The following is a 144,179-nucleotide window of genomic DNA, read 5'->3' on the forward strand; positions in this document are numbered from 1 at the left end:
CCACCTGCCGGCCAAATCCTCCCCCCTGACGACCTTTCCATCACAGTCGAGAATGCAGCTGTGACCGCGTCCTCGACGACCAGTTGAACTTCTCTGCTCACATCGCAGCGACAACCAGAACCTGCAGATTCCTCCTGAGCAACGTCAGAAGGATCCGCCCCTTCCTGACAAAAGAAGCCACCCAACTCCTCGTCCAATCAACAGTCATCTCCCGCCTCGACTACTGCAACGCACTGCTCGCTGGCCTCCCGGCCGCGTCTATGCCAAATACAACGGCGTTCGGTTTCCGCGTAGCCGTTTTGCGCTCTGATTGGCCGAGCGCGCGCATGCGCCGCGACAAGCCTCTCTGCCCCCCCGCGGACATAATAAGCATATAAGCAGTGCTTACTAACGTTATTAGTTACGCTATTTCTGACCGAATTAGTCATTCATTTGTAAATATAAAGACATATTCATAATCCAACATATGTGTAAAGAAACGACATATTCCGATTGGAAGGACTCCCATCTCCTCCTTCCTGCTTGTGTCACACAGGGCTGAGCTGTGCCGTGGTGCCGCCCCCTCGCGTGGCTTTGCTCTCACTCTCGAGTGAGGAGGAGCGGCAGACCGCTGGTTCTCCAACATACAGCGGCAGCAGAGGCTTGTCGCGGCTCATGCGCATGCGTGCGCTCGGCCAATCAGAGCGCAAAATGGCTACGCGGAAACCGAACGGCGTTGTATTTGGCATAGACGCCTCCCGGCCACTGCCACTAAGCCTCTTCAACTCATTCAGAACGCAGCGGCCCGCCTGATCGCAAACCTACCGAAGTCGGCCCATGTCACCCCACTTCTTAGGGACCTGCACTGGCTCCTCATTGCTGCACAAATCCATTTCAAGGCTGTTACAAAGGGTCAGATTAAACCGAATATATATATTTATTGCATGATATCCCTTGTATAATATTTGTATATCGTTTGATATCCCTTGTATATTATTTGTATATATACAAATATACACGGAATATCCCTTTACCTGTGCACAAACCTGTTATCCCAAAGGGGAACCTGCCAGTACCCTTTGCAGAGATCAAGAGTGCTAATGAAGCTGGCGCCTCCTAGCCTCTCCACCAGATCATCGATCCTGGGCATGGGGTACAAATCAAATTTACTCACCCCATTGATCTTCCGAAAGTCCAAACAAAACCTCAGGGTGCCATCCTTCTTTGGGACCAAGATGACTGGGCTGCTCCACTCACTGGAGGAGGGCTCAATCACCCCCAGTTCCCTCATCATTTCCAACTCCTTCCTCAGCACCGGTAACAAACGTTCTGGCACCCTATAGACTGGCTGACGAAGGGGCTTAGTCTCCTTCAAAGTGATGTGGTGGTGCACCATGTCCGTGCGCCCCGGAGTCTCCATGAAGAGATGGAGGGGCAAGATCCGAAGGAGCTCTTCTCTCCTTCCTGCTGAAAGGTGGTCCATGTCCAGCTTCTTCCCCTCCTCCCGACCGGGTAGGTACTGCTCCATGGGTTCCTCCTCTTCCTCCACTGCCTGGATGAAGAACGAGTGCGGTACAGGTGTCACAGAGACTGGGCGGGGGTGCCATTTCTTGAGCATGTTTATATGGAAAAGTAATATTCGCTCTCCTATTGGACAGCGACCCCCAGGCGCCAACGACCAAGCCCCCAACGGCAAGTTCAAAGGCAACTCCGGGCATGTCGCAACATGCCCAGAGTCTGCGCAGTAATACGAGACAGAACTGAGGTTGGCACTAGATATTCACCTTACGTATAAATACGGCGCAGGTGTAAACAGCAGCACTTCGTACCAGTCTTACCAAACCCTTAATGCCTTCACCACGCATACAACGTGCAGTGAAGTGAGCAACCTTGCATCTAAATAGAGCATTGAGAACCGCGTGCGAATAGAATGCTAAAGTGTCAGAGTTTAACGCAGTAACGTTGAGTTCGACTTAATCTAATGTGAAGTAATAGTCGATAATTTATAGTGTATCGTGCGGCTACAGTTCTTCAGTGACCAGCATTACCATCGGTTCGTCGTGTATTTAGCTAGTGCACTTATCCAGGCTGTGCGGCCTAAATCCGTGCCCACACCCGAGGAGTCCTAGGCGAGAACCGTTGGATATGTACACCGGAGAACCTACACCGGCGACTGCAGAACCATTTCTGGTTGGATTATATTGCTTTGGGACCGTGACCACTGGAGAAGAGAACCGTCGATCCCACTGTCGTTTGGGATTTACCCCCGTGAGGATCATCACTCGGGCCCGCCTCTAGGAAGAGGCTGGCTAGCTGTCGTCAATGCTATTCGAGCATCTTGGATTACAACTGCTGCTTTGTCTGCTGATCAAGGGAGTATATGCACCGGCTCCTGTATCTGGAGCCTCGTTATTCCTTGTTGACCCAGACTTTGTACCCGAACATTCCTCTACCCCTACCCCCTTTATGTGTCAATGCCGTATTCTTGTGTGGGTGTTCACCATATATATTCATGTACTGTATGGCCAGTAATTAAAGTACATAACTAGTAGTGGTTTAATATATCACAATCTTTAATACAGTCAGGGTATTGTAACCCCTCAGTTACAAAGGCCCTCGACCTAGCATACCATGCGGCAAAGGGAACCGCTCCTGCCTACCTCCGGTCAATGGTCTCTAACTACACACCCTCAAGACCCCTACGCTCTGCATCTTCTGGCCGCCTCAGACCTACTCCTATCCAAGCTCCGGGAGGGTCATCAAAGAGAAGTCGCCTATTCTCAGTCCTTGCCCCACAATGGTGGAATGAACTACCCACCCCAGTTAGGACAGACGAAACCCGTCCAATCTTTCGCCGTCGACTAAAGACGCACTTCTTCAACCATTATCTGAATAAAAAAAAATATATATATATATATATCTAACCCTAACTAACCTTACTGTCATGCACTTGTCCTAATAAACTAACCTACACTGTAGCACTCAACACTTTGATGAACATTGTTACTCAGCTGAAGAGTTGTGCCCTTCCTGATGACTTGTCGTACAGAACTTGTAAGTCGCTTTGGATAAAAGAGTCGGCTAAATGTAGGCACGGAAAGTGTTAATGATAACATGTTGAGCTTCATCAGAAGGCTGACATGGAATGTTACTCCTACCATTATAGTCCATGGGTCAGAACAGATTTCGGTACCACTCAAGCGGACAAAATGTTTTTACTATTCCTAATTAGTATTAACTCAAGTTTTAATAAGGCTCACATTATAACACTTCCCCCCCCCCTTTTTTAATAACTCTTTATTTTGGTTCATTTTTCACATCTTTCACATTTTACAACAACCTTTTCTTTTCTTTACAGTATGATGTTCCGTTTTTGCATAGCCAATCTACTAATTTTTCTAGAATAAGACAACCACCACCACAAGACAAACAAGACTCACAGGACAGGGCATTGGTATATGAGGGATAGCCGTTTTCGTTCTTGTTTGGTCTGGTCCGTTTATGGTCCCGACATTCATTTCCCAGTTATGTTAGCTGCCTCCCATACTCTACATTCTTCCCAACATTTAACATACAGTATAACATTTAACACTTTATTGAATTCGACCTCCAAGCGAGGGGGGAAACACCCGCTCCTCTTGGCATAAACCCCGTTGGTGTGCGAGGGAGAGCCCCTCTTTAAGGGGGGGCTCTGCGCTAAGGGTGTGTGACGAGGTGTCTATCCGAAACCCCTCCATCCCTTGGTCCAACGTGGGATGCTAAAGAAAACCTACGCTAATAGTAATAAGATGACCTTACCCCTCCCGGGCACTTAGTAAACATTGCCATGACCACAGAAACAAGAGGGGTCCTATGGTTTCTTTCTCATTGTTTTTTAAGGATGTGTGTACTCGCTGAGCCTCTCTCTCGCTCTCAGTGCAGCAGCCCCTCTGTCTGCCTGGTGCCGTCGGCTCGTCCCGTGTCTCGCGTTCCGAGGCGCCCGAGGCCCCGGTTCCCTCCTCGCCTCCTCCTTCCAGTACTTCTTTGAATCTTCATGTTTGAGTGTGGGGTCTGGAAGCGGGTTCCTTTTATCTTCAGTGCTTTTTTAATGCATGCTTCTCTCTGCACCAGCTCCTTGGTTGTATATTCGTGTTCCATACTCTTCTCGTGACTTGTCGGTAGGGCTGGGCGATATGGCCTAAATATGACATCACGATATTTTCTGACCTTTCGGCGATACACGATACGCATCACGATGTTTTTCTTTTTTTCCCCAAACAATTCATTATGAGGCTTACCAAGACAGTATTTGAGTTTGCAAGCTAACATTAAAGACAAAATAAAATACCCATGCATTTAGCATTTTTATATTATATATTAGATTTAGATTATTAGATTATATATTGCATATATTTAGCAATGAGATATTATATGATTTAGATATGAAATATGATGAATTGAAAATGGGGGACCCTGATGTAAACAAGACGAAAGTCTTTCTCTGGTCTGCATCCTCCAGTCCACTGTTGTTGTATTGAGCTGTACTGTATTGTACCCATGCTGAAATCTGTTAATAACGTTTTCATTCATTCAGACGGCAAACAGAATAATTTTTATTGACAGTCGAGTCTGCCAATTACGTCACACCGCTTGCACCCGCCCTGCTGTTCTTAGCACCAATCGGCAAGCGCGTATTCATTTTTTACTTCCGCCATTGGAGAGCTCAATGACAACAACAATGGTAGCGGTAGCTCCCCGCGGCCGACGTTTAGCTTTTAGCTCCGCAGGATGACTAAACGACTGGAGGCATAATGATTTTACTGCAACGGATGTTATAATAAAAGCCTTTCCATACATCTGTCTGATTGAAAACTTTATTAACAGACCGCAGAATGGGCACAACTGAGTCAGTACGGGTTGAGATATGAACGACTAATGCTTGCTATATCTAGGTCGACCTCGGACGTTGCTATGTAAATACGCTGATGTTATTGAACATGTAACTATATAACGTTAATGCCACAAAACGAATGCCTTTGTTATCATAAGTAGTAACTTTGATGCAGTAGTGTTGTAAGGTTTGGTTCTTTCCCCACCACGGGCTTCTTGAAGTACTGTGATGATTGGTCCGCTGCTCTCCCACTCGCTCTGTTCCTTTAAGCCTACTGGCTCCGTTTCCTTTAGTTTTCTGTTAATCATTGCATTCCCCTTATACACACGCTTCTTCCCTTAGACGTCGTTGATTGGTTCTCCCCCGTCCACACGCTTTTCAATCACATCCCTCAGCTGTCACTGCTTGTCAATTAAGCATTCCCGTATTATTTATACCCCGTTTCCCCATTCAAGTTTTGTTGGATCGTTTTGATATTTCAGTTGCATTCGCCGTTCCTGCTGCCTGCTGTTGTTTTCCCTGTGCTTTGCCTCCAGGATATTCAAGAAGCATTCCTCTTGGACACCCTTTCCCCGAGGCGACGCGCTCGCTCCATTCTGTTCCAACGCTCTTTACGCACAACGCCTGGGTGAGTTTTTTATGACTGTCTTTGATCCAATTCCGTTTTTCGTGTGTTATATAACACTGAAGATTTCCAGCTTTTTATCAGACAGTCACTCACCCAGCGTTTAGCCTTTTTTGGATTGTTTCATTGGGATAATATTTTGGCCTAACATCCCCCACTGTGTGTTTACACACCGAAGATATTATCACATTGGATTTGTATTTTGGGACTTCGCTCAGTGTTTATTTTGCACCGAAGATATCTATCACTTGGGATTGTGTTTGGAACGTTACTCACAGTGTGTATTTACACCGAAGATTCAGTCACTTGGATAACTCTGTTTTTCGGGTACAAGTCACCTTCTCCTGTTCACCTGCTCTGTTCCACCGGCACTCTGAGTTAACTCGCTCCCTCTCTCTCTCTCGGTCCCGCAACCACCTCGGAGATTCTGCCGAGAGAAGTCTGCAGAGCGGCTCTGACGTCAGCGTCTGCTTCCCCTGACTACCATCCCGGGAGAAGCTGCAGAGCAGCAACATTCATCCTTGCTTGTATTCCAGTCTTTGTTTGTACTCTTCCAAGTCTGTGCTGTTTATTTAGTCTTAATAAACAAGCCCTTGTTTTTGGCAACTCTGAATCCTACTCTCTTGTGTCGTTGCGTTTGGGGTCGGTGTCAAACCATAACAAGTGTGCTGTTCAAAAGTTTCAACGTGTGGACCAGATTGACGCGACACAATCCTCTTGGGCAAAACATCACGATATCCACGATACGTTTAAAAAGTGTATCGTTAATGAACTGTACCAGATATTTATATAATATCGTCATATCGCCCAGCCCTACTTGTCGGCACGTTGTCATCTTGCCACATTTTATTTAAGCTAGTGTGGTATATTCTTAATCAATATCTAAGGTTATTTACAGTACAATGAGGTTGTTATCTGGAAGGAGGAAAGAAGGTCATCAATGATTCAAATGGTCTTTCTCCACTGAGTGGAGAAAATAACTGTTTAGGCCAGGCAAAGAGGAACTATGGTTCAAACTCATTTATTTTGCCTCGGGGCTCAGAGTGAATTAGAAGGTTGCTTTTTCATACAAGGATTATTCAGAGTACATTAACACATGTTTGTACAAAGGATTAATAAGGTTTGCACATCAAACCCCAACATGTACATACAACAGTCATGTCAACATCAATGAAAATAGAGAATCTACTGAGCATTTTACACATGAGTAAACCTGGTTTTTAAGATAGGCATCTTTACATGTTACTCTAACCAACCATGGGTCCATGATTTACTCACATGAAAAGCAGCAAACAGCATTCTCTGGTGGGAGCGGTTGAGAGAGGACGCAGTACCCCCCTGTCGGGTTTCTGGCCTCCTGAATTAACACTGTGTTCGCTCTTAAATACTATAATTTCCACCAATCCTAGCACATTCTAATAATACGTTTGGTCCCATTAGGTTTATCTTCTGGGTGGCGGTCCTCCCCCCCCTGTTTTCCTGTTGGTGTCTTCTTCCAGTATGCCAACAGCGGGGGTCCTCAGGAGGCCCCCCCTCCTTTTGAGCTGTGGGGGCTTGATGAGTTTAAGCTTTTTAACACTAGAACCTTTTCTATATTTATGGTTTTAATGTAATGAGTTACATTTGTATTCAGCATTTAACCCATGTGGAGTTTATCTATATTTTAATACCAGATTTCCTATATTAAGTATCACAAGTCTGCTTTTTCCCAGACTAAATTTATAGTTCTAAGGTTTAGGTTTTAGCAAGCTTTACAACCAGAGTGAACTAGCATTATTACTTAAATATCCAGTTTGACATTTCTAAATGATATTCAAATATTATTTGATCTAATACCTCAGATAGATTACTATGATATAGTTATTATTCCAATATTGTTTTTCATTCTAATCTAGTAAACTGTAATTGCATTTGTCTTTAGCAAATCTGTGACCTCTGGTCTCTGTCAGCCAAGCTGTCTCTGCTACTATCTAAGGCGCTTGTTACACTGACTGTTTTTGTGCTCGTTTTTATACGTTTTTGAATACGTTTGCTGTCCCTTTTACACAGAAATGCGTTTTTTGGCGGATACGTTGTGGCCCTACTGAAAACGCTAAATTGTGTTTTCCGTTTTGGAGTAGCGCCAAAACTCGCCGACAACAGTCGTGTAATTTGCACGGAGCCGTTGTTGCGAAAACGCCCATGCGCAGTAGATACCATCTGCGTGCCCTTCCGGTGACAACAGAGTGTGTGTGTGTTTGGGACAGAGCTGTCCCAAATAGCTGCAGCTACCATGTGTTGTCAAGTTATTGTTATAAGGACCCCAGTCCAAGCTACAACAGTCTGCATTCCCTTAACAATTGTTTGTATTGAGCCGTATTGTATTGTACCCATTATGCAATATGTTAAATAAAGTTTACATCCATTCATTCTGCTAGCATTACCGATTGCATGAGCACTTCCACTGGCTAACATGAGCTAGCGTTAGCTATCGGACCCTGTTAGCTCAAAGCTCCTCTTTCAACTTAACAAGCATTAAACAAAATGGCCCAGTCATCTATTCACCTTTGTTTAATACACACGGCGTTGTCTCTAATGTTATCTAGCTACTGATAGCTCCCGATATCATCAGTTTGGTGCTGGCTAACTAGCGTGAGCTAACATTAGCCTCTAGCCACAATGCTATACTGTTATAATGGCATATTCCATCCACGTTAGCATGCAGCTAACAATGTAGCTAACAACGTCACAATCTTTTTTGAGACTAAACTATCCGCTCTTGGTGGTCACTTGTGTTGATGTTAGTTTTGTTTCTCAACAAATGAGAGGCAGAACACAGTGAATGTATCCGTTTTGTTTATTGCACTTTTATTACACTTTGCTGAAAAAGAAGTGCTGCATTGGGTAAATAGGCAAAGATGGTGGCGCCCGCCTTGTTGACATTTTCTTTGCAGGAAGTGTATTGGCACATTCAAGTTCTGATTGGTTGAAAATTGCCTTCATGTTCGCCACCTACTGCTTTGGCAGTGTACTACATCACTGTGCTCAGGTGACAAAAACGAAAGTGTGACTGGCGTCCCGCTACGTTGCCACGAAACTCATCTGACAATGAAAGGAAAATTAAACGAAAGTCTAACCGCAGCCTGAGGTGTGACAGGGTGAGCAGCTTTAAGTACCTGGGGGTCCACATCTCAGAGGATCTGACATGGTCAACATACATACATAGACACAGTAGTAAAGAAGGCGAAACAGCGCCTCTACCACCTGAGACAGTTAAGGACGTTCAGAGTATCGGGGAAGATACTCCAGTCCTTCTACTCAGGAGCTGTAGAGAGCATCTTGACCGGAAACATCACTGCCTGGTATGGAAACAGCACGGCACAGGACAAGAAGGCCCTACAGAGAGTGGTGCGCTCAGCCGAGCGTACCACGGGTATTGCACTACCTCCCCTGCAGGTTCTATACAACAAGAGGTGCAAATCCAGAGCCTGCAGAATAATGAAAGACCCCCACCACCCCAATAACAGCCTGTTTCAGCTGCTGAGGTCAGGCAGACGCCTGCGAACCCCAGTTACTAGGACAGAGAGGCTTAGGCTCAGCTTCTTCCCCCAGGCCATCAGTCTTGAACAATGAACACCACAGAACACTGAACTATCCACACATAAGCACACATGAGCACACACACGACACGCACGCTGTGCACGCTCACACACTAGCAGTCACTTTAACATGAGCGGGCACACACTCATGCCGCACACACCCACACTTATTTAAGGCCACTTTAAATTAGTATTAGCAACAGTAACAGTGTATTGCACTACCAAAGCTACCTAGCATGTCCTATATGCTCTGTAAATAAATATGTACAGATACCGAGATGTCACACCATGTTACCGGTTATTGCACAGTGTTTTTGTATTGGATTCTATTATATGTTGTACCACTGTATTCTATTATATGTTGTACCACTGATATGCACATCGTTGCGGGCAAGACCACCCGCATTTTATTGTATACTCGTATGCCGTGACAAATAAAACTCTTGACTTGACCTTTAGTATTTGTTCTGGCGCTGAGTACATCTGTTAGAGTGGGGGGTTTTATTGACTATCTCCTGAATACAGTTCCACAACAGTGGGGGGTCAAACAGTTTCTGTCACACTAGTATCAGCTCCTTTTCTTTAGCACTGAAAATCCATTTTGCTGTTAAAAAGGTACACCTCCTTTTGCATTTATGGCTTTCTAATATTCACACATTAGTTATGAAATTCACAGTCAATGTTACCACACTAGCGACCACGTTAGCTTCGATGTCGAACTCCTCTGTGGTCTCGTTTGAGTTTTTAAAAGTTTTCCCTTTTTCGGTCCTTCCCTTTCCTTCTTCCACTCATCTACCTTTTGATTTAGATATTTGTGTTCATTGAATTCTTGAAGTGGAATAATTATATTCCGCCCGGGAGAGCGGTCTTCTATGCCCGCTAACGGCATACCGGAAGTCAACACTTCCCCCCCCTTTTAATTCCAACATGTCATCCTAAATGTCAAATAACCCAGACACAATCACAATGGTGCCTTTAACCTGCGTGCCCTCAAAACATATACCAGTAGTGTATTAGGTGTAGCTGGGTAGCGTAGAGGTCTAAGCACACGCCTACCACTGCAGAGACTTTGGGTTTGAATCCAGCTGTCAGCGTTACCTCCGGCTTGGTCAGTCATCCCTACGAACACAATTGGCAGTGTTCACGGGTGGGAAGCCGGTGGGGTATGAGCCCTGGTCGCTGCAAACAGCAACTACTGTTCGGTCGGGGCGCCTGTTCAGCAGGGAGGGGATCTGGGGGAAATAGCGTGAACCTCCGCACTCGTTAAGTTCTCCCAGTGAAACTCCTCGCTGTCAGGTGAAGCGAAGCGGCTGGCGACTCCACATGTATCGGAGGAGGCATATGGTAGTCTACACCCTCCACAGACTGTCAGTGGGGCTGTAGTATAATCACAATCTCTCTTGACTTACTTGACTTAAGCCTTTGCACTCCCTGCGGAGCATAGGCCACTGACGATTTCTTTCCATGTTGCATGGTTTTTGGCCTCCAGAATCTCTCTTACTGTATGAAAAAGGAAAATATTCATACATTCAAAGATAAATTGAATTTGCAAAAGTCATTGTTGTGTAAAAAGAAAATTCTTTTTTTGCACTTGTTTTTCAGTGAGACGGGCATAGGAAGGAGGGAAACAGCTTAAAGCAGAACGGAAGAGGAGGAAGTGCCTCGCTGAAGTTTTGCAAAACAAACAAGATAGTAGCAAAAACAGTGTGACACAAACATTCAAGGTTATATACACTTAAATGGGAAGTTCATCAGTTTCTTCTGATGTCAAAAGTAACTTAATCAATCCAAAACAGGTACCGAAAACTTGTTTTTCAGTTGTCCCATCGGGCGAGAGGGAGACACCACAAGTCTGAGTCCAGAAGTCAGAAGGGCATAGGAAGGAGGGAAACAGCTTAAAGCAGAATGGAAGAGGAGGAAGTGCCTCTATTAGCAGGCTACCTCGCTGACGTTTTGCAAAACAAACGAGATAGTAGCAAAAACAGTGTAGTGACACAAACATTCAAGGTTATATACACTTAAATGAGAAGTTCATCAGCATCTCAAATATTGGCTGGTCTGCTCTTTTGTAGCAGGCAACTCTGAAGTTGACTCGCTGTACATGTCGGATGACAGACCTTGGGAGGAGGCAGGTGTTCAAGGTCTACTTTGGATCTGGATATGCCCATCAACCTCCAAGAACTCATGCATTACCCTCTCTCGCCTCATGCACTTGGCTCTCCCGATGGCTTTTTTGCCAAGACAAACAATGATGATCCTCCTCTACCAGCATGACCAACCTCTCTATTAACCTCTATATACTGATGATCCTCCTCTACCAGCATGACCAACCTCTATACTGATGATCCTCCTCTACCATGTCAGCATGACCAACCTCTATATACTGATGATCCTCCTCTACCATGTCAGCATGACCAACCTCTCCATATACTGATGATCCTCCTACCAGCATGACCAACCTCTATATACACTGATGATCCTCCTCTACCAGCATGACCAACCTCTCTATATACTGATGATCCTCCTCTACCAGCATGACCAACCTCTATATACTGATGATCCTCCTCTACCATGTCAGCATGACCAACCTCTATATACTGATGATCCTCCTCTACCATGTCAGCATGACCAACCTCTATATACTGATGATCCTCCTCTACCATGTCAGCATGACCAACCTCTATATACTGATGATCCTCCTCTACCATGTCAGCATGACCAACCTCTATATATACTGATGATCCTCCTCTACCATGTCAGCATGACCAACCTCTATATACTGATGATCCTCCTCTACCATGTCAGCATGACCAACCTCTATATATACTGATGATCCTCCTCTACCATGTCAGCATGACCAACCTCTATATACTGATGATCCTCCTCTACCATGTCAGCATGACCAACCTCTATATACTGATGATCCTCCTCTACCATGTCAGCATGACCAACCTCTATATACTGATGATCCTCCTCTACCATGTCAGCATGACCAACCTCTATATACTGATGATCCTCCTCTACCATGTCAGCATGACCAACCTCTATATATACTGATGATCCTCCTCTACCATGTCAGCATGACCAACCTCTATATACTGATGATCCTCCTCTACCATGTCAGCATGACCAACCTCTATATATACTGATGATCCTCCTCTACCATGTCAGCAGGATCAACCTCTATATATACTGATGATCCTCCTCTACCATGACAGCATGACCAACCTCTATATATACTGATGATCCTCCTCTACCATGTCAGCATGACCAACCTCTCCATATACTGATGATCCTTCTCTACCATGTCAGCATGACCAACCTCTATATATACCGATGATCCTCCTCTACCATGTCAGCATGACCAACCTCTCCATATACTGATGATCCTCCTCTACCATGCCAGCAGGATCAACCTCTCCATATATCTCGACCACGGCACTGGCATGCATCGCAAGCTGATAAATGTGTCTGAACTGGCTGAGTCTCTGGGCCCTGAGTACTGCAGCACTCTGCTGGGATACTATGTATTTTCTGGGGAAGACTGTACCAGCGCCTTCAAAGGCAAGGGAAAGGTGAATCCCTTGAAGAAGTTGCAGAAGAACCCTAAGTTCCAGAAGGCTTTCAGTCAGCTTGGTGCATTATGGCTGGTGACAGATGAGCTCCAACAGGAGATGGAGTCCTTCACATGCATTATGGATGGCCATGGTCGGATGAAGTCAGTTGATGCTGTGCGGGCCAAGATGCTGCAGAAAATGGTGGGTCTTGATAAAGTCCTGGATGCAAAATCCAAAGTAGACCTTGAACGCCTGCCTCCTCCCATGGTCTGTCTCATCCCACATGTACAGCGAGTCAACTTCAGAGTTGCCTGCTACAAAAGAGCAGACCAGCCAATATTTGAGATGACCAAACCCTATGATCAGGATATGGGCTGGGAGAAGATAATGGATGAGGGGGTGTTAGAGCCTGTCTGGACGATTGGACCCATCCTCCCTCCTTCTCTTGTTGAGGTACTGGCCCAGAAAGCGGAGTCAGAAGAGCAAGAAGCTCTTAATAAGGAGGCCGATTATGCAAAACATAAAGTGGATGATGAGGATGGAGATTGGAGAGATGGACTTTGACGATCTCTTTGATGATGATGATTAGTAGTTTAGGTTTTAATGTTGTGCCAACAGAGAAGATGTACTGTAATAGTACTTTGTTTGAACCTTAACAAAACATATTTCACTGGATTTCAAATTGTATAGGAAAATGTGTTAATTTGTCTATGTAGGACGAATTAGTCTTTTCACATTAGTCACATTACTTTTGGCCTCGTTTACACAAAATCTACAATATTTAGGGCATAACAGCATGATACAATCTTTATTAACATTGTATTTCCAATATTAACCTCAAATTGATCTCATCTGATGGACTACATTTGAGTAAAGTAGGAAAATAGAGATGTGATCTAAACATTTTCAGCTTTTTTAGCATTTTCTTGTCCTGAAATAGAATCAAGATGTGTTTGAATCTTAAAAACAACAATTTTACTGAGTTCTTTGGGTCAATATTGTTTGGGGAAATGTTTTAATTTGTCTCTATATGTTGTTGACTTCAAAAGTTATGCTGTTTTCTTTTTCAGGTTTTCGTTCAGGATAGGTGTAATAAAGGGTTAAAAAGAAACCACATGGGACATAATCTTAAAATAGACACTTCAAGGATTAAGAAAAAACAGGTGGCGAAAAAAATCCAGACCATGTAGGTGGACCTATGTTTCCATCTGTACTTTCCATTGGATTCCTGGTGTCAAAATGATGTGGGGAAAAAGTGTGTTCATCTGTCTTTGTAGGTTGTCTGCTTCAGGAATTATGAAAATCTGTGTTTTTCGCCATTCGCATGGACATCAATTCAAGACTGCCAACAAACAAACCCCATGAGACATTAGTTGACCATGGCAACATGAAGAAATCTTCAAACTTTTCCATATCAAGGGCCCTAAAATTTTAATGCATTAGGCTGCAGACACCCCAACTGAACAGATGCTGCTCGTATGAATCCAGGTCGTCTTCACTGTAGGTAGGGATATGTTAGGCAGTGGTTCCCAAACTTTTTTGGCTGTGCACCCCCTGTCACCTATTTTATCTCTTCCCACGGTGACTATGGACAGGGAATTTCTTTATTTAATTAAAATGTTCACGACAACATGGATGCATGTACTCTGCCAGCATGTTTAATATCCATAATACTAAAGGTTTTACTAAGATTTTTATGAAATTTTATTGTAAAAAAAAACCTAAAAAACACCATTAGCCTTTTCATGTCACGCACCACCGAGAGGGCGCTCGCTCTAGAGTGCTAGAGTGGTTTGGGAACCACTGTGTTAGAGAATGAAATCCATGATCAGAATAATAATTTTGACAGTACATTCATTCATTTGGCTCATAGTGAATGAAATAAGTGATATTAAACCACTACCAATTTTGCAGGTGACCCCAAAATCAATACACGTATTGTATGTATAAGTAACTTTATTTAAAAACATAATTATATAGAAACATTATTTGCATATAAAAACTATTACGTCTCACAATAGGCAAGAGTAACATGAAGAGATTAAAACATTAAAAGATGGGATAGAACCCGAGTGATTATTTATTAACACATCACACATGGATAAACGCACGGACAGAAAACAAAAAGACGAGACAAACTGAAAATAATAGGAGCTACTTGTTCCTCTTATCTTTGGGACCTTTCTGCGGGAGAATGTAGTCATTCTGGCTGAGGGCCGTGCGGGACACTGTGGACATGCCGTCCACAAACTTGGTCTTGTACAGAACATTAGCATTGGTGAACATGCCATCCTTCAGGGACACCACCACAAACTAGAGAGAGGGAGACAGACAGAGACAGAGAGAGAAGCATGGTAGGTTACAACACAGAAAACCAATGAACCAGCAGTAGACTCCATTATTTATTTATTTTATCCACTTTTTCTCCTTATTTTTCTATTTTTGTCCCATCCCAATTTCGCTTCACCAATTCTCCCTTCAATTCTCCCCTCCCCTGTCTCGAACGCTGCTAGACTATGCCTCCCACTGGTCGGCTGCAGTGAGGAGGACCAAGCCTTGCATCACGTGTCCCCTCCGGTACACGAGGCAGCCGTCGCATCTTTTCACCTGAACAGCGCGATCTTTCAGTGGCGAGGAGTAACACGTGGGAGGCTCACGCTGCCCCCGATACTTCCCGATTCTGCTGTACAGGTGCACCAACCGACCTGTAGGAGTCGCTGTCCACAACGTCCAATCCCCACCCACCGGCTTTCCCACCCCTAACACTGCCAATTGTGTTAGTATGACGGCCGGCCAAGCCGGAAGCAACGCCGAGAGCTGGGCACGAACCAGTAGACTCCATTATTTGAGGTTGTTTTTTTATAGAGTTGACACCAAAAACTCGGTTCAAAACCCTGCCCTCTTGATCCTACAACCGCAACGGTCACTTCCTTCGAGGTGTGGCCTATAGGGAAAGCAACGGCTGTGATGGGAGGATCAAGAAAAGAGGGGCGGGGTTTGAGATGGGTCCATGTTGCTGCACCTGCGAGTGTCTGAAGTGAGTGCGCAGCATCTGTCCGATGTTCTGTGTGTGAGACAGATCCAGAGCGGCGTCCACCTCGTCCAGGATGTAGATGGGAGCCGGTTTAAACAGCAGCATGGCCAGGATCAGCGACAGGGCAACCAGAGACCTGTGGAGCACACGGGTTAGCATGATCCAACAACAGACACACACACAGGTTAGCATGATCCAACAACAGACACACACACAGGTTAGCATGATCCAACAACAGACCAACACACAGGTTAGAATGATCCAACAACAGACCAACACACGGGTTAGCATGATCCAACAACAGACAAACACACAGGTTAGCATGATCCAACAACAGACCAACACACAGGTTAGCATGATCCAACAACAGACCAACACACGGGTTAGCATGATCCAACAACAGACAAACACACAGGTTAGCATGATCCAACAAACACAGGTTAGCATTAGGGATGGGTACCGAATTCTGTACTTTTGAGGTACCTAACCGAAACACGTCGGTATTACCGAGTATCGATTCAAGTGAGATACCGAAACGAAAACTTTTCTTTTTTTACTATTTTTTTTACCTTTTTTCTTTTCATGTCAACATTCACACACACAATATATGCTTACCTAGGATTTGACTTGATTCAACAACGCAGCAGTTGGAGCAATGGCAAGCCGAAAACGGTCGAAATTGTAGTTATTTGAAGTTTGGATTTTTTTTTTTACAACTGAGTTAGGTAAATTAATTTTTTTTAGACTAAAGTACCGAAAAAGGGTACCGTTGGGTACCGGTATCGATTCACAGGTACCGGTACCGTATCGGTTCAAATGTGAAAGGTACCTTTCCCTAGTTAGCATGATCCAACAAACACAGGTTAGCATTATCCAACAACAGACAAACACACAGGTTAGCATTATCCAACAACCACAGGGCCCTATTCCTCGTACCTGGTTCAACTAAGTCGATCAAAAGTCCCATTATCCAGATTCAATTAACCCGATGTTTGAATCCGCGCTTTCCCTGTTCCTCGAACGCTGATTCAGTCTCGTTAATTCGAACCAGACTTGATACTCAGGATAATTGCGCGCGGCCGCTTCAGTTGAAAAGACAGCAGGTGTAGATCGCAGAAATCCTGATCTCTTCTAACGGCATTGATTGATTGTTTTAAAACTTTATTAACAGATTGCAGGCGGCTCAATAGCCTCGCCGACAAGTTAAATGCATAATCTATAGGCTAATTTTAAATCCCTCATTACCCCAATCAATCAGATTATATTTCTTTAAACGTTCCTGCTGGCAGTAGGTTTATGCATTGAATAATCAAATGAGATCTTGCTAGCGAAAATAATTAGTTCAACTGTTTCAGAATAAGGATACGGCTCTCTTATCTATTGATTGATGTATGGTGGATATTTTACTTATCTGCACTGTGGTGTGACGGTTTGTGCTTTTGCCTTTCACGCAGACGGCCCGTGTTCGAATCCCCCTCCTTCTAGTCTTTTTCTTCTTTTTGCAATGTAAATACTTTGGTGCACGTTTAGAGCTATATAAAGAATGACATCCTCAATGCATGTAGATTTATAATATTTTAACTTAAAACTAGGCTACTTTTGCGTATAATCATTAATATTATATTCCAAAAAAAATTAATTCGAAACGCGGGGTTTCGAACTCGGGTCGCCCAGTTGACAGGATTAAGTTGGACCACTGTGCCAGACGGGATATATCCATTGTGTATCCATTAATGGACAAGAGACCCGTGTTTCGAATATTTTTCTTTTGAATGAAGTTTTATCTCTTTATTCTCAAATGCATTAATGTGACGTCAACGGCTCATTCAATTTCTCAAATCCGTCAAACAGCGCATCTCATCAGACATTTTAATCCCAGTTACAATATCACAATAACGTGTGAGTGATGATACAATTCAACAATCCTCAGAGTCCTCGTAATTCATAATCCACAAAAACCACAATCCACGCATAGACACTTCAATTTTATGCTTGAATGAAACACAATCCGGGCGCTCCGTTAAGCAAATCTACAGCGGAGAATATATGAAACTAATCAGAGCCAAACGGCCGATAGGTTTCATTCATTAAAAATATCCCCGCGGGATTCACATTTGCAATGCGCCTGCAGCGTGTATCGCACTCCGAGCGCCGTATATGACGTGCATTATTTTATTTAGGACAAAGTAAATCTATAGGCTGAATATGATTTATTATCAGCATTTAGTTCTATTATTATACATTTCAAAAGCCCCCTCTAGGAAAACGAAACATAATTCAGAATGGTATAATGCAGATCTACACTGTGAGAATCATTTCAGGAAGCAAGCTGGCTTTTCTTTGCGGGGGCGTGGCCATGGTTAATCCAGCTAACTGAACTTAACCCTGCTCTCGACCAGGCTCAAACTTTTTGATCTGTTGTCATGGTGATTTAGACAATCGAGCGTCGGGGAACAGAAAGGTCCGGCTTAAGTCAGGCTATGCTGGAAATTATCCGGCTAACTCAGTTAGCCAGGTACGGGGAACGGGACTCTGGTTAGCATTATCCAACAACAGACAAACACACAGGTTAGCATTATCCAACAACCACAGGTTAGCATTATCCAACAACAGACAAACACACAGGTTAGCATTATCCAACAACAGACAAACACACAGGTTAGCATTATCCAACAACCAACAAACACACAGTTTGCATTATCCAACAAACACAGGTTAGCATGATCCAACAACCACAGGTTAGCATGATCCAACAAGCGACAAACACACAGGTTATCATGATCCAACCAACTGACAAACACACAGGTTATCATGATCCAACAAGCGACAAGACTACAGACTTTGAAGTCAATTAGATTAAAGGAAGTCATGTTAAATCCGGCATTTTCTAACCCAATATTCATTGGAAATTGTTGTGCCTTCAAACTTTCAAAGCATAACATTTATTTAATATGGACATATAATTCATTATGAATATATATTTATACCTATTTTGTACGCAGCCTGTGATTTAGAGCCACCACCCACAAAGAACTACAGTGGTTTGAGTCAAATAATCATGAGTTTGCAATAATTGTTCTGCCTATTTTTTTTACAGAGAAATATATATATATATATTTTTTTTGTATCCACTTTTTCTCCCATTTTCTTTTTCTCCCATCCCAATTTCGTATCATCCAATTCAACCCTCCCCTGTCACGAACGCTGTTTCTTGCCTCCCACAAGCCGGCTGCAATGTGGACTAAGTCATACATAGCACAAGTCCCCTCCGGTAATTGAGGTAACAGCAGTCGCATCTTTTCACCTGCGCAGCTCGATCTCTCAGTGGCGAGGAGTAACGCGTGGGAGGCTCACGCTGCCCCCGACACTTCCTGATTCTACTGCGCAGGCGCACCAACCGACCTGTAGGAGTCACTGTCCACAACGCCCGATCCCCACCCATCAGTTTCCCACCCCCTAATACGGCCAATGTGTATTAGTATGAACGACCAGCTAAACTGAAAGCAATGTGGAGCGCTGGGCTCGAACAGGCAAGCCCAGCGTCTCAGTCATTCGTGGCGAGCGCCTTGCCCACTTACGCCACGTAGCCGCCCAATATATATATATATTTTTATAGTAAGGTCTTAACACTGCACTGAACAGGTGCCTTCCACCCTATTATAATCAACTGATATAGCGAGGAATGGACCCAACAGATCATCAATATTAGGGATGCACAGATATGAAAATTTGCCGCCGATACCGATTGTTCAACTACCGATACCGATATTTGTGGCAAAAAATAATAATAAAAGATTTATATATAAAAAAAATTGTAATACTTTTTTTTTGGTGTGAAACTACTGTATATTTGTATGTCTCTAAATGTTTTGATGAATTGAAAATGGAGGACCCTTATGTAAAAAAGCCGAAAGTCTTTTCTAGTCTTCATCCTCCAGTCCACTGTTGTTGTATTGAGCTGTACTGTATTGTACCCATTCTGCAATCTGTTAATAACGTTTTCAATCAATCAGACAAATGTATAGAAAAGCTTTTATTATAACCATATAACAAAAAATTATATTATTGTTTATGAAAATGTTTTAGCCCTATGCTTGACTATTATTTTAGGCATGGCAACAAATAAAATAATAATAATAAAATGAATAAATAAATAAATAAATAGGCTACACGTCTCTCTTTTTGTGTTACAAATTGTGCTCACCGATATGAACATAGGCCTCTTTACTTACTTAAAAAAAGGAAACATCCAGAAATATGTTTATGGTATTCTACCATGCCATGTGTGTTTATTTTATAATGCTCATGAGTCATGATTATTGCTGAAGTCTGAGTCATATAATACTCACTGGCTTTCATAACCTAACAGACTAACTTGTCTTGCACTCTCTCTCTCAACCAAAGCAATGCAGGTAGACGGCAAACGGAACAATTTTGATTGAGTCGATTCTGCCAATTACGTCACACCGCTTGCACCCGCCTCTGCTGTTCTTACCACCAATCGGCAAGCGCTTGTTTGTTTTTTACTTCCGGGAAGTCCGCCATTGATTTACACGAGAGATCAACAACAAACATACCGTAGTTAGCTAATAACGGTAGCTCCCCGCCGGCCACGAGTAGACTACCAGCGCTCCGCAGGAGTACCAAACGAGGCATAATGATTTTACTGCAATGAATGTTATAATAAAAGCTTTTCTATACATTTGTCTGATTGAAAACTTTATTAACAGATTACAGAATGGGTACAATTCAGTACAGGCTCTCTGAGCAAAGGAAGGAACTGAGATATGAATGACCAACAATGCTATATGGTAGAGTAAATATGCTATGTTATTGAACATGTAACGTTAATTAATGCTACAAAACAAATGCCTTTGTTAATCATAAGTAACTTTGCTGCAGTAGCATGTGTGGGGGTAGGTTGTGCAGGTCGCTTGACTGAAACTTTTTTCAAAGTTTGAACGTGTGGACCAGTTTGACGCAACACAAATTGACGGATATTTATCGGCCACTGCCATCGGCAAATTTAAGCTTATCCGATGGCAGTCAACAAGGCACTTATCGGCCGATACCAATACCCGACCAATATATCGGTGCACCCCTAATCGATATATACACCAGTGTGTGTTTGCTGACCTCTGGCCTCCACTGAGCTCAGAAAGGTTCTCCTTCCAGATGTTCCCCAGGGCCACCTTGAACTCTAGGCCTGCCAGGACCCCGCAGCCTGGGGGAGGCGCCAGCCGTGCGTTGGACCCTGGCAGCAGGGAGGAGAAGATGGAGCCAAAGTCCTTATTCACCTGCAGGGGGGGGGGGGGAGAGAGAAACAAGTACTGTCTTCACTCGAAAACAAGGCTGAGGTGAAGGGATGGAGGTATTACATTAAAACATGGGCTAAAGTAAAGGGATGGAGATGGAATGTGTGAGAGAGAGAGGAAAGGAGGGAGTCAGACAGAGTGGGAGGAGATAGATAAAGGCAGGGTGGGAGGAGATAGAGGCAGGGTGGGAGGAGATAGAGGCAGGGTGGGAGGAGATAGAGGCAGGGTGGGAGGAGATAACGGTAGAGTGCGAGGAGATAAGGGTAGAGTGGGAGGAGATTAAGGGTAGAGTGTGAGGAGATAAAGGCAGGGGGAGAAGATAAAGCTAGAGTGCGAGGAGATAAGGGTAGAGTGGGAGGAGATAAAGGTAGAGTGCGAGGAGATAAAGGTACAATGTGAGGAGATAAAGGTACAATGTGAGGAGATAAGGGTAGAGTGGGAGGAGATAAGGGTAGAGTGGGAGGAGATAAAGGCAGGGGGAGGAGATAAAGGCAGAGTGGGAGGAGATAAAGGTAGAGTGGGAGGAGAGGGCAGACCTTCTTCCAGGCAATGTTGAGAGCCTCATTCTTCTTCTGGTCTAGCTCCTGAATGGTCTGCAAGATCTTGGACTTGTCGTTCTCTACAATCCTCTTCTTCTTCATCAGATCATTGTACTGGGGGAGGGAAGCAGAATGTATTTTAAAGAGTTAATAGATGTGGAATGATCAGCCTAATATTTGCTGTGCTTGAATATTTTTAACATTGGTCAATGACAACCATTTTATTTGAAATGTACACCTTTTGCAGTCTGATGCTGGCCTGGGCCCCGCAGCAGCAAAAGCTTGTCTGGAGAGGACAGACCAGTCCAGACTATGGATGCACCGATCAGACTTTTTCAGTCCCGATACAGATACCTGGGCTTTGGGTATCGCCCGATACCGAGTACCGATCCCCATTGTTCAATTAATAAACTGTATGCCTCACTGTGTGGAAGAGACTGGGATCATTCTTTTGTGCAAGGAAACAGGCTTGACTTAAAACATTTATTATTACAAAATTTTAAAATAAAAAGAATACCCGATCCAGCTATTTTAGTCATATCGGGGCCGATATCCGATATCGGTGCATCCCTAGTCCAGAGCAGCAACAGTGCGTTTGCACAATGCACTAAATAGAAGAGGGACAGTGTGAGCATTCATGTTGTTAAAAATAAGGGAAAGATCCTCATTGTGGATATTAGCCTACACCTCTCCTACATTCTGCATGAATTCATCCAAATGACATGAAAACTAGGATAATAAAACCAGTCTCCACTCGAGGCAATAGAGCGTCGGGAATGATCAACATTTTTATTTCCAAGCAATAGAAGGATGACCAGCTACAAAAGCGGATAGGCCTATCTCATAAATTCACAATGCACTTTCCTTATGTTTTGATTCCATTCCATTTCCCCTTAATTTTATGTACCGGGAATAGACGCACACAATCCTAACTTCAGCTACCAGTCGAAACTCAATGGTCAGTAAGCAGGACTAAAGTAAACACGGAAACAAAAGAAACTTTGGATGCCGATTACAAGCACATCACTTTTAAGACTGACGACATGGATGCTCGCGTTATCTCACGGCACCAGCTGCTGTGCAAGGTTATCTCACGGCACCAGCTGCTGTGCAAGGTTATCTCACGGCACCAGCTGCTGTGCAAGGTTATCTCATGGCACCAGGTGCTGTGCAAGGTTATCTCACGGCACCAGCTGCTGTGCAAGGTTATCTCACGGCACCAGCTGCTGTGCAAGGTTATCTCACGGCACCAGCTGCTGTGCAAGGTTAACCCACCCTGCCCTCACGACACTAGCTGCTGTCGTGAGGCCTTCTCAAGGCCTTCTCATTGGTGTTCCCCTACCACCACCACCAGATTCTCACCCTCTCCTCAGCCTCGTTCAACATGTTCATGGCCCTCTTGTTGACGTTCCTCTCCAGCTTGGAGGTGGTCTCCTCCAGTTTCTTCAGACGCTGGCCTGCCTCACGCGGGTTGTTTGTCTTAAAGTCATAGGCCGAGTTGGGCTGTCCAAACAGGTTTCTCTCCAACTGAATCCAGTCATGCTCCTCCAGCATATGAGACACCTGAGAGATACCGGAGTCAGACAGAGAGATAATTACAGTGAGAAACGGTTAAGTATTTGGGAAACTAATCATATCAAAGCGACAAACACATTAACCTCCCAATCGTATTTATTTCAAGTAAAAAATGGATCAATACAGTCCGTATTAAGTGATGCTGCGTTTCTTTTTCAAATGTAGCCAATAGTAAAGACCCTAACCCTATCAAAACATCAGTCAAAGTGTATATTCTCAGCACTACGTTTGTTTAGCAATGATTTTAAGTGTTTTTGGCGAAATATTTACTAAGGGGTTGAAAGAAGGAAAGTGTGATATTTCATTGTGAGTATGTGTGTGTGTGTGTGTACCCTGGCAGCAGCATCCTGGCTTTCTTTGCGGTGTTTGCTGATGTTGTGCTCCATTTCTTGGATCTTGAGCTGAGCCTCGTTGTTCTTCCCCCTCATCTCGCTAGCTTCCGTGTTCTTAACCTGCAGCGTTCAATTCATATCAAATCACACGTCAACATCTAAACAGTAAGAATCACTTCAGTTACTACAAATGCTCATCATTCATATTATATCAAAAAGGACACTCGGGACAATCCAGACCTGATGTAGCAAACTAATAAGGCATTTTAAAATACTGAAATAGACCATATTTACCTTGATCTCCTTGTCCTGTGTCAGAATCACCCCTTTCTGTCTGGTCATCTCCTCCTGGGCATTAAGCACTGCCTCCTATGATGCAAAATTATGATACGAGTAGAATAGAATGTCTTTATTGCAAAGTACATTATTATTTGTCCTCTGCATTGATTTAACCCATTCTAACCTATTTGGGAGCAGTGAGCTGCCATAGTCCTGTGTATAGGGAGCAGTTGAGGGTTAAGTGCCTTACTCAAGAGCAATTCAACTTGTTCACTCCCCGCCCACCACAGATTTCTCCTGCCAGTCCGGTGGAATCAAACCCGATTTAAATCCAACTTAACTTGAAAGGCTTAATTTTAACAGAGTGCACAATCAACGCGTTTTATTTTCGATATTTTTACGAGGTTTTTAATCTCTTAAGCCCGATCCTGGTATGACATTTATTTCACATCATAAATAGATCAATACAGTCTGTATTAAGTAATGTTGTGCTTCTTTTTCAAATGTAGCCAAGAGTAAAGACCCTAACCCTATCAAAACAGCAGTCAACGTGTATATTTGCAGTACTACGTTCGTTTACCAATTTATTATGTGTTATTAGCGAAATATGAGCTTATAAAACATCTCTGCGCATTGCACCAGAAAACTGATGAAATCGTTGTAGTTCTAAGAAAGAGGAGACCCAGGGATTACGATGGACGTTGAAATTTCATAAAACTACATTACCCAGCTCACACCAGCCGCCAACAACGGAAGTACAACCATTTTTCACGTCATTCTTCTGACGTGATTTTTGTGATTATATCTCATGGGTCGAACAAACCTGAACGTTACTGCCATAAAATACAACGTATATTGTTTCTTTACCTTTCTGTGAACGTCTAGAGAAAAAACACGTCGCAAAATGGCGGAGCTATGGACATTATACAAAAGTAACTGTACTTACAGTAGATTTCATTCACGGTCTTTGAAGCCCTGTAAGCGCCTGGCGCCTAAATCCAGATTTATCTTTGCCATTGAAAAGAAGAGATTTGGTCTGATCCATAGATGTATGATCTGGCCATAATAAGGTCATTTATAGGCCTGATATTCTATATTCATATTTTAAATAGCATGTGACCGGATGGCAAAATTCTGTACTGCATCTACAAAAACCCCTGTAAATCCATCTGCCCTTTATTAAATCTGCTTAGATTTGTAGTACACTTAACACTTTCAGCGCCAATCACGACTATAGTCGGGTTATCTACCTCGGTGTATCATTGGGACACATTCTGAGACCTCGAGATTGCAATGTGGGCCGAATCCTGCTAGGTAGGCAGTATCGCCTACCCTTTGAAACCTTATTTCACACTTTGTGTTACATTTTATATGGTCCGGGCGGAGAAATGGGACCCGGGCAAGTGAACACTTGGAACGCGTCCAGCACACTTGATGCATAGTTTATCCCATTTCATGTCAGGGACCCGATGGACATCAATTAATACTGGAAAATCACAATCAGACCATTGGAATATTCATTTTGGAATACCTCCTAGCAAAGGTAAGGACTATATGACATCAATCCTACTTTGATCCTACAATGATTTCACATAGATCGCAATGATCACATGTCACGTACTCCAAAACGTATGCCGTTGCTGACGATCAGAGCATCACAAAGCGACCCCCTTTGATGCCTTTATGATGAAACATAATACCCATTATATACCTTTGATTTGGAAATAGTATCGTGTCCAGGCGAGCAACGCGAATGACTTTCGCAAAATGCAGATAGCGCTCCATAACTCAGCTTCCAGGAATTAGCCTGGATCACTCTGAAACTATACAATATTCACCACGGGATAACACGCGAACGTATACATGAAAAAATACTCTTTTTTACATGTTGGACGAGATAGTGACTGTCAAATAAGCCATAGTATTGTCTCCATAGCTATAATATAGAATATAGATATAGCTCTGCAAACATCGTGACGCACATGAAAATGCCTATCTTTTAAAGCGTGGCCCATTGACAGCAGAGAGGAGGGTGTTATGCTGAATGAGTTAAGGTGCTGAATGAGCTCAGTGGCAATTTTTCACTTTTGGTCAATGCTAGCATGGTGTTATTCACCATCAAAGATGGAAAATAAATAAATAATCATTTATATTCTCCTTTGGTTCATTACAATTTACTCAAGCATAGTAACAGACACAATATTTCTGACACTGGGAATACATTCCCTGAGGTCCATAGAAACCAAGAACATGCAAATGGAACTTGTAGAAGTGGAGCAATCTTCCATTTACTTGGGTATGTACTTTTACGAGAATTTTCTGAAAATATGGCTAGGGCTTGAGAGCTTAAGTGCCCAACCATAACCTAATCAAACCCCCTAATATCCTAGCAGGTACACATTTTTAAGTTTTACTGTATTTGTATGGACTCACTATTGTACCTTTACCTGACCCCTACCAGGGTTTCCGCCACAGTCTAATTAGTCCTGCCACAGTTTTATAATGAACAAAAAAAAAAAAAGAAAAAAAAAAAAAAAAAAAATAATAAAACATTTGACAATTTTCTTTTTATATAAAGTTTGCCAATAGGGATGTATCAGTAGTATTGGCAGTGGTAGTAGTGGTAATAATAATCCACTATATTTTTTTATTTTCTAAAAAATAAACCAGTTCAACACAGGTAACCACTTTTGCTTAATTTCTTTGATGGCTCAAATGTACGCTCTAGTCCAGTGGTTCCCAAACCTCTCCTCGAGGCACCCCAGCCATTCCATGTATTTGTTAAATTCCACCACCAGCACACCTGATTCAAAGTGCACCAGATTGATGCATTTAACTTTAAAATGTACAAAACAAAAAGAAATCCTGTGGGAAACACTGCCCACACACACACACATTACCTTGTTCTGGGCCACAGTGGAAGCCATCTTGTCCATCTGCTCCTGGATGGCCTTCGAGGCCTCGTCTACAGTCTGAATCTGCTGCTCGTAGCCGGCCTGCTCCCTACGCAGCTCCTCCAGCTCCAGAGCCACCGCGTCAGACTCCTACAAAACACACAATTAGACAATCAAAATGGATGTTTCAAAAACAGATAGAACATACTATATGTAAACTCAGCATTCTATGTTTTTCAAGTACCAGAATAAAAACGGGAAATAATTTATCTGGTCATTAGCAGCAGCTGATATGGTGTGTGTACCTGCTGTTTCTCCTTCAGCTTCTTACTAAAGGCGTCGGCTTTGGCCTTGGCGGCGTTGAGTTTCTGCTGGGCGGCCTTCAGCTCCATCTCCCTCTCTGCCGCAGCGTTCTTCATCTTGTTCTCCAGAACCTTGTACTTCTCCTCCGCCCGTTTCTGCACCTCCTTGGTGCTGCGCAGCGTCTCCCCGCTCACCTCTGGGAACAAACAAAAACAAAAGGGGATGGCCGTGAGTACCGTAATCGATTACTCGTAGCTATGAGAGAAATTTTTTTAAAAGATTTTAAACACATCTTTTCACATGTATGTGTAAGATTATAACTGTTTGTTGGTTTCCTTAAACATATATACGTGAATGAACAAAAAAAAGTTACAAAAAAAATAATCCAATATATATATTTTTTTGTTTAAGTTTTTTTCCCCTTTTCGAGTAAGGCCTCTGCATGCTACATAAACTTCAGAGCAACTGCAACACAACATCGGCGCGATTTCAGCGCGGTTGTTTTAGAGGGTCTTGTAGACTGTGTTGCTTGGACGTTGCGTACATGTCCCTCAAATCTAACCTAAACAACCGTTGCGTTGATATTGCGTAGCAGTGATTGGTTGGTTAGCGAATGGGGGCGGGGCTGTCATAGAATAATATTAGTCCTGCAGAGAATCATCCTCCATTGTTGTTTCCAGCGTTGACGCTAAATAATTAGCGTCACATAGCTCGCCTTTTTCTGAAAACCCAAGCCCATATTGTTCCATAGCATACGCCTTCAGTTGATCATGACAAATCCTCTCTTACCTTGACGATTAAAAAGCCTCCATAATTTAGTAAATAAAGCTGTAGCCAGCCAGCTAGCATTGGGTCTATTCAAAATGCTATCCACATTAGCTACATAGCTAACCAAGTAAATACAATGGTATCCGTCCTGAGGTAACGTTAAATACAACGTTTGCTAGTCGAAATGACTGGACACACACAGGGACAAGTTAAACATCAATCAATTAATTTATTCCAATAGGTAGTTTGAGCTGCATGTGAGCCGAGGTCCTCTCCATTGGAAACTAATGATGTTACGGTAACGTTAGCTCGAAAAGCACAGAAAGTTAAGCTGCTAGCAACAGACACTATAACACTTCCGGTCGGGGGTTTTCAAAATAAAAGAGCGACGTCTAAAATCACCGGAAATACGTTTATTTTGTACATTATCTAATGTTAACACGAACCTAAACTAACTTTAGTTAAACTAACTTTGCGCGTCGATGTTGCAGAAGCATAAAGGCAGAGTGTCTAAAACACTGTTGCTTTGTCGATGTTGTGTTGCAGTTGCTTTGAAGTTTCTGTAGCATGCAGAGGCCTTAATACACGATCAATCGAGTATAGCATGCGATCAATCTATCTGGATTTTTCTTTAAAATGCCCATCCCTACAACGAATGTGTAATATGGTCTTTTCAGGACAGAACAATGTTATGTCGTTGTATGTTCCATTCCAAATGTTGTGTTAGAAGCTGCAACCAGCAGCTCTATAGCTCGTTCTGTTGGTCCACAAAAGTGGCCGCACCATCCATAGAGGTCACCGTTTTCATACTGGGAGGCTAATATTTGGCATGGAGGTCCAAAGTGTTTGTGTTTGTGTTAGGTTTGTCAACGAATATTCTATATTCAAATTAATAAATCGAATTGTATAAAAAATAAATACAATAAAATAAAAAGAAAACAGCCCCAGACTGTCTTCCTCTCCACTTCTTGCGTGGGCCAGAATGCGCTGCATGACGGACAGGAGACACGCAACGTAACTTTCATTGAGCTGAAGAAAGTGCCAGTAGTAACAACAACAAGAACCACATGGCGTGATGGCAGAGTTCAGAACCCAACTTGGTTGTGTTTGGAAATACTAGGCCTACCTTCTTTTTTATGCTAACGCTATGAGTTCTAGCGTCAATAATGTACCGGTAAGTAGCCTACTTTTCTGTAAGAACTTTATTGTAAATCATCCCTCAAGGTAAAACTATAAAATAAAATAGTTACTATTTCCCGTTTCATGCAGAGGAAAATATATCGTTTCATGTTAACACACCTGAGGTCATTTATTTTGTTTACATAATGCACAATAGATTTAATTTCTTATAAGGAATAGTCAAATGTAATTTTAGGCCAGTTTTGAGAGCCCTACTGTGTGCAGGTGTGTGTGTGTGTGTGTGTGTGTGTGTGTGTGTGTGTGTGTGTGTGTGTGTGTGTGTGTGTGTGTGTGTGTGTGTTAATGCATGTGCGTGTGGATGCATGTTGGCAGCTATTGTGAATTTGTGCTTATTAACTAAAAAACCTAGTGTGTGAGAAGGGGCACTGAGGTTAACTGAGAATCTTTCTATTTGTATTGATGCGTGCATGGTTCTGGGGGGGGGGGGGGGGTGCAAAGGAAGCATTGTACATGTATAATGTGACAAATGAAAATACCTTGATTGGTGGCAATGCAGTATGTCCACCCATGTCTCTATGTGAATGTGACTATCTATGCTTTGTGCAGAATTACACAAATTAAAATTAATTATTGTGGGTCCTGCCATGAACATCTGAGAGCCCTGTACTACTAACCAATAGCCTTGTGGGTCCTGCCATGAACGCTGTACTACTAACCAATAATTATAATAATACATTTATTTTATATAGCGCCTTATATAAGGCATCTCAAAGCGCTTTACCTAAATGGCATTATAGCATACGAACAAACACAGTACATGGACTTTCACATTGACAACATGGTGTGGATAATACAGAGGGGGAGAAAGAGAGGGAGACAGCTTAGAGACAAGACAGAGAGAACATTTTTAAATAAAATAATAATACTAAAATATAGGTGTACAGATGTGAAAATGTAAGTGATGCAGGGGTTGGGGGGTCAGGAGTGAGGGTATGCGAGATTGAACAGGTGGGTTTTGAGGTGGGACTTAAATGTTTGAGAGTGCATACATTTAAAAAAATATATATATTTTATATTATATAAATTATAAAAAAAAATGTATACAGCTACAGATACTGTTTTATATATACTGTTTTTTAGTAATAACTAGAAAGTAATGGTATTTATTCAACAACAGGTGATTGTATAGATTAGTATCATTATTGACAACTATGCTCAATGAGTTCACCCACGGAACTGTTGGTGTTGGGACATTGGTTCCGCACAGACGTTATACGTTGTTGCACTTGCTATCCAGTCGGCTCCGGTTCAGTTAGCTAGTAGTAACGTGTATGTTGCGATTTTCGATGCACAATAAATATTCAACATTCTCTTTTGAGACTCCGCCTCAGACTCTTATCCTTTGGCACTAAAAGCTAAACATTGTCACCGGTATGGCTGTCCGCAACATGTCATTAATTGTGTGCATGTGTGCGAGAGGTCGATCAGTGATGACACTTAGGTTAGCCAGTTAACGTGAGCTAGATGGAAAGACAATGTAACGTTACTGGTGAAAAAGTGATTTACCTTGGAATACTCCTGTGCCAACTTGCTGTACTTTGCTTGCAGGTCTGCAGCCATTATTGTTGGATTATGAATAGCCCCAACTTTAGCCAAGTTAACGTTAAAGCTAAAACTAGCTTTTCAGCTAGCTCTTCAGCTAATACTAATAACACCAGCAAGCGAACACATCAGAGCTCCCCGTCACACCACTCTGTCGGGACGATGGCATTTAAGAAAGTATCTGCTGTTAAAATGACAAACAGCATTGACAAATGACAAACAGCATTGACACTTTAATTCACGGTCAATTAAAAACACGTTTGTTTAATAATGCTCACTCTCAGCAGGAGGATACCGCACGTGTTACATGTCATATGGGATCGGAGCATAGATTTGACGCGTACTCGCCGATACCAGCATTTTAGGCTGTATTGGAGGCATTTCCGATACTGGTATCGGTATCGGAACAACTCTAGTTTCTACGGATGGGGCTTCTTTGATGTGTAATGGGAGTTGATTCCAGAGTCGGGGAGCAGCAGAGGAGAATGATTTGTTTTCTGTGGACTTAAGGCGGTAGTGTGGTGTGCTCAGAAGGGCTAAGTTGGATGAGCGGAGTGAGCGGGAGGGAGTGTAGTGTTGAATGAGGTTGTAGATGTAATCAGGTAATAGCCTTGTGGGCCTGCCATGAACGTCTGGGAACTCTGTACTACTAACCAATAGCCTTGCGGAGCCTCTCCAGCTCCTCCTGTTGTTGGTGGAAGGAGCTCTGCTGCACCTTGGCCTGCAGGATCTGCTCCTCCTCCACCTTCAGCTCACACTGCTGCTTCAACTGGCGGTACCTAGACGCATTGAGGGAGGGGCAGATGAGAAGAGTGAAGGCAAGAGAAATAGAGAGAAAAACAGATCACAGAAAAGAGATAGGAAGACATGTCCAGGGCTGGGAGGAGGAATACCAAATATGAAGGTATACCGTCATGGGTCCATGCAAAGGTATGGGTTTTTACTGTACCGTCATCCACGATATATACATATAGTCAGTGATGTACCTGAACGCGTTCAATGAACGATCGTTCATGAACGCGTTCGTATTTTGGGCGAACGTGAACTGAACGTACTGATTATCCGCTAAATGAACGTTATTGAGAACGCGTTCATTATCAGCGCTGTATAACGGCGTTCAAACGTGCGTTCATTCTCAGCACTATTATAACGGCGTTCAAAGGTGTGCCAGATTTCATATGCATTTCAGCCGAAAACCCAGTTAAAACACACCGTAAACAGGCTACAAAAGTATGCGGAAAACCACCCGATCTGGCAACGCGCCTGTCACCCCCTGGCTACGTCATCAGACTCCTCCTCACAACAACAGTGGAACCGCGGAATCTGCGAGCAGAAGCCGAGAGCTACAGCAGCAGGTCGAGAGCAGCACTCGCTCAGAGTCAGACTCTACGACGTCGGCGTATGAGCATTTAAAAGAGTTTAACGTTAAAGTCAGTACTGACTCAGACGGAAAAAATTTAACGTTTGTCTGTAAACTTTGTCCACCCGGTTTGAAGAAGCAAGTCCGTATATCGACAGCAAACCTTAAAGTTTAAACGGCACATTGAGAATAAGCAAACGACCTGTTTTTGTTTTCATAATAAAGACAATTCAAGCAACGTTTTTCCTCATGTTTTTGAAAATATACTGTAGAGATGAAAGCTGCAGCTGCTACTAGTGTGGACTGAATGGGCGACAGCAAAGCGTTATGGAAATGCATTGATTGATTGATGAAAACTTTATTAACAGACAATTGTTAAGAGGATGCAGACCAGAGAAAGACTTTCGTCTTGTTTACATCAGGATCCCCCATTTTCAATTCATCAGGACATATATGACAAATGAAAAATGCAAATGCCAGTATTCCGATTGCTGTCTGTGGTTCAATAATTTTTACAAATAATAGCACGCAGCCAGCAACGTATTGGAAAAATAACTATACATTTTTTTTTAAAGAACTATAAACTATAAATTAGTTCTTTTTTGAAACCATGAACTTTAGTTAACATTTTTGAATTATGAACTATGAACTGAACTAGTTCATTTAAAAAATTGTGAACTGTGAACTGAACTAGTTCATGTAGAAAGTGAACTTTCCCAACACTGCATATAGTAAAACATATATGCTGTACATATTGTATATTTTTAAGTTCATCAAAAAGATAATGTTAAAAAGAAAGACAATTATGAATGAAATAGCACAGTGACGATTGTATTACAAGATAATGATAGACAAACAAAATGTAATTTGTACTGTCAAATACCGCTATACCGTCAAAACTAAGATAAATACCGTGATATGATATTTTGGGCATATCGCCCAGCCCTAGACCCAATTCACATTCAGTTGAAATGCTCCAAACACTCCTGGATTCCATTCATAGGCCATAATGAATAATGGTTCCATTGCCGCTTCCAATGCACAATCATCTACACACCAGTCACTCTCCGTTTTGCACGTTTCCCCTTTAAAACGTCAGCCTTTTTTTATGAATCTAGCTTTTCATTCTTCTGCGGCACACAAATCAGAGTTTTGCTCAAATTTAAAATGCTTCAAGTTGAGTGAGTGGTTTGCCTGGCATGATGGGAGCCAATGTGGGCGATATCTTCACACTGAATATGAAACAGGAAACACTCTGTAGCCTATAGGTTACAAGTATGCACATCTTCACACCAACGGTCAAGCCCACACAAGTAGTGAGTAGGATCATATTTCTCCTCTGTGTATCTGAACAAACTGAGGCAGACAGAACTGAAATCACTCAAAAGCATTGACTGATCATTGAAAAAGGTCTGGACAGTGCATTTTCTGCTTCTAAAACACCCGACACATCACACCTACCGCCCTCTAGTGGCAAAATGTGTGACACTCCAAAGACACCAGGGCCCTCATTTATCAACGTTGCATACGCACAGATATGTGCTTAACCCGTGCGTACGATCATTTCTAAGCAAAGTGTGGGATTTATCAATTTGAACGTGAACTTGACTTTGTGCTTATGTCTACGCACAGCTCGGAGCATGCGTAGCTGACGCCCAGTGGTAGAATATCGTTACTACGGCATATGCGCTCCTCAGTTCATGCATTAGTTTCAACACGGAAATAAGCTTTCGTGCATTACTCCCGACACTGGTGCGTGTTCTGTATGAACCGTAATTCATTATCGTTCATTGTGAAATAGCGACAGTAGTGTAATTATAACGGGCTCATGCGCGAACAAGAGGTTGGCTTGCTTGTTTGGCACGGGGGCAGACGCAGAACACCTAGTGTAACTGCCGCCGTGTCATAGTGTAATTCAAGTTAAGCTTCAGTATGATGTCATAGTAGAACCGGTTAGAACAGGCTAGAACGTTCTGGAACGGTCTTGAGGTTTGAGGATGCCGCAGTGATGTCATAGCAGAACCTTCCAGAACTGCGCTCCACAGTGTATAAATAGAGAGAACTTACAAGGGTTCTCTCTCTCACTTCTCAACCACCATCAACCACCTAGCCCCTTTCGTGACTGTGATGCACCGAGTGAATCCAGTCACTTGCTCCTCAATAGGAAACCAACCTAGATTTACCCTGAATGACTGGTTCTGACCGAACCGTTCGTTATACAAGTATCACAGAGACGTTTCAAAGGTACGCACAGTTGCACGAGGGTTTCTGACAGAGATACGGGATGGTTTGAAAGCTCTGCGTTGCCAATAAACATTTTAAATAATTTTCATAAACTGGTCAACACTGCATTATTTCCGGCGTTGTGTGCATGATGCACATGCGCTGTGATCACACCAGGCAGCCAACGCCGGAAATAATGCCGTGTTGACCAGGTTATAAAAAATATTTAAAATGTTTATTAGCAACGCCGAGCTTTCAAACCATACCGTATCTCTGTCCGAAACCCTTGTGCAACTGTGAGTACCTTTGACATTTCTCTGTGATTCTTGTATAACGAACGGTTCGGTTAGAACCAGTCCTTCAGGGTAAATCTAGGTTGGTTTCCTATTGAGGAGCAAGTGACTGTGGATTCACTCGGTGCATCACAGTCACGAAAGGGGTTACAGAACACCCACCTCCAAACGCGATTAAATATTGTTTCAAATAAAAAGCGACATACCGTAATTCCTCTAATAGTAACCGGGTCTCAAATACAAGCCGGGTCTCTATTAATGGCCGGGTGCGCTCTTGAGCTAAGCAATTATAAGCCGGCCTCCTAATACAAGCCGGGTTACTAATATACTGAGCTGCATACTGAGCTAGTTACTTGATTTCACTTTGAAAACGTTGAAATGACCAGTGACCACCTGTAATTGCACTGTTTACTATTTCATACAGTACTTGGTTTCAATAAATGAACCCAGTACATTTTACTGGGTTCAAACTGACACAAAATGTTGATTTATTCATTATGATCCGTTTGAAAATTTGAAATATAGGCCTCCCTCTTATACAGGCCTCCTCCTAATACAAGCCTGGTACCCGCTACAGTTGAAACAAATACAAGCCGGGGTTACTATTAGAGGAATTACGGTACTATTATTTTGTGTCATGTTTCCAAATAAGATTGGCCACAACTAAATACTTTCTACTTCAATTTGTTGGTTAGAATAGATTACCTCGCTCCGTTGAAACTTCACTGAGACTAACAGTAAAAGTATTTTTTTTTGTGAGCTCCGCGCACAGACGTAATAATAATAATAATAATAATAATAATAATAGAGCTTCATTTTATATAGCGCCTTTCAAGAGACCCATGCAAGGTCGCTTTACATAGATAGGGGGGGGGAAATAACAAAGTAATAAACATAGTGGACAGACTATGTAAATATGATGATGGGATTCAAGTTCATGTTTGTATTGATCACATAGGCAGGCTACACATGGCGTATAGGCTACATCATACATGGCAGTGAGATTCATTGTTCTTGTATATGCTCTCGTATTATTGTTTATATAGGCTACCCAATACTGACATCAAAATAGATTGTATGCCTCTAGAAATCATATGCAGCAGGTAGAAAATTGACGGAAAATCCGTCGCGATTTGGAATACAATTGAGGAGAACTTTAATCCCTGGGTATTAATCGAACAAAACGGAAAAAGGCAGTCATATTCCAGCACGGGCTTTATTAGTTAATATGGTCTTTAAGAGATATCATATCAGACATCACCGTACGTCAGCGTTTCCGTTAGCCGGTAATTACCGGTATTTGACCGGCAAAATCTGTTGAAGTCCGACATATTTACTCTCTCCGGTCTTAATGTCCGGTGAAAATAATTCCCTGAGTCTAAGCACAATTTGATTATTTGAATTGTATTAAAATAGGCTAAAATTAAATAGCCTATGCGATGAACGAAACGATCATTACATTTGTTTCCTCGTTGCTTCTAATAATGACAACGACGTCGTCAGCGAGAGCTTAGTGCTGGGTGTGCGAACTTTTGTGAAGCTGCAGAGCCAGAGCACTATCAGCACAATGCAGTATTCCAGCAGTACTCCAATTCAGCCATTTTCAGCCAATGTTGGGTGGGGGGAGCTGCTGTGCGGTTCCCAGAAAAGAGCCAATAACACTGAATCAGCTTCTCTGCAGCGCCATACTCTTTGCAAATAAGTCGTTGCGAGGTGGAGAGAGTCGTCACGCAAACCACGATAATGTTGCCGTCTCTCTGCTTTCTCAGTTCTTCGCTTGATATAATTAATACAAATGTCCAATATAACGGAATTCGTTAGCTCATAAAAATGTGATTATAACAGACTGCTGTTTAGTGTCGGACCGACTGCCCACATACGCGGTCTATTTTATTTCAAGTCAGCAGCAGCACGGAGTATTGAGGGACTTATTTTATTTGGAATATATTAATGACTGTATACGTGAAGTTGAACATTATGATATGTGTGACGTGTCTGATACAACGAGGTGAAGCGATGTCGACTCGAGATTCATTTGGGGGTGCGTGTGACAGAGCTGCTGCAGCGGGAGCCTGCGGGGCGGGAGCTTGATGCTGGTAGCGTATCGCACTAACTTGAGAGGCGAGAGATAGTAATTTGATTCTGCAAATCAATTTCTCATTCTTCGCTTGATGTAATTAATACACATGTCCAATTATAACGGAATTCGTTAGCTCATAAAAATGTGATTATAATAGACTGCTGTTTAAAACTCTGACCGGAATATCTCGAATATGTCCGGTGATAGAAATCTTGCAGGACACTCAGACCGGCACGAATATGTTCTAACGGAAACGCTGCCGTACGTGTACATGTCTGTCAGCCTGTCTCGTATTTCTCCATAACACGCTTCCCTCGGGTCAGTCCATTATTTCACATCCGATGGGGGTGTTTCATGACCATATATGGATAATCGGGCGGTTCTGGTATGCAAATACTTAAAACCATGCACGAGCTCAAGCGTAGGATCAAAGTGATATTTATCAAGACAGGTGTGCGTAGGACCTGTGTACGCACGTGTGATAAATCCAATTTTTTTTGTGCGTGCACAAAACTCTAAATTCTGTGCTTACGTATGAAAATAGAACACTTTCTAAGAATTTTTGATAAATGAGGGCCCAGGACTTTCTTAAACTGAATAAATTCTTAGGTGACAAAAGACATGGGGGTTTTGTCATGTCATTGAACAGTCCATTGTCTCATGTCATCGAACAGTCCATTGTCTCAACGAATGTGTAAAATAGCATTTTCCATGCAACCGTTTTTCTAAAAAGCACACAGAGGGACCTCATTACATTTACGAATAAAGGAGATGTCCAGGAAAAAACGAATTATATATATAAAATAAATAAAATATTATATATAAATAACAAAAATATTTGGACTAGTCAACTAAGACCCCAGCAACTAATCAGTTGAAGAAGTACTTACTTCTCAGCGGTTCCCTTGAGGCTGGCCAGCTGTTTGTCCGTGTCCTGGAGCTGGACCTCCTGCTCCTTCAGACTGTCCTGGGCCTCCCTCAGCTCCTGCAGGCTGGTCAGCACCGACGCAGACTGGGAGCGAGCTCCTACATGGAGTAGGTGCAGAGAAAGAGAGGACAGGAGGACATCAGCATGTGTAAAACTGACGTGGGTCGTCCTTAAAATTCTGTGTACCTTCTTATTTTCATGCATTTTCCCAAATACTCCAAGTAGAGCCCTCTAGCCAGGCGTCCCTCCTAGAGGACATTATGTTGGGCATCCAAAGGGTTTCCAGAGAAAGATACAATATTCTATTTGGTCTACTCTGGTGCCATTTAATTATGTTTAAAAAAGGAAAGATTTTGAGATAACTTGATTATTTACAAGCATTAACACCTAAAGACACCGTTATATAAATGAAAATCATCGATGTTCAGTTCACCTTCTTTGACCCACCACCCATATAATCTTTTGGCCTCTTCATGTTGAAAGGTTTTGAGCGCCTGTTGCTTTACTGGAACCCCGGCACAACCTGTTTATGCCCCTTTTCCACTGCATGGTACCTACTCGACTCTACTCGCTTTTGGTACCTGGGCCCTCATTCATCAACGTGGCGTAGAATATGTTCTATTTCCACACGTAAGCACAGAATTTAGAATCAGTGCACGCACAGAAATATTGGGATTCATCAACCGTGCGTACACAGGTCCTATGCTCCTCCGTGTTGATAAATACCACTTTGTTCTACCGTCAATGCTCGTGCATGATTATCCATATATGGTCATGAAAGTGATGAAACACCCCCCATGGGATGTGAAATAATGGACTGACCCGAGCGGAACTCTGAGAAACTTCACGGAGATTGTTCACTGCTGTCGAACCAAGAAGACACAACGCGTGTTATGGGATAAATAAAAGGCGGACTTGTAAACGGTGATGTCAGATATCAACGGCTCCCTAAGACCATTGCTGCAATTCTGCCTGGACAGCTCAAAATACTAATAAAGACCGTTCGTTGACCACTGTTTGGCGTTGGTTGTGTGTCATTATAACCGTGCTGTAATATGAATGCCTTTATTAGTTGTGTTCGATTGGCTATATGATTTTTAGAGGCATCTATTTTGTTGTCGGTATTACCGACAACAAAATAGATGCCTCTAAAAATCATATACTATTAGGTAGCCTATATGAATTACATATAATAGCAGCCATAGCCTACATTATGCAACAGTAACTTGCGCATACCAGTGTATGCAACGGACCAGTGTATACCTTATATCATATCATATTCATATAATAGTTTACTCTATCAGCATACCAGCATGTAATATGTTCTTTGTTAGAACTCAACTCGTTATTATTTTGCACATAGATTGCAGAAATACGGGAACGTTTTGATTTACATTAAAAGGCTTTGACATTGTAAAACTAAATACGTGGAATTCTGTAAGCATAATACAAGTCATATCACCCACACGATATGCTCTGTGTCCAGAGCATGTATGCTTTTCATTCATTTAAGACACATTATTGCAAGGGTTTTGTAATACACATACACCCTGGTGTCATTGCAATGCGTTTTTTTATTCTTTCTTATACAGTAAAAAGGGGGAAGAACACTATATCGTGGGTGTTCATATGACTTGTATTCTGCTTACAGCTTCGAAATTCCACTTGTTTCGTTTAACGTAAAGCCTTTTAAATATAATCAAAACGTTCCCGTGTTTCTGCGGTCTGTGCGAAAAATAATAACGAGTTGAGCTACGCGGAGCGCAGTCAGTCAGTAGACCCCGTATATTCCGATAACGCTATATAAACCATGCTGCATTCATTCTGAGAGAAAGATCTATTATTCCAAATGCTATTTATAGGGTTTTGACCATAATTACACTACTGTTGCTATTTTACAATGAACTATAATGAATTACGGTTCATACAGAACATGCCAGTGTTGAAACTAATGCACAGAAGCTCATTTCCTTGTTGTAATAATATATTCTACCACTGGGCGTCAGCTAAGTGTGCTCCGAGCTGTGCGTACACATAAGCACGGAGTCAAGTTCAAGTTGAAATTGATGAATCCCACTCTTTGCTTAGAAATGGTCGTACGCACAGGTTAAGCACAAATCTGTGCGTAAGACACGTTGATGAATGAGGGCCCTGGTACTTTGTTAGTTTTCCACTGCAGGTAATACTCCGTTTCATCTCCGTGTGGGGAGGCGGGGCCGCTGGCGTACAGCATGAGAGCTCCGTGAGCATAGCTATGTCCGTGAGGGCTTGGAGCAAGCCAGAGTAAACACAAGTGGAGATTTAGAGGAATAAAAAAAATTGAATTGTTTTTAAAAGGACTCCTTTTATTGACGAAAATATTAATGGTTTGCTGCTGTCGGAATGGAACGGAGCATATAACATGAAAGGTGCCTGATGAAACAGCCACAAAGATTTTGCTAACATTAAGCTGTTAAACAAAAATACGGTAGCTAGCTTATATATTTAATCAGCAACGCATGAACAATCAGTTTGTTACAAATAACATCTACTTGTAACGTTCGGTAGCTAAGTAGCGTTATATGAAAATTATTGTAACAAACTTTAGTTCGAAACGCATCGTCCAGATAGTAGACATGGCCACCATCACCAGTAAACAATAAATAGCAAGCGATATCGGGGGACCTGATGTAAACAAGACGAAAATATTTTTCTGGTCTGCATCCCCTTAACAATTGTTTATATTGAGCCGTATTGTACCCATTCTGCAATATGTTAATTAAGTTTTCAATCAATATAACAACATTAACCAGACTCTCGTTGTGTCTATTCTGCTAATGTTAACGTTACCTCTCGCGTCTATTCTACTAGCGTTAACGTTACCTCTCGTGTCTATTCTACTAACGTTAACATTAGGTAATAACCTGTTTAAAATGGATGATTACCTCTCGTTGTGTCTATTCTACTAGCGTTAACATTACTAGAACAAACAATCAATAGCGAGCGATATAACAACATTAACCAGACTGCTATATGAACAATGTTTGTGGGAAATGACAATTATCTATTAATTAATGATGTGACGATTAAAGTATTTCCACTCCATTCCACGATACCAGCGCCTCACCAGCTAACCACACGTAAGCCAACAAAATCAGCGATCTTTGTATGCTATGTACGCTAGCCGCAATGCTAACTATTATAATGGTAAATCCCAATCACATTAGCATGTAAGCTAACAAAATCAGCGATCTTTTTGTGAGACTAAACTCTCCGCTCTTGGTGGTAAATTGTGTTGATGTTGGTGTTGTTTCATCAACAAATGAGGCAGAACACAGTGAATGTATCCTTTTTTGTTTATTGCACTTTGTTCTTGCTGCAAACAAATAATGAATGCTAATGTTCATGTTCAAGCAAGGCTAGTGTTTTGTGCAGGACGTCTCCTGTGTAGCGCAATGATAACGTAGTGACGATTCTTTCTTCCGACCAATCAGTGGTCTGCAGTGTTTCACGTCACTTTTTTTGGTATCACTTCTACCCGCTTGGAACCTCAGGTACTAAAAAAGTACCCGGTACCATCCGCAAATTTTGGCAATGGAAAACCGAAAAGGCAGAGTAGAGTAGAGTCGAGTCGAGTAGGTACTATGCAGTGGAAAAGGGGCATTAGAGTAGGGCTGGGCGATATAACGATAATTATTGCAATATATTTTAATAATCGATATAGGGGGAAAAAATAGCGGGGTTTTGTGACCTGCAACAGGGCAGTTTTAAAACCAGAGACCGTGGACAGACTTGTCTTTCTTGCCTGCAACTTAAAGTAATGGCTTTGCTTGTCCAAATGACAATACTGACCAAATTGAGATTTATTTTTCTCTTGTCCATTTATTTTTTTTGCCTTCTAATTTTAAATACTAGGGATGCCCTGATCACGTTTTTTGCCACCGATACCTACCGATCACCGATCGTCTATGAGCCATATCGGCCCATACCGATACCGATAATTTTTGGTTTAAAAAAAAATATATAAAATGTATATATAATTTTTTTTATATAAAATATATATAATTATACTTGTAGTTGTATTATCTGCAAGACATCGCCACCACGCAACAAGTCAAAATGCTCGCTATCTGCAAACAGCTCCACTGTCTGTGTGTATACTCTGCTTTGTTCAGCATGCCCTCAGCGTCCCCAGTCAGAGTGATAGTTCAACAGGGTCTGAAACGTGTTATGAAGCATGATAGCTAATTAGCCAATGTTCAGCTGCAAAAACGAATAATATCAATTATGTTATAAGACATTGATATCAGGAGCTATCTGTAGCTACTGCTAGCCGGCTAGATGACGTTAGACAATGCATCATGTATTAAAATAAAGTGAACTATTTAGTTTACTGGGTCATTTCGTTAAAACTAACGTGAGCTAACGTGAGCTACCTAGCTAACGGAGGTCTCATGCTGGCGCATCCCTATCATTCTTAAACTGAAATGCGCATTTGTTGATATCAGGAGCTATCAGTAGCGAGTCAGTTAGACAATGCATCATGTATTAAACTAAAGTGAATAGTTGACTGTGTAATTTTGTTTAAACAGTAACCGAGCTACCGAGCTAACGTTAGCTCACGAGCGATAGCTAGTTAGCCAACGCTAGCCAGCCCAGCACTTGCGAAAACGAATACCAAACTGATGATATCAGACGTTGATATCAGGAGCTATCAGTAGCTAGATAACATTAGACAACGCCTCATGTATTAAACAAAAGTGAATAGATGACTGGGCCATTTTATTTAATGCTTGTTATGTTGAAAGAGGAGCTCTGCGGTGCTCATGCAGTAGAGTCTTGCCGAAGGGTTTGTTGACATGAGATGGGTCTGGGAGGGGGAGGAGGAGGAGGAGGGGGAAGACATGCAGCAGCAGAGTGTGGCTGTGAGAGAAGAGCGAGTGAGAACTCCGCAGAGAATTGGATCATGTTTTCCGTGTCATCGATCGGTTTTCACGATCGGCGAAAATAAAGCATTATCGGAATTCACCAATCTCATATTTATACTGAATATCGGCCGATACCGATCGGGGCATCCCTATTAAATACAGTTTGAAACCGTCTGTACCGTCTGGCTTTTGTTAATTTGTTAGCGAGACGGTTAATCCTACTTCAGTGGAAATCCTCCTCACCCCCTTCTCATGCCCTTTGGATTAAATCTATTCTTAACTGTATTAAACTAGAAAAAATCCGACACACACTCCGAGGATCTACAGACAAGTTATTTTCTATGTGGGCTCCCTTCTTTTCCTATGTTGAGAGGATCCACCTTCCCATAGTCCCAGACTGATACTCACTCACACAATACCCTTGGTACACTACTCACCCATCCCTCCCCTTCAAACTTTCTCCTTTGATGCACCAAATCAACACCAGAGTTGGTTGACCTATGAATCGCTGCACTCACTTTTTCAAAGGTATCTCCTTATTTAAAAAGAATTCAATAAAAAAATAAAACTAACTTTTTATTTTTGATTTACTTTATTTTTACTCTATTATTATTATTATTATTATTATTATTATTATTATTATTATTATTATTATTATTATTATTATTATTATATATATTTCTTATTACCATTACTATAATCTCTCTCTGAAACAGTTTTTTGTTTGTCTGCCTGTCACTTTGTCTTGATGTCTGCTGTTCTTTGTATTCTGTTTTTGTGTTTCAAATAGAACATTTTCAAGTACATATAAATGGTTGCACGAAAAAAAAAAAACAATAAAACATATATATATATATATTATAAAAAAAAAAAAAAAAAAAAAAAAAACTGTCTGTACACAGTAGGCTATGTGTGTGCTAGCAGAGCTAGTCTCCAGTCATGAGTCACGGTGCACATGTGCGGTGGTTTGTCCACCAAAAAAGCACCAAAAGATAGAAAAGAAACTAGCAGAGCCAGAACTGTTCAACTCCCCTGAAGCCACAGCCAGCAGAGAGGCTGGTTTACTTTCGCTTTCAAACCAGCTGCAGCCTGAGAACTGGAGTGTGAGGGGATGTAACACTAAAGATGGCGGCAACGACAAAGAATTGCTGCAAAATAAACATATTATGTTGTTTAATAAAAAAATATATATATATATATAAACCGTAATTTTCGGACTATAAGCCGCACCTTTTCCCCCCCATTTTTCGACCCTGCGGCTTATATAGCGGTGCGGCTTATATGTGACTCGACGTGACCAAACCCGAAAATGTAAAAATCGTAATATTGCTTTTTTGACTGCATTGAAATGTTATTTATCCGTTCCCTTATTTGCTAAACTTAATACAACTTGTAAATGAGTTAATTCTTGTTATTTGTCCGACAGTATTGTGTCCCAATGCTAATTACATATGGTAATTAAACATTAAAACACCTGCGGCTTATAGTCCAGTGCGGCTTATATATGTACACATCATTGAATTTAGCTGCTGCGGCTTATATTCAGGTGCGGCTTATAACGAAAAGTGCGAAAAAAGTGTGAAAAGTACGGTATATATATTTTTTTTTATACTCTATTTTTTATTTGTATCGGGTGATATGATATTGTTATTGATATCGTTATCGCAATATCATTTTTGGCCATATCGCCCCCAGCCCTACATTAGAGTGTTGCCCGCTTTGTGTGTGACTTATTGATCCATCTCAAGCTCCACCCTCTTTTCTTGATCCCCCAATCAGAACTGCCACTTCCCTCAGACAAATGGTTTATCCGAGGGAAGCGACGGCTGTGATCGGAGAATGGAGAAAAGAGGGGGGCAGGGATAAGGCAGGGGTGGAGATAAGGCAGGGTTGGAGATAGCCCCTCACCTCCAGTGAGTGTCCCCTGGGGATCAAAGGTGTCCCCTCCCAGCGTGACGGTCTTGCTCAACACTCTCTTGTCAAACGCCACTTTCTTAGCGTTGTCCAGGGTGTCGCACACCAGGTGGGAGCCGAACACGTACTCCATGGCCTTGCGGAGGTCCGACTCGTAGCCCACCAGGGACAGAGCCGTGTGAACGTTGTCTTCTCCCACCTAGAGAGCGGGGAGGGACGGAGAGAAAGAGGTAAGAGAGAGAGGGGGATTCAAAAAACAAAAAGAACAAACAACTGCCTCTTTGAACTGCTGCGGTCAGGCAAGCGCTACCAGAGTCTCATGGCCAGTACAGAAAGACTCAAAAGGAGCTTCTATCCCCAGGGCCCAGGAGTTCAAAACATTGAATCCCGATTGATTGATTGATTGATTGAAAATGTTAATGAACAGATTGCAGAATGGGTACAGTACAGCTCAATACACACAATTGTTAAGGGGATGCAGACCAGAGAAAGACTTTCGTCTTGTTTACATCAGGGTCCACCATTTTCAATTCATAATGAGTTGAAATGAATGAATACAAATCTGATCCAATCAGATAGGGATTACAAGTTTTGAACTCCTGGGCCCTGGCCATCAGGATGCTCAATGACAATGACAATATGCAACAACCCATTATCTACACTCGCATCCACATGTACACCAGGGTTTCCGTTGTCCGGTAATTACCGGTTTTTGACCGGCAAAATCTGTTGAAGTCCGACATATTTAATCTCTCCGGTCATAATGTCCGGTGAAAATAAATCCCTCTAAGCACAATTTGATTATTTGAATTGTATTAAAATAGGCTAAAATTAAATAGCCTATGCGATGAACGAAACAATCATTACATTTGTTTCATCGTTGCTTCACCAAGCAGGTCTGTCTATGACAACGATGTGTCAGCGCGAGCTTGCTGCTAGATTTACGAGAAGCATGGAGCTGCAGACCCACAGAACCCACCAGCTTTAAGTTCAAGTTCAAGTTCTTTAATAGTTGTCATACAGAAGTACAGAATACTTTCATACAAAATGCTTCTTACTGTTACGCTCCAGAGACTGTGCTAGACAAGATAGTATCAAATAACATAATATAGCATGTAATTTAGAAGAAGAAAAATGAGGTCACAGTGTTCGGTATAGACATATGTACAATGTTCTGAGTTACCATATAATATACAATACTATGCAGTGTACTAATGTACAGTACTATCTAGTGCAAAGCAGAAATGGGATGAGGTACAATTGTAGGTACAATTTACAGTAAGGTGTACGAGTTGTAGTGCAATCCTTCATCAATAAATATAAAGTGTGGGGAGTGGGTGCTACAGTGTGTTTGTTTAAAGTGGGTGTGTGCTATAAAGTGTGTGGAGTGGGTGCTACAGTGTGTTTGTTTAAAGTGAGTGTGTGCGTGTGGATGTGTGTGCTATGTGCGTTTGGTGGTTGTTGTTGTGTAGTGTTCATTCATTGTTCGTTTAGCAGCCTGATGGCCTTCTGAGTCTTTCTGTGCTCGCCTTGAGACTCCGGTATCGCTTGCCTGACCGCAGCAGTTCAAAGAGGCAGTTGTTCGGGTGACTGGAGTCTTTTTTTTTTTTTGATCCACTTTTTCTCCCATTTTCTATATTTTCTCCCATCCCAATTTCGTATCATCCAATTCAACCCTCCCCTGTCACGAACGCTGTTTCTTGCCTCCCACAAGCCGGCTGCAGTGAGGACTAAGTCATACATAGCACAAGTCCCCTCCGGTACTTGAGGTAACAGCAGTCGCATCTTTTCACCTGCGCAGCTCGACCTCTCAGTGTCGAGGAGTAACGCGTGGGAGGCTCACGCTGCCCCCGACACTTCCTGATTCTACTGCGCAGGCGCACCAACCGACTTGTAGGAGTCGCTTGTTCACAACGTTCGATCCCCACCCTTCAGTTTTTCCCTCCCCGTAATACGGCCAATGTGTATTACTGCGGACGACCAGCCAAACTGAAAAACAATGTGGAGAGCTGGATTCGAACACGCGAATCCTAGCGTCTCCACACTGGTGGCGAGTGCCTTAGACCACTACACCACCTAGCCGCCTTGGGTGACTGGAGTCTTTAATGATTCTCTTAGCCTTGCCCTTGCAACGCTTGTTGTAAATGTTCTGGAGGGTGGGGAGCCCCCCTCCAATTGTGCGTTCGGCTGAACGTGTCACTCTTTGTAGTCTGCTTCGGTCTTGTGCAGTGCTATTCCCAAACCAGGAGGTGATGTTGCCGGTCAAGATGCTCTCTATTGTACATGAGTAGAAGTTCTTAAGGATCTTCTGACTGACTTGGAACTTCCTTAGGCGCCTGAGGAAGTAGAGGCGTTGTCGTGCCTTCTTCACAACACTGTCAATGTGTGTGGTCCATGTCAAGTCCTCGGATATGTAGGCTCCGAGGTACTTAAAGCTGTTGACTCTCTCAACCGGTGCCCCGTCGATGCTGAGGGGGCTGTAGTCCTTGACCCCCGACCTCCTGAAGTCCACAATCATCTCCTTTGTTTTGCTGACGTTCAGGGAGAGGCTGTTTTCCTGGCACCATCCCGCCAGGACCTTGACCTCTTCCAGGTAGGCCCTCTCGTCGTTGGCAGAGATCAGGCCCACCACCACTGTGTCGTCAGCAAATTTGATGATTGTATTGCTACTCCGCTGAGCCACACAGTCGTGTGTGTACAGGGAGTAGAGGAGGGGACTCAGAACACAGCCCTGGGGGGCCCCTATGTTGAGGGTGATGGATGAGGAGGTGCAGTTGCCTGCTCTCACCGGCACAGTGCAGTACTCCAATTCAGCCATTGGCAATTCAGCTGTTGGGTGGGGGGCGCTGCTGAGCGGTCCCCCGACCGGACCTGAAAACACTGCTGTTCTGTGGGTCTGCAGCTCCATGCTTCTCGTAAATCTAGCAGCAAGCTCGTGCTGACACATCGTTGGCATTATTAGACAGACCTGCTTGGTGAAGCAACGATGTAATGATTGTTTCGTTCATCGCATAGGCTATTTAATTTTAGCCTATTTTAATACAATTCAAATAATCAAATTGTGCTTAGAGGGAATTATTTTCACCGGACATTATGACCAGCACCAAGTCGTTGGGAGGTGAAGATATACATCACGCAAACCCACGATAATGTTGCCGTCTCTCTCTGCCAAATTTCTCAGTTCTTCGCTTGATATAATTAATACAAATGTCCAATATAACGGAATTCGTTAGCTCATAAAAATGTGATTATAACAGACCGCTGTTTATTAATGTCGGGCAGACTGCCCACCGACACCTCAAGTCGGCAGCAGCACGAAGTCTCGAGGGACTTATTTTATTTGGAATATATTAATGACTGTATATACGCAAAAGTAGCCTAGTTTTAAGTTAAAATATTATAAATGCCTTGAGGATGTCACTCTTTATATAGGCCTATCAATTGTTTTTAAGCTCAATAAACTCTGACCGGAATTGATCCCATTTGTCCGGTAGATTGAAATCTACCGGACACTCAGTCGACAAAAAAAAATTCTAACGGAAACCCTGATGTACACACTCACTTTAAACTAACACTCACCTTACCACTTACTTTAGACACTTTAACACACTTTATATTGATCCATTATTAAAGAGATTTGCACTACATTCATACCGCATTTGCACCTTACCCTAAGTTTTGTACCTCATCTCATTTCTGCATTGTACTTCACTGTTACTAATTTTACTCTGTATTGTACTTTTTACTTCTTAACCCTTTCACTGCCACACGACAGAAGGTTAACCCTTTACTATCACACAACCGACAGTCGCCGTCGGTTGTGTGATAGTAAAGGGTTAACCTTCTGTCGTGTGGCAGTGAAAGGGTTAACCGGCTGTGATGTGGCAGTGAAAGGGTTAACCGTTTTGGTAGTGCGGCAGTGAAAGGGTTAATAACTTTTACTGTATGTAGCACACTCAGGGGCTCATAGAGAAACAAGCATTTCATCATAAAGTATTCTGTATTTTGTTGTGACAAATAATAAACAAACTTGAAACTTGAGAACTGAGGAGTTCTGCGTCAAGCTGCTGCTGCTGCTACAGCCCGGCCTCTTTTAGTACAAGATAATATAAGACGTAATTTCCAATATGGTTCCATTGCATAAGTAAATGTTATTTTCTCTCACCAGACTCTTGGCGGCGTTGACTACATTGCTGTTGAGGGTCTTGGCTGAGATCTTGTTCAGGGGGATGATTGTGTACCTGCGCTTCAGCTCTCCTCTCTCCAGCAGCTTCTTACCAGTCACCTGATGGGACACAAATAAACGCACACACATTCATACGGTCTAATGTCACGAGAACCAGAAATCCTCTCATTACACAATACACACCTCGTTGTTTTAGTGACACATATATCACACAGGCTACGTCTGTTGTTTTCTAGTGGCATATCACATAGCCCACCTCTGTAGTTTTCTAGTGACATGTATAGCCTACCTCTGTTGTTTTCTAGTGACATGTAATCACATAGCCTACCTCTGTAGTTTTCTAGTGACATATTATCACTAGGGATGTCCCGACCCGATTTTCAGAAGATCGGGAGTAAAAAAGAAATATATATATATATATATTTTATTCAACAAACATGACCATGTTCACGTCTTAAACTCATACTGAGGCCTTAGTCGCACAGAGCAGAAGAATTTGCCAAAACAAACGCATTTCCTTTACACCGTCGCATGACAGTGACTTATGCCAAAAATAGCAGACCTCAGTCACAACGCGTCGCTCCCGCAACACCGGCAGGTCCACCTGATGACTCGGAGCAGCTAGACAAAATGTCAGAAGTTTGGAAGCATTTTAAAATTGAAACCGAAGCCAGTTGCAATGTTTGCAAGGCGGACCTTCCGCGTGGAGGAAAGAACAGAGCTGCGTTCAACACGACCAATCTAATACGTCACGTTATGTGACTAGAGCGAGCAAAGGAATGGGGGACTCTGCGGCTGGTGCTTTGCCAAACAGCTGTATTGATTGCAATGCCTCGCTTGAATGAAGAACGTTCACCTGGATAACGTCAACATTCGCTTTGTGAGGATTATTGTCTGCGTTTCAGACCAAAATGGAGCAAATCTGTGAATGTATACTAATGTGCAAACAGATTGAAACTTTGAATATTTCTCGTATGAAGCACATTCTCAGGGGCTCGGGGTAAATGTAATGCGCTCGACTGGGGCTATTGAGGCAACAGAGGGGCTTGTCTCGCTTCGCCAGTTTCTGACAAATGCGTCAACTTGGTTACTAATGTGAAAGATCGGATCGGGAAAGATCGGTATCGGCAGATACTCAAAATCACATGATCGGGATCGGATCGGGAGCAAGAAAATGCGATCGGGACATCCCTAATTATCACATAGCCTACCTGTTGTTTTCTAGTGACATATAATCACATAGCCTACCTCTGTAGTTTTCTAGTGACATTATCATATAGTGACATACCTCTGTATCGACCACTACGTTATACAGCCGTCCTCCAGCCACCACCTCCAGTCCTGTAGCGTAGGAGACGTCGCCGACTGTGATCAGGTTAACAAGCAGCCCCTTCACCCGGTCCCGGTCCCAGCCACGCTCCGGGTCCCTGTGGAGCAGGACAGGGTTAATATACAGCATCAGTGGCAAAAATCATAATCACTATTATTTTTATTGATATCACAATTATTCATTGATTTGAGAACATCAAATGTGAATTGAACTTTAAATATAATTTAACTGAAAAACAAGAAATAAATTAAAATAAATATATATTTTCTTCTCAACCAAAGGCTGCCTTTTCATCATCTTCTACAAGTTACCAAAGACATTTCAAAATAACTGGAGAAACACGCTGTGGCTCTCTCCTCCCTTTCAACACGAGCTGAAACTACTGTTTGGGCGGACAAAATGAGACAAAAGAGACAAAATGAGAGCAACAATGGCACAGTAATTGTTTTACCATCTTGTTTTCATGATCGTGCGGAGGCAAAAATCTTAATTGAAACTCGATTAATCACCCAGCCCTACTCAGCGCACGGTACCATCTACGTTCTTTAGAGTGTGAGAACCCCCTTTCTGATATAGCCTTCAAGCACAGTTCAGACAGGCTGCAAATCTACCAGTTCATACAGCACAGCACACACATTGGCTTTATAGAGGAAAATAGATAAATAATGAACTTAAATCCCTTGATCATTCTTAGTCATTATGCTAAATGAGAACACGGAGGGTATTGCTTAGCTTACTTGTAGTCAAAGCGCAGGTTGGGGAATCGGGCCATGAATCTCTCGCTGTTCTCTCTGAGCTTAGACACCTCTCTGTTCAGCTGTCTCTTCTTCTCCAGGAGAGTCTCCTCCTTGCCGTCTGCACACAAACACAAACACATCCCATCCCATCAAGCTCTTTAGGAGATAAGAACGTTATTGTCAAGGACTACAGCCCCCTCAGCATCGACGGGGCACCGGTTGAGAGAGTGAACAGCTTTAAGTACCTCGGAGCCTACATATCCGAGGACTTGACATGGACCACACACATTGACAGTGTTGTGAAGAAGGCACGACAACGCCTCTACTTCCTCAGGCGCCTAAGGAAGTTCCAAGTCAGTCAGAAGATCCTTAAGAACTTCTACTCATGTACAATAGAGAGCATCCTGACTGGCAACATCACCCCCTGGTTTGGGAATAGCACTGCACAAGACCGAAGCAGACTACAAAGAGTGACACGTTCAGCCGAACGCACAATTGGAGGGGGGCTCCCCACCCTCCAGAACATTTACAACAAGCGGTGCAGGGGCAAGGCTAAGAGAATCATTAAGGACTCCAGTCACCCGAACAACTGCCTCTTTGAACTGCTGCGGTCAGGCAAGCGATACCGGAGTCTCAAGGCGAGCACAGAAAGACTCAGAAGAAGCTTCTATCCCCAGGCCATCAGGCTGCTCAACGAACAATGAACACTACACAACAACCATCAAACGCACATAGCACACACATCCACACGCACACACTCACTTTAAACAAACACACTGTAGCACCCACTCCCCACACTTTATAGCACACACTCACTTTAAACAAACACACTGTAGCACCCACTCCCCACACTTTATATTTATTGATAAAGGATTGCACTACAACTCGTACACATTACTGTAAATTGTACCTAAATTGTACCTCATCCCATTCTGCTTGCACTATATAGTATTGTATAATAGCACACTAAATAGTATTGTATATTATATGGTAACTCAGTTACGTCTATTCTGCATCGAACATTGTACATATGTCTATACTGAACACTGTGACCTCATTTTCTACTTCTAATTTACATGCTATACTATGTTATTTGATACTTATCTAGCACAGTCTCTGGAGCGTAACAGTAAGAAGCATTTTGTATGAAAGTATTCTGTACTTCTGTAGGACAACTATTAAAGAAACTTGAACTTGTCCCGTTACGGATGCCATCTATTTATGTGGGGATGTATGTATGTTATGTGTGTTATGCATGTAGGCAGGGTTTGGTCTGTTCCGTCTTTGTCTTCCCCTGTCTCTACACGTCTCTTTTTCCCAGATGCATCCCCTGGTTCCAGTCCCTAGCACCACCTGGTCCCAATCAGCACCTTTCTCACTCACGTTTTGGGATCGAATCACTGCTCCCGGGAACGGGGGGGGGGGGGGGTGTTCTCACTCACCCCTTTTGGGATGCGAAAACGGCGCTGATTCGTTTTACCCCCCGCTGAACGGGACCAGTTGGATTAGGTGGTCTCGGAATCGGGCCGTGCGGGTGCGGGGGGGGGTGACACACACAACGTCGTTACTGTCATGCTTGCTTGAATTTTTGGGCAGATAACACCACACAGCAACAACTGGAGAATACCCACAAAAAACGATATTTATGGGCAATTTGAGAGTTCAGACCTCAACCAAAAACAAGTGGATGAAAACATGAAGCCACGTTACAAACGCACAGCACTTCCCTGGCTCGCATTAGGCCTGGCAATTTTTGTTTGCCATGCTATTTTCTATACATTAGTTTCTTGTTTGTTGTTTGAATGCATTTATTTCTATTAGACCAGTGGTGCCCAACCAGTCGGCCGTGGTCGACCAGTAGATCAATGACATGTAATATAATTGCCACGAACGATGAGATAATGTTAGCTGCTGGACAGGCTAAGCTAACTAGCGTTAGCCGTTAGCTTAGCGTTAACGCTAACTCTGCAAAACGCTCAAAAGCGGACTCTACAACAGAGTTCCATTTGTGAGAAAAGAGGCAGAACACACAGTGAATGTATCCGTTTTGTTTATTGCACGTTCTTTGCTGAAAAGAAAAAGTGCTACAGGCTATACTATACTAGGCTAAGCTAACTAGCGTTAACCGTTAGCTTAGCATTAGCCCTGGGAAACGCTCAAAAGCGAACTCTACAACACCATCCATTCGTGATAAAATGGGGTGGGTTATATTGACAAGGCTTGACAACAGAGGTTCAAATATAACTTCATATTTATTGCTTATTTATTCATTTTATATCAGCATCCAGTCTCCAGCGCCATGTTAACACTTCCTGTGTTTACATTTTCGAACGAGACATCATCGCCTACGGCAAGCGTAAACGCTCAAACGGCAAACCGTAAACAGAACCCGGAACGAAACAAGACTGCAGTGTGTACGCAAACTAGAGGGGGGAGAGGGGGGAGTTCGCATCAGATCTCGGAACGGGCTAGAACGAAACGGAATGGAACCGAATACCTGAGTGAGAAAGGGCCGTCACCAGCACCACCCAGGGCTCCAGAGTGCAACCAAAATATCTGTGCAGTGCGACTTAATATTTTCCCCCGTCGCACCTGGTGCACCTCACATTCCAGCAGGTCCGTCTGTCTGTGTGTAGCGTCTCCCCCACCCCCCCCTCACCCCATGGCCAGGTGCATTCAAAGACCGCTCCGCTCTGACTGATTGGGTAAACAAAGCCATGTGCGACTGTGAAACCTGAAACCGTGCTGCGCGTGTGTCCGTGTGTGTCCATGCCACACCGCTTACTTCACTTAATTACTTACTAAAATGAGGATACTCTTCCGTAAATTAAGACCCTACAAGGACTTCGCTTGGATGTGCGAGTAAGTTGATTGTGTTTTTGTTATAACGGTAGTCCTGCATGTTTATATATAGGTGTGTCGGCTTTCACTTTCAGTACGTTATGTTTGTAAGACTGGATGCTAGCGTTAGCTAGCTAGAGCAGAACAATGCTCGAGAAGTCGAGGAGCCTTTTCTCTGTGTGTGTGTGTGTGTGTGTGTGTGTGTGTGTCTCTCGACCCCACTTCTAGTCTCATACAACGGTGATTCAGAATGCATGTTGCCAACGCAATTTGACGGTGACGGTCTCGGGTTGCTACTGGATAGAACAGAATGGTAGCCAACACTCATGATTTGTGATTGTTTGGTTAATTATGAAATGTTAATCTTATTGTTTTTAAGAGAGTATTCGAATACTCGTTCGGAAACACCAAGGAGTATTCAAAGCCTGTAAAATGGTATTCGGGACAGCCCTACACTAAATATATATGTTTGAATAAATTATTTGCATTTTAAACTATTAACGCCGACTTATTCCTTCAGTCCACTCAAAATTATGCTAATATTCCTTATGTTGTTTATGATATTCATAAAAAATTGCATGAGAGAGTATATAGTAATAATAATAACACATGGCGATATACTAAAAAGCTATTTAAAATTTTTGGCTGGTAAAAAAAAATCTGCCTGGCTGGTCGTTTTTTTTTTTTTTTTTTTTAAATCTACCACCCACCTTGTTTTCCCACTCCTCATTGAGCGACACCACAAGTTCACTTAGTAGCTACAAGCTCGTAATTGAATTAAAATGGAGAACTATAGATCGTTTTTTTGTAAAGAAAAATATTGCGTGCTTGTACCCGTCTTATTCCTTTTTACAATAATTTACATAACATCTTAAGAATTTACTAATGTGTATGGGAACTGACAAAAAAGGTAACGGTAAAGGTAATGCTTAAAATGTATTATTGCAGCGGCAAATGTTATGTGCACCTAAATTATGTGCTGGTGCACCTAAATGAAAAAGTTAGGTGCACTGGTGCAACCAATGTAAAAAGTTAGTCTGGAGCCCTGCCACCTGATCCCAATCTGCAATCAAGCACCCCCACACCCTTTATGTAGTCAGTCTGTGTTTAGTTTGGTCTCTTCTCTGGCTTTTGGTGTAGACCTGTGGCTCTTAGGGTATGTTTTTGGTGGAGCTGTTGAAAGCTCTGGTTCGTTGCGCTGGTGGTTTATAGAACCCTATCTTTAGAGTATGTTGTTTTGTAGAGCGGTGGCTATTTAGTAGGTATTTTGTGTAGAGCTGCTGGTGTGAGCTCTGATACGTTGCACTGGTACCCAGTAGAAATATCTTTTGTGTTATCCTTTATTGTAGAGCTGTGGATTTTGGTATCTTTTGTGTGAGAGCTGGTGGCAGAGCTCTGGGTCTTTGCGCTCTTTGTTGTTGTTTATTTAAACAAATCTTTTGTGGCATTTGTTGCACATTTCTGTTCTAACCTACCGTAACCCTTTGTACCTCTTTGTTTGTCCTTGTTCACCCAGCCTACTGGGGTAATATTTCTGTATATTAACCTTTTGTTTTTGCACACAGGGACAAGTGAGGACAGGAAGATACCCTGGGGTCTACATTTTACATCACGTAGGTTACCTGCTGTTAAAAACCCTAGGTTGGAGTGAGCACCACCCGCTGTAGTTTTTGGGTGCTTCGCGCCCGTCAAGGGGGAGTGGGTTTTCTTTTCCTTTTTGTGTTCGATTTGGTGACACTCCTCCTTGATCTCTGTGTTGCTTTGTATGTAAATAAATATTATTATTTTGCTAAAGGTTTCCTGGTTTTGTGTCGCTGCATCCTCACCCATCATGTCTGATGCCTTGTGTTGCACCCCTCCACAGGGGTGCGTAACATCTCTGTGGAGAAATGTATTGCAAAAGAACAGCACAGCAAGTGATACAAGAAGAAATACAAAAGGAAATAAAATGTAAGAAAAATATACAAAAAGAATATATATATATATATATATATATATATAAATCTATACTGCTCCTATGTGGTTAGGATGGGTCAAATGCAGAGGAATCCTTTCTAGCTCAACAATACACAGAACTACTGAGTGAAGAAATACAATAAAAGGTTACTGTACATAATTCTTAATAGCAACCTCTGCTGGAACACAGTGCAACACACACACACACACCTTCATAGTTTAGTTTGCCTAGATCAGCCTGTAGTTTCTCCCTGCTGCTCCTAACAGCCTGGAGGGCGTCCTGGTCCTTCTTATAACCACTGTCCATCTTCTTCACTTCTGCCTGCTTGGTCTTCAGCTCAGCCTGGGCATGATTCAGGGTCATCTGGGCCTGGGCAGAGAGAGAGACACAGAAAAACACACAGACAAAGATAGAGAGAGAGACCTTAGTGAAATGTATGTGGGTACAGGAAAACCGATATTAAAATATTCAACCTAGACCATCTACATCAGTGTAATTATGGAAATTTGGAGAATTCTGTAAAGGAAGATCTCAATAGGTGGAAAGTTGTACCTCTCACTTTATTTGAAAAAATATATTATTTTAAATTATTATAAATGAACATCTTGCCACATTTTCAATTTTTATTCCAGAACCTGCCATTATACATAACACCTATATGTTTCAATGTTTGGGAGGGGCTGTTGGGAAAATGTATATGGGATGAAAAGAAGCCTAGAGTCAAACTCAAAATCCTGCAACAAAAGAAAGAAGGGGGGGGACTTGCATTACCTAATTTAATTAATTATTATTACACAGCACAGGTCAACCCGATTTTAATATGGATGAAAAATTTGATGAGTCCCAAATGGAAGTCAATTGAGTTGAATTTAGTGGAATCACTCAGCACATTGATCTTCTCCAGTTATAAAAAAGCACAGATCAAAATACACAATTAAACACAATTAAAATTGGAGGAAAATATGTAAAATAAATCAAATTAAGGAACAAGAAATGATCTGCTTAAGAGAAATAGCATGGGACCCAGATTTGTCTCCAAACAGTATTGATGGTTTCTTTAAGACATGGGAAGCTAAGGGCCTCATACGTTTTTATCAAATGTACAATGAAGGAGTGGATTATTTTGAAAATGTAGCTAATAAATATGCCTGTTCTAGTAATCACTTCCATCGATACCTGCAAGTAAGAAGCTACTTGAGAGAAAAAGTCCAAATTAAAACTCTTGAAGATCTTCCATTACATAAAATCACCATTTTGGCAGGAGTATGCTTGGAAAATAAATATGAGGTACTTTAGAACACCATAGAATATATCCAAATTCACACAAAATAATCCCAGTTGCTGGAGGGAATGTGGGGAGAATAATGCTGACCATACTAGGGCTGACCTTCGAATTTCTTTTTTGAAATTCGAAGCTTCGGGGCCGAGATTTGATTTTAATTCAAAGCTTTGAGATAAAAAATAATAATAATTTAAAATAAATCTTTTTTCTTAAATTTTTTTTTTTATGTTGTGGGACTTGTACAGCACTTTGTTCAACTTTGTCAGTGCTGTAAAGTTTAAACCTTTTTAAATCTTAGACAAACAAAACACTTTGCTTTCATGAAATATTGTAAGCAGTCATTTGAGGCTTTATAAAAGCAGCACAATGAACACAAATCTGTCAGTGCCGAGTCCGACCTCATCTTAAATAACAAACAGCATTGCTTGTTGTAGTTAACAAAGAGAGGCAGAGTTGAGTTACACACAAAAAATATATATATACCCGGTATATATATTTTTTTAATAGATTTTTTTTTTCATATTCGAATCCCATGCCCATCGAACGAAGCTTCGAAGTATTTAAGACAGCCTTAGACCATACACATATTTTTCACATGTAAAAAAAATACATACAAATCTACTGGTCAGATATTTTACATATAATGGAACAGATGTTCGAGAAAGTGGGGTATCTAGAAAAACAAGATATACTGTTAGGAACACGCCCCAAAAACCTACAAAAAGAAGAATTAAACTTTAAAGCAGATAAGAGCTTGGAAAAAACTTGAATCTCCCAAAGTAAACAAGTGGTTAGAAACTGTAGAGGTATATATAGTATGGAAAAGGTAACTTACAAAATGTATAAGTATGAAAACATGCTGGAAAAAAGATGGGGTTTCTTTAAACTATGGAAAGGTATTAGACGACAGACAGACCAGGCTTTGAGATGAGGATTTAATTAACATGAAACAGTAATAGAAAACTAGAGTAGCAGTAGTAGTCGGAAGAGTTATCTTTGATATACTACTCAATTGTTGGGGAATACCCCGTAGGCCTACACCTGTAATTTTTTTTTTTTTTTTTTTTTTTTTATGTATGTGGGGAAGAGTAGGGATGGATATTGGATGTACCGTACTATGGATGGATGGATGGATAGGTTTACCAGTCCAGGATCAGTAACATCTATACTGGTACTCACTCTTTTGTTTATGTGTTTTTGTTTTTGTATGGGTGATGGGGTTAAAAAAAAAAGTGTCAAGATTTACAATATACGTATGTACATTTGTGTGTGTGTATGTACGTGTATGTATGCATACATGTATGTGTGACTATGTATATGTGTGTGTACTCTAAATGTAGTATGACAATAAAGTATACATAAAAAAAAAAACATTAAACAAATTGGGGTTGTGTGTCAATCCAATATCTGCAAATATCCCAGAAACAAACAACAAGTGTCTGGTCTCCCTACCTGCTTGGCCTCAGTATCTGCCTTGCTCGTGTCATTCTTGCAAGCCATCATCTGTCCAGCCAGTGTGGCCTCCTCCCCGTCCTCGTTGGTGGACAGGCCGGCCGACACGGCCCTGAAGTGCTGCTCGGCCGCTTCCAGGGCTGCACTGTCCTGCTGACCCTCTTCCTGCAGAGCCTGGAGCTTCTCCGCCTGCTTGGACACCTCCTTCTCCTTTACCAAGACCACCTTCTTGTCCTGAGGAGGAGGAGGGGGGGGGGCAGTGAGGATCAATAGTTCAGATACAAAAACCACACATGGTGACAATGACCAGATGAAGACTAGCGTGGTTTTGAACACAACAGACTGATGAATTGGGCTCTTGAACCATGAACCCCCTGGATAAAACATATTTATCTTTTCAACATTCATTCATTGTTTTACATATAATTACCATTTAGGGGGTAATCTGCTAGTATACGGTCTGCTTTTTATTCAACAGCATTTGACAGCATACACTACAGTATTATCTTATGTTACTCCAATACGCCCTTCATAAGAAGATACAGAGGACCAGATGAGGAGAAACCCAAGACAAAGGACATACAGGTGCGCCTACTCGGGTCACTCCCACATGTCAAACACTACTTGACTGGATATTGGTTTCACATCCAAATAGGTTCTCTAAATCAGGGACCATGTCAGACTGCTTTAGTGACCACCATATTGTATTTTGCATTTGGAAAATGTTATTACCCAAACTTCCATCAAAATTTATACAAATGAGGCAATACAAGAAAATGAATACTGATCAATTTATTAATGACTTGCTTTCAGTCAATTGGGACCGGTACCAAATCATTTCAAAACCTCAAGACGCCTGGAAATTCTTGCACTTGGAATTTACTAAAATTATCGATAAACATGCGCCTTTCAAAACCATGAAGGTTAAGGGCATTCATCTTCCTTGGGTCTAATCTGATTTAATTTATATCTTCAAGCAGAGAGATAAGGCCTGGGCCTCATTTCGCAGGACAAAAGATCCTGAGGAGTGGGAAAAATACAGATTGTTGAGAAATAAAAGTAAAACTATGACTAGAAATGCCAAATCTAATTACTATAAAGATTCTCTCACTCAGGATTTAAAAAATCCTAAACAATTTTGGAAGAATATAAAGAAAATTAACAAATGCACCAGATAAAACTCTTCGTAACAATCAGCTAAAAGTAAACACAATATTACATGTAGGGATGCCACCGAAAATTATCGGCCGAAAATGGTTAAAAATGCATTTTCGTCCGAAAGGGTTTTAGCACCGAAAATATATCACAGAATGTCAAAGAACAGGGTTACGTAACGTTCGTAACCTAAAGTGTTGTTGTGATGACGTAATAAAAACGCGGCTACAGACTTTGGGCAACGTATAACGTGAGCAGCTTGGCAGCTCTTCCTGCTTCTGCAGCCTGTGATAACTAACTCCTCTTGGGAGTCGCGCTGTTTCTATGTAAACTCTGCGAGCAACGCATCCAATAAATGCATCTTTAACATGCTTTATATCCTCGCCATTACTATATGCCCGTCGCGGTTAAAACCTTTTAAACTAACGTTAGCGTTAAGCTAGCTAACAACGCTTCCGGTCCTCTTTCACTCGTCTCTCGTAAACTACGTCATCCCCCGCTAAGAGTCACGGGAGATGTAGTAAATACAACAGTCCTTCCATAATTCCATGAATTATGACAGTAGCCACTACAGTAACATCATTAAGTCTGCTATAAGGCAAGCTATTATCTCTCTTGTGTGTGTGTGTCTTTATGCAGATCTTTATGCAGTTTTAAAGCACCTTGGCTTTGTTCTGAATGCACTTTGTTGTAGTTATCCTACAGAGAAAAGAAAATGCACTTGACTTTAATGCACATTTTGTTGTATGCAAAGAGAAAATGTTTAAATTGTACAATCTTTCAGCAGTCAGTCTGGAATTAATGTATGCATTAAAAAGTGCTGAATAAATGTTTTATGGGCCCATAATAGTAATTATTAATATTATTTAAGTTAAGTTTAGCCATAATCATGTCTTTTGCCATAATCAGGTAGCTGAAAAAATAAATAAAAATACATTATATATTTATATTAATCATTTTCGGCCTTTGGTTTTCGGCCAACTGTTTCCTATTTTCGGTATCGGTTTCGGCCAAGAATTTCCCATTCTGTGCATCCCTAATTACATGATCCTCTTTCAGTTGCTCAAGCTTTTAACCATCATTTCTCCTCTGTCTGTACTCCAACAACACCTGATCATTTATCTGTGCCATTCAACACACCACCTTGTCACAGCTCCTTCTACTTCAGGAAAATCACACCAATTGAAGTTCTTAATACCACTAATGATCTCAAAGTGAGCAGCAGCCCTGGGTTATGAAGGAATCCTTGTTTTTCAATGCGTATATAATGTAAATATCTGTAGATGACAGCCTCTGCTATTAGATCAGATGAGGAGGACAGTATTTAGTGGTGTGTGTTTTCAAGTTAGACTGGGAAGCCACATGCTAATAGAGCCATGGGCTCCGAGGTCGTCGACAGGTTGGTAACATAAACACTGATAAGCACTGGTGGGGAGAGGTTTGGTCAGAGAGCTACGGGGAGAGTTCGACATCGATAGAAACGGACGTTTATTGTTAAAGGTGACCAGCCATTGCCATGGTAGCGTGTCACTGAGTAACGGGAAAAGGGGGCAGGGCTCCGTTGCTAGGGGGAAAACGTTATGAGATGAGTTCCTTCCGGGGTAAGTTAGACGAGTTTAACGAAAGCATTTGATCGTCGATCACCATCTTCTCTTGGACAAACTGTACTCCATTAGTCTTTGCCGTAATAGTCTACTGTGGTTTAATTCCTATCTACACAACAGAAAACATTGTGTTGCAATACAAGGTAACAACTCAAGTTTAACTGTGCAACAACGAGGTGTGCCGCAAGGTAGGGCTGGGCGATAAAACGATAACGATAACTATCGCGATAAATTATTTCCTCGAAATAAACATGAAACGTGGTCGCAAAGTTTCGATATATCGATTTTCCAAGCTTGGATATGAGCACACGCACTAACAACCAATCAGTGAAGGAGATGGCCGAGAGCGAAGGAGACCCGGAAGGAGACCCAGAGGTAGGACTCACTCAACAACAAGGCTTGCTAGGCTAATTAGCTTGCACGGCGCTGTTTTATATATTTACGTGCCGAGTATGTGTGTGGCGTGAATTCTGAGGCCACGTTTATAGTAGTGTGGGGTATACAGTGGACGTCGTTTCAATATATTGTGGCGGAAGAGAGTATTTTAGTGTCATATTTAGCACATTGTCATGAGATACTCCGCTTAGAAACAACAGGCTGGCTAGGATAACTAGCTTGCACGGCGCTGTTGTATATATTTACGTGCCGAGTATGTGTGTGGCGTGAATTCTGAGGCCACGTTTATAGTAGTGTGGGGTATACAGTGGATGTCGTTTCAATATATTGTGGCGGAAGAGAGTATTTTAGTGTCATATTTATTACATTGTCATGAGATACTCCGCTTGTCGGCTAACTGCTAACGTGCGCGGACTGATGACGACATCAACTCGACTCGAGACATTCGCAGCAGCATAAGAAGTTCATTAAACTTGACAGACATTATATCGACGATAATTATCGATATCGAATTATATGAAAATAATTTTATAATTTTATCGCGATAACGTTTTTGGTCATATCGCCCAGCCCTACCGCAAGGCTCAACTTTAGGTCCACTTTTGTTTTCATCAATGACCTTCCTTTAATTTGTTCTGAATGTAGTGTTCAACTCTACGCAGATGATACAGTTTTTTTACACATCACAAACTAACTTGTAAGAAAGTCAATTTTACAATCAAACTTCAATGGTCTTCAATTCTGGCTTGCAGCTAACAAATTAATCCTCAATAAAACAAAAATCTATGAAATGCTCTTTGTTACTTCTCACTCTCAGAATATTAAATCTAAAACAGAAAATCTACCGTATAATATTACTTGTCATGACGGTCACGGACTCACGGTACATCACTGCTTAGAGTTGAACACTTCAAATACCTTGGTGTATGGCTTGATCAACAACTATCTTTCAAATGTCATATAGATAACATCATGAGGAAAATTAACTTTAGTATGGGTGTTCTTTACCGCAATAGAAATAGTTTTACATTTACGGTTTGAAAAAAGGTAATCTCACAACTCATACTACCCATAATGGACTATATTGATATAGTCTATATGATTGCAGCGAAAACTACCCTTGTTCCGCTTAACACCACCTATAATCGTATATGCAGATTTGTAGGGCTGTCTTAAATACTTCGAAGCTTCATTCGATGGGCATGAGATTCGATTATGTAAAAAAAAAAGAATAAAAAAATTGATTTTTTTTTTTGCAAAATCAACTCTGCCTCTCTTTGTTAATTACAACAATCAATGCTGTTTGTTATTTAAGATGAGGTCGGACTTATAAAGCCTCAAATGACGGCTTACAATATTTCATGGAAGCAAAGTGTTTAGTTTGTCTAAGATTTAAAAAGGTTTCAACTTTACAGCACTGACAAAGTTGAACAAAGTGCTGTACAAGTTCCACAAATATATATATATATATATATAATAATAAAAAAATAATAATAATAATAATAAAATCTTTTTTATTTTTTTTTCTCTCTCGAAGCGTCGAATTAAAATAGAATCTCGGCCCCGAAGCTTCGAATTCCAAAAGAAAATCGAAGGTCAGCCCTACAGATTTGTACTTGGCTGTTCATATAACACTCATCATTGTATTATGTATGAAAATCTCAACTTCTCTTCTCCCACAATAAGAAGACAACAACATTGGTTAGTTTATTTTTAAATGCATTTATTTTAATTATCCTCAATACTTAAACAGTATATGGTACCTTTCACTTCTATCAACTTCGTCATTGTATTCAACACTTTTTTTCTGTTCCAATTTTTTAATTTTTTTTAATCAGCTGGTAAAAAATCTTTTATGTTTAAAGCTCCATCCGACTGGAATATCTACCTGTCCACATCCCTTCAACATCATATTTTAAATTGTTTAAAACTATGTTGTCCTCTCACGGTGAGACTACCTGCTTATGCTTTGGACCTCAATAGCATAATAAGATATAGATTAACCATTGCTGGTGTTGCAGTTCATGTTCTTGTCGTTACTTGTCGACATGTTACTGTTGTATGCTTTTTTATTTTGTATTATTTTCTTGGCTGGCGTTGCTTACTCTGTTGTTTCTGTTTTGTTTTGTCTTTTGTTTGTTATGTGTTGATGGTTGTTTGTTGTTTTTGTTATATAAGATTGTCAAATGACTGTATTTTGTCTTTGCGGACCCCCTTGAAAACGAGATGGTTTCATCTCAAGGGGTTATTCCCAATAAAGAAATTTCAACAAGGTGCAGCTCAATAAATTAGAATATTGTGGAAGTTATTTTATTTCAGTAATTCAATTCAAAAAGCGAAACTCAGATTATAGATTCATTACACACAACGTGAAATATTTCAAGCCTTTATTTGTTTTAATTTTGATGATTATGGCTTACAGCCCAAAATTCAGTATCTCAGAAAGTTTGAATATTGCATAAGATCAATAAAGAAATATTGTAATATAGAAATGTCGGCCATCTGAAAAGTATGTTCATGTATGTTCACTCAGTTGTCAGTACTTGGTTGGGGCTCCTTTTGCACAAATTACTGCATCAATACAGCGGAATATATAGACTTTTCCACGATATTCTAATTTATTGAGCTGCACCTGTATTTTTTTTAATCCACTTTTTCGCCTTATTTTTCTCCCATCCCAATTTCGCTTTGCCAATTCTCCCCTCCCCTGTCTCGAACGTTGCTAGACTATGCCTCCCACTGGTCGGCTGTAGTGAGGACTAGGGGTGGGGGGAAATCGATACGTAGTAGTATCGCGATACTTTGCATGGCGATACTGTATCGATACAGGGAGTATAGATATTTAATTATTCATTAAAAAAAAATGTTTTTTGTATAAGGAAGTTGCATTGTTCATTTCAATACCTGTAATAGTACAGTAGTCCACACACACATGTGCATTCAGTTAAGTTGGAATATGACTGTAATACAAACAGTTCAGTTTGTCAGGTACATGCAACACAGATTACAGTGTTTACATCTGTCTGCTTGAGAAAATACCATGTTCTGCAATAAAAATTATTGAGGTGAGATGAACAGACTGAACCTTTATTTTATTGGATAAAACATGTTGACAAAGTTTTACTTTGCAGTTGAAAAAAGGTAATAAATCAAATTTGATCCAAAAATTTAAAAAAATAATTAAAATTGCAATACTCAGCGTATCGCGATATATTTAGTATCGCGATACTATCGTATCGTGACGCAAGTATCGCAATAGTATCCTATCGTGAGGTCTCTGGCGATTCCCACCCATAGTGAGGACCAAGCCTTGCATCACGTGTCCCCTCCGGTACACGAGGAGGCAGCTGTCGCATCTTTTCACCTGTACAGCACAATCTCTGTGGCGAGGAGTAACACGTGGGAGGCTCACGCTGCCCCCGATGCTTCCCGATTCTGCTGTACAGGCGCACCAACAGACCTGTAGGAGTCGCTGTCCACAACGTCCAATCCCCACCCACCAGCTTTCCCACCCCTAACACTGCCAATTGTGTTAGTATGAACGACCAGCCAAGCTGGTAGCAACGCCGAGAGCTGGGCTCGAACCCAGCATCTCCTGCGTTAGTGGCGAGCGCCTAGCCCACTGCGCCACTTAGCCGGCCTGAGCTGCACCTGTATTTCAATCCAAGTCTGAGCTCCAGCTGATCCAGATTTCACACACAACCACTGTCCACCAACAACACAGCATCCCCACTCAGTGCTGCAGTCTCTCACCTCCTCCATGCTCTTGACCAGCTCCTTCCTCTTCTTGGTCTCATCGTTCAGGTTCTGCTTCTTCACGTCCAGGGCACTCTGGGCCTTGGCGTCCACACGCTGCACCTCAGACAGGGCATCCTCCAGGGCCTTCAACACTCCTCCAGCTGCCTAGAGAAAGAAAGAGTGCACACACACAGGCTGTCACCTTGTCCCATACAAAAAGCAGAGCACAAACACATCAGCACTGCTGCTAAAAGTTTTGCACTAAGTTCTTGTTTACCTCTATATATTTACATTCACTTTTTTTTTTAATCTATTGTCTACATTGTATATAATCCTGTATACTGTCCATATGTTACTTTATGTTTATAGTGTACTATATGGTACTTATATTTATATTAGATGTTTTTTATATACACCGTGGGAAGGGGGAAACGCAATTTCATGTCTCTATGTCTTGCCCATTATGAGAGGTGACAATAAAGCTGACTTTGACATCAGATCGGTTGAGGAAATAGATTATGGCCATTCTCTTCAAGCATCTATTTCCCCTGTAGGCTCGTACAAGGGCTAGTGTTGTGAAGGGCCAGATTAAAAGCTGAGAATCTACATTTATTGTTTTATATACCTTGTATATTATTTATATATACACGTTATATCCCTTTAAGCCTGCGTTGAATCCCAGTAATATTCACTTTCCTCATTGGATAATGCCCCCTGACGGCGGCGCCAGGCAGTCTCGTCCTCAGATAGGTTCAAGGGCGAGTCTGGGCAAGTCGGGACATGCCCTTGGCAGCGCATTGATTCCGGGCAAGTGGTTAGGTTTGGCACTAGAAAGCCACTTAAGTATATATATCGCGGCAGGTGCGAACAGCAGCAGTTCATCGTGTGCGGTTCAGTGTGATTCTAATGTAGTGAGAAGCAGTTCGTCTAACAGAGCGTTGAGAACCATGTGCGAAGTGAATAGTAAAGTGTCAGATTTAATACAGTAACGTCAAGTTCGACTTAGCTTAATGTGAAGTAAGAGTCGTTATTTATTGTGTATCGTGCCAACAGCAGTTCGTTCATGTGCAGCATTACCCAGCAGTTCGTTCGTTTAGCTAGTGGAACCTTAGCCAGTGTGCGTGGACTAAATACATTGGTGCCAGTACACGAGGAGGGCCTAGTCGGAGAACCTACTGGACATGTGCATATTGGAACCGACGGCGGCGATTGCAGAACCAGTATTGGTTGGATTATAGTGATTGTGGAACATACTACCCTTGGAGAAGAGCATCGTTAATACCCACTGTCGTTTGGATTTAACCCCCATTGAGGATCTACTTCGGGCTGGCTTCGTGGACAGAGGCTAGCTGGCTATCATCATTGCTATCGTGCAATTGGATTACAGTTATTGCTTTGTGGCTGAGCTTTGGATTACAAGGACTGGATTCTGTACGTGAACCCCCTTCTTCAATTGATCAGACTGAGTATCCGAACATTCCTCTCTCCTCCAGAGCTTACATCTCTGGGAGGAAACCCCTTGTCTCCAGCGGTACCAGCGTTTCCCCCTATAATTGCCATCCTACGCCAGGCGGCGTTAGCCTAGTACCCCATCGTAGGAATTATTCTATTCCCACTGACTTTTGCTACCGACTGACTTATGCATATTCTTCGCCATACAAGCGCAACCTTAATTCTCATATCTGTACAATTTGCTGCATAATAATAAATACCCTCAATGATATTTCTTTGTCACCGTGCTGTGTTATTATGAGTGTCTGCCATAATTAGTTGTACTGTCTGGCAAGTAATACTAAGTACATAACTAGCAGTGGTTTAATCCATCACAATCTTTAATACAGTCAGGGTTTTGTAACCCCTCAGTTACAATTGGTCCTTCGAGCCGGAGGGTATCAGTAATCTTAATATCATATTAATATTGATATGGCCAGCGGCGGACACTCTCCAGACGGCTCTCCCAAACTAGAGCGCCCTAGGCGCAAACGTCAGCCCCCTCCACACCTGGAGGACTACGCTTTTGTTTTACCTCCTAGCTTATCTAAAAAGACGTTAAGCACGGATAAAACTGATAGCTTAAGCATGCCCAATCCTATCGACTTGTCGGCCCCACCAGTAGAGACCCCAGTGGGTTCAAACGAAACTGACTTAGCTCACGGGGGGAACAAGCGGGACATGACATGACTATACCCCAAGACAGCGCCACCGGGATAGACCCCGGAGCGCCGAAGGACAAAGAAAGCGCCACCGGGATAGACCCCGGAACGCAAGAGACCCAAGAGCGCGCACCCGAGATAGACCTCGGCGCGCACCCAAGAGAAGAGTACCGCGTCTTAGAGATGGACCTCGGGGCGCGGGAGAAATCAAGAAGCAGCGCTCAAGAGATGGACCTCGGAGCGCGCCAAGAGAACAGGTCCCCACCAAGTCCTGTCAGCGCCCGATCACCTCCATCAGTGTCATCCCCCAGCGAGGCTGACCAGCGACTAGCACAAGCCTTGATCGCCACACTAACTGCATCAATCGAAAGAGAACGTCTCCAAGCGCAACAACAGAGTGAGCGCGAACATTCTGCAGTCGAAAGAGAAAGGCTCCAAGCGCAACAACAGAGTGAGCGCGAACATTCTGCATTCGAAAGAGAACGGCTCCAAGCGCAACAACAGAGTGAGCGCGAACATTCCGCAGTGGAAAGAGAACGTCTCCAGGCGCAAGAGCAGAGTGCGCGCAAACAGTCTGCAGTGGAGCGCGAACGTCTCCAAGCGCAACAACAGAGCGAGCGAGAACGCATCCGACTAGAAGAGAGTCGCCTCCAGGCTGACACAGCGATGACCATCAGACTGGAAGAGAGGCGCCTCCAGGCTGAAGAAAACATTCAGCGAGAACGCGCCAATGCACAGCGCGACGCCGCCAATGCACAGCGCGACGCCGCCCATGCACAGCGCGACATGGAGCGGGACCGCCTGCAGGCGCAGATGATGGAGCAATTACTCCAAAGGATGACTCCCCACTCCTCCACCCGGAGCTCCCGGAGATCATCACGACACGGGTCGAGGGCACCTTCCCCTACCCGACAAATCTACACGGGACCCAGCCAGCAGGAAGAACCTGCTTACGTCGCCGAGCCCCCTCCCCGACCGGTCTATACGGGACCCAGCCAACAGGAAGAACCTGTCTACGTCGCTGAGCCCCCTCCCCGACCGGTCTATACGGGACCCAGCCAACGGGAAGATCCCGCCTACATCGGCGAGAAACTAACCAGGAGACTCCAGGACCTAGCGGAGGACGAGGGAGGACATCAAGCCCACCAGCACGAACCTATTTTGGACCAGGAGGCCCAGTACAGCCCCGACCGCAGCCCCGAGCCACTGCGTTACAAACCCCCGACCCAACCCATGGGTGAGTTTAATACACAGTCAGCACCGAGGAGCAGCACCTGGGGGCCCGGCCTCTGGTACCCACCCAGCACTAACCCACGACCACCCGTACGGGGAGACTCGCCCAGGAGGCCTCTCCCCCTACGCGCATCGGTGTCCCAGCCATCCATGGCATCTTACCTTGGAACACCAACGTTCCCAGACTTTACGCGTGAGGACAGAGCACAGTACACGGAACTACGCATGTGTTTAGAGACTATCATGTCCGATGTACACGACGAGTCTTATAAATATGCCATCCTCCTCAAGCACCTTAAAGTGCCCAGAGCGCATAACATAGCGCTGGCATATTCAAACTCAAGAACCCCCTACTCAGATGCTCTGGTGGCCCTCGACGCGCACTATGGACGCATATGGGATTACGTGATCCAAGAAATACGAGATATCGACCGCCTCCCCCCAGCCAAAGACAATAGAGCACTAGATGACCTCTCTATCAAGGTACAATCCCTTGCGGGGATGCTGGGGTCACAAAAGGAGAAGGGGAGATATGAACTATATGCAAATTCCAACGTGGAGCAGCATTACCCAGCAGTTCGTTCGTTTAGCTAGTGGAACCTTAGCCAGTGTGCGTGGACTAAATACATTGGTGCCAGTACACGAGGAGGGCCTAGTCGGAGAACCTACTGGACATGTGCATATTGGAACCGACGGCGGCGATTGCAGAACCAGTATTGGTTGGATTATAGTGATTGTGGAACGTACTACCCTTGGAGAAGAGCATCGTTAATACCCACTGTCGTTTGGATTTAACCCCCATTGAGGATCTACTTCGGGCTGGCTTCGTGGACCGAGGCTAGCTGGCTATCATAATTGCTATCGTGCAATTGGATTACAGTTATTGCTTTGTGGCTGAGCTTTGGATTACAAGGACTGGATTCTGTACGTGAACTAGGGCTGGGCGATATGACGATATTATATAAATATCGGGTACAGTTCATTAACGATACACTTTTTAAACGTATCGTGGATATCGTGATGTTTTGCCCAAGAGGCTTGTGTCGCGTCAATCTGGTCCACACGTTGACACTTTTGAACAGCGCCGCCCCACACACACACTACTGCATCAAAAGTGACTACTTATGATAACAAAGGCATTCGTTTTGTGGCATTAACGTTATAATAATAATAATGCAGGAACTGTTCAGAGGTCTCTATATAGTTACACCGAGGTCGACCTAGATATAGCAAGCTCGTTCATATCTCAGCCCGTGCTGACTCAGTTGTGCCCATTCTGCGGTCTGTTAATAACGTTTTCAATCAGACAGATGTATGGAAAGGCTTTTATTATAACATCCGTTGAAGTAAAATCATTATGCCTCCAGTCGTTTAGTCCTTCTGCGGAGCTAAAAGCTAAACGTCGGCCGCGGCGAGCTGCCATTGTTATTGTCATTGAGCTCTCCAATGGCGGAAGTAAAAAATAAATATGCGCTTTCCGATTGGTGCTAAGAACAGCAGGGCGGGTGCAAGCGATGTGACGTAATTGGCAGACGCGACTGTCAATCAAAATTATTCTGTTTGCCGACTGAATGAATGAGAACGTTATTAAAAGATTGCAGCATGGGTACAAATAATACAGTACAGCTCAATACAACAACAGTCAACAGCGGACTGGAGGATGCAGACCAGAGAAAGACTTTCGTCTTGTTTACATCAGGGTCCCCCATTTTCAATTCATCATATTTCATATCTAAATCATATAATATCTCATTGCTAAATATATGCAATATATAATCTAATAATCCAAATCTAATATATAATATAAAAATGCTAAATGCATGGGTATTTTATTTTGTCTTTAATGTTAGCTTGCAAACTCAAATACTGTCTTGGTAAGCCTCATAATGAATTTTGGGGAAAAAAAGAAAAACATCGTGATGCGTATCGTGTATCGCCGAAAGGTCAGAAAATATCGTGATATCATATTTAGGCCATATCGCCCAGCCCTAACGTGAACCCCCTTCTTCTTCAATTGATCAGACTGAGTATCCGAACATTCCTCTCTCCTCCAGAGCTTACATCTCTGGGAGGAAACCCCTTGTCTCCAGCGGTACCAGCGTTTCCCCCTATAATTGCCATCCTACGCCAGGCGGCGTTAGCCTAGTACCCCATCGTAGGAATTATTCTATTCCCACTGACTTTTGCTACTGACTGACTTATGCATATTCTTCGCCATACAAGCGCGACCTTAATTCTCATATCTGTACAATTTGCTGCATAATAATAAATACCCTCAATGATATTTCTTTGTCACCGTGCCGTGTTATTATGAGTGTCTGCCATAATTAGTTGTACTGTCTGGCATGTAATACTAAGTACATAACTAGCAGTGGTTTAATCGATCACAATCTTTAATACAGTCAGGGTTTTGTAACCCCTCAGTTACAGCTAGACTTTTGGGTTCCATTTATTCTCATCATCTGGTATCACACGGATGAATTCTGACCCCAAATCTTGTCAGATGGACCACATTTTACCCCTCCTAACGGTTTGTCAGAGGAAAGCAACAGTTGTGATAGGAGGATCAAGGAAAAAGGGCGGGCTTGAGATAGTAAATTCAATCCAATGGGGTAACCACATAACACACAAAGAATGTCCACAAAAATGTGGGTATGGTTTGTTATTGTACTCAGCCAGTAAAGATGGGTATGGTTTGTTATTGTACTCAGCCAGTAAAGATGGGTATGGTTTGTTATTGTACTCAGCCAGTAAAGATGGGTATTAGGGATGTCCGATATTATCGGCCTACCGATATTATCGGCCGATATTGGCATTAAAATGGGATATCGGAAATTATCGGTGTCGGTTTAATTTTTACATTTATTTAACCTTTATTTACCCAGGCAAGCAAGTAAGAACAAATTCTGATTTTATTTATTGTCAAAAGTATGCATAATGTTGTGTTAATTCCACAACAAGAGATATGTAATGTTAATTACCTGAAATTATTCCGTTTTGCATATATCGGTATCGGTTGATATCGGTATCGGAAATTAAGAGTTGGACAATATCGATATATCGGTATCGGTAAAAAAGCCAATATAGAACATCCCTAATGGGTATGGTTTGTTATTGTACTCAGCCAGTAAAGATGGGTATGGATTGTTATTGTACTCTGCCAGTAAACATTTTTTTTTTTTTATCCACTTTTTCTCCCATTCTATATTTTCTCCCATCCCAATTTCGTATCATCCAATTCAACCCTCCCCTGTCACGAACGCTGTTTCTTGCCTCCCACAAGCCGGCTGCAATGTGGACTAAGTCATACATAGCACAAGTCCCCTCCGGTACTTGAGGTAACAGCAGTCGCATCTTTTCACCTGCGCAGCTCGATCTCTCAGTGTCGAGGAGTAACGCGTGGGAGGCTCACGCTGCCCCCGACACTTCCTGATTCTACTGCGCAGGCGCACCAACCGACTTGTAGGAGTCGCTTGTTCACAACGCCCGATCCCCACCCTTCAGTTTCCCTCCCCGTAATACGGCCAATGTGTATTACTGCGGACGACCAGCTAAACTGAAAACAATGTGGAGAGCTGGATTCGAACACGCGAATCCTAGCGTCTCCACACTGGTGGCGAGTGCCTTGCCCACTACACCACCTAGCCGCCCTGCCAGTAAACATTTATATGGTTTGTTATTGTACTCCGCCAGTAAAGATGGGTATGGATTGTTATCAGTGTTTCCCATTAATTACCTAGACTGTGTGTATATATATATATATTATATATATATATATATATATATATATTATAATTAACCAAAACATTTTATAATAAATTTTTTTTTTTTTAAAGGGGAACTATCTTATAAATGGCCTTTTTGAGTGTTTAGCATTGTTTCCTAGCTATGTGAACTTATATTAATATGATCTATGTCTCAAAATTCTCATATTGGCGCATTCTTCCAATTCTCCTCTCACAATATTCACCCTCACTGAACTGAGTCGTTTGAAAATGTGCCTATATGTGATGTCATATAGTCGCTGCTGCATGTTAATGTTCAGGCGAACACGACGGTGCACAGTGGTTTAGGTGGCACCTGCAGCTGCGGCTGCAAAACAGCTCGAAATCTTGAGGTAGAAAAATGCTGTTTTTGAGGACTTGATTAGAAATACAAAACAATGAATAAAAAAAATATATATATTACAGAGGTGTTCCATAGACTCACAGGAATTGTGTAAAAGTGCCCAAATAGTGAAAGAAATAGTAAAATAGTTCCCCTTTAATATATAAAATGTGCCAATAGGGATGTATCAGTAGTATTGGCAGTGGTAGTGGTAGTAGTCGTAATAGTATATTACGAAATATTATATTTTTTTATTTTCTAAAAAATAAACCAGTTCAACACAGGTAACCACTTTTGCTTAATTTCTTTGATGGCTCAAATGTATGCTCTAGTGCAGTGGTTCCCAAATCTCTCCTCGAGGCACCCCAGCCGTTCCATGTATTTGTTAAATTCCACCACCAGCACACCTGATTCAACTAATAAAAGGGCTAGTTAATATTCAAGTTCATTAACAATAGGCAAGATCTTCCTGATACCTTCCATAGTTTCTTCATATTTTCATCAGAATTTCACTCATATCCAACAAACCATAGCAATAAACTCCACTTACCTTTCTGTCGGACAACTAGCCATCAATTCAACATTAGCTTTAGAGGTCCTAAACTCGGGAACACTCTAAACTCATCATTGAGGTCAACAACCTCCTTATCCATATTCAAAAAACAATTAAAATCTCATTTAATCTCATCATAAATCACTGTCACATTAAGTTACTCTTGTGTCACCACCAGTGTTACACCTACGGTTAGTAGTATGACTGCTTGTTTCCTTTTTTCCTCTTTCTTTGCCCTCTTGTAAAAAAAAAAAGAATAATAATAATAATTGTTCCCGTTACTGACTCGTGTAAATTTTCCATGTTTTCGCATTAGTGTCTGCCTTATGTCTCTGATCCTGTTTTGTAGTTTATTTTGTAGTCCATGTTTGTAATTCGTTCATATTGTTTATGGACAATGAAATGGGAGTGGAACTTTGTACAAGCCCTTTGGGCTTCGTTCCCTCCTAGCACTTTTTTAAAAATAATGTGCTAAATAAATAAACCAAACTAAACTAAGTTGAATCAGGTGTGCTGGTGGTGGAATTTAACAAATACATTGAACGGCTGGGGTGCTTCGAGGAGAAGATTGGGAAGCACTAGTCTAGTAAATTGTGTTTTGAGCACAAAGTTCATCATAGATCTAGCCTCTTTATTTTGCTCTCAAAGTGCACCAGATTGATGCATTTAACTTTAAAATGTACAACAACAAAAAAGTTCCGGGGGGCCATGCCCACGGACCCCCCTAGAGGGGCCGAGGTTCACACCCACCAGTCTCACAAAATCCTGTGGGAAACATTGTGTTATTGTACTCTGCCAGTAAAAATGTATATGGTTTATTATTGTACTCCGCCAGTAAAGATGGGTATGGTTTGTTATTGTACTCTGCCAATCAACTCCTCGTCCAATCAACACTGTCATCTCCCACCTCGACTACTGCAACACACTCCTTGCTGGCCTCCCGGCCACTGCCACCAAGCCTCTTCAACTCATTCAGAACGCAGCGGCCCACCTGATCTCAAACCTACCCAAGTCGGCCCATGTCACCCCACTTCTTAGGGACCTGCACTGGCTCCCCATTGCTGCACGAATCCGCTTCAAGGCCCTCGACCTGGCATACCGTGCAACAAAGGGAACCGCTCCCACCTACCTCCGGTCAATGGTCTCCAACTACACACCCTCAAGAACCCTACGCTCTGCATCTTCTGGCCGTCTCAGACCCACTCCTATCCGAGCTCCGGGAAGGTCATCAAGGAGAACCTGCCTTTTCTCAGTCCTTGCCCCACAATGGTGGAATAAACTACCCACCCCAGTTAGGACAGCCGAAACCCGTCCAATATTTCGCCGTCGACTAAAGACACACTTCTTCAACCATTATCTGTAATAGAAAATAATAAAATAAAATAAAAAATCCAACCCTAACTAACCTTACTGTCATGCACTTGTCCTAATAAACTAACCTACACTGTAGCACTCAACACTTTGATGAACACCGTTACTCAGCTGATAAGAGTTGTGCCCTTCCTGATGACTTGTCGTACAGAACTTGTAAGTCGCTTTGGATAAAAGCGTCAGCTACATGACTAAATGTAAATGCCAGTAAAGATGGGTATGGTGTGTTAATATCCAGCCTAAATCACATCCCAAAATGCCATCTCCTTTCCTTATGGGTACCTGTTCTCTTTTCTTCTGCAGCTCCTGGATCTGGGCAGAGAGCTCCTTGACTTTGTGCTCACTGTCGGCTATGCTGGCCTGCAGCTGGGTGATGGCGTCTTGCATTCCCTTCAGGTCCCCGGCTGACTTCACCTTGGTCTCCTCTGCACAGACAAACAGCCAGGCCACATACAACCGTGACAGGTGCTCAATCTCACGCATCAGTTTCTGGTATTCCAGGTAAGACGAGCGTTCCTGTGGGAGAAAGGGGTTGAAAAAATAAGAAGAAAGGGGGTCATACCAGGGTTATGTTGGTTCAAAGCCTTAGATGGAGAATGTCAGTAGGTTCTAATAGTATCTTCTTACCTCTTTCAACTTCTGCATGGTGGGGGTGATCTCTTCATTCAAAATCTGCAGGAGAGCAATGGAACAGGAATAAGTTACTGTAAGCCCTAGCTATATTTTCAGAAGATTTGCCTAAAAGTACATACCCAAGTAAAGATTACTCCACTTCTACAAGGTCAATTTGCCATCTATGGACCTCAGGGAATGTATTCCCACTTCCCAGTGTCAGATTTATTCTCCCCCCACCCCATCTTTGACGGTGAATAACACCATGCTAACATTGAGAAAAAGTGAAAAAGTGACCCTGAGCTGTGTGTAAATGTGTGTGCGCGAGCGGGGATCAAGCTTCTCCACTCGCATATCACTGTCAAAATATTGTTGTGCGCGCCCGTATTCCGATCCATGCAATAATATTCACAGGGGTATATATTGCCATTTGAAACAAGTTACCAATGCATTGTCCCGTGGGATTATGCCCCCCCCCCCCCCCCCTGCGGCGAAATTCATTAGTATCCCCCTCAATCTCTCTATATCTCTCCCCATCTGCGAGTGCAGACTGTGGGTGACTGTCACTTAAAGCGCTTATGGGCGGAGCCCAGCCCAAAACAGCTTGAAATCTTGAAGTGGAAAAATTTTGCTTTAGAGTACTCGATTAGAATAGAAATACAAAACAATGAATATTTTTGAATTTTATTTTACAGTTGTGTTCCATAGACTCACAGGAATTGTGTAAAGTTGCCCAAATAGTGAAAGGAATAGCAAGACATGTCCCCTTTAAAGTAATTGGTAAACAAACGTAGTGCTGAAAATATACACTTTGACTGCTGTTTTGATAGGGTTAGGGTCTTTACTCTTGGCTAGATTTGGAAAAGAAACGCAACATCACTTAATACGGACTGTATTGATCCATTTGTGACGTGAAATAAAACTTGGCCCGGTACCGAGCCTATCGGGCTTAAGAGGTTAAAAAATAAAACAATGATGCCCCTATCGTTTTTCAGTGTTGGGGGTTAATTTGGTTTTTGATTCAAAATCTTGTTCCAACACAGGGGAATTTCCACCAGACACATGCGGGTCGGTTTTGACTTTAGCCTGTAACCAACCATCATTATTTGGAGGTTCCTTTCTATTTCAGCTGCTGAAATAGTAAATTCACCTGCCAGGCATACATAAGACTGGCACACCCGGGTACTTTGGCTCATTTCTCTGCTACTTTCGGTGGAAACACAGACAATGTTCCTATCGACCGCCATTGTATTTGGCCTGTAAAAAAAACTGTCTGCAAAACGCTTACATTGTTTGAAAGGTTTGTTTTGTTGGTGCATCATGTTAAGTCAAGTGGCTACTTTCCAAAACTGGCCACTTTGCCTTTGCGCCATTGTGAAAAGTTAGTTTTGATCCATTCTCAGGCCTATTTCCCCAGTCAGCTGGAGGATATTTACTAATTTCCATACCTGGACATTTAATATTATGCTTGTGAATCTCCAAGTGACAAAAAAAACATATATCTCTGGCTAGCGATGGTCTTCATCGTGATTTACATCAGTGTTTTTATCCTAAAGTTGTAGTTTATGAACAAACACCATCTAATCCCTGTTAATTTCTCCAGTTGTTTTCCCCAAAAAGGGGCATGGCATGACCAAAATAGAGGCGTGGTGATCAAAATTACATATACCCAGTGTGTTGTGAAGGATCAGATTAAACCGAATATATATATTTATTTATGGATATATATTTAATAGTATTTGTATATCGTTTGATATCCCTTGTATATTCCTTGTACATATACACTGAATATCCCTTTAGTCTACTAACAGCCCATAATAGTTTCATTCTCTCATTGGACAAGAACTTGGCGCCAGCAGCCAAGCCCCTTGGTTCAAGTTCAATCGTGCCGACGAACATGTCGTTACTAGCCCGGTTCCGCGTAGGAATACGTCTGGCGAAATACGAATGGTACTATTTGTTCACAGCGCATATATATATGGCGCAAGTAAAGTAGAACTTTCTTTTAGTCCCTTAGCCCTTAGTTCTTTACCCTCCAACCTAGTGGCAAGACGTTAAGCCTCACCCACGATACACGTGTGGTGCAGTATGGTCAACTTGGCCTCAGAATGGCATTGAGATATCGTGTGGATTAATAGTTGAATTGTCATAGTTTGGCACTATACCGTCGAGTGGGACGTATTTCTATTAAGTTAATAATAGTCTATTATGTATGGTGCATCGTTCGGTTAGAGTTATACAGTGAGTAGTACCCCTATCGTTTCCTCGCGTTATCTAGAGTCTTAACCAGGCTGGGCAGACCACGTGTGGTGCTTTCATCCGAGGAGTTCTGGGCTAGGACGAGTGGACCTGCACATTGGATTACCTTACCCGGGCGACGGCGAGCCCTACACGGCTTGGATTATCTACTTGCTTTGGGTGCTTTGATTTATGCCATGGATAACAGCCAACACTGGTGAGTGTTGGAACTACCCCCCGAGAGGAGTCCAGGTGAGACGGCGCTCTACCCCGAGTGAGGTCGCCTCACGTCTCTTCGTTGTGGACCGGCAGCTACCGTCTACAAGAGGGCCCAACTGTATTCATCTGTGGACCAAGGTTCTGTGGGCACCGTGTTCAGCACTCTGAATTCTCCCAAGAAATCGTTGGCCAGATGGGATATCGCCGGCGGCTCTCCTAACCCCCCCCCCCTACTGACTTACAACCAGCAGGACCCCCCTTTAGTATATCCAGCTATAATCATTAAGTACCATCGCTATAGTTCCCTAAAGAACCAGGTTGTATACTTGCTTCCTGCGTAACCAGAGATTGGACATTCAATGTTGATTTGCCTACGAATACTCATTTGCCTTACAAGTGCATTCAAATCATAAATGTCATTAAGTGAACGTTGTATATACCCTTTGCTATATATTAAATATTCGACTTATACATTTGTGTGGACTTGGTTTCATGGTGGGAAAGTGTTCATCATATCTATATCATGTACTGTGTGGCCAGTAGTTAAAGTACATAAAGCGGTAGTGGTTTAATGATACCATACTTATCAATACAGTCAGGGAATTGTACCCCTCAGTTACACAGTGTGTATCTACAAGGTTAGAATGTGTGACATACTGTCTGGATCTCCTTGAGCTTGGCTTCTTTCTTTTCTATGGTCTTCTGAGCACTGATCTTCTTACACTCATACATCCTGGTGCCTGCTGCCTCCTCAATCATGGCAAGGATCTGGAGGAAAGAAATGTCGGTAAGAACAGGTGGGAACAGAGTGGAAAGGAATCCCAACCTGAGCATGAAATAAGAGCAAAATTGCCACCGTCAGAATGTGGTCAATTATTACCTCTGGTGGCTTCATGTTGAGCACCTTGGTGATCCTCCCCTGGAAGTAAGTAAAACAAAAACATGACTAAATACTGACCACGTCTTACTGGCACTACATCCACATTAGAGCCTGGCGCAGGAGTGAGTTTTCACTACCGTCCCATGATTCAAATAAATAAATCCTCCTGTCCCGACCTTTTTAAAGGAGTAGGTTCCACGATGTAGTTCAGAATCAAGAAAACATTCTTCATCCGATAGATAAAAATGTATGGCTATATAGAAATTCACTTTAAAAAACCATTAATCCCGTCCACTCCCGCTGATTGATCTTGAAACTGACTCCCGTTCCGCAGGAATCCTGTGACTTACAGGATTCCCGACCAAATTGATTTGATTTTATTAGAATTTTTTTTAAATACAAGATTCCAGAAAACATCAAGGATGCTACACAAAAAAGTCAAGACTTATTTCCATTGTGGTCCTTGGTTTCAGACAGACAAGCAATACAAAACATGACCACAAATAACAATCTGACAAACTACATAGACATGAACATTTTAAATGCAGTACAAACGTAGCCACAGGCAACAATGTATCAGACACCATGTCAACAATGTATAAAATGTCAGGCTCTAATCGATATGGCTACAAATGATAATCTGACCTGCATGATAAGGAAGTGTGGGTTGTTGACATTGAGGCCAACAGAGCAGAATAGATCTTGCACCCTGGTGTTGTTGGCATTGACGCCATTGATGAGGTATTTGTTCCTGCCACCGATCACAACCTGGAGGAGAGAAAGACAGTAATGTAAATATACACTTTATTCTGGTAGAACCTCCACAGGAGGCCCAGTACACCATACACACACACAAGATACTTTACGTTTACGTATTACAGTTCTAGGTATGGTTTGCCAACCTGTCTGGTGACAGTAATTTCATCATGAGTCTCGAACCCAAGAGGGCTCTGGCTTTTGTTGGAGTTGTCAAATGTGATGGACACTGTGGCCTTGGTGATGCCAGCCTGTCCATTCTTGAAAACCAAGTCCTGGAGGTTGGCTGCTCGCACCTATCAAACGAAATGTAAAGGAAAGAGAGTGGGGTTGTTGTTGTTTTTTTACAAGAATGAAATTAGCTAAGATGTACCAATGTACAGTTTCTACGTCAAATGTATATACTCTCTTTTCTAGACTATTTTTGTATCACAAACAGTACTGTATTTGCAAATCTGGTATGTCATAAATGTCTAGATGTAGCAGTACTGTCTATCTGTATGTCGTGTGTGTCATATATGTTATGATGAATTGAAAATGGGGGACCCTGATGTAAACAAGACGAAAGTCTTTCTCTGGTCTGCATCCCCTTAACAATTGTATGTATTGAGCTGTACTGTACACTGACTGTACCCATTCTGCAATCTGTTAATAAAGTTTTCAATCAATCAATTAGCATGACGCTTCGATGTAACTTTGAAATATTCCTTGTGGGTTTATTGCTAGCTGTTAACTTTGATCTGCGCGTATCAAGCGAGCTTAATGGCGATGCACTTACTTGACTCAGATTGGAGATGCCCAGCAGAAAGCATATCGCGTCCAGAATGTTGGATTTGCCACTGCCGTTCAGTCCCGTGATAGCGTTAAACAGCGGGTCAAACCCGTGGATCTCCGTCTTCTGCGCGTATGATTTGAATCCCTCGAGAACAACAGACTTGATATGCATTTTCCCCGCTGTCCGTTCTCCACAAACTTCAGAGAAATTGATCGATGTATTACAGCAATACAAAGCGAAACGCCAGCTTACGAGCCAGTGTTTATGGCAGACCAGCTCGTCAACAGAAAAGTGGTCTTTCTCTATTCGAACTTGAATTTTGGCGCCAGGCATGCTGCCGCCTGCCGCTCCCTTTTCCGGGTTGCGCCAGTTCTGTGACAAACGCAATTTGTAAATATTCGACTACGAGTAGATATTTACATTCATTGATAGTGAAAGATAATTATTTTGAAATTAGCACGTAATGCCGGTGATCCTAATTAAAATATTACATTGTTATTTTCTGTCAGGCAGTGTTTAGGAGACCTACACACAATTTTTGTTTGTGTTGTACTTTAGTGCCACCTGCAGGGCTGGCAAGAGGCAAACACCCACACGTTTGGCTAGCCGCTAGGCTTTTGATTGATTGATTGAAAAGTTTATTAACAGATTGCAGAATGGGTACAGTACAGTACAGCTCAATACATACAATTGTTAAGAGGATGCAGACCTGAGAAAGACTTTCGTCTTGTTTCCATCAGGGTCCTCCATTTTCAATTCATCATATGACACACACGACATATACAGATAGACAGTACTCAGACCAGGCTGCAGAAACAAATTAGTGGGGGGGCATTAAATGTTCTCGGGGGGGGCACAATGGTTTTTCAACACAGGTTCCCTTTTATACGTTTCAGCTGGGACAGCGGCGCTGTGGCTTGCTTGGCGCTGCCCACGGTGATGAACTAAACAGCAGAGAGTCAATTGAAAAATCTAATTTCTCTCTATCTTAAGAACTTTCACTTATACAAAAACAGACTGAACGGATATATATAACAGACCTGCTGGGGCAGCGGACTGAGAGCAGGGGACACAAACAGGCTGGATAAGATGGTCAAGAAGGCCAGTAGCGTGGTTGGGGTGGAGCTGGACTCTAGCGAGGGTGGCGGAGAGGAGGAACCTTGCTAAGCTCCAGGCCATCAGGGAAAACCCCTCCCACCCACTATACACAGACTTGGCTGACAGGAGGAGCATGTTATAGGCTCACACTACCTAAATGCAGCACTGAACGGCACAGGAAGTCCTTCATTCCGACAGCCATCAGACTATACAATGCATCACTGTGCCTCACTGCATCACTGAGCACAGAGTGACAATTACCATCTTCCTGGACTCTTACTTTTTAAACAGCACTGTGCATTATTACACCTACTGTAGACTTCAGTATATTTTTACTGTATCTTTTATTCAATTTTTATTCTATTTAATTTTATTCTATTCTTAGGCCATTTGTTTTGTTATTCTTATTTGTGACTTGTTCTGTCTAAATGTTTAATGTTGAGTGATTTGCAGTGTCAAATTTCCCTCAGGATAATACATTTCTATTCTATTCTATATCTTTGAAAAGTCTCCATTTATTCAACACTTCTGAATTCACTGACAAACTGAACTGAACTGACAAAAATAAGGTGCATAAAAAAGCAAACTAAATTCCTCCACAGGCTACTCACCATCATAAGTAGAGAGGCAAGCAGTGTTTGGGGACAGAGTGAAATCTTCTTAAAACACTGCCCCTCCACTCATTCCTGAACTTTTTTGTTAAGTCCTTCTCACATGCCAACTGAATTAAATTGGCCTTAGCTGCGTCGATGAAACATACTAAGGCGATGTTCTGTAAAGACGTTCTTGAGGGTAAAAAACGAATTCTCACAGAGTGCCGTGCTAGCTTCAGTAGTGTTGTTGTTGACATCAGTGCCCACTAGGGCTGTCCCCGACTAAGGATTTGGATAGTTGACTTTGATTGAAGAAAAAAAAAATTTACCAGGGTGGGCACAGCTGACTCAGTGGGCGGGCCCGGCCCCCTAATGCCCGCCCATGGCGCCGGGACTGACAGTACTGCTACATCTATACATTTATGACATACCAGATTTTCAAATACAGTACTGTTTGTGATACTAAAAAAATCCAGAAAAAGAGTGTATATACATTTGACATAGAAACTGTGCATTGGGGGAGGTTGGGTAGGTGGGGTGGGTCTGTACATTGGAGGTGGGGGGGGGGGGGGGGGGGGGGTTGGGTAGGGGGGGGACACACTGTACATTGGAATACTGACCTACATTTGACATAGAAACTGTACATTGGAGGAGGTTGGGTAGGTGGGGTGGGGTTGGGTGGGGCTGTACATTGGGGGGGGGGGGGGGGTTGGGTACATTGGAATACTGACAAAGCCATGCTTGGTCTTTATTGTACAACTGGGTTAGGACATTTGTAGGGGCCAGGTTTTGAATTGCAGTCTCCCGTAGGTGTTCTTTGAGAGTGTTTTTGAAGGTGGGTAGTGATTCACATTCCTTTACAGCTTTGGGTAGGGCGTTCCACATTGTTGTGGCATAATTGCAAAACGTGTTTAGTCCCTTGTTTGAGCCGAATCTGGGTTTTACATGATTTGTGGAGCTCCCTCTGGTGTTGTGATCGTGGTATTCACTGACCTTTGGGAAGTATTTTGACATGTACATGGGTACCTTGGTCGTGTAGTGTATCTTGTAGACCAGGCCCATTGCAAGTTGCTGTACTCTGTCGTCTACTCTAAGCCATCCTAGGTTGGCAAAGTGTGCAGGGGTGAGGTGGGTTCTAGGAGTCAGGTCAAGCAGTAGTCTGACTAGTTTGTTTTGAGATGTTTGTAATTTTGTTTTTAGCGCCTTTGAGGTGCTTTGGTACCATGAGGTGCAAGCATAGGCGTAGTACCCTTGAATGAGTGCTCCTGCCAGAGTCTTCAGGGTATTCTTATTTACCAGAGAGGAGATCCGGTACAAGAATCGAGTTCGTTGGTTGACTTTTTTTTATTACATTGGATGCCATTTTGTCACAGGAAAGATTTGCCTCTAGGATGGAACCCAGGTATGTAATTTCATCTTTCCTTGTGACAATATTTTCACCCACTGTAACTGAGAAGCCATCGGTCTTGCTGAGTTTGTTATTTGATGCGAAGAGAATGGACTCTGTTTTACCCAGGTGTAATGATAGTTTGTTATCAGCGAGCCAGGTGCAGATTCTGCCGAGTTCTGTACAGTACAGCTCAATACACACAATTGTTAAGGGGATGCAGACCAGAGAAAGACTTTCGTCTTGTTTACACCAGGGTCCCAACAATGTGGAACGCCCTACCCACAGCTGTAAAGGAATGTGAATCACTACCCACCTTCAAAACCTCTCTAAAAGAGCACCTACGGGAGACTGCAATCCGAAACTGGCCCCTGTAAATGTCCAAACCCAACCCCCTCCAATGTACAGTCCCCCCACCCCGCCTACCAACCACCTCCAATGTACATATAGTTCCCTCACCCCCACCCCACCCCACCTACCCAACCCCCCCCTCCGCCCCACCTACCCAACCTCCTCCAATGTACAGTTTATTCCCCCTCAAATGTATATACTCTCTTTCTTGTATATACTCTACCTTTCTTGTTGGGACATAATTGGCCCCTTATTACTAAATATGATCTTATACTCAGTCAAGGAGGGGAACTTCCATAAAATTGACAATATTGCACTCATAACAGTCCTCCTTAAAAAAGACAAAGACCCCAACGAGTGCGGTAGTTATAGACCTGTAAGCCTCCTCGGAACAGATATCAAACTGTACTCTAAGGTATTAGCCATCAGATTACAAAAGCATATGACGTCTTTAGTTCACCCGGACCAAACTGGCTTCATAGGAGGCCGCCTGATCACTGAGAACATAAGACGTATACTGCACGTACTTGATGCCGACAAGGAGGACACCATACCTAAGGCGATGCTGTCCCTGGATGCTATGAAGGCCTTTGACAGGCTGGAATGGTCGTATCTGTGGGCAGTGCTAGAAAGGATGGGGTTAGGAAAAGGATTCATCGATATGATTAAAGTATTATACAAAGACCCATCGGCCATGATTACAACAGGCACAATCATCTCTGAAATATTTCCGGTATCACGCTCTGCCAGACAGGGTTGTCCTCTTAGTCCCGGACTGTTCAATCTATCATTAGAGCCTTTAGCACAATATATAAGACAATCCCAATCCATAGAACCTATCGTAATCAAGGGCACACAACAAAAAATGTGTTTATATGCGGACGATGTAATATTGTTCATGAAAAACCCCAACACCACATTGCCTCATCTGCTCAAGTTGATTGAGGACTTTGGTGATTTATCGGGATTTAAGATAAATTTGCCGAAGTCGGCTTTCCTTCCACTTAACACCCCTGCAAAAAAAGATACAACCCTCCCAGGACAGATACCGATGGTAAAACATTTCAGATGCTTGGGAGTGGAAATATTCCCTACCATAAGACAAACGGTGAAGCACAACTACACAAAAATCCAAAACAAAATCAAAGACGACCTTGATAGATGGGCAAAACTTAAGAACACAGTACAAGCACGGATATCAATAGTTAAGATGGATGTACTACCTAAAATCAACTTCTTCTGTTCAATGCTACCGTTACCCCCTCCAGAGGGTTACTGGAAAAGATTACACTCCTCCACATACAAATTTATTTGGAATAACAAACCACCATGTATAAAAAGATCCACCGCACAGAGAAATAAAGCAGATGGTGGCATGGCATTTCCAGATTTTTTCCTATATTTTAAGGCGTACTCATTAAGTCCATTGACAACATGGTTTGACTCCCAAGCATTAGCATCTTGGAGAAAAATAGAAGAAAACATAGTAGCCCCACATAGACTGAAGGACATAGCATACACTAAACTACCAATCAAACACTGTGAACGAAAATTTGGCCCCATAATTACTCATGCGATCCGGATATGGCGTGAATCACAAAAAAAAAATCCTAACCCACAAGAATGGCACAATCATACTCCCTTATTCAATAACAATGCTCTCTTAATTGGAAAACGACCTATAAGATTCCCTATATGGGAAGAGCAAGGCATACACTCATTAGGGGATGTTTTTAACAAACAGGGTTTTTGTAGTGATAAAGAAATACGCAAAAAATTTAATCTCACCAAGTCCACATGGCTTTTTCACAAACAGTTAGAGCTATGTTTGAAGTCTCACGGTGTTCCATTAGACAGACCAATTGAACACCACAGATACCACAAATTCTTCTACTCAAGAGAGACATCGAGAGGTTTTGTTTCAGAATTTTATCATCAATTACTAACGTCCTCGTATGAAACCCTCCAACTTGACTCTGTCTGGAGGAGGGATATACCAGACCTGGAAAATGACTTTGATTGGCAAGGAGCCTGGGCAAATGTCCGACTTACATCAAGGAACCCGGATCATCAACAAATCAATCTTAACTATATTCACAGGACATACTTGACTCCTATAAGACTGTGCCGAATGGGGCTCAAACAAGATTCCAAATGCACCCAATGTACAAATGGGGACGAAGGGACATTTATGCACATGTATTGGGACTGCTCACCAGTTAAGGCATTCTGGAAAGATGTGACCCAACAAATATCAAAACTCGTATCTTGGAATATACCTGTACACCCCTCGGTATTGCTGTTGAATGATGTTTTTGAGTTTGCAGTGAATCCACAGCTAAAGAGATTGGTTTTATCGGGTATCACAGTAGCCAAAAAGCTGATCGCATCACGCTGGTTTCAACCGGAAAAAATGTGCCGTAAAGTTTGGTTTCTTACATATCTCGATGTAATTTACCATGAAATATCTACAGCAAGAATTCTGGGTCTCAATGAATCCAAAATGTCAATGTGGTTAGAAGTGGTGGAGAGAATAAAAGCTAGCTTATAATGGTAGTGTCTGGTTAGGTGCGAGGGATAGTGGAGGTACTTCTCAAGGTGGGGTCCGGGAGGGGGGGGTTCGAGCTGAGCATATGTGTGTAGGTTTTTTTTTTTAGATAACAGGTATTATGGGTATATCTTATATAAAACAACTAACCAAAAGGTGATCTCATTGGATGTGCCCTGACAATTAATGCTTGTATATCTTATCGTGTGTTGTCATGTTTGTTTATATGTTTGTTTAAAAAATAATAAAAAAATTAAATACAAAGAAAAAATGTATATACTCTCTTTCTTAGACTCTTTTTGTATCACAAACAGTACTGTATTTGTAGATCTGGTATGTCATAAATGTCTAGATGTAGCAGTACTGTCTGTATGTCATGTATGTCATATATGTTATGATGAATTGAAAATGGGGGACCCTGATGTAAACAAGACGAAAGTCTTTCTCTGGTCTGCATCCCCTTAACAAATGTGTGTATTGAGCTGTACTGTATTGTACCCATTCTGCAATCTGTTAATACAATCCTAAATGTAATAGACAGTCTCCTCCCCACCGTATGTATTCTCTCCCCACCGTATGTATATTTCTCTCCCACCCACCCACCCCCTCCTAATGTACAGTCTCCTCCCCACTGTATGTATTCTCTCCCCACCGTATGTATATTTCTCTCCCTCCCACCCACCCACCCCCTCCTAATGTACAGTCTCCTCCCCATCAAATGTATATACTCTCTGTCAGGATCTATGGGTAACAGTACTGTATATTTGCATATCGTATATGTCACAAATGTAACAGTACTATATGCCTGTATGTCATGTATGTCCCTATGCCATAAATGTCATGATGTCTGTCATGTATGTTGTGTATGTCATAAATGTCACTATGAATTGAAAATGGGGGACCCTGATGTAAACAAGACAAAACGTCTTTCTCTGGTCTGCATCCCCTTAACAATTGTGTGTATTGAGACGTACTGTATTGTACCCATTCTGACATCTGTTAAATAAAGTTTTCATTCATTCATTCACACCTGCAGTTTAATTTTTTTTGCTGTGCTATAATTACACCATAGGTGTGTGAGTACAATAGGCCAGCATATTGGCATGTGCATACAGTTTGCAGCACTGGCGCTGCACATCAACATCATCACACATGTCATCAGTGATATTGTGACCCAAATATCGCATACTCTTCAACACATCTAGAGCGCAGTCAGACAGCAAGAAGGAGGGACACTTTTGCTTCTGGTCCTCCTTGTGGCTATCAACGTTACCAAATGGTTTACAGGTATCTACGCCCAATTTCAGAATTACATCATGTTATTCCTATGGTCTTAAAAGGACATTTCACTTCAGTTAATTTGTCATAAATCATATTATGATTAAAGGTGCTATGCATTATAAATGTCATTTTTCAGTCTCTAGCATTGTATTATAGTAATAGGAGTTTGTATCAATGTGTTTTTGGGCCTAAATACTATATTGGCGAATTCCTCAGCTACAGCCCATCCCCTCTTTGCCTCTAGTAAATCAGGTCATGTTGATTTGACGACCTGGTGCACGTCACAGGGCGCTGTTTATAGCGCACAGTGATGTGATTGGCTCTGTGGTTTTAGTAATGCCCGCCTCCATTCTTGCTACCTGCAGGGTGGAAGGTTTGTCCAGAAGATCACTAATCAGCTGAAGCCTGATGCGGTTCCCTCGGTCTTCGACAGACAGACCGGCGTTAGCTCTCGGGACTCGGGAGCGATCGCTAGCTACTTAGCACCAGCCGGGGCCGGCGTTAGCAACCGGGAGCGTCGTTGAGCATTCAGCCTGCTGGCTACCTATATCCACTTCAACCAGCGTCGCGGAGCATTCAGCCTGCTGGCTACACAGCTTGTCGGTGTGCTAATAGCCTCTGCAAGCTAACGGTAGCTGGCTAAACAGCTTGTCGGTGTGCTGGAGCCTCTGCAAGCTAACGGTAGCTGGCTCCAGGCTATTAGCACATCGACAAGCTGCTGGAGCTCCCGACGCTCGGCTGGTTGAAGTGGATCTAGGTAGCCAGCAGGCTGAATGCTCCGCGACGCTCCCGGTTGCTATCATGTGCAGGTCCTCTTCTCAGACCTGTGTGGCAAAGCACTGCACACGCATCATGCAAGCTACACATCGCTGCATGTTGATCAATGGTGGCCCACTCGGTGCATCACAGTGGGCTACTATTGTGCTAACAACAACCGCGGTGTCCGGCTTGTCGGCCGGCATGTGCTCGATTTGGGGTGGTTCTCTCCTCCTTGTGTGCCCCCGTTCTCGCGGGTGTCCTGCCGGGGAGCTTGTGGACGCGACAACAGCGGCGGCCGTAGCGTTAGTTAGCTCATAGCTATTGTGTACCACTAGCGTTACGGCGGGCTCGAGCACCCTACGGCTGCCGCCGTTGTCGCGTCCATGGGCTCCCCGGCAGGGTACCCGTGGGGACGGGGGTGTACAGAGAGGAGAGAACCATTTTGTGTCGGGCGTGCATGCCGGCCAGCGAGCCGGACGTCGGGATATGTTGTTAGCACAATAGCTACCAAGCTAAGCTATGTTAGCTTCTAACGGTGTATACACAATATGTACAACGACACAATGATTTACATTATTACAAATATGGTAACGTGGTTGTGGCTTTTACAAATAGTGGTAACATATATATAGATAGACAGTACTGCTACATCTCTATATTTATGACATACCAGATTTGTATTGCTACAGTACTGCTCAGTACTGCTATGATGGAGACCAGAGAAAGACTTTCGTCTTGTTTACATCAGGGTCCCCCAATTTCAATTCATGGTAACATATTATATATATATAGATAGACAGTACTGCTACATCTCTATATTTATGACATACCATATTTGTATGTAACCTGAAACCTAATCTCTGACGGGGAGATGGGCGGAGCTATTTGGTGGGTGGCTGTCACTCAAAGCATTCTGCCAGAATGGGTGGAGCCAAGCCAATAATAGCCTGCTTTCATGAGGCTGAAAAATGCTGGTTTTGAGTACAAGATTAGAAATATAAAACAATGATTATTTTTGGAATAAAAATTACAGATGTGTTACATAGACTCACAGGAAGTGTGTAAAGTTGCCCAAATAGTGCTAGGAATAGCAGTGCATAACCCCTTTAATTGAAAATGGTGGACCCTGATGTAAACAAGACGAAAGTCTTTCTCTGGTCTGCATCCCCTTAACGGCTGTGTATTGAGCCGTACTGTATTGTACCCATTCTGCAATCTGTTAATAAAAATTTCAATCAATCAATCAATCAATCAAACATCACCATTCCTCCCAGGTGTCAAGCTCATCTAAATGTCATACTTCTGAAGTATAAACAAGCTAGCAATATTATTCTTTGTAATATGTGTCAAAGGTACGTGTTTTTTGATGTTTTGCTAACATTTTCAAATAACTAGTAAAGGAACTATTTGTGTAATTTGACCAACTGTCAAGTCAAGTCAAGTCAAGAGTTTTAATTGTCACGGCATACAGGTATACAATGAAATGCGGGTGGTCTTGCCCGCAACGATGTGCAATACAGTGGTACATATAGAATCATAAGAAGGAAACAACATTGTGCAGTAACAGGTAGCAGGTAACATGGAGTGACATCTCGGTATCTGTACATAGTTATTTACAGAGCATGTGGGACATGCTAGTTAGCTTTGGTAGTGCAATACACTGTTCATGTTATTCTAATTTAAAGTGTCCTTTCCTTTGGCCATAAGTGTGCGTGTGTGCGACATGAGTGTGTGCCCGCTCATGTTAAAGTGTTAAGTGGCTGCTCGTGTGTGAGCGTGCACAGTGTGCGTGTTGTGTGTGTGTTCATGTGTGCTTGTGTGTGGACAGTTCAATGTTCTGAGCACTCAATGTTCATTGTTCATGGCTCTGATGGCCTGGGGGAAGAAGCTGAGCCTAAGCCGCTCTGTCCTAGTAGCTGGGGTTCGCAGGCGTCTGCCTGACCTCAGCAGCTGAAACAGGCTGTTATTGGGGTGGTGAGGGTCTTTCATTATCCTGCAGGCTCTGGATTTGCACCTCTTGTTGTATAGAACCTGCAGGGGGGGTAGTGCAATACCCGTGGTACGCTCGGCTGAGCGCACCACTCTCTGTAGGGCCTTCTTGTCCTGTGCCGTGCTGTTTCCATACCAGGCAGTGATGTTTCCGGTCAGGATGCTCTCTACAGCTCCTGAGTAGAAGGACTGGAGTATCTTTCCCGATACTCTGAACTTCCTTAACTGTCTCAGGTGGTAGAGACGCTGTTTCGCCTTCTTTACTACTGTGTCTATGTGTGTTGACCATGTCAGGTCCTCTGAGATGTGGACCCCCAGGTACTTGAAGCTGCTCACCCTGTCCACGGTAGCCCCGTTAATCATCAGTGGTGTGTGCGTCTCCTGCTGTCCTCTCCTATAATCCACGATCAGCTCCTTGGTTTTACCAATGTTCAGGAGCAGGCTGTTGTCCTGGCACCAGCGTTCCAGTACCTCAACCTCCTCCCGGTAGGCCTTCTCGTCGTTGTCCGAGATCAGCCCCACCACCACGTGTCATCTGCGAACTTCACTATGGAGTTGGAGCTGAACTTGGCCACACAGTCGTGTGTGTAGAGTGAGTACAGCAGGGGGCTCAGAACACAGCCCTGGGGGGACCCGATGCTCAGGGTGATGGTGTTGGAGGTCTGACCCCCCACCCTGACCGCCTGGGGTCTTTCGCTCAGAAAGTCCAGTACCCAGGCGCTCAGGGCGGAGCTCAGACCTAGCTCGATCAGCTTGTCCACCAGTCTGGTGGGGACTATGGTGTTGAACGCTGAGCTGTAGTCAATGAACAACAGTCTCACATAGCCCCCCTTCTGACGGTCAAGGTGCGAGAGGGTGCTGTGCAGTACCTGGGAGACCGCGTCGTCGGTGGACCTGTTTGTCCTGTATGCAAATTGCATAGGGTCCATATCACTGGGGAGGGAGGCACAAATGTGGTCCTTGACCAGCCTCTCGAAACATTTCATGACCACAGAGGTGAGTGCCACCGGTCTGTAGTCATTTGGACATGCTGGGGAGGGTTTCTTCGGCACAGGGATGATGGTAGACATCTTGAAGCAGGCAGGGACCACTGACTCCGCCAGTGATTGATTAAATATGGCGGTGAACACAGGGGCCAGCTGGTTGGCACAGGTCTTGAGTATACGTCCTGTTATGCCATCTGGGCCAGCAGCCTTCCTGGTGTTCACCTGCATAAATGCTCTTCTCACACTGTGTTCCGACAACGAGAGAGCGTCCCCCCCCCCTCGCGGTTGCCCCCCCCCCCCCCCCCCCCCCTCCACAACACTAGCCGGAGAGCCAGCAGCGCCACTGTCTACACCAAACCGAGCGTAGAAGATGTTGAGCTTGTCCGCGAGGGAGGCGTCGTCGCTCCCCATTGAGGGGGCGCTGACTTTATAGTGTATGACTTCACAGGAGGAAATCTCTTTCAGAAAGGCAGCACGTAATCATGGTAACCACTCCCTAAGCATTCCGTGTAAGGCAAAGATAAAGTTACACAGCATACTTAAACCTACAACAAATTTACTGGATCTGCTTTTATTTTTCAAAGGTAATACATCTATAAAGACACATAAAATGAAAATCGTCTGTTATTGAAATCTGCACAGCAATAGTTTGCATTCCCAAAATCGGATGATAGGGACAGCATGCAGTGGTCATTAGCTTACACTTGTAGATGCTCTTAGAGGTACGACTGCTGACATTTGACATGTTCTTCTAGTAAGTTCTTCTGTTTCATAATGGAGAACACTACTACAGAATAAAGCTCATCTGGGCAAACATTTTGTGGGTGCACAAAATCAGTCTCCCATTCATTGTCAATGGAGCAGCTCCAGACTTGATAACTGATGACATCATCAACTTGTTAGGCCATACCTACACTAATACGTTTTTGTTATATAATGCACAACCTTTGTATGTTTATGCCTAGCATCCACACTACTCCAGTGTTTTCAAGCCCCTAAAACAGAGACTTTTGAAAACGCTGCTGGTCTAGCTTTGGAAGTACCTCTTGTTCACAAATATGTATTTAACTTTCCTGGGCCATGGTTTAACATTATTGGAATTATTTATTTGGGTGTCGTTCTCCTTTAACATACAATTTGAATTTGAATGTGTTAGTCACTGTATAATCAAGAGCTCAGAGAGAATGGAAACACATCTCTGAGAAATTGAGCCAAATCAATTACAACAGATTTCTCAATTACAACTAGCCAAAGGAATAGTTGCAATTCAAACACTCAGCAGAAATAGAGTAGAGTGTATGTTAGAGGCTAAATGAAAATGTGCTCAATAAAACAATGATACGATGAATTCTGTTTTATTCATTCTTACCTTGAAATTAAATAGTCACATTTTATCAGAGTTAGGCTATCTATAGCCCAAGTGAGCTTATTTCTATAGGTCCAAATAAAACAGGATAGGCTACATAACAGGGATAAGTTAAATTCACAACACCATTATTAAATCCCTGTTAACAGTCTCCCATTCCTTCCTTTCATTTGCCCTAGGCTATCTAACTAGCTTTCTGCCCACAGCTCTTCTCTCTGACCGGCAGGCTGGCCTCAGTACCATCTACATCCCCTCCTACAGTGCTTTCCCCCTCCTCCTCAGTGACAGGTTTTTATTTTATATTTTTTATGCAGAGATAGGTTACTGATATCCTGCAAACTGTGGTTTCCTACCTCTCGCTGGACTTCAACTGACTGACTTGATTGACTTTTCAGGAAGTACTGATCATTGGGACAAACCTGCACTTCCCTGGTGTATTTTAAGGCCTTTTACAGAAACAGTAGTTTCTGTAAAACTTTTGAAATTAATGAATCCCAACCCTGCTCGATAGCTGACTCAGGTCTCTGTCTTGGCAGTGGTGAAGTTGTATTAAGCCTTTATTACAAATGAGGATACCAAGGAGCAGAACCTTCATACCAGACGCTGATTGGTGATAGTAGGGATCACAGCCTCAGTGGAATACATGATGACACACACATGGCCGACACACAAACACTCCCCGCGTACCTCCTTTCTATTAGACCTACCATTTATAGTCGCACAAACACATCCACAAATCCACTGCACCTCACCAACCTGCATGAGCACATGAACATCAGAATCCCCAACTTCCCCACACACACATACATACACACGCGCACACCCACACACACATACCGTTGCTCTGTCAAACACACAGCCCCACATAAGCTGCTTTCACACATGCACTGCGACACTAGTAGGCTTTCAGTCCAGGGGTACAGGGCACATGGAAAGACAGACCAGGTTCAATGCATAGAAGCATATCTGCATCAGGACAACACAGTCTCCTCTGTTGGTGTAGAAGGAGGTGGGCTTGATGTAGGCCCAGTCGAAGTTCTCCAGGTTGAGTGACCTCTGACACAGCTGCTCGCTAAGCTCTACCAGAGCACGCACCAGGGCGTATTTGGCTGAGCAGCTAATGGCAGTCACTGAGCGCACCTTGTCGAAGTGCATCAGGAAACATGGGTCATCCTTCAGGAGGAGAGAAGAAGGCAAAATTAGATGAGATTATGCATGAGTTGGTTCCCATGCAGGACATTTCTCAGACCTGGTATATTGTGTGAGATAGGCTACACGGAATCACCAATCAGGAATTCTTGGAAATGGGGAGACAGTTTAAATGTTTGTCATCCATCCAGGTCACCACTACCAGGCTTGAATACAGAAATGACAAGGCCCCTGAAAAAGCCCAGTGAATGGGCCCTCCCAAAACCTGCTTAAGTTAACTCATAGCATATAAAACATACATTATACTGACCCCCATAGGCCAACTGTAAAGCAGCTGGGATTGATTGATTGACTGAAAACTTTATTAACAGATTGCAGAATGGGTACAATACAGTACCACTCAATACAAACAACTGTTAAGAGGATGCAGACCAGAAAAAGACTTTCGTCTTGTTTACATCAGGGTCCCCATTTTCAATTCATCAAGACATTTATGACATACATGACATACAGATACTGTTTCATCAAGACATTTATGACATACAAGACATACAAATATACAGTACTGTTTAAGAGAAAGAGATCATAAAAAAATATATATATACATTCGAAGGGGAATAAACTGTACATTGGAGGGGGTTGGGTGGGTGGCGGGGGGGGGGGGGGGATTGGACATTTACCGGGGCCAGTTTCTAATTGCAGCCACCCGTAGCTGCTCTCTGAGAGCGGTTTTGAAGGAGGGTAGGGATTCACATTATTTTACGGCTGTGGGTAGGGCGTTCCACATTGTTAAACGTGTTTAGTCCCTTGCTTGAGCCGAATCTGGGTTGAACATGATTTGTGGAACTCCCTCTGGTGTTGTGGTTGTGGAATTCACTGACCTTTGGGCCCTGAGAAAGCGTTCCCATTTTCCCCCTCTAATGGGTGAGCCTAACCATTATTCCCAACATTTACAGAAGGAAGCAGCAGGCAAAGAGATTTTTTTTTTATTAATATTCTCTCACCACATCAGGGTCCCGTCCATCAATGAGAACCAGATCCTGAAGTGACCAGATCTCTGTCCTCTGATAGGAGTCTTCCAAACCAGTGCGTTTAATGTGGGACCTCTTGGATCCGGACGCTGAGGGTTTCTGAGTCTTCTGACATCTCACTATACTCAGGTGTATCTCTTTGCCCTTTGCAACTGCAGAACAGCGGGGAAACAGCAGTTGTTTTCTCTCTCAGGGGAAACAGATGCAGTGCAGCACTGGATATGTAATCAGCAGTCATATTTGTGTTGGCGTGAAGGTTTTCGAAGCTCACATACATCATTTTGTTTCTGACCGTAATACAACACTAGACAAGGACGATCCACGTTCATCACATTTCCTGAATTATATCTCCATAACCACAGATATCAGAATATTACTTTGCAAAAAGAACAACAGAATATTTGAAAGAAAACTCCCTAAAGTCAACAGAGACAGAGTGAATGTTGTTGTTTACCTGAGATGCAGAGAAAATGTCTTCCCTGGGGCGGCTCGTTAATCTCTATAAACTCCTCCAGTCTCTGTTTCGCGGGTCGGAACACAACTCTCTGCATCTCCTCCTTCAGAAGTGAGGACATCTCTGGAGATACGGAAAGGAGGACGAGAATGGGTGGATGTGGGAAAGTGACAGGGAGAACAAGATACAAGCAGGAGAGAAGGTTGGAGACAGAATGAGAGAGTAAGGACTGGGGCGGGGGGGGGGGCATGAAATAGGCAAAAGATAGAGAGAGAAAGAATCACACAAGGCGCTTTAGCAGGATACACAACGAAGTTAGGAAAAGCTATTAGAACCTGAAGGTGTTTCCTCTGTTTGGTGTGAGCTCTCAGCTCTCACTCTGCAACACACACACACACACACACACGCACGCACACACGCACGCACACACACGCACGCGCACACACACACACACACACACACACACACACACACACACACACACACACACACACACACACACACACACACACACACACACACACACACACACACACACACACACACACACACACACACACACACACACACACACACACACACACACCTATAGTGGTTGGGGTAGATGATCCATAGACATCCTTCATTGTGAGTTTCTCCTCATGCTAAATAGCTCCAGAGGGACTTAGCAGAGAGCCAGCAATTAAGGGCTGGTCTTATCAATTTGCCCCGTTTTAGGGTCAATTAAGCCCCATTATGTCAAAGGAAAGCAGACTGGGTGATCCCTAGATCGATCATGGCTTTTCGCAACATACAGAACATACACTCCGTTCAATTTATCACACTGAAAGGCATTGCATATTCATAGCACAACACACAACACATACATAGGTTTCCATATAATGTGGAACGGTGCCCAAATACTGCTGTGTAATTAAATGTTTGTTGTGGGGGGAAAAGGAGGTCCCACAGCACTCTCCCGGTTTCCATTATCTCACAGAAATTCAATCTCTCCGAGCAGAGGGACAAGTGGGATGCAGCACTTATGAGGAGACAGTCTACGGTGCAGAGAGGATGTTACTTTATAGGACTTTTTCAGAGATCACGGAAGTCCCAAAGCAACGCAGTTACTAGCTGCATTGATAGACAAGAAAGTGCATAGCATAATGCTTCGTGGTGTATTTCCGTTAGGTCCGGTTATTATGGGGCAGGGGTGGAAGCTATATATTTTTAAATAACATGCCTTGGATGACTGAGATGTTGGAACAACATTTCCACTGGAGAGGTCCGGGCCAGAGGGGTGATTTGATTTGTTAGCGGGAAATAGTGTGGCTCCATTCGATTTGTCACATTTTGTGAAAACAAAGATGAGCTGTTCTGTAGCTAAGTGCTCTATATGTGTTGTTGTTGTTGTTGTTGTTGTTGTTGTTGTTGTTGTTGTTGTTGTTGTTGTTGTTGTTGATGGTGGTTTTTGTTGGTATTTTTCTGGAAAGTCTCTTTACATCTGTGTTGAATCTTATGAATAACACATGAGGCACAGAACCTTGACCTGAGCCTTAACTCTTAACTCTGAGGAGATAATATAATGGAATCATTTGAAAACAATAAAGGTTTAAATGATTTCCATTAGAGGCCTTGCACAGAATATTTGTGTAGGGGAGAACGGTACATTGGAGGTGGTTGGGTGGGTGGGGTGGGGGGGGGGGGGACCCGTGGGGGTAACTGTACATTGGATTATCGACGAAACCTTACTTGGTTCCAAGAAGAGGGTCTTGTGTATTACTGGGTTATGACATTTACTGTACATTGGAGGGGGTTGGGTTACGATATTTCAGTTTAGAATTGCAGTCTCCTGTAGGTGCTCCTTGAGAGTGGTTTTAAAAGTGGGTAGTGATTCACATTCCTTTACAGCTATGGGTAGGGCGTTCCACATTGATGTGGCATAATTGCTAAAGGTGTTTAGTCCCTTGTTTGAGCCGAATCTGGGTTTAACATGATTTGTGGAGCTCCCTCTGGTGTTGTGGTCGTGGTATTTACTGACCTTTGGGAAGTATTTTGACATGTACATGGGTACCTTAGTCGTGTAGTGTATCTTGTAGACCAGGCCCATTGCAAGTTGCTGTACTCTGTTGTCTACTCTAAGCCATCCTAGGTTGTCAAAGTGGGCAGGGGTGAGGTGGGTTCTAGGAGTAAGGTCAAGCAGTAGTCTGACCAGTTTGTTTTGTGGTGTTTGTAATTTTGTTTTTAGCGCCTTTGAGGTGCTTTGGTACCATGAGGTGCAAGCATAGTCGTAGTACCCTTGAAGCTCCTGTCAGAGTCCTCAGGGTATTCTTGTTTACCAGAGAGGAGATTCGGTACAAGAATCTAGTTCGTTGGTTGACTTTTTTTTATTACATTGGATGCCATTTTGTCACAGGAAAGATTTCCCTCTAGGATGGAACCTAGGTATGTAATTTCATCTTTCCTTGTGACAATATTGTCACCCACTGTAACTGAGAAGCCGTCGGCCTTGCTGAGTTTGTTATTTGAACCGAAGAGAATGGACTCTGTTTCACCCAGGTGTAATGAATGAATGAATGAATGAAAACTTTATTTAACAGATTGCAGAATGGGTACAATACAGTACGGCTCAATACATACAATTGTTAAGGGGATGCAGACCTGAGAAAGACGTTTGTCTTGTTTCCATCAGGGTCCCCCATTTTCAATTCATATAGACAATAATGATAGTTTGTTGTCAGCGAGCCAGGTGCAGATTTTGCCTAGTTCCGAGCTGAGGTTTTTTTTAACCTGTAACTTGTTCTTGTCAGAGACCAGCAGGGCTGAGTCGTCCGCGAACAGGAACAAGTTGCAGTCACAAGCTGACGACATGTCATTTGCATAAATTAGGAACAGTAGCGGTCCTAGTATGCTTCCTTGTGGAACACCACAGCTCACTGGGGGGGGGGGGATGCGTGAATATTAAAGGCAACCAACCAGTGGCGGCTCTGCCACTAGGGGCGCACGGGCGCCGCCCCACCTGCTGTTAAATCAGAGAAGAAGAAAATAAAACGTTTTAGTTTTTTGTTTTATAGCCCTATAAATAATATAAACATGTTTAAAATGAATAATATTTACTCATTTTAAGTATGTTTGTATTTCCAATGCACAATATAACGTTATTATCTAAAATAAAAAACACTCGTTTTCCTGAGCAGGAAGTGACGTTTTTTTTATTTTTTAATTTTTTCGTATTTCTCGGCCCGGGCTAGACGCGATAGCGCTCTGAGTGCGCGTCACAGTTTGATCACTGTATCCGTCACAGCCAATCAGTGCATAACGCGTTGTGCGTTGAAATATGACTATTATGTTGGAATCCGGGCGCGATTTGAAGCGGTCTAGCCAGTAGCGTCAAGAATTTCTGTAGCCGCATTTCGCGGAGACGCTCTCTGATTGGCCGACGCCAGTATTTTTTTCCGTAGCAGAATTTCACAGAGACGATCTCTGATTGGCCGAATCCAATTTCTAATGTTCCAATTCTAGCTTATTCCTAGGTTGGTGATGCAGGCAGCTGTTTGTCTTAGAGCGTGCCGTGACTGCAAGTTATTTAGACTGTTAAGCTTAGGCACTCTTTCAAAGTTGGTTAAGGTTAGAGTTTGTCTTAGAGCATGGCGATAGAACGCCAGGTAGTTTGCAGTCTGTTCGAGCGGAAATGGACAAAGGAATGAAGTACTTGTGTTGTGTGGTGCTGCTAACTGCTAACAAGCTAACACTTGGCTAACAAGCTATATGGCGGATGCAGTCTGGACACAGTGGACAGTGGTCTGGAATACATCAACAGTGGATTATACACTACTTTATCAAGGCAAGCCCTCCTGCCCTGGACGTGTCAACTAAACAGTGAGTCTCTCTCTCTCTCTCTCTCTCTCTCTCTCTCTCTCTCTCTCTCTCTCTCTCTCTCTCTCGCTTTTGGATTGAAAATACGTGGATTATGGCTTGTTCAATATCGTCTATGTTTGAATGAATGAATGAATGAGAACTTTATTAACAGATTGCAGAATGGGTACAATACAGTACGGCTCAATACACACAATTGTTAAGGGGATGCAGACCAGAGAAAGACGTTTGTCTTGTTTACATCAGGGTCCCAGATTTTCGATTCATATCGATAGTTTAATAGCTAGCCTTGGCTCGTTTAACAATATGCAAAATATGTGTACAGCCCTGTACTCATACTGAAGTTATTCTTGGTATATAATAGGTCTGATTGTGTAACGAATCGATTCCACGTTGCGCTGTGTGTGAGAGAGAGAAGGAGAGAGGGAGAGATCTGCGTGTGTTTGGAGACGGAGCGAGTTTTGTTTCTAACTTTTCTATTTATATATTGTGTTTCAAGTTGTGAATTAGACTATACTTTATTTGACTGGTTGTGTGTTGTTGTAGTAACAGCTGAGCGACTCGTTCATAAGAGCCGATTCATTGCCGTGAGCGTGAGTCGAATCGCTCATGTCTTGCCATGAGTCGGTTGCGTGGTACTGTACATGTTTGCAAAATGTTTGGTATAGCGCCCCTAGTGGCGAAGCATCCACGAGCCGCTACTGCAACCAACTTGTGTTCAGCCTTTCGTTCAGCGTTTCTCTGATTGGCCACACGGCCACGTGACCGCGCTGCCGCGCGGCAGAGAGTTACGCCGCCCGCGGCAGCGGCCGTCTTCCGTTGTAGAATTGTTTACATCAGGGTGAACGCTGTTGTATTCGCAAATATTAGAGCCAGCTATACGCAGCTCCAGTTAACCTAATTTATACCGTAATGAATCATTAAAATATACCGTTAACTGGAATATGTTGTTTCTTTACACATATGTTGGGATTATGTAATTGGTTTGTCATGACAAAACAATAAAAATCGCTACTTTACATCAGGGTGAACGCTGTTACGCTGCCACCACCCACTTCAATGACAGAGCTCTCATATTTGCGAATGCATAAACTATATCTTAAATTATGGCTATGTGTCTAATATGGCTGTTGCGAAGTCATTGATAAGCGACAGCCATATTAGACACATAGCCATAATTTAAGATATAGTTTATGCATTCGCAAAATATGAGAGCTCTGTCATTGAAAGGGTTTCTACAACGGAAGACGGCCGCTGCTGCTGGAGCTGGACCGAGTCAAGCCGGCGGCGGCGCACGGAAGCCGGGGAGAAACCACTGCATCGCCCCGCTGGCGCTTCAGCAGCCTCCACTTATGTACAGTGACGAGTGAATCTGGTAGTTGGTTTATGACGTTAAAAACGCGAAATAACATATAACATAACGTTACAGCGTACAGTTTCTAGTTAATCAGTCAGGCGTCAGCCTCCACACTGATGTACAGTGACTGACGTTAAAAACGCGAAATAACATATAACGTTACAGCGTACAGTTTCTAGTTAATCAGTCAGGCGTCAGCCTCCACACTGATGTACAGTGACTGACGTTAAAAACGCGAAATAACATATAACGTTACAGCGTACAGTTTCTAGTTAATCAGTCAGGCGTCAAGCCTCCACACTGATGTACAGTGACACCCAGAGTTTCTAGTTACAGTAGTGACGCGTGAATCGAGATAGTCCTAACAGTGTTTATTATTAAGAGTCAGATAGTCCTAACAGTGTTTATAGTCCTAACAGTGTTTATTAGTAAGAGTCAGATAGTCCTAACAGTGTTTATTATTAAGAGTCAGATAGTCCTAACTGTGTTTATTATTAAGAGTCCTAACAGTGTTTATTATTAATTAACGTCATAAACCAACTACCAGATTTATTTTGCACCAGGGAACTTGAAGGTTCCTGCCGCGCTTGCGGCAAAAGGGGGTGGGCTAGCGGCGTGGGGTCGTGGCCAATCAGAGAAAAGCTGAACACAAGTTGGTTGCCTTTAATATTCACGCGGGGGGATAGGGCTTGGAGTTCACTGCTCAAGCTTTTGGTAAGCTTTGACTGACTTTTACGAAACTCGTAGCATTTTTTGTCTCTGGTTTTCATAGCGGTCAGTATTTCTGAGTGCATCCACGGCTCAGCGCGATTTTTTACCCTGGTGGTTCTTAGGGGGGCCATGTCGTTCAGTACTGTTGAGAATTTGGTTTTGAAACCAAGCCATGTTTCTTCAACTAGTGTACCACTGAGCTCTTCTGACCAATCCAGGCTCTCCAGTTCTAGGTTAAAGGCCTCACTAGAGTAGGTTTTGAGGTCTCTAGATGTGACTGTTTTGTGACAAGTGAATGATGTAGAAAGAACGAGAGGTAGGCAGGTGGGCGTAGATGGGTATTTAATACAAGTATCTTACAGGGACGATACGATACGATACAGTCTAGTGCTATATGCTGCTAACCTGACCGGTGTTTACTTCCTGAGTGACGTCAGAGTAGTATGGGGGCCGTCACGTCTCAAGCTTGTGTATCAGACTAGCACAATGCTCTACATCCTTCCTCTTAAGTTGTGCTCTAATGTAAATACTAACAATGCTCTACAGGCTAGTAGGCTATAACAAATTACGCCATGAAGTGATTACTATTAATATCTAGCATGTGGCTATTTGAACAAACCACAGGTTAACTGTACTTCAAGTGGTAATACACAACAGGTGTATAGTATGAACATCATTACTCCTTTTTTTTTTTTTTTTTTAACAGTCCTTGTGACAAACACTACATATATCTGCTGTTTGGCCTGCAGACGCGGCCTGCCCGTGAGATGTACGGAGACTGAGTGTGCGGGTTAGTCTTTTGAACAGTCTCTTGTATCTGGGCGTGTTGTTGAGCGTCTGCCTTCTCGGTGACAGGGTGACTGTTGCCTTCGGGTTGGCCAGTCGGAGGTTGGAGAGTGATATCGGGGTCGCAGGGGTCGCTGAGGTCACCCTGTGGCGGTTCCGGTTCCGAGACGGGAAGAAGGTGTCTCCGATTCCTTCTGTACTCTCCTCCTTCTGACTCCACGACGTAGGACCTTGGTTCCTTACAGATGCTCTTGATTGTGCCCATCCGGTCGAATCCACGTGGAGTCTGTAACCTCACTACATGTCCCTGTGCCAGTGGCTGGAGGGGCCTGCTTGATCTGTCATAGCACGACTTCTGAATGCTGCGTTTCTTCTCGAGCTGTGCTTTGATCATCTTGTTGTCCTTCGCCTTAGGAACCAGTAGTGTCTTGCTGATGGGTAGGGTGGTACGTGTCTGTCTTGACATGAGCCGCTCAGCCGGTGACCCAAGTGACTGGTCACATGGAACATTACGGAGGTTGAGCAGATTTAGGAAGACGTCTGTTCCGTCCCGTCTGGACCTCTCCATGAGTTGCTTTGCGCTGCGCACAGCTCTCTCTGCTAGTCCATTCGCCTGCGGGAACTCCGGGCTACTGTTCACATGGTCGAAGTCCCAGGCCGAGGCGAACTCCTTGAAGCGCTGGCTTGTGTACTGGGCCCCGTTGTCCGATATTACTTTGTGTGGGGCTCCATGCACAGTGAAGTGTCTTTTCAGTTTTGTTATCACTGTGTTGGATGTGATGTCACGCAGCAGGTCCACCTCGAACCAACCTGAGTATGAGTCGACCAGCACTAGGTGGTGACGTCCATTCCACTCGAAGATGTCGGTCGCCACGGTTGACCACGGTAAGTCTGGAATGGGATGCAGCTTGAGTGGCTCCCTTTGTTGGTGTTGTTTTGTGCTGTTGCAGACGTGGCATGATGCCGTTTTCTCCTCGATATCCTTCGCCATGGCAGGCCAAAACACAATGTCCCTCGCCCTGCGCTTGGTCGACTCTGTCTGTCTGTGGTTTGTCTGGGAGCACGTGACAACGTGTCCGCGAGATACATGTCCTTCCCCTTCTTGTACCTCAGCTCAAAATCGTACCTTTGGAGTCTAAGCATCATACGCTGCAGTCTGGCTGGAGCCGTGTGTAGGGGCTTTGACAGGATGGTGACCAGCGGTTGATTATCTGTTTCGATTAGGATGTGCTTTCCGTATACGTAGTCATTAAACTTGGAGCACGTGAACACTACTGCGAGAAGCTCCTTCTCGATCTGTGCGTATCGCCTCTCCGTCTCCGTCAAGGTGCGGGATGCATAAGCGACTGGGACACCGTCCTGTAGACACGCCGCGCCTAGGCCATACTGGGAAGCGTCGCACGTGAGTGTGACAGGCTTGCAGACGTTGTAGTACATCAGCGTGGGTGGGTTTGAGAGACACTGTTTCAGCGCATCAAATGCGTCTTGGTGCTGCTTGTACCAACACCATTCCGTGTCATGGTGCGTTAGGTGTCGCAAGGGGGCTGAGATTTCACTGAAGTTTGGGACAAACCTGGCCAAGTAGTTTACCATGCTGAGGAATCGCTGCAGGGCCGTTACATCTTCTGGTGCAGGCAGCTCGCTGATCGCTTGCGTCTTTGATGGGTCTGGCTTAAGACCCTGACTTGTGAACAGGTGTCCAACGTAGCCAACTTCTTTCAGTCTGAACCTGCATTTCTTGGAGTTGAGCCGTAAGTTGACTTCACATGCTCTGTCGAGGACTTTCTTGAGATTTTCATCATGCTCTTTCTCGCTGCTTCCTCCAACGATAATGTCATCGACTATCACTGCACAGGGGTATCCTGCGAAGATTTGCTCCATTGTGTGTTGGAAGACTTCACTGGCGCTGCTTATGCCAAAGGGCATTCTGAGGAAACGGAATCGTCCGAATGGCGAGCTGAATGTGGTCAGTAGCGATGATTTGTGATCCAGCGGTATTTGCCAAAAAGAGTTCTTGGCGTCCAGTGTTGAGAACACGGTTGAGTTTGGCATGTGCGCTGCTACTTCCTCCACAGTGCGCATTGGGTGATGTGGGCGTTTGAGCGCCTTGTTTAGGTCTCGTGGATCAATGCAGAGGCGTATATCGTCTGAGTTCTTCTTGTGGGTTGCTACCATTGAAGATACCCACTCAGTGGGTTCTGAGACTGGTGTTATGATGCCTGTGCTTGCCATTCTGTCCAGTTCCATCTTAACCTTCTCTCGCATAGCGACTGGGATCCGGCGTGCTGGCCTGACGACAGGCGTGGCCTCTCGGTCGATTTTCATGGAGTAGGTGTAGGGGAGCCTACCCACCTCATCCTTGAAGAGGTCTGAATATTCCGAGAACATCTTGTGTGAAAAGTTTTCCTCGTCTGTCAGATGTAGCTGATGTATCTCCTTACTGAGTGTGACCAGTCCCATGCTAAGGCTGTCTTGTAAACCCAGCAGCGTCTGGACGTCTTGTTGCACCACGTGGAACTGTAGGGAGTGGGACTTATCTGTTATGTAGCATGCTAGGGTTGCTGTCCCCAATGTGTGTATTTCATTTCCTCCGTAGGCAACCAGCCTCGCTGTCCTGGAGCGATCCACTCTCTCTTTGTATTTCACTTGGTTGAACGTTTTGCGAAATATCACGTTGCACTTGGCTCCGGTGTCCACTTTGAGCTCGACGGGGATTCCGTGGACCTGGACTCTGCAGAATATTTCACTCTTTTGTGTCGCTGGTGATCCCACAGTATTGACTGTGTTTGTCACTACTGTGACTCCATCACAGTAGAACGAATCGTCGCTGTCGCCTGACGATATTGTTCTGTCAATCTGGTTCACAGCGTGCTTTTTTCTGTATTGGTACTGTGGATTGTCTCTGTGACTCCCTGGAGTGGATTTGCAGTACTGCTTGAAATGATTCATTTTCTCACATCCGTGACACTGTTTGCCGAATGCAGGGCACCTTTCTCGTCTGGGCTCGTGGCTGCCTCCACAGTTGCTGCAGCTGGCTATGGACCGAGTTGAGTGCTCTGTATTTGGCTTCTTCTTGTAAACACGTTCTTTTATTCTGTGCCGTAGGCTATCTACATTGGTTGTGCTTTGCTTTGGTGCAGCCAGTGTCCTAGTGTGTTGTTCTGTCATTTCGTGGATCTGACATGTCTCCACTGCCTTGGTTAAAGTTAGTTTGCTGTCATGGAGTAGTAGCTTCCTCATGCCATAATTTATTATGCCACACACAAGTCTATCTTTGATTAGCTCTTCGCGCAAATCTCCGAATTGACAGCTCTTTGCTTTGATTTTTAAATCACTGACATAGGCTTCAATAGTCTCATCTTGTTTCTGGCTCCTTGTATTAAACTTGTGCCTTTCCATAGTGACGTTTGTTTGTGGATTGCATAACTCACGGAATTTCCTCTTCAAACACTCCGGGTCTTCTCTTGATTGGGCGGGGACTATTTCTTCTCCCTGCTCGTCGTCTCCATCGTACAGGGCTGGTCCGTATACGAATGCCCTTTCCCGTTCTATGGCTTCCGAGCCAGCCAGGTTTAGCAAGATGAAGGCTTGAGAGCGAGGCGGCTTGTCATAGTGTGCGGCAGCAATGAATATATCATACTCTTGCTAGAATATTCTCCAATTCTCCGCGACGTGGCTGTCAAACACGAGTGGGCCTGGTTTGCGGACGGATCCGACCGTGCGAAGAGGAACTCAAGCCACTCAAAGCACAGGGTGAGCAGATCGTGGCTTGACCCCACGACTACGCACACGCACAACCCGCATGCCACCAGGGAACGAACGGAAGGAACAACCCTCGTTACTGCCCCCAAAATCACGGAGTCAAGAGCAAACTCAACCCTGTGGCAAAGCCGTAGCAGCGGAGCGCGAAGGAAGACCCAGACCCACTGAAGGGACTGGATCCCCTGGAAAAAGGGGGGCCCGGAGAGGTCAATGACGCCAGGCATCAAGACCCCACCAGGCGGTCACTTAGTGACACCGCCCCCCACATCGCCAGCGTATTCGGATAGGGCCCCTCCAAGAGCGGGCCCTTTCCCCCCAATAGTACACCGCCTGGCACACTGACCCTGCAACACAGGCAGTCAGCATGGCCGTAAAGCAATCAAAAAAGGTTAACCAACGGAAGCAGGCAGCGCACCGGGGAAACCAGGCAGCAGGCTGTAGACCTGAGCCTGGAGCACTGCGTACGAGACAGGCGCCAAAGGGGTCAACTGAAAACAGCCCCCCCGGCGGAAGGGGCGTATGCTGGCGTTGTTGAGCACCATGACAAAGCCTCCATAAAAGAAAACCCACCCAGAGGGGTCGAGGCAGAGAAGGCTGACACGATTGGCAGATGTCATGAACGTGCAGGGGCACACTCAACCGGGTAACCCGGGAGTTGACTCTGCTCCAACACACCAGGGAATCAACCACCCTCTCGGTACACAGACGGTGGCTGTTCCTATAACCCCTCAAGAAAAACTCCAAAACACACCTGCGGGTATACACCAGCTATACCGCAGTACAAGTGTTTCAGTTTCCAAAAAAGGGTTATCCCAGGCCTACGGTTACAACGAAACATTACTTCAGACCGGGCCCGGCGGCTCGGGAAGCACACAGGGTTACCAGAGGAGGTCCAGAAGACCACCCCAACAGCCCCCTCTTCGCCATGCGTGAGAGAGGAGCGAAAGAAAGGAGAACCAGCCCCTTATAATAGTGCCAGGTACAAAGTGTACCCAACAAAGGGTCTCCATAACGCCTAACCCCGTGACACCCGGGCCGACCCAGCATTTTTCCCCCTGAAAAAAGCACAAGTCCCTCAGGGTACCAGAACAGCAGATCTGCATCCCCGGCGGACAACGGGTTAACTGACCTGAACCAACGTGACCAGAACCAGTCCCGTGCCCTAACCACGCCGACATGCCCACTCCAGGAGAGGGGGCAGTAATGCGTGTTGATCTAAAACATGAAAAGAGGGCGCCACCCAGACGGTCCTATTTATACCGCGCTCAGTGGCCCACCCCAAGGGCATGAGACCCCTCTACCTATGTTCTGATCTATTCCGTTAACATCCCCCAGATATGAACGAGAATCCGTCGAGACCCAGTAACAGGCTCTCGGAAGAGGAAAAAAAACCCATCCCAGTTGCCCTATAAAAACGCTGTTTTAATAACAAGCAACCAAGGCGTACTAGCCTCCTGCATGATTCTTAACAGAAACACCCCGAGCCAGCACTATGTATGCGTCAGGACCCAAAACATATCAACGGACAGTCTAACCAGACCCCACATTGATCCTTCAAGGCGCCTGGAAGAACGACAAGAAGGTTGTCGTGCTTCATATTCTCCACTCTTTTTTATAAAGAAAGAAACACCGACTGACATAAATCCCACGTGACGCAGCCGAGGGTAATTTTTTTTAACATTTTCACATCCCACCACCCTCACTACAGAGGAGAGACGGAACTCCTCAGCGAGACTTCCCACGTGAGCCATAGATTGAAAAGTCACGGTAACATTGAGTCATGTGACCAACCGACTCAAGTTACACGTATATCGAGCGTAGTAGAACAGTAAGTTCCTACGCTCTGCCCCGACAACTTGACAACAACAGATCCTACATACGGGTCTAAACTCACGGAAGCCGTCGTCCAATAGAAACGTGCCTAGTGACGTTTGCTATGACGGGGGGAAACCCAAGACTCAACCGCCCGTGATAGGTGCGGAGTCTGGGAAAACCCTCCCCCCCCCCCTCCTTGCCAAGCCGCCTAACAGCTTGGCCCTGATCGAATGAAAAGAGATTCCAATAACCCCCTGACCAATCAGAAGAGGGAAGGAGGGGTTTATCCGGTACCCCCTCACAAGCCCAACCCTTGCATACGACAACAACAATAGCCATATGATACCTTCAGTAGCAATGCTAATGAAATAGCACAAGCTAAATCACTGCACGCTAACCACAGACACATCTGTGAACAGGGTTTATAGCAAGACCAAGTTGTGTGTGTGTGAACCTGACACCCGTATCTATGTTGTAAGACACCGAAAATCTGATAGAGAGAGAGAGCGGCTGAGCCGCGGTACGTTTTCATACGAGCATTACTGCAAACCAACACAATAGTGTTGCAGCTCAATATCACTGTTTAAGCAACAGAGCACACAACTAACCTCTACTGTTATGTGGAGATTCAAGTCGAGGCAGAAAAAACCCTTTTTCAACCGAGTGTAGGCTGCAGGCCTTGCTTAAGCTCTAACATGAATGTAACATCTAGCCCTCCTATCAACCCATACTAGCGAAAGATTCACACATTGCAACCCCATCATATGTTTGGTGAATAAACACACAGTTTGTTAACAAAAAATACAGTCCCCCTTTAGAGGGGACTCTTTATTTTCGAACAGAAAATCATAGAGGGGCCGGGAAGGGAAACAGGGGGGGACCACAGAGGGAAAAAGTCACTAAAGTCTTAGCGACGCCTGCCACGAGCCGTTCGGGGCTTCCCACCCCGTGGAGCCCCGGAGGGACGGTAAACGATTGGCGGCTGGTCTCGATGATCCCTACCGTCACGTCCGGGCGTAGATGGGCCGGCTGCAGTGGCGGAGGCGCCCTCTCTCCTCCTGGCCTTCTTCGCTGAAGGTCCAGCAGTGGCGGTGGTGGCAGCGGCGGCCACGGCGGAGGAGCCTCGACGACGCGGCGGCCGTCTGACTCCACCGGCAACATCGGGCAGGGGGAAATGAGGCTGGAGCACGGAGCGCTCCTCCTGCATCTCCCTGCAGGTTGAGGTCATCAGCTGCAGTGCCAACCCGAATAATCCAGCCTCGGAGAGGGGTGCCGTCAGAAGGGGAGTCCTCTTCTTCTCCGGCACACGCGCCTGCTCCAGCCAAAGGTGGCGCTGGGTCAGAGTGGCCAGGGCGCGCACTTTCCCAGCGGCTATAGCCTGCGGCTGAATCAGATGCAGGATGGCTCCTGCCGACTGATCATGCTGTAAATCAGTCAGCTCCGTGCCGCCCGTTAATATCCCGGACATGAATCTCGCCAGCTGCGCGATGTTAGAAGTGGCAGCTAGAGATTGTGTTCCGGTGATAAATAACTGGTCGCTCCAAAATGCCAACCGCCTCGCCGATTTCCCTTGGGGAACCGGCTTCCGTAACGTCTCCCACACCACCTCAGGACAAAGGAGCGCCGCCATCGGCCTATCAAGCCATGGCACGCCCTCCTTCATGCCGTTTACCAAACCCGCAACCCGCATGACTTGCACGTAGGCGGGAGTAAGGCCCATGATGTGGGAGACCACCTGGCCCTGACGGACATAGGCCGCCATTGAGGGGAAAAATGGGTAGACAACGTCCACCCCTCTCACCGGGCGACGTTGCCATAGATGACCTATGAGATCATCAGGGACAGGAACAGGCAATGGCTGCGGCAGCGGCACGCCGTTTGCGACTGCCGCCGCCGCCATGAGCTCGGGAAACAAAGCATGCAGTTCCCCCTGCATACTTTCCTCCTCCGAGCCCGCATCCCTCACATACAGCAGACTACTGGTCAAGGAGCCACATTCTGATGTGGCTGAACGCAGGGCATCCCACCGCCAAGTCGGAGGTTCTAACCCAACATCTGCGGACGGGGAACCCCAAGGAGACATCTCACCCCCCTCCAGTGTTACCTGGACAGGCAGGGGACATGTCTTCACCGGGCCTTCAAACAAGAACCCGTCCGCCTCTACCCCCCGTCCTCTGTCTCCATCGGGCATGTAGAGACCGACGCATCCTCATCTGGCTCCAGCAACTCACCAAAACCAGGCCGTTCGCATCTGCAAGCCACCATCTTGCGACGGGAGCGAGCTGACGCAAAAAGTTTGCGTCTCAAATCCCCCGCAACCAAAGGAGCCGGCCGCCCAACAGCGGACGACTCCCCGGAAGCAGAGGAACCAGAGCCGGAACCAGGCCATCGCACAGGAGACGGCACTGGTGCACCAGCTCCTTGGAGAGGCAAACTACCCATCGGACACCTACCGGGCGTGGCTGCCGACCACGAGAGAGGCCTCAACCCCGCTCCAAGACGCACGACAGAGGCGGCGATGGAGAACCGCTGGTGAAGAGTAGCGTTGCGAGCGCGACCCTCCGAAGTAGACATTATGACTTAGCTTTTTTCTTTCGAAATATATGAGAGAAGAAAAAAGCAAGAAAAAATTTAAACACGTCTCAACTTTCTTCAGCTAACAACCTCGTCAAGTGTGGGATCTACCGAAGGCACTTCCTTGTGGTGAAAGTGAAGAAGGAGGCGAGTAGGTGACCACCAGTGATGCCAGTAACGCGTTACTAAGTAACGCGTTATTGTAATCTGATTACTTTTCCCCCGAAAATAGTAATCTAACGCGTTAATCTTTAAAAGCCAGTAATCTGATTGCAGTTACTTGTCCAAGTGGCTGTGCGTTACTATTTCGTTACTATCTCATCATAAATTCATAATGCAGGCGGAATGCAGTATTTTATTTCGTTTTCGACAGTCAAAAATACATTTTGAGCTGTTTTTCTTATTTGGGAGTGACGTTGTGTGGCAGTGAAAGGGTTAAATACAAGAATGTGTCCCGCGGCGTGACTGGAGCCTCTGTCTGTGAGTGACTCTGCTTTGGTCCAATCACATTCCCCATCCACAGTCTGCGAATCAGAGGCAGAGTAGGGCGGGTCTTCACAGCACGTCATGTGACATATGCGCCAATCGTGTGACAGCAGGGCTCTGTCGTCCGGAGAATTCCACCCCAAAACGCTTGGCAAAATTAAAAGTGAAACTTTTGCGGTTTCTGTTCAGACTTCCATCCCAAAACGCTCGTCTAAACGTAGGCTCAGTCACTACTTCACAACATTCATATGCGGAGGAAACAAAATACTGTCTACCGCTAAAAACAGCACATCCAATTGCATTGAAAGCATCTGGAATCACAACACTAGCCGACGCTTCGACTAGGTACAGGAGGGTTGATGGTGGCAGAGCAAAAGCTCTTATTTGCCAGATTTACAGTTAATTTACATGTTAAAGAGAGACTGATTGTATGTTTATAGAGAGACAATTATAAAAACAATTTAATAGTTACAGTTGATATAATTGAATAGTTCAGCCTGCATTTGTTAGATGTGATACACTGGTTTTGTAAAACCACTGGCTGGCTGCTCTAATGCTGTGAGCATCATAGACTGTTGCTTTACCATACTTGATGGTACAGAAGCTGAAGCACTAGTTTAACAATTTACGTTATGTGCAGAGAAACAAGTTAAAAACAATTTATGCACTTTCAATAAAGCGTTTAAAAAAAACTGTTGGGGGAACGACGACGACTTCGTAACCTAGTTACTTTCAAAGTAACTAAGTTACTCTGATAATCAAGTAATCAGTAAAGTAACTTAGATTACTTTTTAAAGGAGTAATCAGTAATCAGTAATCAGATTACTTTTACAAGTAATCTGTGGCATCACTGGTGACCACACACCTGCTTATGAAGGTAAGCGGATAGGGGTGTGGCCAGACGAATGTTGGGATGTAAAGGTACATTGTGGAATTTTTTATTCAGTGTTCGTGCACGAAGTGAAGTGCGTGCAGATGACGCTGAGCGGCAGCCATAATGAAATAGAACTGTGTCTTTAGTGTTGTGTATCTTGTGTAGAGCTGTGGCCTTTTGGGCATTAGGAATGGTGTAGAGCTGGTACCTGAAGCTCTGGTTCATTGTATTGTGTTTAAGTCATTATAGTTTGTTGCACATTTCTGTTAACCCTTTGTATATTTGTTCCCTTGTTCACCCAGCCTATGGTGATTGCTTTTCTCTGTATTAATCTTTTGTTTTCGCACACGGGGACATTGAGGACAGGAAGATACCCTGCGGTCTACATTTTGTATCACATAGGTGACTTGATGTTAGAGACACCAGCTTTAGAGTGAGCACCACCACCTGTACTTTTGGGCGTTCGGCGCCTGTAAAGGGGAGGGTGGGTTTTCGTTTCCTTTTGTGTATTTGATTTGGTGCCACTGGTAGTCCTCTTTGCTCTCTGTGTTGCTGCGTTTTTGTAAATAAATATTGTTATTTTGGCAAACTGTTTCATGGTTTTGTGTCACTACACCCTCACCCACCATGTCTGTGGCCTTGTGTTGTGTCCCCTTACTGGGGTGCATAACAGCTTTCAATTAAGTTTTTCAGTTCGTTTTTTCAGAGTGTTTGCTAGTTTCAGTTTAGTTTTATTTTTAATATGGGGGGTATCTGTCACAGGCAATATTTAAGAAGTTCAGAATAGGTATTGTATAATACAAACACTTTGTGAAGGCAGTTGACTCACAGTCTGTATATTTTCATTTTTATTTCAGTTTGTTTTGTAAGTACACAATATAGTCTCCGTTTAGTTCAAGTTTTCTTTTCCAAAGTGTGGTTTTATCTTTATTTCAGGATCCCATGTGTTTCACGCCTAGATTTAGTTTTAGTTTTAGTTAACTATAGCTCAGTGGTAGAGCAGGTAAAATACTGAAAAAGCATTCCACTGTGACTTATTCACAAGATCCATAATTTTTTTTGTATGTATTGTTTCTAGTGCTGTCAATAGATAAAAGAAATTAACTAATTAATCTCACAATTTTCTGTAATTAATCTAGATTAAAAATAGCACTTTTCTACTTAAGACCGAAGCTTGTAACAGATATTTACTTGAGTAAAATCATGGAATTAATCTAAAATCAACACAAAGAAAGTATATTTAGATTCAAAGACTATTTTAATAGCTTACTTTGAATACAGTTTCTCTCCTGTGAAATACAAATGTTCAACAAAACCATCAACATTGACTCAGCTAGACCGCTTTCTTTGATCTGCGGCGCTAACAGAAATCAAAACAACCCAGGCCTATATGTTAAAGTGCAGATGTCTTGTATGAATTACCAGTAATATAAATCATTAAGAACAAAAAGGTGTTCCATCTTCATGTCAGATGATTTTCAAAAAGGTGCATGAGTCAATGTAAAAAAAGAACAAGCAAATATACTGCTGAAAGTTCAGAACGTTGAACATTTTTCATTCCATAGATTAATCTAGATAATTTTTTTTAACTCTTTAAATTATTTAAATTAATCATTCTCCAGAGTTAAAGCATTAATTTTGACAGCCCTAATTGTGTCACATGGCAACCATTGTGACCAAACATGGAGGGAGAATGGGTATTCTAACCATTCAAGTGAAAGGCCTCTATTCCCATTCCTCATAGTATGACTACTACCAGAGCTGTTTGTTATCATGGTAATAAATAGTTCTGTTACTATCCAATCCAATCCAACTTTATTTGTATAGCACATTTAAAACCTCTTAGCATGCAACGTCCTGCCGGCAGGACCTTTTTAGGACAATTTGCACACCGGCACTTTGGCGACCCCCAGTGGCTCTCGGGTGTGCATATTTTGTAATACAATATATATATCGAATTGAAGGCTTATTTGTTGCCTGTCGATAGCGACAGAATCTGACAAAATCCGTTCAGCGGTTCTCGAGTTACATGCCGGTATTTGAGGCTTGTGCAAAGTACACGGTATTGCGCAAAATACCACTCCCGACTCTTGCCGCAGGAATTCTGTAAATCTAGATCCGATCTTGAAGATGATTGTGGATCGTTGTAGCCAATGAGTCTGGCTTACCAATGAAACACCACGTGGGGATGTATGAATCTAAAAAACGAATGAGCGAAAACAGGAAGAGAAAAACAGCCGAATGAATTGAGTCTATGAGAAAACTCAGTTTTTCTTTTGTACACAGTTTACCAAAATCACTCCTAATCACTCATTTCTGAATGGATCTTTATGAAATTTGGACATGTACTACATAAGGCTTCAGGCTATGGGTCCGTAAACCATACCACCTTCTGGGGAAATACTACCGCTGGACTACTAACTACTACAGAAAAACTTGAGTAACAAGTTTTTCTACAACTCACGTTCAGACCTATGTTATTCGATTACGTTAGCACTAAAAGTGAATTTTCTTTCTGGAATCAGAAACTTCAGATTTCAAAAGAGACCAAGCTCATGCATGTGCTATAAGACTACATCTTTTTAAAAGCTATGGAGAACAAATGTGTTTTAAGATGGGACTTAAACACTGGGAGCGTTGGGGCCAGCCTAATGTGGGGGGGGCAACTCGTTCCACAGTTTGGGGGCTGTGCACGGTCCCCCCTGTTTTTTAGCCTGGATTTAGGGACAACCAGGAGGGACTGGTCAGCAGACCTCAGAGACCGTGATGGGGTGTAGGGGTGAGGTAGGGTGGGGCCAGACCATTCATCGCTTTATAAGCAAACAGCAGGATCTTATAATTGACCCTAAACTGCACAGGCAGCCAATGTACATACAACTATTTGATGATCCCAGGTAGTAAAACAGAAAGACAGTGAATAATGAATATGTTTCCACTTTGTGATTGTACAGAAAATCTATAATTAGATGAGTTTAGCCTCGTGGTTACAAGTGTGCTCCATGGAGGCGGTTAGGTGGCCGAGCGGAAATTGCGTTCGTCACCAACCCCGGAGCTGTGAGCTGGATTCGCCTGTTCGAATCCAGCTCACAGCTCCGGGGTTGTCACCAGCTTGGCTGGCCGTCTGCACTAATACAATTGGCTGTATTAGAGGGTGGGAGAAGCTGGCGGGGTGGGTCCGGGTCGTTGTAAACAGCGACTCCTACAGTTCGGTCGGGGCGCCTGCTAAGCGCGGATAGGACTTGAGGGGGATAGTGTGGTCCTCCCACACGCTACGCCCTCTCGATGAGAATCCGCGCTGCCAGGTGAAAAGAAGCGGTGATTGGCTGGACGTGTGTCGGAGGAAGCACGTGGTAGCCTCCACTCTCCCAGATGATCTGACTGTGGGGGGTAAGTGCGCAGCGACCAGGAAGGGACTGGGAATTGGCATACGACTAACATTGGGATGGGAGAAAATCGGAGGAAAATGGAGGGGGAAAAAGATAAAAAAAAAAAAAAAAAAACAAGTGTGCTCCATGAAAATGATCACTGGCCTATGAAAGTGCACATCTAATAAGGCATTTTTTACTCTTACTCCGGTACAGAGAAGGCCATAGACATATACATTATTCTATTTCTATGGATGAGGCACAGATGTAGAATTAAGAATTAACAACACTGGACCTCATTCACCAACATTGGTCCTCATTCTCAAACGGACATACGTAAAACTTACCAAGGAATTCCTTCGTAACTCGTTTTACGTATTTATTCAGCATTCTCTTATACGGCTGTGTATTGTAAATTCTTTGTAGGATTTACGTAGGATCTACGTACTCGAAAAGGCAGTCCTAAATCGGACAGACCGGTGTGCGCCCATGGTTTCAACCGTCATTGGGGATTACCGATACTACAGACATCCATGTAATTAAATAATTATAATGATAATTAATACAACAATATTTGTATTATTAATAATTACGTTTTGCATTTATAGTCCTGACTCAATGAGGCATTGAGTATTACACACACACTGCAAACTAAATAAATAAGAACTAAACCGATCGCCGGGGATAGCTACTGTATAGTTGAATACTGTATTAATATATTCTACAATCTGTTAATAAAGTTTTCAATCAATTCAATCAAACCCACACGGTCTCATCAAAACAAGGAGGATTACAGTGGCTGCTGATGTATGGAGGTGTGACTTAAAAAAATAAAAAATAAAGTCACTTTAAAGGAAGGAGGTACTGTATAGTATAGTTTAGATACTTTAAGGAGTTAAAGAGTTAAAATTGTAAATTGTATATAGTAGTGTATATAGGAACCAGTTTCTCAGGAACTTAGCATGTATTTTTTTACCATGCATATCTTGTGTCTTACCTATTTTATTTTTTCTATGTCTATTTTATTATTGTATTTTGCACAATCAATGCGGGCATGACCACCCGCATTTCACTGTATGCCCTGGTACGTATGTGACAAATAAACCTCTTGATTCTTGGTGTGAGGACACATCCACCCTTCTCATCAAAACAAGGAGGGTTACAGTGACTGCTGGCCTGGGATGGTGAAATTGATTTCTGAATGTATCATTAGTGATCAGACAACTGACAACATCCTCTCAGGATAACTGGAATGATCAAATATAGTTGAAACTGGGAACACTAGCAACTGTTGTGATCCTAAATGATTAATTAAATATAAATGATATATTCTGTTATTAATAAAACGGCCGATATGCTTGGACACTACAGAAAGGGGAACCTATAGATAACGTCATGGTCTTTAGAGCCTATGATTGGATGTGGATGAGAGAGAGAGAGAGAGAGAGAGAGAGAGAGAGAGAGAGAGAGAGAGAGAGAGAGAGAGAGAGAGAGAGAGAGAGAGAGAGAGAGAGAGAGAGAGAGAGAGAGAGAGAGAGAGAGAGAGAGAGAGAGAGAGAGAGAGAGAGAGAGAGAGAGAGAGAGAGAGAGAGAGAGAAAGGAAGCCCTTCCTCGGTGGCTGCGAGGCTATCCTCCTAACCGCACCCGCCTGGTGACATTCCAATGTCACTCCTCAGATTCGCATTCACACAAATACGGTGCATTATCAAATATTGTACCAGTCCAGGAGTATGCTCGATGTGGTCTTGTGAAAGATATGTATCGCATCGCAATACGAAATAGTCGTGAACACACACAATACAGTGTCTTGGTAAATAAAATGACAATGCTACAACAACCGTTTATTTATTATGATCTATCAAATAACAAGTACAGAGTTTTACCGTTCATAAAACTAGACGGGTTATTATTATTAGTCTGTAACCATAATGTAGTAGAATCATTCGGACTTTCCCTTCTCTAACAACACATTAATAACACTATGATTCGGCAGAGACAATGTAGCTTGTAGGAAATATGTCACAAAAACACGTGCCGTGTATCCTCCGAAAAGATATTTCGGCGATCTCCTTTCTTCTCTAGTAACATTACTGTACTTGGCAAAAACAGTGCGTCTCCTATACTGTCTCTCCATTGCGCATGACCACGTCGTAATATGAAGTGTAGAGGCCTCCTGTTTTTCTCCATAACCCGGAGTCCCCCCCGCCCCCCCCCCCCCCACCACCACCACCACCACACTGCAACCTCCAAAAATAAGCAAAACACACGAAGCTCACGATCGATAAATGTTGGAAGGTAGGGCTTCTCGACACACATATATACAATGTCAATAATAGTCTGATCGTTGTCAAATGGCACGGCAACAACAGAGAGTGTTTGAACGTGCGGCGCTGCAGAGAGACGCTCGGGGAGGGAGAGCAGCAAGGCCCAGTGACCCACATTCGGAGGAGCGTGTGTGTGAGTGTGTGTGTATGAGTGGGCGAGCGTGTGAATGTGTGCCCGTGTGTGTGTGTGTGCGGGAGAGTGTGTACTGTATACATCTGCCGCGGAAATGTTTCGGCCATCGTTGGGTTTAGATTAGTAGTCACTGTAGTGACGGATATGTATCGGTTATTATTTGGCTCGTGTAATAATAATAAGGATCTATCTCCGTGCCGATGTTTTGGAAGAGACTTTGGATCACTGGCTACATTCTGGAGATTATTATTTGCGAGCAATGTCAGTTGTTGCGTGACAGCAGCTTGAGGCTATAGCGCCAGCTTCTTGTGAGTGGTGGATGATATATGTTTTTCCCTCTAATGTAATTGTGTTTAACGCACCCGATTGTGTCATTCAATATTTGAGAGTATTTTTGCAACGACATCAGGCCGATGATGGAATAGCGTCAGTGGGTTATTACCACCAGGCCAGTGCAGGAGCAAGCTTATAGCGAGCTAGCTATAGCTAACATTAATTTGCTATCTTTTGGTTGTATAACGAACACCTGTGGCTCAGATCGGTATCAGGATTGACTGTACATAGCTAACGTTGTGTCCTTTTGTCTGCATGGTTACTACGAATCAGTGACGCTATAACAACATCACAATTGACCATGCATTCATTGGTGAAGCTAATTTAGCTACACGCTATAACGTCAACGTTACACTACCAGCGTAGCCATGGAGTGTCTCTCAATGTAATAATGTGGCAACAGTAGTTATTCACTATCGTCAGGACACAATGACTATATGTGTATGCTTCCTAGACGTCCCATATTTGGAATGTTCAATTTCAAACTACCAACACATTTACTATTCTAGGCGAAATAGTTGTCCTCGCAGGCAGCGCTGTGGTGAGATCAGGTTTGGTGCGTGTGAACACACCGATGTGTCTGTTGTGACACAGTGTTGTGTATTATTGTTGCATCTTCATAATTGGTGAATTCATTGAAGGGATAGATCATCATATAACGTCAAAATACACAATTTCGCATAAAGACGGGTTATTGGTAAGCCCTCGTCACATATTTGACCTGTTGCTGCTTCACTATAGGTCCAAAATTATTTATGGATATGACTCCACTACGCTGTTTCTTATTGGTAACACACTATCAGAAGGGGCTTGGCTCAGTATGCTTTTGTAACACTCGTAGGTCATTGAATCAATCCATCAAGTGTGTCATTATTTGTATTTGTACATACATTTGCAGTATCTTGAAGATGAATTTGCTTTAAGAGTGAAGAGTAATCTTTTCACATGTTCTTGGTTGTAATAGAGAGTACAGCTAACTGAACTCATTTTTTTAAGACTTGTTTAAGCTTATGGTCGTCCTGGGCTGCTCTATCTCTTCCAAATAGCTTAAAATGTCCTCCATTGTTTTCACAGATATTAGACCACTCCATTAAAGCTAGACTCTGAATGGGGAAATCCTCCTAGAAGAAAATACCCTTATTGACCTACTGACCCCTGCTGACCTTAGGGTTTGTCTCTCTTCCCCTACAGGTTTGCTTGACCACCATGTTCTGCCTGTGGTCCGACGCGCTTCCACAACCCCAACGACCTTAGAGGCCGATTTGATCCCAAACCCTTCCCAGAACTTTTAAGAAAGATCTATAACTGAGCGAGCACACAAGCTGCAGTGGGGTGAGAAGTGACCACACACACGCACGCACGCACACACACACACACACACACACACACACACACACACACACACACACACACACACACACACACACATGCACACACACACACATATTGGATTATATTATATGTTATTACTATTATGCACATCGTTGCGGGCAAGACCACCCGCATTTCATTGTATACTCGTATGCCGTGACAAATAAAACTCTTGACTTGACTTGAGCTCTGCTGTACTCAAATTTCCTTATCGAATTTTAAGGTTTTTATCAGGAGATTTTGGCACTCGTTGGAACTTCCCTCAACCAATCACAATGCATGGTCTGACCAAACTAGGGATGGGCAAAACTCACATAATTGCTTCGATAGTCACTGGGAACTATTTGAATACTAATTGCCAAGACCCCCCCCCCCCCCACATGTTAACATACTTTGTTTTTACTTAGTAGCAAACATAACATAATCAAACAAGTGAGCTAGCTGGCTGTTGACTTTGCAAACAGCTAGATATTTGGGAGGTGGACTAGGCTAATGATATTCCCAGGAACAAAAGCATTAATTCCTAAAGTTTACTTAATAGCGAACGTGAGATAATCAAGCAAGCAAGCTAGCTGGTTGCTGTCATTGTTAACAACTAGATAGTTGGGAGTCCGACCAGACCAACATTATTCCACATGCTTGAAATGTGTGAGCTTAGTGAAACAACATGGCAAATGTACAAACCTTTGCTACAATGTAACATCTCCGGTCTCTCTTTCTTCATTTTTCTTTTCTGTTCTCCCAGCCATTCTGCCCTAGTGCCTGTGCACAGCAAGGGAACTCCTTGTATTCTATTAGAATATATTTTTCCATATAAAATACATTTTGAATCTTTCTTCTATTTTATCTTCGGGATTTCAGCACCCAGTGTCAGATATTGAGAGCGCGGTCTATCTTGACTCCCATATAAAATCAGCAATGACATACTTTTAGAATATATTTTAATATATATGGTAACTTCAGTAATGGTATATACGTTTTAATAGTCAATTCAATTCAAACCTTTATTTAAGACTCGGAAATTCAGTTGAGGGCAACTCTCATTTTCAACAATCAGAAAACAAACAAATTACGAAAACAAAAATAAGTCAGTAGAAATCTTGTATAAATGTAAGGATATATTAAACTATAAAGCCTTGCACATCATTTACTGCTCACTTATACTTCCTTACATATCTTACTGTGTGGAAGTATGGGGGTCGACATTTAAAAATACTGTAAATCCGATAGTCTTACTGCAAAAGCGGGCCATTCGGAGCCTTCATAAGGCTGGTTACTATGACCACACAAATCCACTGTTTATAAAGTAACATGTTATGAAATTTTATGATTTGGTTTATTACAAAATTATGCAAATAATGTACAGAGCTAAAGCAAAGTTACTCCCGGACGGTGTGCAAAGGTTTATTTCAATACATGAAAGAAAATATGATTTGAGAGACATTTGTAAATTTACTGTTCAAAAAGCTAAGAAAGGGATTAAAAGGAGGTGTATTTCTATTGTTGGGGTTAACTTGTGGAACAATGCTGATATACATTTAAGAATCGCTTTTGTTTTTTTAAGAAAATGGTTTGTATAGCTATTTTTGAAGATTACAAATGTGAATAATAATTGTTTTGTTTTATTTTAGAATACTGTTTTGGAGTCTTAATTTTGTTAAGAATATAGGACAGGCATAAATAAGCATTATGCTTCGGGGGTGCACGATATTGTTTTTTTGACCCCGATATCGATAACTTTCTGCTCCTCAAGGTCGATACCGATAACCGATAATATATATATATTTATTGTATTATAATTTTTTTTTAATGTATATTCCTGTAGTTTTGACCTAACCAGATTTATCATGACATGAGCGTTACTACTATGAACAAAACAAAGCCAAGAGAACAGTTTTGACTCTTCAAATAAAGTGACTATATTTATTTTTCCAAATAAATATAATTTGAGTCAATCACAAAATTCACAATCCGTCAATGTCATTAACAATGTGTTTCCCTGAACAATGAGTGAACTGAAAACCAACAGGTATTGTGCTTTGTCAGCAGATAAAACATTTGACGCTATAGGAGAGGAGACTGTTGTGGTCTTGGTCCATGAAACAACTATTACTTGGCATTTATAGGACAGCACGCCTCAAAAATAATTAAATAAACCAAACAAACATCACAGGTCCATATGTCCGTGGTGAAACTTACGTGCTGTGATTGCTGGCTGCTTTGTCACGTGTCTGGTGCGCCCAGCAATCACAGTGCTCTTACTGTAAAATGCGGAAGCAGCCATTTTAGCGAAGGCTAGCTCAGTGATTTATTTTACTTGTTTATAAAAATGATTTAAAATGTTTATTAGCAACGCCGAGCTTTCAAACCCCGCCGCGTGTGTGTGTGAAACCCTAATGGAACGCTGGGTACCTTTGAAATTTATATCTGATATATTTTGGACCCACCGCTAGCTTTTAACAACTTCCCATGGATATATCCGTGCTTCTGTCCACAACGCATGGATTCGAAACACGGATTTCTCTGTGGTCCGTCCCCAATGTGTTAAGCAGTGCTTGGTGGTGCAAATTAACCTGGCTACTACGGAGCAATAAGTGATTGATTGATTGATTGAAAACTTTATTAACAGATTGCAGAATGGGTACAATACAGTACAGCTCAATACACACAATTGTTAAGGGGATGCAGACCAAAGAAAGACTTTCGTCTTGTTTACATCAGGGTCCCCCATTTTCAATTCATCAGGACATATATGACATACATGACATACAGATAGTCAGTACTGCTACATCTATACATTTATGACATACCAGATTTGCAAATACAGTACTGTTTGTGATACAGAAGGAGTCAAGAAAAGGGAGTATATACATTTGACGTAGAAACTGTACATTGGAGGAGGTTGGGTGGGGGGGGTTGGGTACATTGGGATATTGACAACCATACTGGGTAATTTACATTGGAGGTGGTTGGGGGGGGGGGGGCACACTGTATAAACAAGTAAAACTGTACATTGAGGGGGGGGGGGGGAGGAGACACTGTACAAACAAACAAAATTGTACATTGGACTATTGACAAAACCATACTAGGTAAATTACTGTACATTGGAGGGGGTTGGGTTAGGATATTTACAGGGGCCAGTGTTGAATTGCAGTCTCAACCAAGGGTTGCATCACAGTCACGAAAGGGGCTAGATTTGCAGCAGCTTTAACTTTAGCTGCTCGCGCGCCGTCGTAGGCTTTTAACACACCATCGTAGTGGTGGTGATGTTGCAGGTGACTTATTATGTTGGATGTGTTATAGCTTGTTGCCCTTTTCCCTCCTCGTTGTTACGATTGGGGGTGCTAATGAAGATGAGAACACAGTTGCAGACCAGGAAGAGAGGGGGCAGATACGGCAGGGTAACGTGGATAGATATATAGGCTTTACTTGAAAGATGACACGATGAAGTGAGGACAGACCCACACTTAAATACAAACACTAATTACAACGAGCAACACCTGGCAGGGCCAGGCCAAAACACAGAATCAATAAACACCAGACTAGACACAAAAAGCAATAACACACACAACAACCAGACAGGGAGACGACATAAAACAAAGACAGGGATGGCCCAAGATAATAAATAATTAGAGATTAACTCTATTATCTTAAACCAGACCAAGATGGCCGCCTGTACCATCTGGCTCCTCTGGCCACTAGAGGGAGGTAGGGGACCAGGTAGGAGACCACTGTTAGGAGGTAGGGAATGTCCAATGTCATTATCATAACCGGCCCAGCAAGGGCTGGGCCTGGGGACGTTACACTCGTGGAACTTCTGCATTGCATTTGTTACAAATAGCAAGCAAACTGTTTTCCTCTGAAACTTTGAAAAAGTCCCACACTACTGATCTTTGTTTACTATCCGCGCTGCTTCTGAAAGTTACGTGACTATGTCACAGCCAGGCATTCAAAAGGGAGCGCTGGATTTGTAAAAAACTCCCTCTTCCTAAACCACACGCTATCAGTCGTACCACAGTACTGGCAAAACGGGAGGAGCCTACAGTAAAAACAAACGCCCTTCATCCCAATCCACCCACACCGCATTTTTTTAACCAAAAAATATATTATATATTATCGGAGCTATCAATAATTTTATCGGGTTTATCGGGATGATGTCATAATTGCTGATATCGGCCCGATAATTATCGACCCGATAATTATCATGCATCCCACTCTGTACCTTTTCAGTCACTGCCTGAATCAAAGATTGTTAAATGATTGTGTATATTGTATTGTGTGATGACTGAATAAACTACTACTACTACTATATAAACATTAAAAAAAAATTGAGCATAATGTAAAATAATTACATGTAGATAAAAGAAGGCTTACAATCATATTATTATAATGTCCAAACTAAAGGTTATAAAAGTGCAGATTTTTAAGATAGACTGAATGAATGAATGAATGAATGAATGAATGAATGAATGAAATGAATGAATGAAAACTTTATTTAACAGATTGCAGAATGGGTACAATACAGTACGGCTCAATACATACAATTGTTAAGGGGATGCAGACCTGAGAAAGACGTTTGTCTTGTTTCCATCAGGGTCCCCCATTTTCAATTCATATAGACATATATGACATACATGACATACAGATAGTCAGTACTGCTACATCTATACATTTATGACATACCAGATTTGCAAATACAGTACTGTTTGTGATACAGAAGGAGTCAAGAAAAGGGAGTATATACATTTGACGTAGAAACTGTACATTGGAGGTTGGGTGGGGGGGGTTGGGTACATTGGGATATTGACAACCATACTGGGTAATTTACATTGGAGGTGGTTGGGGGGGGGGGGGGGGGGCGGGGGGCATACTGTATAAACAAGTAACACTGTACATTGAGGGGGGGGGGGGAGGAGACACTGTACAAACAAACACAATTGTACATTGAACTATTGACAAAACCATACTAGGTAAATGACTGTACATTGGAGGGGGTTGGAATGATTGGGTTAGGATATTTACAGGGGCCAGTGTTGAATTGCAGTCTCCCGTAGGTGTCCCTTGAGAGAGGTTTTGAAAGTGGGTAGTGATCCACATTCCTTTACAGCTTTGGGTAGGGCGTTCCACATTGATGTGGCATAATTGCGAAACGTGTTTAGTCCCTTATTTGAGCCGAATCTGGGTTTGACATGATTTGTGGAGCTCCCTCTGGTGTTGTGATCGTGGTATTCACTGACCTTTGGGAAGTATTTTGACATGTACATGGGTACCTTGGTCGTGTAGTGTATCTTGTAGACCAGGCCCATTGCAAGTTGTTGTACTCTGTCGTCTACTCTAAGCCATCCTAGGTTGTCGAAGTGGGCAGGGGTGAGGTGGGTTCTAGGAGTAAGGTCAAGCAGTAGTCTGACCAGTTTGTTTTGAGATGTTTGTAATTTTGTTTTTAGCGCCTTTGAGGTGCTTTGGTACCATGAGGTGCAAGCATAGTCGTAGTACCCCTGAATGAGTGCTCCTGCCAGAGTCTTCAGGGTGTTCTTGTTTACCAGAGAGGAGATCCGGTACAAGAATCGAGTTCGTTGGTTGACTTTTTTTATTACATTGGATGCCATTTTGTCACAGGAGAGATTAGCCTCTAGGATGGACCCTAGGTAGGTAATTTCATCTTTCCTTGTGACAATATTGTCACCCACTGTAACTGAGAAGCCGTCGGTCTTGCTGAGTTTGTTATTTGAACCGAAGAGAATGGACTCTGTTTTGCCCATGTGTAATGATAGTTTGTTATCAGCGAGCCATATGCAGATTCTGCCTAGTTCCGAGCTGAGGGTTTTTTCAACCTGTAACTTGTTCTTGTCAGAGACCAGCAGGGCTGAGTCGTCCGCAAACAGGAACAAGTTGCAGTCACAAGCTGACGACATGTCATTTGCATAAATTAGGAACAGTAGCGGTCCTAGTATGCTTCCTTGTGGAACACCACAGCTCACTGTGAGGGGGGGGGATAGGGTACCGTTTACCTCCACCATCTGTTCCCTCCCCTCAAGGTAGGATTGCATCCAGCTCACTGATAGACTATCAAAACCAATTGCTTTTAGCTTGTCAATCAGAATGGAGTGATTGACCGTGTCAAAGGCCTTTTGTAGGTCCAGCATGACCATGCCGCAGTATTTGCCTGCGTCCACCTCTTGTTTGATGTGGTCATTCAAATAGAGAAGGCATGTGTCAGTGGAGTGGGATGTTCTGAAGCCAGATTGGAATTCGTAGATTAGATTTTTTTCCGCTAGGTACTTTTCGACCTGTTCGTAGACTATTTTTTCCATGACTTTCGAGATGGAGGTGAGAATAGAAACAGGGCGGTAGTTGCCTGGGTCTAATTTGCTGCCCTTTTTGTGCAGAGGGGTCACCCTCGCAATTTTGAAGTCCTTGGGGACGTGTCCCTGTTTTATGGAGAGGTTTATTATGTGTGTGATGATTGGTGTGATGGCGGCTGCTGAGTCTCTGAGGAATTTGGAGGGGATGTTGTCATGGCCAGTGGCCTTGTTAGGTTGGAGGGCGCTCAGTTTATTGAGTACCTCATCTGTTGTTACCGTTTCCAGCTTGAAGTCGTCCTTGCGGACCCCTAGGTTTTTGTAGAAAGCTACTATGTGTTCTACCCCATAAAGCCCTGAGTGGGAGGGTAGTTTGTTTACCAGTGTTGTGGCTATGTTTGTGAAGAAAATGTTTAAGTAATTGGCTACATCCAGCTTGTCTGTGATGAGCGTGTTGTCAGTTTTTATGTTTATGTTTGAGAATCTGGTTTTAAGTTTTTTACTGCATCCTAGTTGATTATTGAGTAATTTCCAAAGTTCACGTGGTTTGTTTTTGTTTTCCTCAGTTTTGTCATTGATGAAATTCTTTTTTGCAGTTTTGATCATGGAGTTTACGTCGTTTCTTAGTCTGTTTCTTTCTAGTTTGAGTTCAGTCACGTGGGCTTGGAGTTCACTGCTCGTGCTTTTAGTAAGCTTTGACTGACTTTTACGAAACTCAGAGCATTTTTTGTCTCTGGTTTTCATAGCGGCCAGTATTTCGGAGTGCATCCACGGCTCAGCGCGATTTTTTACCCTGGTGGTTCTTAGGGGGGCCATGTCGTTTAGTATTGCTGAGAATTTGGTTTTGAAACCAAGCCATGTTTCGTCAACCAGTGTACCATTGAGTTCATCTGACCAGTCCAGACTCTCCAGTTCAAGGTTGAAGGCCTCGCTAGAGTAGGTTTTGAGGTCTCTAGATGTGACTGTTTTGTGGCAGCCAGCCTTTTGTTTTAGTTTTTTTCGGGTACAGAATATCATATAATGATCACTTAACCCACATGCTATAACCCCTTTGTTTGAGATCTTGGACTTGTCGGAGGTCAGAATGAGGTCAATGGTAGTCTGAGTTGATTCACATACCCGTGTGGGTTGGGTGATTAGCTGGCTGAGGCCATGCAGATCACAAAACCTACTGAAGGCCTTGAAGACGGGTGCATCTTTTCGTTGCATATCCGTGTTCCAGTCTCCAATAAGAATTTTGTCTACATCCTCAACTCCAGCTAAACACCCATCCATTGTATCATAAAAGCCACTATGATCTGGCGGCCTGTAGACTGTGCCAACCAGTAGGGATTTCGCCCTTTCGAATAGGATTTCCACCCATACAGTTTCAATTGATTTATGATTCAGGTCATTTCTGTTGATGAATTTGGTGTCCTTGTGTATGTACATACAGACACCACCTCCATGTTTGTTCCTATCATTCCTGATTATTGAGTAGTTCTCAATCTCTATCTCTGGATCTTTTACAGAATCGTCGAGCTTAGTTTCTGAGAAGCACAGTATGTTTGCCTTACCATTTATGAATATTTGCTTGATTTCATCCAATTTGTTTTTTAAGCTGTTAATGTTAATGTGAAAAATGTTCAGTCCATTGGCGTTGGTTATTTCATTTATGTTGGCAGGTTCGAAGTATTGTCCGTTTGTAATCTGTTCCTCTGTGTTGTTGTGGGTGGGAAGGGGGGAGGGGGGCGTCGGGTCCCGCGCCGTGTTGGAACAACAAAGAAGGGGGGAGGGGGGTGTCGGGTCCCGCGCCGTGCTGGGACAACAAAGGACTCGTTCCTGGTTGTTTTTGTTGTTAGCTCTGCTAGCTAGCCGGCTATCGGGCGTCGAGATGTTTACATCCCGCGTCGAGATGGTCGTCATGGTTTCGACCCTCGGTTCACCTCCTCTCGTCACTGCCTCACGTGTGCTCGTCTGCTGCGGCGTCATTGGGGAAGTGTTGCCGTCCGCGCAGTAGATGTAGCCACAGGTTGCGTTGTTGATGTTGTTGGTCGCGATGGGAACCTCCATCGCTTCTTGCTGTAGTCTCTGGTTCCGTGTCATTACGGGACCAGGGTTCTGATGTATGTCACCCGACATGAGCAGATATAATAAAAACATTGATCTCTTATTACACTTGCCTGCCGGGGGTAATTTCTTTCGTTCCGGATTTGCAGTAAGTACTGCGTGGATCGCCGAGGCACCGAAGGGTGGATGTTTCCTCTCCGTGCCCGTTAACAAGTAGAAGTCGCAATGGGACTGTTGATTTACGTTTTCGCTACCCTCCACTTCTGTCTGGAGTTGCTGCTTGAGTTGTGAATTCAGGTACAAATCCATAATCCACAGGAGGGAAAGTAGAAAATGCGCAAAGTACTTTGTTGTTGCTCTGTTGCGTTGGCTGTTGCGTTGATTACGGGAGCTACGTAAAATGCGACCGTCCATGTTGAAGCCGGAAGCCGGAAGCTGACTGCAAGTTGTTCCATAAATTAGAGGCACAGAAACTGAAAAGCAGTCTTTCCAAGTTCAGAATCATATAACTAAAGATAACTAAAATATACAGTATATAACTTCAGTAATGGTATACTATTGGAAAATATTGTAATATATAAGTTCAGTAATTATATACCATATTAGAAGAATATATTTAATACCTTAAGTAATGGTTTACTAATAGAATATACTGTATATTGTCTATTGTCATGTCTGGCCGGTTAACCTGTCAGTTAAGATGTTTGAGGTTAGAATAAATCAAGTCGTAAACTGTTAAGCATGTGTGTGTGTGTGTGTGTGTGTGTGTGTGTGTGTGCGTCTGTTCATGCATGCGTTCTTGTGTAAATGAGTTAAGATTACAAGTCTCTCTCATCCAATGATGTTTCTGCCCCTTTCTCACCAGGTGCCCTTCCAAATGCCTACCTCACGCCTAAAGAGCCAATCACTGCAGCTACAGCCCTGATCAACAGCCACCATGACATCTAGCGTAGGGTAGGCTACAATACACACATACAAGCACATGAACACACCCTGTTGTTAATAAGCCCATTAGGGCTGTCAAAATTTGAATATTCCTTCTAAAAAACACATAGGGTCGAACCATTCAAATATCTATTGTGGCGCATTATGTCCACAAGAGGAGCAAGATCAAATTAATGAAAGTTCACTGTATATAGAACAGACATTTATAGACAGCAGCGCATCTCCGAAAAGGGGTGATAAACATCAAACAATATATTTTCTTGACATGAAACGTGAAATAGTAATCAAAACATTGGGGATCCGTATTATGCTTCTGTCAATTCATTATTTAATATCGGTTCAGTAAGCCTACAGTAGCCTATACTTGTTTCATGTTTTGTTTAAAGGTCCCATGTTTTGCTATTCCTTTCACTATTTGGGCAATTTTACACAATTCCTGTGAGTCTATGGAACACATCTGTAAGGTTTTTTCAAAAAAATTCATTGTTTTGTATTGTAAGTACTCTAAAGCAGCATTTTTCCACTTCAAGATTTCAAGCTATTTTGGGCTGGGCTCCGCCCATACTCGCAAAGCGCTTTGAGTGACAGTCACCCACAGTCTGCACTGGCAGACAGAGAGAGACATAGAGAGATGGAGAGGGAGATTAAAAAATTTCGCAGCGGGGGGGGGGGGGGGGGGGGGGGGCATAATCCCATGGGACAATGCATTGGTAACTTGTTTCAAATCACAATATATACCCCTGTGGATACTATTGCGCGGATCGGAATACGCATGGGAGTGTGCGTGTGCGCTATGATACTTTGCAGCGAGTTGATGTGGCGCGGGTGCCGACGGGGGGGGGGAGCGGAGGGCGGGCGGGCGGGCGGGAGAGGGGGAGAGGGAGGGAGATGGAGAGGAAGGGATGCGGAGCGTTTTGCACGCGCTCCAGACTACGTGTGTGTGTTTCCCCATGCGCACGGTCGGGAGTGTGTGTGGGGTGCTCCGTGTCCCTCTCTCTCTCTCTCCCTCTCTGTCTCTCTCTCGCTCACTCATCACAGTCTGTGTCCCGACTGCGTGTGTGTGTTTCCCCACGCGCGGTCGGGAGTGTGTGTAAAGTGCTCCGTGTCCCTCTCTCTCCCTCTCCCTCTCTATCTCTCTTGCTCGCTCGTCACAGTCTGTGTCCCGACTGCGTGTGTGTGTTTCCCTGCTCGCGCAGTCGGGAGTGTGTGTGGGGTGCTCCGTGTCCCTCTCTCCCTCTCTCTCCCTCTCTCTCGCTCACTCGTTCTCTGCTCTCTCTCTGTCGGCGCCCGCACCGCGTCAACCCGTTTGAGGAAGTGTCGGTATTTCGCTCTGTTGTTGAGCGAATGGTTGAGTGTGCGCTACAACCATAGAGGGGGCGTTAGTTATGCAGATCAGCTCCTTGCTACGTAGGATAGTGAGTCAAATCAGAATGGCTTAGTTCACTGGGGGAGGATCTTGTCTCAACTGAATTGGAGCAATCCGCCAAAATGAGAATTAGAGACACAGACCCCATTGATACAAACCCCCATTGCTAGAAAACAATGCTAAACACTGGAAACGGCTATTTATAAGACAGGGGACCTTTAAATAAAATGAAGGCACACAATTCCTAGAAATGTGACTAAACAACGTAGTTTTGCCCTGAGGGATGATTTACAATAAAGTGCTATAAAAAACAGAAAAGTTAGGGTACTTCAATTCTTGACGCTATAACTCTCAAAATGCTAGAGTTAGCACTTAGCACACAAAATGATACATGTAACGTAGCTGACTTAACGCTAACTGGTTCAGCTGCTGGTAGACCATCGGCGTACGAATTGGAAGCGCCGTGGCGTGTCATTCTTTAACCCTTCCAGAAGCTTTGTGGTCCGGTCTTGAACTTTCCATAAATCCATTGTGTTAGATCCAGCACTGAATGCATCTTGTGATTATTATGTTCGACGACGATAACAACTATTAGCCGTTGGCTATTTCCTGGTCGATTCCGGACACAATGTCACACGAATGCCATGCTGCTGAGCCAATAGACAATTTGTTTTATTAGTGTGAACGCAAGGTGCACGTAAAGGGCAGTGATATCCCATGATATCTGTCACGTCTCTCCTGTCCATCATGCAGCGCTTTCAGACACACACGAGAAGTCGAGAGGGAGACCACCAGGGCTGTTTAAATCTTTTATAAAACACAATTCGAATATACATTTTTACAATCGAATTAGATTATTAATTTGAATATAGAATATTCGTTGACAGCCCTAAAGCCCATATACTCCCTGGTAAGCACTACACATTCCTTCTCACTCCCTCACACACAGTCTTGTTTTTCTCATGGGTGTGACCCAAAAATAAACCGACGTGTCGGAATCCTCCCGTTTCGTCATTGGCTATTATTAACAATGGAGATCTGCTTTCAAGGAATGCGTGCACACGCGTGTTGACAGAGTGAGTCGAGGAAACACTTGGGCGGTCTGTAAATATTTCTATCTTGTCTTTCAATCCACAGGGATGATTGTAGCATCTTTGATGGGTTGATGGAAGAAGATGAGAAGGACAAAGCGAAACGGTGAGTCCAGGCACATTAAAGGGATAGTTCAAATTTTTTAACAATGAGTTGTATGAAATACTTGTCAGTTTAAGTTTAAGTTGATTTGGATCCCCATGAGCCACAACAGTTCCTGGCGTCCATAACACGTAACATACAGTTACAGACTTACATTATACAGACAAATTAAAAACAACAATACATAGTACTCCTAATCAATTCATAATACAAAACAACAATACATACTCCTAATCAATTCATAATACAATATAGAATAATATACAATTTAGCTTTTTCATACATTATCTATGTTTATATCAACCAATTATTCAACCTTCTAATAATATATCCATATCAGACACATACATTTTAATTTACATATATCCCTATCTCCTTATCAGACACATACATTTTCATTTACATATATCCCTATCTCCTTATCAGACACATACATTTTCATTTACGTACACACCTTTAATATCTATTAGGGAATGTCAATATCTCTGGTTGAAAATGTTGTTTTACCAAGATTCTGAAACCACGTTTACTATTCTCCTGCTTAACATATGTCTGGGAAGAGAGTAGTGTAGTGGATGCAAAGCTATTAGCTTACTCACCGAGTCCCATGGTCATGGAGCCGGGTTCGGGTTCAGGTGTGGATTAAAACCTTTTCTGCCATTTGTTGCCTGTTTAAAGCTTCCCGGTTCGCCCGGCCGGCCGTAACTCCGACCATGGGACTCGGTAAGTAAGCTAACAGCGAAGTATCAACAACTACAACTATCCCTTTAAGTCACATGTCACTTCATATCACAAATGAGGTAGGTCTCATTTAAACAATACATTAAATGGAATGTACAAACCCTTTGGTTCCTTAGAGCTTGGGTTGGTGACAATATGTCTTATTGGAATCTAAAATGTGTTACACACACGCACACGCACACGCACACGCACACACACACACACACACACACACACACACACACACACACACACACACACACACACACACACACACACACACACACACACACACACACAGCACGCACGCACGCACGCACGCACGCACGCACGCACGCACGCACTCACTCACTCACTCACTCACACACGCACTCACACACACACACACACACACACACACACACACACACACACACACACACACACACACACACACACACACACACACACACACACACACACAATGCAGCACATATTCATTGCAGGTTCACGTGACAAACGGTTTACATCAAACATAAAGGAGAGCAGAGGGGAACCATGACTGTATGGGCAAGTGGTGTTCATATTGCTTTATATAAATACATTGTAATCAAATAATAGTCCTGTTAATTGTTTCACAGAGTGTCCCGTAATAAGTCAGAGAAGAAGCGGAGAGACCAGTTCAATGTCCTCATCAAGGAACTTGGCACTATGTTGCCTGGCAACACCAGGAAGATGGACAAGTCCACCATTCTGCAGAAGAGCATTGACTTCCTGTGTAAACACAAAGGTCAGGACTCACTTCACTGCTCACCTCACTTCCTGTGTTTAGATTGATTGGAGGCTTCATAGAACGGAATCAATGATTCTTGTTTCAGAGGCTATATTTAGACCTGTCAGATTTGTAACTCAAAGGGGCAAGTCACAGAAAAACGATGCTGACCTTCTTTTGCACATAATCTCACACATATCTCAGAACTGTAAAGAGTTAATTTAATAAAATAAATTAATTTAGTTTGACAGTTATCAAGAGTTAATGAGTTTGAATATGTCCTCCAGTGATGTCATCGGAGGACGCTGAATCCTTTGCTATGGATTGATATGAGATGAAAAGATAGCAATGGGGATCGCAAAAGGTGATCTCCATCATTACATTGAGCTGTAATCAATGCAACGCAAGGATTCAGTGTCCACTGGAGGACATATTCAAACTAATTTACTCTCAATCACTGTCGAACTAAGTGGATGTATATGAAGTGCCCTTTTAAGCATATTGTTTTGGTTTCAAAAGTGACCACCTTGGTTGCTGTGAACACCTTTTTATATTTTGGACAATGATTTACCTGTGCTGTTCTCCTGTGTCGAGGCTCTACGTTCTCGCCTCTTCTCTCTCTTGATGATCTCATTCTGCCTTTCCTTCCATCAGAGATCGCCGCTCAGTCAGAGTCCAGCGAGATCAGGCAGGACTGGAAGCCTCCGTTCCTTAGCAACGAGGAGTTCACTCAGCTGATGCTGGAGGTTAGAGAGCTCATGCTGTACATCCTCTCACTTCCACCCTGGTTGGTGGTAACATAATGGGTTATCTCTACCATATGGTGCTACCATATGTTACCAGTGTGTTACCTTTTCCATTACCCCGATGGATTCTGATTCAGGCCAGTGCATTCAATTGAACGGGAATTCCACTGGATATGTGGTTTTAACTTGAGAACAAAACCAAATACAGACGTTGCATTCTAAATCTGACCATAGCGGATTTACAGTCACCTGTCACTACAGCCAAGGGATCAATTACCGGTATATCTTTATGAAAAATAATGTCAAATTGATATTATTTGGGGCTTCCAGAGAGAGAAATCTTTTATTATTTAACTGTATAATTACGAGAAATAGATTTTGTACTGGAATTTCTAATGGTATTTGAATACATTCAAATGTATATTTCAACGTTCGTTATCTTGGCACAAAATACAAACCCTTGTCATTTTAAATGACAGCCTTCTTGATGAGTACAAGTACAACCACCTTGGAATTCAAATGGTTTGCATTTTAATCTAACATTTTTAATGTTTAATGTTTTGAAAATATATCTATGGCAAAACCCCATTCAACCCGAGACTTTTCCCGGGCCTACATCCTGGAATCTTCCTAACACACACCATTGAAATCTATTGACTCCTTTCATAATCAATTCAGAATGATTATTTAGATATTTAAATTAGTTTTTGATATAAATTGATAGCCTGTGTGCTACTTACTCCACAGCTATAGATTAAGGGCTCAGCTGCATTGATCCACTGTGTCAGTCTGTCTACATCTGTTGTTAATTATCTTTCAGTCAGGAGTATCCGTGTGTTGGGACAGGGCTAATGATGTGTCCGTCTCTGCCAGATTTGTGTCTGTTTTGATGGACAGAAAGGTTTGGAGTGGATTAATTTACAGATATGGATACATCACCGCCCGTTAGCAAAGCTGTTACTTGTGCAAAGGCATGATTATGTTAGGTCCTGATTTATACCAACGGTCTGTTTTATCTCCGTTTTGTGATGGATCAATGTAACCCTAACATTTAAGTGTCTTTGTTTTGTCAGGCGCTGGATGGTTTCTTCATAGCAATAATGACGGATGGGAACATCATCTATGTCTCTGAAAGCATCACCTCTCTACTAGAACACTTACCCGTGAGTCACAGTCTCTACTAGAACACTTACCCGTGAGTCAGTGACTAGAACACTTACCCGTGAGTCACAGTCTCTACTAGAACACTTACCCGTGAGTCACAGTCTCTACTAGAACACTTACCTGTGAGTCAGTCTCTCTAGAACACTTACCCGTGAGTCACAGTCTCTACTAGAACACTTACCCGTGAGTCACAGTCTCTACTAGAACACTTACCTGTGAGTCACAGTCTCTACTAGAACACTTACCTGTGAGTCACAGTCTCTACTAGAACACTTACCTGTGAGTCACAGTCTCTACTAGAACACTTACCCGTGAGTCACAGTCTCTACTAGAACACTTACCTGTGAGTCACAGTCTCTACTAGAACACTTACCTGTGAGTCAGTCTCTACTAGAACACTTACCTGTGAGTCAGTCTCTACTAGAACACTTACCTGTGAGTCAGTCTCTACTAGAACACTTACCTGTGAGTCACAGTCTCTACTAGAACACTTACCTGTGAGTCACAGTCTCTACTAGAACACTTACCAGTGAGTCACAGTCTCTACTAGAACACTTACCTGTGAGTCAGTCTCTACTAGAACACTTACCTGTGAGTCAGTCTCTACTAGAACACTTACCTGTGAGTCAGTCTCTACTAGAACACTTACCTGTGAGTCACAGTCTCTACTAGAACACTTACCTGTGAGTCAGTCTCTACTAGAACACTTACCCGTGAGTCACAGTCTCTACTAGAACACTTACCAGTGAGTCACAGTCTCTACTAGAACACTTACCAGTGAGTCACAGTCTCTACTAGAACACTTACCTGTGAGTCAGTCTCTACTAGAACACTTACCCGTGAGTCACAGTCTCTACTAGAACACTTACCCGTGAGTCACAGTCTCTACTAGAACACTTACCCGTGAGTCACAGTCTCTACTAGAACACTTACCCGTGAGTCACAGTCTCTACTAGAACACTTACCTGTGAGTCACAGTCTCTACTAGAACACTTACCTGTGAGTCACAGTCTCTACTAGAACACTTACCTGTGAGTCACAGTCTCTACTAGAACACTTACCTGTGAGTCACAGTCTCTACTAGAACACTTACCCGTGAGTCACAGTCTCTACTAGAACACTTACCTGTGAGTCAGTCTCTCTAGAACACTTACCTGTGAGTCAGTCTCTACTAGAACACTTACCCGTGAGTCACAGTCTCTCTAGAACACTTACCAGTGAGTCACAGTCTCTACTAGAACACTTACCTGTGAGTCAGTCTCTCTAGAACACTTACCTGTGAGTCAGTCTCTACTAGAACACTTACCAGTGAGTCACAGTCTCTACTAGAACACTTACCAGTGAGTCACAGTCTCTACTAGAACACTTACCTGTGAGTCAGTCTCTACTAGAACACTTACCCGTGAGTCACAGTCTCTCTAGAACACTTACCAGTGAGTCACAGTCTCTACTAGAACACTTACCTGTGAGTCAGTCTCTCTAGAACACTTACCTGTGAGTCAGTCTCTACTAGAACACTTACCCGTGAGTCACAGTCTCTACTAGAACACTTACCCGTGAGTCACAGTCTCTACTAGAACACTTACCAGTGAGTCACAGTCTCTACTAGAACACTTACCTGTGAGTCACAGTCTCTACTAGAACACTTACCTGTGAGTCACAGTCTCTACTAGAACACTTACCTGTGAGTCACAGTCTCTACTAGAACACTTACCTGTGAGTCAGTCTCTACTAGAACACTTACCAGTGAGTCACAGTCTCTACTAGAACACTTACCTGTGAGTCACAGTCTCTACTAGAACACTTACCTGTGAGTCAGTCTCTCTAGAACACTTACCTGTGAGTCAGTCTCTCTAGAACACTTACCTGTGAGTCAGTCTCTACTAGAACACTTACCTGTGAGTCACAGTCTCTACTAGAACACTTACCAGTGAGTCACAGTCTCTACTAGAATACTTACCTGTGAGTCACAGTCTCTACTAGAACACTTACCTGTGAGTCACAGTCTCTACTAGAACACTTACCTGTGAGTCAGTCTCTACTAGAACACTTACCAGTGAGTCACAGTCTCTACTAGAACACTTACCTGTGAGTCACAGTCTCTACTAGAACACTTACCTGTGAGTCACAGTCTCTACTAGAACACTTACCTGTGAGTCACAGTCTCTACTAGAACACTTACCCGTGAGTCACAGTCTCTACTAGAACACCTACAATTACACTCTGACACCCAAGAGAGGCAACATTTTCACCAAATCCAGACATCCGCAACCAAATTAGCTTGAAGGAAAATGCGGCTATAATTTTGAATTGGGTGTACGCAGACTAGAGTATCACAAATAACCAGAAATGAAGTTATGCATCGATGTAGTTATCAGAAAAGTAAATGGACAATCTTTTCCATACCTTTATGTGAATAAACAAGGCTGCACAGACGCCGTGAGATTAAATGATTCAACTGTTTAAAAAATAAATAATCCGTTCTAATTTATAAATAAGTCAAATATACGTTAATTAAGCGAAGATGCAAAAATAAACAAATAAATGAAATCAACAATTAATTGATATCCAATGCAAGAGTCTCTCTAGTAGAAGGCCTGTCTGTGAGTGACAGTCTCTCTACTAGAGCAGGGGTTCCCAAACTTTTCAGGCCGCGACCCCCAAATAACGGTGTCAGAGAGCCGCAACCCCCACTATTATCGGAGGTACATATATATATATATTTTTTAATAATACATTTTTTTTCTTTTTTTAATAAATGGAAATGTATGGTTGAAACATGCAAACGTTCAAACGCACACACACTAATAAGCATTGGAGGCTTTTAACCAGGGCCGGACTGGGGAAATCATTCAGGCCAGGAAATATAGTGCAAAATATGCACTTTTTAAGCAGGGGGTCTGGGGGTCCCCCACCAGGAAATGTTTTGTTACAAATACTTCATTTCCTGCATTCTGGTGCAGGAGTTTTTTAATTTGTACCCTTTAAATGCCAGTGTTTGTGATGGCATCACAAATTATTGTTAAAAAACAGGCTAGCATATGTATGATTAGCAACAACACAGATTTTTATGGATTTTCAGTTTTTTTGTAATTGATAAAAAATACAATCTTTTATTCAACTTCAGCCCTGATCATAACACCACATATTCATTTTATAATTCTAACCCTTTAAATGCCAGTGTGTGTGATGGCATATATTTGCAATATATCAAATGCAAAGTATATCTTTCTGGGGGGGATTATTACAGGCTAGCATGTGTCAATGATTAGCAGTTTTTTGTAAGGGTCCCGCCTCCACCAATCACATGCGCCTCCCTTTGTGTGTGTGTGAGAGCAAGAGAGAGAGAGAGATAGTTCTCCAACTTGTGTGAGTTGCAGTGATCTCCTGGTTGTTCCCCACCTAGGTTATCTAACTATTGCGCTGGTGCAACTAGAAACACTGTCCTGGCCTGCTTCTAAGTTCAGTGGCCTGACTGCATACAATTTTCTTTTAATTATTATTATTTTTTAATCATCTGGCGACCCCCCGCGGCGGCTAGAGACCCACCTGGGGGTCGCAACCCCGACTTTGGGAACCCCTGTACTAGAGCACCTGCCTGTGAGTGACAGTATCTCTGGGTGTCGATTAATCATCTATGATCTATCTATTAGATACAGGGCCCTCATTCATCAATGTGTGCGTAGAACATGTTCTATTTCCACACGTAAGCACGGAATGTAGAACCAGTGTACGCACAGGGAAGTCGGGATTCATCACACGTGCGTACGCAGGCTCTACGCACACCTGTCATGATGAATCCCACCTTGGCTCTGCGCCGAGGCTCGTGCACACTTTCACGTATTTGCATACCAGAAACGCCCCGATTAACCATATACGGTAATGGAATACACCCATGAAATGTGGAAAAATGGACTAAGCCGAGGGAAGCGTGTCATGAGACAGGCTGACAGACGTGTACACTTACGGTGATGTCGGATATGATATCTATTAACCATTGCTGCCTGGGCAGCGCAAACACTAATAAATACCGCGCTGGAATATGACTGCCTTTTCCCGTGTTGTTTGATTAATACCCAGGGATTAAAGTTCTCCTCAATTTTATTCCAAATCGCGATGGATCTCCCGTCAATTTTCTACCTGCTGCATATGATTTCTAGAGGCATACTACAATCTATTTTGATGTCAGTATTGGGTAGCCTATATAAACAATAATACGAGAGCATATACAAGAACAATGAATCTCACTGCATGTATGATGTAGCCTGCCTTTCAATACATAAACTTGAATTCCATCATGTTTGTGTGCGGGACTCACAAGGCTGTTGTCACAATGGGTGGTACCGCCCGGTACAGTAATAATAACAGTCCACACAATCACGATCCATGCCATAGCCTATGTTCTATTAGGACATGATCTGTGACGACAAATGTTCTAGAATGTTTGATTAAGATATCATACTCTGACAGCATGCCTATGATCAACAAAAACGCGAACTTGAATCCCATCATATACATAGTCTGTCCACTATCTGGTGTCATTGCAATGCGTTTTCTATTCTTTCTTATACAGTAAAAAGGGGGAAGAACACTATATTCATATGACTTGTATTCTGCTTACAGCTTCGAAATTCCACTTGTTTCGTTTAACGTAAAGCCTTTTAAATATAATCAAAACGTTCCCGTGTTTCTGCGGTCTGCGCAAAATAATAACGAGTTGAGCTTTATGATTTATGATGAATTGAAAATGGGGGACCCTGATGTAAACAAGACGAAAGTCTTTCTCTGGTCTGCATCCCCAATTAACAATTGTATGTACTGAGCTGTACTGTACTGTACCCATTCTGCAATCTGTTAATACACTTTTCAATCAATCAATCAATCAAGCTACGCGGAGCGCAGTCAGTCAGTAGCCTACACCCCGTATATTCCGATAACGCTATATAAACCATGCTGCATTCATTCTGAGAGAAAGATCTATTATTCCAAATGCTATTTATAGGGTTTTGACCATAATTACACTACTGTTGCTATTTTACAATGAACTATAATGAACTACGGTTCGTACAGAACATGCCAGTGTTATTATGCACAGAAGCTCATTTCCTTGTTGTAATAATATATTCTACCACTGGGCGCCAGGTACGCATGGTCTGACCTGTGCGTAGACGTAAGCACGGAGTCAAGTTCAAGTTGAAATTGATGAATCCCACTCTTTGCTTAGAAATGATCGTACGCACAGGGTAAGCACAAATCTGTGCGTAGAACACGTTGATGAATGAGGGCCCCCAGGTCTCTATGGGATCTTTTAGTCTTTAAGAGACCAAACATGTCGGTATGCCTTTGTATTTTAACTGAGTACCGGCATATCAGGTTTTCTACAGGTCTGGAATGTACGGATAAGTATGGACAATTATTTTGAAAAAATTCCAGCTAGGTGAATCCAGCTCACAGCTCCGGGGTTGGTGACGAACGCAATCTCCGCTACGCCACCTAACCGCCAATTTCCAGCTATTCTAAAGAATGCAGGGGAAAACACACAAAGGATCATGATTATAATTGGAAAAATACAATATATTTGGATTGTTAGATGCAATACATGTCTCTTTACTTTACTGTTTACCTCCTCGTAAATACAGACAATCGTGTTACTGTGGAGCCTCTCTCAACATCCCCACCCCTCTCTTGAAGAAGTCCAGTGTCGGCCCAACCCTGTGACTAACACCGGGCAAATAGTTACGAGCTTAGTCAAACAAAACAAAAATTATGAGTTATACATTGTCAACTTAAAAAAAAATTGGTCTGGAATGGTATGTCATTTAAAAATGGAAAGTGTTTAGGAAGCCTGGTATATGTTGTAATGAGTGTGTGTTTCTCTCTCTGTCAGGCGGACCTGGTGGACCAGAACCTGTTGAACTTCCTCCCGCTGGGTGAACACTCTGACATATACAAGGCTCTCTCCACCCACCCCTCTGACCCAGAGAGCCTCAGCCCTGAATACCTCAAGAGTCAGTACTGCACACTCACACCACCCATACCAAAATGAAGCATGGGTATATATAGTAAAACCTATAGTTATAGTATAGGATTTTTTTTATCCTACACACTATATATTACCAGTTTTTCTCAATTGCTTTGGTGCATTTCTCTGATCAGAATTAAAGTTCTCATAACTGTTAGTTCAACCTCCACAACATTTTGTCATTTGTGCACATCATAGTAGCAGTTTCTCATTCCTCCAAACAAATTGCAAATGCTTTTGGACATGCATCAATTGCTTTCATACAATTCTCTGCTGTTTTATAACATTATCATTTGCTTATGTCATGTCAGTCAAAATTAACTATATTTATGACTGCTGAATAGTCATTCCCTATAAAACTAATAGTCCTCATTTCATTGATTGAGTCATTACATACAAAAATGTTGAACTAGTTGTCAAAATCTATCAATCACGGCCTCACAATGGCTGAGACTGGTTGAAGGGTGCAGCCAAATGTTGAGAGAACCACTGTAAATAAAATTACTGTATTCAAACATTTCATCGGGAGAGCAGGTGTGTATACTGGACAGTAATTCAGCACTAAACAATCTGCACTGCACTACTGCCATTGTGTCATACATGAAGCTTGCAGTGGGACAAGAACTTGTCACTTTTTACATTTTACATTTTACATTTAGACAGCTTTACTGCAGCACAGATTTACTGTATTGTAGTGTACAGTAGTGTTACAGTAAATATTTGCCATATTTACAGTATGGTACTGTACTGCATTATTTTACAAGTGGGAAGCACTGTTATTGTACACTACAGTAATATGGGTTACTGTAAAGCAGTATATCTCATGTTTGCTGTACATTACTGTAATTTGACTCTGCACCACATAGGATTGCAAGACAACCTCGCAGAGGTGGAAGAGGGCCCCTTTTTACTCCGCAACAAGAGGAAGCCATTTGTGCAATGGTTATTGCAAACAATGCCATAAGGTTGAGAGAGATACAAGGCGCTGTTATAGAGCATGACAATATCTTTGGGAATATTGAATCTGTTTCAATCGCTACAATTGACAGATGCATACTCTAATGTTCAGTGCTGTAAACTGGTTACTTTGTGTAGTGCCATGCAGTACACTTACATGACAGTTCATACTGTACAATATGTTGTCCAAAATGCATTATGTTACACAGGAAAAGTTTATAGTTTTTATCTCTCTCTTCTGGGATAAAGCGTGTACCAGGGAACCGCTGCACACATTATACGTTGATGAGGCGGGTTTCAATCTGGCAAAAGGTAGACGGCGTGGAAGAAATCACATTGGACAGAGAGCAACCATTGATGTCCCAGACCAACAAGGAGGGAATATTACAATGTGTACAGTGTGTACAGTAATGTGTAACTGTAGATTTTGAATGGCTGTGCAAATAGTGTATAGTGCTGTCTTGAGCATTTTCAGGTGGTGTCACCAATATCTGACTTTTTTTGCATTGGAAAACACTTACAGAGTGATCTGTCATAATGAAAACATGACAAAGCCATTTGACTATCTTGTTCATAATGAATGGTGTCAGGACTTTTCATTTTGATGACACTGACACTTTCATTGACATGAATACTTGCTTTTGAAGAAGGAACTATCCATTCTGAGCAAGTGACACGCTTTTGCAGGTTATCAACTAGGTTTTGCAGTTTGTACTAATTGTTTTGAGAAATGCACTAACAGTTATGATAACTTTAATTCTGATCAGAGAAATGCACCAAAGCAATTGAGAAAAACTGTAGCTTCAGAAATACTAGTGATTTTTATTTTAACTTGTAACTTACTGTAACTGACATTCATTTCAGACAGACAGACAGACAGACAGACAGACAGACAGACAGACAGACAGACAGACAGACAGACAGACAGACAGACAGACAGACAGACAGACAGACAGACAGACAGACAGACAGACAGACAGACAGACAGACAGACAGACAGACAGACAGACAGACAGACAGACAGACAGATAGATAGATAGATAGATAGATAGATAGATAGATAGATAGATAGATAGATAGATAGATAGATAGATAGATAGATAGATAGATAGATAGATAGATAGATAGATAGATAGATAGATAGATAGATAGATAGATATTTGTATTTGTCCACTTTCATGGAAATACATCTTTGGCTTCACAGTGGTTGCAATCAAAAAGACAACACAGTACAAATACCATACAGGCACAAAAGACATTGGTCCAAAACAGCCAATTCACAGACAAAAGACAAACAACAACAGCACAGACACAGACAGAGCCTCAGGTACCTAACCAGTACCGTGGTTAAAATGAAAAGCAAATAATTCATCAGAGCAATGGCATGTGGAATGAAATACTTCTTAAATATGTTTTCGGGGACTAGGGGAACTCTATAGCGCCTTCCAGATGCAAGCTTGTCAAAGTCACTATAAAGGATGAGACAATATAAAATGTTATAACACTTTCAACAAGACTTTTGTATACCAGCTCTAGAATATCCCTACTTACAGCAAAACTATTCAACTTTCTTAGAAGATACAAACATTGCACAGCCTACTTGAAGATGTATTCTGCGTTAGCTGTGAAGCTCATAGTGTTATCCAAGATAGTACCTAAATATAACAAATGTACATGTCCGTTAATAAAAGCCTAACTGTTTGTGGTCATTGGAGTAACATTTAAATATACTGAAAATTCTTTGGTATTCTCCTTTTAATATAGCTTGTTGTTCACAATTTGTAAGTCGCATTGGTTAAAAGCGTCAGCTAAATCAGTGGTTCCCAAACTGTGGTGAGCGCCCTCTAGGTGTTGCGTGACATGAAAAGGCTAATGGTGGTAATTTTACTTTTATTTTTTTTACAATAAAATTTCATACAAATCTTAGTCAAACCTTTAGTATTATGGATATTAAACATGCTGGCAGAGTACATGCATCCATGTTGTCGTGAACATTTTAATTAAATAAAGAAATTCCCTATCCATAGGAAGAGATAAAATAAAAAATAAAATCTGTGCACGGAGACCAGCAACAACTTTTCCTAACAGAAACCCATTGGGGGGTGCGTCAGCTAGGTCGGGAGGTGACAGGGGGTGCACGGCCAAAAAAGTTTGGGAACCGCTGCTAAATGACTAAAGGTTAATGTAAATGTAAATACACAGGCTAGTCATATTCCACCATACTGGCGGCTATTTACAAAATAATCCATCATATTTGACGCCAGATGGTCATCATGGCTACACCAGTTAGATACATGTGACTGCTGGTAGATAGTAAAGAGATGTAGGTCTGTGTCCAAGCCTCAGACGACTACTCCACCAGGTATTATCTTATAGTGTCCGTCTCAACGCAGAACCCCTGTATCTCCAATACAATGAATCAAGAGCAGCTGGCCCAGTTTTAGTTGTTTTTTACATTATACATTGTTTTTATTGATGAGTGATTATTGTATTATTGTCACTTACAGTAAAATCTTTGATATGAGGTACAGCCTTGCTATTTTCCATCTTACAATAAATTATCTTTTTACTTGTTTGTTTTTACTTTGGTCCTCAGCTAAGAACCAGTTGGAGTTCTGCTGTCACATGCTGCGAGGGTCCATCGACCCCAAGGAGCAACCCGTATACGAATATGTCAAGTTCATCGGCAACTTCAAGTCACTCAACAACGGTGGGCAACATTTTATAATTTCTTTAATGGTAGAAATAATAGTGCAACTGCAGAAGGTTTCCCTTCGCTCACAGCAAAGGAAAATATAATACACTGTATGCCTCACTGTGTGGAAGAGACTGGGATCATTCTTTTGTGCAAGGCAACATCAGGCTTGACTTAAAACATTACTTTCCTAACTTAGTGAAACAAAATGTAACAAATGAACACATAGATATAAATGTACTGAATTGTTATTTATTATTATATTACCGTATTATAATTATTTTTTATTCCGATATATATATATATATATATATATATATATATATCGGAATAAAAAAGAATTATAATATATTTTTTTTAGATACCCGATCCAGCAATTTTAGTCATATCGGGGCCGATATCCGATATCAATATCGGATCGGTGCATCCCTAGTAAAAACAGAACCATCCGTTAACATGGAAGCTCAGACATTTCAAGCATCAATGATGTAACTTTCTGAATGAATGATTTTGTTCCCAGAATTAACGTTAGCCTGCTGCCACTCTCAAATATCTAGCTGTTTGCAATGACACCAGCCAGCTAGCTTGCTTGTTTGATTATGTTACATTCGCTATTAAAAACTAAATCATATGTTAACTGATTGGCCATGCCAGAGTAAAGCCGGGTTATCTTGCCAGCGGTTGAGCGTCATACCAGAGTATAGTCGGGTTTTGGCAGTTTTTTCTTTTATTAAATTTGTTTTATTCATTACAGGCTCACGGACGTCTGTGTTACCATAGGAAATCATTCTGAGATCCGGAGAGTGCATTACCGGCCGCATCCCTTGAAACCTTATTTCACACTGTGTGTCACATCTAATTTC

General features: G+C 43.0%; 3 protein-coding genes across 12 annotated transcripts in view; 1 reads left to right on the forward strand and 2 right to left on the reverse strand.

The window, feature by feature from the left end:
* Positions 1-14,558: 14,558 nt before the first annotated feature.
* Positions 14,559-79,976, reverse strand: smc2 (structural maintenance of chromosomes 2). Its single transcript, XM_084318065.1, has 25 exons — positions 79,674-79,976; positions 79,042-79,191; positions 78,785-78,907; positions 78,140-78,178; positions 77,917-78,027; positions 74,818-74,862; positions 74,473-74,706; positions 64,789-64,938; positions 57,881-58,114; positions 55,356-55,515; positions 50,349-50,466; positions 49,570-49,708; positions 48,261-48,380; positions 44,090-44,294; positions 37,237-37,372; positions 31,045-31,169; positions 26,883-27,076; positions 26,584-26,727; positions 23,699-23,773; positions 23,405-23,524; positions 22,860-23,060; positions 21,495-21,611; positions 20,780-20,940; positions 15,632-15,779; positions 14,559-14,922 (listed from the first exon to the last, which is right to left on the reverse strand). Exons 1-25 carry the CDS (start codon positions 79,839-79,841, stop codon positions 14,764-14,766), a joined length of 3,576 nt encoding a protein of 1,191 aa, XP_084174191.1. The 5' UTR covers positions 79,842-79,976; the 3' UTR covers positions 14,559-14,763.
* Positions 79,977-92,934: 12,958 nt separating this feature from the next.
* On the reverse strand, positions 92,935-94,783 carry exoc1l (exocyst complex component 1 like; the record flags this gene model as incomplete). The annotated part of the gene is made up of 3 exons (XM_084317948.1): positions 92,935-93,201; positions 94,182-94,360; positions 94,663-94,783. The coding sequence occupies 3 exons, from the start codon at positions 94,781-94,783 to the stop codon at positions 92,935-92,937; spliced, it is 567 nt and encodes a 188-aa protein (XP_084174074.1).
* Positions 94,784-116,798: 22,015 nt separating this feature from the next.
* Positions 116,799-144,179, forward strand: part of clockb (clock circadian regulator b) — a 70,845-nt gene continuing 43,464 nt past the window's right edge. For 6 of the 10 annotated variants that reach the window (XM_084319135.1, XM_084319137.1, XM_084319139.1 and 3 more), the window contains exons 1-10: positions 116,799-117,012; positions 118,229-118,369; positions 127,622-127,710; positions 130,205-130,264; positions 130,940-130,984; positions 131,602-131,750; positions 132,387-132,478; positions 133,552-133,641; positions 139,530-139,650; positions 143,218-143,331. In XM_084319135.1, the coding sequence (XP_084175261.1) occupies positions 127,694-127,710; positions 130,205-130,264; positions 130,940-130,984; positions 131,602-131,750; positions 132,387-132,478; positions 133,552-133,641; positions 139,530-139,650; positions 143,218-143,331 (688 nt within the window). In that variant the 5' untranslated portion in view covers positions 116,799-117,012; positions 118,229-118,369; positions 127,622-127,693. Of the gene's footprint in view, positions 117,013-118,228; positions 118,370-127,621; positions 127,711-130,204; positions 130,265-130,939; positions 130,985-131,601; positions 131,751-132,385; positions 132,479-133,534; positions 133,642-139,529; positions 139,651-143,217; positions 143,332-144,179 lie in introns of those variants that run through there. The other 4 variants (XM_084319141.1, XM_084319136.1, XM_084319142.1 and 1 more) reach the window with 2 other exon arrangements.

Source organism: Notolepis coatsorum (genome assembly GCF_963971535.1).
Source record: "Notolepis coatsorum genome assembly, chromosome: 7".
Lineage (NCBI taxonomy): Eukaryota > Metazoa > Chordata > Actinopteri > Aulopiformes > Paralepididae > Notolepis > Notolepis coatsorum.

Excerpts from the sequence above, each read along its gene's own strand:
- smc2 (XM_084318065.1), bottom strand. The coding sequence starts at position 79,841 with ATGCATATCAAGTCTGTTGTTCTCGAGGGATTCAAATCATACGCGCAG. Across the intron at positions 79,192-79,673 it reads GCATCTCCAATCTGAGTCAA|GTGCGAGCAGCCAACCTCCA; the intron begins GTAAGTGCATCG and ends TTCGTTTGATAG. Across the intron at positions 27,077-31,044 it reads GAGGCTCCGCAAGGCTATTG|AGGTGAGCGGGGAGACGCTG; the intron begins GTTAGTAGTACA and ends GTTTGTTCCCAG.